At 49.1% G+C, this 124157-nt stretch overlaps 5 protein-coding genes and 2 long non-coding RNA genes across 13 annotated transcripts; 4 read left to right on the top strand and 3 right to left on the bottom strand.

Annotated features, from left to right (window-relative positions):
* The first annotated feature begins 7961 nt into the window (after nt 1-7961).
* On the top strand, nt 7962-9281 carry LOC122369454. The gene is made up of 3 exons (XR_006254404.1): nt 7962-8049; nt 8343-8475; nt 8731-9281. It is a non-coding gene; the product is annotated as an uncharacterized LOC122369454 (long non-coding RNA).
* A 13239-nt stretch (nt 9282-22520) lies between these two features.
* Nucleotides 22521-37084, bottom strand: LOC122369453. The gene is made up of 4 exons (XM_043344217.1): nt 34908-37084; nt 24103-24822; nt 23268-23568; nt 22521-23093 (listed from the first exon to the last, which is right to left on the bottom strand). Exons 1-3 carry the CDS (start codon nt 37054-37056, stop codon nt 23273-23275), a joined length of 3165 nt encoding a protein of 1054 aa, XP_043200152.1. The 5' UTR covers nt 37057-37084; the 3' UTR covers nt 22521-23093; nt 23268-23272.
* Nucleotides 37085-56846: 19762 nt separating this feature from the next.
* LOC122369445 lies at nt 56847-59416 on the top strand. The gene is made up of 2 exons (XR_006254399.1): nt 56847-57242; nt 58966-59416. It is a non-coding gene; the product is annotated as an uncharacterized LOC122369445 (long non-coding RNA).
* Nucleotides 59417-72196: 12780 nt separating this feature from the next.
* Nucleotides 72197-77572, top strand: LOC122369444 (syntaxin-8-like). Of its 4 annotated transcripts, none has more exons than XM_043344207.1 (5): nt 72197-72214; nt 74259-74479; nt 74936-75028; nt 75575-75679; nt 76249-77572. In XM_043344207.1, the coding sequence occupies exons 2-5, from the start codon at nt 74341-74343 to the stop codon at nt 76305-76307; spliced, it is 396 nt and encodes a 131-aa protein (XP_043200142.1). In that variant the 5' UTR covers nt 72197-72214; nt 74259-74340; the 3' UTR covers nt 76308-77572. The 4 variants fall into 4 exon arrangements, 3 of the variants coding, with proteins under 3 accessions (XP_043200142.1, XP_043200141.1, XP_043200143.1); XM_043344206.1 differs by lacking the exon at nt 72197-72214 and adding an exon at nt 73408-73451; XM_043344208.1 differs by lacking the exon at nt 72197-72214 and adding an exon at nt 74103-74123 and having other exon boundaries at nt 75575-75642; nt 76249-77065.
* Nucleotides 77573-77974: 402 nt separating this feature from the next.
* On the bottom strand, nt 77975-79704 carry LOC122369449 (tRNA-specific adenosine deaminase 2-like). 4 transcript variants are annotated; one of them, XR_006254402.1, is made up of 3 exons: nt 79675-79704; nt 79283-79458; nt 77975-79107 (listed from the first exon to the last, which is right to left on the bottom strand). XR_006254402.1 is itself a non-coding variant. In XM_043344212.1 (2 exons), the coding sequence occupies exon 2, from the start codon at nt 78924-78926 to the stop codon at nt 78258-78260; it is 669 nt and encodes a 222-aa protein (XP_043200147.1). In that variant the 5' UTR covers nt 78927-79107; nt 79283-79542; the 3' UTR covers nt 77975-78257. The 4 variants fall into 4 exon arrangements, 1 of the variants encoding a protein (XP_043200147.1); XR_006254401.1 differs by having other exon boundaries at nt 79634-79687; XR_006254403.1 differs by lacking the exon at nt 79675-79704 and adding an exon at nt 79615-79646.
* A 256-nt stretch (nt 79705-79960) lies between these two features.
* LOC122369448 (probable ATP-dependent RNA helicase DDX23) lies at nt 79961-91177 on the top strand. The gene is made up of 16 exons (XM_043344211.1): nt 79961-80114; nt 80896-81215; nt 81469-81640; nt 81917-82087; nt 82374-82553; nt 82949-83079; nt 83717-83846; nt 84250-84400; nt 86513-86616; nt 87103-87211; nt 87617-87792; nt 88231-88394; nt 88818-88947; nt 89363-89512; nt 89903-90035; nt 90446-91177. The coding sequence occupies exons 2-16, from the start codon at nt 80923-80925 to the stop codon at nt 90640-90642; spliced, it is 2391 nt and encodes a 796-aa protein (XP_043200146.1). The 5' UTR covers nt 79961-80114; nt 80896-80922; the 3' UTR covers nt 90643-91177.
* A 161-nt stretch (nt 91178-91338) lies between these two features.
* Nucleotides 91339-120027, bottom strand: LOC122369452 (DNA cross-link repair 1A protein-like). The gene is made up of 13 exons (XM_043344216.1): nt 119934-120027; nt 105989-106222; nt 104263-104419; nt 102388-102605; nt 100845-101955; nt 100279-100452; nt 99720-99860; nt 99213-99324; nt 98489-98632; nt 97941-98065; nt 97226-97401; nt 95661-95802; nt 91339-95195 (listed from the first exon to the last, which is right to left on the bottom strand). Exons 2-13 carry the CDS (start codon nt 106214-106216, stop codon nt 94927-94929), a joined length of 2997 nt encoding a protein of 998 aa, XP_043200151.1. The 5' UTR covers nt 106217-106222; nt 119934-120027; the 3' UTR covers nt 91339-94926.
* Nucleotides 120028-124157: the final 4130 nt, after the last annotated feature.

The raw sequence follows: 124157 nt of genomic DNA, 5'->3' as shown, positions 1-124157 counted from the left end.
GTCAACAAATAGCTCTTTCGACGCGTCTCGACGAGAGGAACACGATGCTGCCAAATGTAATGTCGTGGTACTCTTGTGTCAAAAGTTATTGCCGAAAAACAGTTTTCGTGAAAACTGCTATTTTAGGTTTTTGCCCTCTGGAGGCTAAACCGTTGACCTGAGGTCAAATCTGAGAACAATACCCGAAAAGGTCTGAAAAAGGGCTATCGAATGCGCTTTTCTGCGGCGCTGCAACTCTATTGGTTTCCGAGTTAGCCGTTGGCAGTTTCCAAAATTGTTGAAATGGACTACTTTTGAGTTTTTGACACCTTTGATGGCCTCTGGAGTGGCGACCTGACCTTTGGCCTGACCCAAAAAAATAACTGAAGTGTTTCCATCATTATTTTTGATGCTCTTTCGAATGTCGCTTACTGCGTGTCGCTACGTGGCCCAGGAGCCGAGTTAGACGGGCGGGGGTGTTCAGACACCCCTCCCCCGGCCCGGCGCGGAAGTCGCGGAGCACCGGCCCGGCAGCCAAGTGTTTTACACGAATCGGCCGACCAATAGCGTGCCTCTTGAGTGACGTCAACGTGGCGTCATAAGTTCGGTCCTCGCCCTTGGTGGCGTCTATTAAAGCTAGGTTTTACTTAAGGATATTTAAGCTGCTTTACATCTGTTGTTGCCGTGGCGAAGTGATTAGAGTATCCAACTAGTGACAAGGATTCGAATCCACTCGGCGACTTCAACTTTCGTGTCATTATGCATTTTTTGGATACATTTGCAACGACGTGCACCTGAGAAATCAGAGATAAGTATAAAAGTATTCTTCTAATGAACATGTTCCATAAGAGAAATATTTGCCGTCCAACCGATCGGTTCGGTTTCGGTATTTTCCAATGGTTTTGATTTGTATTTGGTTTGGTATCGGTGCTCTGACTTTCTATGATTGACATCACTAATGCATAGTGCATACTATGCGAACGTAGCCAATGGAAAGACAAATATGTGTGAAAAGTGATAATGTGAACACATATATGGGTATTGCATGTCATATTATCACTTTTCACAAACGTCAAACTGTCATACCACGAAAGACAAATAGTGCTGGGCGATGGCCATTGATCAATATTTCTCACTGCCAATGGGTGATAGCACGCAGCTCCTGCTGGATAGGATGACAGGGGCGGCGCTGACCTTTTGAAAGTAGGTGGGCACTTGGCATGGTAAGTAAGGTACCTAAAAGTAGCGAAAACTAAGATGAAAAGTAAAAAATCGCACGCTGGTTAGCAGGCTACTGTAGATAGTTTTTTCGTGTAAGAATCAGCACGCACAAAAAACAAACATTTCGGCATAGCTGTTGGCGTATCACGGGACGAAATTCTCAATTTCCAGCCGTCACGGAGCGTCATCAATAGGGGCAATGCCCTAACTATAGCTGTTATATATACCTGCCGCCAGGGGGATAAATCCCCGTAGTTGGAATCTAGTTAAAGTCAAAAATATTTATATTAGACGTATATGAAGATAACTCGGGACTGATTGTTAAGTTGCATGCTCACGGCGGCAGGGCCTCGGCTAAGGAATTTTGACTGGTGGGCCACTTGGGCAGCGACGTGGACTGACCTTCGTAACCATAGCCCCCCCCCCCCCCAATTTTCGATTTCTCCCCAGATTTCGGCCACTTTATTCTGCAAAAAAAAAAACGTCAGGATGGCATTAAAGGGACCATCCCACCTTAACATTAGTTTTGAGTTGAGATAGCCAAGTTTGCGGCCAGGCTCAGAAACCACCATTTATCCTGGTCGCAACCCCCGCAGGTTTATGGTGTTCAAGAAATTTCTTCCCTTTACTTGCAGGGTGGGACTGGGACCAGCTTAGTCCCTATCTCTTAACCATTAGCGGTTTTTCGATGACGTCAGCAGTCATTTCAACGCCCGCCATTCCTTGAACCCGAGTTTTGCTGACCTTGAGCTCCCTTTTTTATCAACGTGAAATCCGTCGTCGGCGTTGACATGAGAAAGCCTATTGCTTTTCATTTTAATTTGAATATTAGAAGATACCCACCACTGGAACTTGGACTGATATTATACCAAGGCCGAATATGATCAAGCTGCCTGCTATATCTGGAGCTTGGTGTTCAACTTCAACATGGAATAAAAAACAAAATATCAAAGCAAACTGGATATGGTACTGCAAGTGAAAGTCCAAAGAAATTTGAAGAGCTGACAATTGACATTAATTCTTTTCCTGTAAGGTTTCCATATGGAAATCACACCATGAAGAAATATGTTTGATGTTAACAGTTGAAAGGGGATTGATCTTCCAGTTTTGACGAAAGACGCTGCTGACTGTCTTTGGAAAAGGATGTCGGCATGAGGTGCAATTGTGCTTGTGAAGTGGTTATAACTGGTCTTTTCACAGTATTAAATTAAATGTGCCATTGCAGCCAAGTGTGTTATCATATAAGGTAAAATCAAAACTACAATGTTGGTTTTACGAGCATTGAGAAGGCTGGTAGGTAACACCTGCCTGTGCTCGTAAATCACATGCTGCCAAAGTATTCTAAATTAATTTTATCATACACTTTTGTTGTCCAGAATGGTTGCACTATTGTTTGGTATCATATTATTCCATGTAAATATGGTAGTGTAAAGTCCGACCAACATGTTACCAGATTTGAAGCTGTTACGTTACCTAAGTACCTGTTTTTTACTGGCGTGGTGAATGTCACCTGGATTTTGTTTTGAGGTGCAGACCTTGTAACTCTGACTACATGGGTTTGAAACTATTATCTATTCTGTTTTTACTGGCCTGGTGAATGGCGACTGATGTTCGTGGATGGCACTGAAACAAATTTTGAGTGTCATGTACAGTGTTTTAATACAATGCTGAGGGCTGAAAGTTGTCTTGTTTAGAGTGGTGAACGTTCAGGATATGCCAGCCACCATGGTGGGTCAGAGTTAATGTGTTGCAACTTGCAGTCAGTTCGGCTTCGGCAAGCACATGGATGGGCATACGCATCAAGACCTGCTCTGCCATACTTTCAGCCAATTTTACCTAGGTAAGTCTTTTCTTTTTTTCTGCCAAAAGCTATGACATTGTGAATTTCAGTGCTGTGGCCTGTGTGTAGCTTTCAGGAAAGCAATTCTTAATAAAGCTCTGATAAAGTGCAAAATCAGCAATGCAGCCCTCTATTACATTTTCTACAACATCTTACTTGTTCCTTGCATGGAGAGAAAAATGCAATGTTATGAATTCGTTTATTCACATAATTTGACAAGCATGCAGTTACCTGCTACTATCACTGCACAAAACAGAGCAGAAAACATAAGTTGATCAAACACAAGACACAACAGAAGTTTACAACATAGGGCTGCCGAACCTGCTTCCTCCCACCACAGTTGATGCCATTTCCTAGCCTGGCTTGATGTGAGCACTGAATAGCTGCTCTGTCTAATTACAGCTCACTACCATTCAACTTAAACTACTATCTTTAAAGTAAGAGTGAGAGCGTTCAGTGTTCATAGCAGCTCGACAGACGACAGACAACAAACATCTTGACAAACCAACCAGTATTTGATTTGGCTAATGATTTATGTGCTTGTTGTATCATGGCCAAACTACTTTAACAGCAATAATCCCTGTTTCATCTTGATCTTGCTTTTATTTCCATTTGAACTCAGATCTTGAAACAATCATCTGAAGTGATATCATCTACTGGCTTCTGTTTCTCTTGAAAGAAAGTTTAAACAACAATGATAAACTAAGGCAGGAGATGTGAGTTGTGGCAGTAGATTTTTGATTCAACATATGTCAACCTTATATTGCTTGAGACCTCTGTGACAGACAAACAAATATTTATAGTTTTTTGATAGTTTGGATTCTTGGCTTGATTTAGCAGATCAGCTGTGAACCTTGACTTTGAAATCACATAAATGTCATGGTACCCGAACGAATCCTCGCATGACATTTCTTCGTAGCACAATTTTTCGTCCGCATTTCTTCGTCTACAAATCTTCGTCGGTGCATTTATTTGTCCCTCAATGCTTACTTTTGCATATAGGTATTTGCGTTGAAGAAGAAATGCGAGCCGATTTTCATATACCCTGATGCGAGACAAAGTAATGGGATACGAATAAATGCCCTGACGAAGATTTGCAGACGAAGAATTGCGATACGAAGAAATGCCATAAGAAGATTGTCCTGGAATCCTTTATTGGCCATCATATATTGACCTTGATAAGATAAACGCATCATTCGCGCAATATTTGTCGCACTTTGATACCAAACTATTGCTTCCAAATGCCGACGTAAAGAAAACCTTTACGTGACGTCATAGAAACAGCGGAGTTCCCAAAAAGTAAACAAAAATAAAAGTCTTATATCTCGAAAACGGGTGAACATTTTCCGGTAAAATTTGGTAGATGTTCATTTTCGCTCTTTGTGATTCACGCTACATCACTTTTATGCCAGTTCATTAACTTTTTTGAAGGTGGGAGGGTCCCTTTAAAAAATGTAAAAAACGGGCCTCCACCCCTCCCCCCGACTCTTCAGAGAGAGGAGAGAGTAGAGAGTAGGGACCCACAACCCTCTCAGTGGTGATACTCCGGCGGTGCACATAAAATCGCACAAGTAGGGGAAGCGGGGGTAACACCGCCACTGTGGGAAACACCGCCACCCCATCTGGCGGCGAAAGTATGAAATGTGAAGCGTAAAAATCCGTTATTTCCTATTGACCGCACGAAGGTAAGCGTCTTCTGATTTGTGTTCCGGTGTTTCAGTGTAATCGAAGCTCAATGTGGGCATTTAAAGAAAAATGCACATTCTCTTATAAAAATTCGATGAGTTGGGAGCACTTTTGAATGTCTTTAAGTAGAGACTCATTTTGATTTACTTGATTACATCGAAAAATAACTGATCGGCTTTGTCCAGTAAGATAAGTTTGCTTGAACCGTGTAGTACATTCTTACCGCTGGCGATTTTTGCTTGTGATCACTTATTGGGGAACACCGCCACCCCGTGGCGGTGTTACCCCAATTGAGGTTGCGGTGTTTCCTGTTTGTAGCGTGATAAGTGATGAAACTCCAAAGACACGCTTTATTTATGATCGTAGATGTTCCTAAGTCGGGAATAAGCAGCTTATTTGATTTTTTACTTTATATTTTTCATGCATCCCGACCAAGCACTTGCCAGCTGTATAAAACTGGCAAACAGCTGATGAACCTATACCTATTTAGGTGTCCATTACCGATTATTTGCGAAAATTACCACTTACCGACAGGAAACTTGTGGTGCATGTAACCCTAGCTGACCCGTCGAGGGCGCGGCCCGATTGGCCGCGACCGGTCACGTGACCGGCCGGTCACGTGACCGCCCGTGCCAGACGCTGGGGTGGGCTCGGCTGGACGGGGGGTCGGGCTGTGACTGTGACACTGTCGCCATCGCCGCTGAATACAGAAGTACGCTGCATGGAGACTCCACACTGGCGACGAGGATTTTTCAGCACGAAGTCACGAAGCAAGGAAACGGGAGAGGACTGAACTCAGCAACATGGTCATCGGTTCGATAAGTACATTCGATCCATCGATCGACCGGTTTGACACTTACCGGGAACTGTTTGACCATTTTTGTGTCAGCAATGAGATATTGGGAGATAAAAAGAAGTCTGTGTTTTTAACATGCATTGGTACTGTAGCGTACAGTAAACTGAAGGATTTGATCATCCCAAGAACCGTAGAAGATTGTACATATGATTAGCTCGTAGATCTTTTGAGTGCACATTACAAACCGTCAAACATCGAGATCGCTGAACGTTACAAGTTTTTCAAACGTACTCAGGCACCAGGGGAGAGTGTCATGGATTTTGTTGCTGAGCTCAAGAAGATCGCGGTCAATTGTGATTTCGGCCCGTACTTGCAGACTGCTTTACGTGATCAAGTCGTGTGTGGGATGAGCGACAGCAAGTGCCAGAATGAGCTGTTGTGCAAGGATAACCTGACGTTGGATATCGCTTTGCAGCATGCCAGGGCGTCTGAGACGGTCAGACGTGAGTCGCAGCTGATCCACACGGACGGAGCTGCTGCTTTCAGGGTCACCCGCGGACCGCCCGAGGGCCCGCCGCCGTTCGGGTCGGGCCGTGCCGGCGCGAGCTCTGGCGGACGGGCACCGCCCGATGGCGGGCGAGGCATAGACTCTTCATGGACGACCAACTGATTGTATGCCTGCGCTAGGTCGAGTTTGGAAAATATATTTTTCCCACTCAAGGAAGACAGCATGTCCTCCGTCTTGGGCAGAGGGTAACGGTCCATGCGCACAGCAGTGTTAGCGGTTAGCTTGAAATTTGCGCAGACTCTGATCTTGCCATCAGGCCGAATCACAGGTACAATAGGGGCTGCCCAGCGACTGTCTTTCACTGGTACTAAAACCCCACTAGCGATATCAGCATCTAACTGCTCCTCTACCTTTGCCTTGTATGCATACGGAATCGAACGGGCCTTGCAAAACTTGGGCCTCACAGATTGGTCAATATCAAGGTGAACACGCACCCCTTTAAGCTCACCCAACCGTGGAAGGAACAGATCGGGGTACTTGCGTTTGATCATGTCCGTGGCCGGCTGTGACGTTGGAGAGCGTAGAGCGTGTACTTCAGACCAGTTGATCCTCATCAGGTGCAGCCAGTTGCGGCCCATGAGGCTCGGACCAGAGCCCTTGACCACGATCACGGGAAGATCCCTGTGCACAGAACCGTTGTACGATACATCAGTGGTGAACTGACCCAACACAGGAATGACATCACCTGAGTACGCCTTCAAGGCAGTAGAGCACGGTGTCAACTTGGGCCGACTGTTCAACCTGAGGTAAGTATGCTCGTCAATGATGGTGACCCCCGCGCCCGTATCCAACTCCATATCCACCCGCTGACCATGCATCTCGACGGGACACCAGATGGGCGGCACACTCACCCCAGTGCGTCTTACCATGTAGACGGGGTCAGAGCTGGAGAGATTATCCAGCTGCAGCGTTTCCGGTGACGCAGCAGGATCATCTTCAGCCAGTCGGTTGGTGCGCTCGTCTCTGCCTCGCGTACAGCAGCGCGACAGATGACCGATGGCACCGCAGGAATGGCACCGGTAGTCCTTGAAGCGGCACGTACCGCCGTGTCTGGAACCGCACCGCCAGCACGGCCGGCCGCTGCCCCGCGGCGCTGCGGCGCGCTGCATCTCGATGCAGCGATCTGCATCTTTCGCATCTCGACGGCTGTCACTATCTGAGTCTAGATACGCCCAGATAGAGCGCGAAGGACTGGCCATAATCTTTGGAGTCACAAAGTTCCACAATTATTTGTGTGGCGTACCTCGACCGTTCGCTCTGGTTACTGACCACAAGCCCTTAGTGAAGTTGTTCGGTGAACATGAAGGACTGCCAGAGATGACTGCCGCGCGGATTCGCAGGTGGGCGCTTAAACTGTCGTGTTACAACTACACCATACGGTTCCGCCCTACAGGCCAGATGGGTAACGCAGATGCACTGAGTCGCTTACCTGTTCCCACAGAAGTCGGCGCACAGATGGAAGAGCTGGTGCTGCTGGTTGATGATGTGCCTCATGATGCTGAAGAGCTGGTTCTCCTCGCAGGTGCAGACTGGCTGGATTCCAAGGCGATCGCGCTGCAGACCAGTCGAGATCCGGTGCTGTCCAAAGTCCTGAGGTGGGTGCAGTTCGCAGACTGGCCGTCCGAGGCACCAGATGACTTCAAACCGTTTATCAGAAGGAGGGACGAGCTTACTCAGACAGCGGGAGTGCTTCTGTGGGGTCACAGGGTGGTGGTACCCCAGTCAAGTAGGGAGACTGTTCTGCGTGAACTCCACGTGAGTCACCCCGGGATGCGGCGTATGAAGTCGCTAGCCAGATCGATTGTATGGTGGCCTGGTATCGACGCGCAGATCGAGCGGGTTGTGCAAAACTGTTCACCTTGCCAGCAGAGTCGACCCAAGCCGCCGCACGCCGAGCTGCATCCATGGGCCTGGCCATCTAGACCGTGGTCCCGGATCCACTGCGACTTCGCCGAACCGGTACGCGGCAAGTATGTGTTCTGCATGGTCGACGCCCATTCCAAGTGGGTGGAGGCGGAGATTCTGCCGTCCACCGCCTCTGCTCCCGTTATCGCTTGTCTCCGCCGTGTGTTTGCAAGGTGGGGACTGCCAGATATGTTAGTCTCCGACAATGCTACCACCTTTACGTCTGTGATGAGTTTCAGCGCTTCTTGGCCGGCAACCGGGTCTCCCACCGCACGATCGAGCCCCGACATAGCCAGGGCAATGGGTTGGCCGAGCGCGTGGTTAAGGAAGTGAAACTCGTGTTGCAGAGAGACGCAGGAGACGGCTGGGAGCTGGCGTTGTCCAAGTGGCTCCTGCGGCAGAGAACGACGCCTCACTCCACAACGACTGTAACGCCTGCCGAGCTGATGCTGGGACGCAAGCTGAAGACACGACTCGATCGTATGTATCCGGATTTGAACAGGTCAGTGGCCGAGGCTCAGTTCGCTCAGAAGAGCCATCATGATCGTTCGGCGAGGCATAGACTCTTCTCTGTAACCGACCGCGTGCTCGCACGGAACTATGGCTCTGGAAGCGTTTGGCTACCTGGTACAATCGTTGGTGCTGACGGACCAGTGTCCCTCGTTGTTCGCCTTGATGACGGCAGGACGTGGCGCAGACATGCGGACCAGCTTCTGAGCTCTGTTCCTTCGGCAGGTCAACCGGCTGGTGCGGCATGCACTACCACACCGGCTGTAACGACGCTGCCCACTGATGTCGAGATCTCCCGTGGCGGCGTCCCTCGACCGACTGCTGGGACCGTCTCTCAAGGCGCCGCGCTGGCCGCCGCCGAGAACGACATGGCCACGCGTCGTTCGACTGCTGGGCCGCCGGTTGAGGAGCTGCAGCCGCCGCCAGTCCCGAGTGCTGCCACGGGTTCGCAGTCGCAGTCGTCGAATCCAAAAACTGTGGTGCGTTCCCCTGAGCGGGCGGCGTCCGCCGGTGCGCGCCGGGGGCCGTCGGAGACCAGTGGCGGACCGGACGTTCCGGGTGCGCAAACATCGGCGCCGTCACCTCGGAGATCCGGTCGTGTGCGGAATTCTCCTGACTTTTTCCAGAGTGTCTGGTTTTGTCGCGTTCCGTGAGGTGTACAGTGAGGTTATAAGCGTGTTTTTTTTTTTTGGAAGGGAGGTGATGTGGTGCATGTAACCCTAGCTGACCCGTCGAGGGCGCGGCCCGATTGGCCGCGACCGGTCACGTGACCGGCCGGTCACGTGACCGCCCGTGCCAGACGCTGGGGTGGGCTCGGCTGGACGGGGGGTCGGGCTGTGACTGTGACACTGTCGCCATCGCCGCTGAATACAGAAGTACGCTGCATGGAGACTCGACAAAACTCATCGCACGCGATCTCTGAACAATTAAAAGCCTTCGTAAGAATGGGTTGGGTTAACATCAACACCGGTGGCGGGGTTACCCACACAATTTGTAAGCAGCAAATATGCAAGGTATTTTTAAAAGTCGTGATACATGAAAACCTTTTAGGAGCATGCAAAATAAGTACCTAAAACACGTGAGAAAATGTTTAGGGTAAGGTGCCTAATTAGCGACCCCCTTAATTTGAACCGTCATTGCTCACGCTCTGTGGGTGCCACTGTGTTACTGGCTTGATTTTCGGAGAGATCGTTCATTTTTCTATTAAAATATAGTCATTTTCTGCCCCAATATTCACTAATTTATTTGTAGTGAGCATTTTGGCGAACCATTGCAAAAAAACGCTAATAGGGAACTCTTCCCGATTAGCGACCGGGGAGGGTCGCTAATAAGTCTATGGGTTTCCCCATATTAAAAATGGCAAAAAATGCGACGCCTGAAAAGATGAAATATGATCTCAAAAAGGTAACCTATACGCAAAGCACTCAATCACTCGAAAAGGAACGTTTATCCAACACATTTACGTAAGTAAAAACTGATCACGTGGTGCACCGAAGGCGAAAAGAAGGTGGAAACCCAAATTTTGCGGGCTATCTTGTATGGTATTCGAGGTCCGCGCTGAATTCGGCACCCCTGCAGTCGGTGATGACATTTGGCATCCCCTGCCACACATTGCAAGCTTCAGCAACACCTCATTTTCATTTCTCTCTTTTCCCCTTTCTTTCCCTTCTTGGGCTATTTGCGACCATGTCAGGCGCAAATAGGAAATATGAGTTGCGACACATTTTTAACCGCCATGCTGTGCACAGTTGAGCGATTCACTATGGGAAAACGGCAATCAATTGAAAAAGGAATGTCAATTCAGAATAAAAAAGGTACATCATCCTAATGTGCATCGCTTTTCATCACAGAGGGCCCAAACACACACGTTTTGGATAAGAAACTCGTCATTTTTATTTAAACTCACCTGAAACGTCCCACCAGAAACATCGACGACCGGGAAATAATTTAATTTGATAACCAAAGTATGGCTGACCTTTTGACGATGCTTTTACCCCGTTTTCTCCTGCCAGTTTTTCTGTAGGGAGGTAGGTCGCAAATCGGAAAGGGTCGCTAATTAGGCACCTTACCCTAAATATTGTAACCAAAACAATAACTACCAAGAGACTTCACACATACCCTCTCATTTTGGCGAAAAGCTTAGGGGGGCGGTGTTACCCCCGCTTCCCCTATGCACAAAATATTGACGCAGATAAAACTTTGGACGATAACTTACGGCCGGTCGGATATTAAAAATCAGCGAGCCCCCCCCCCCCCCCCCCCCCGCTCGCTGGATCGCTCGCCGACATAGTCGGAGATTCGGAAGCGGTCGGACGGGATCGGGCGTTGTCGGGTGGATCGGGAGGAATTGTGAACAGCACGAGTGCAACTTTAGTGAAGTGGGTTGTAGCAGGAATCCCAAAAGGGGGTTGTAGCAGCAGCCCCAACATCTCTGAAAATGATCATTAACCCTCGCCCGCACATGCCATTTTCCCATCCTAGAACGCACATGGGGGGGGGGGTTGCCACCCCCCCCGCGCCATTTCGTTCCTGTTGGAGATAGAGCCTAGCGGTAAAGACCAAAAAGATTCTTTGGGAAGAGACGAATCCAATGATACCCAGTTTTACCTTCTCAGGTCAGTCATTGATCTTCCAGGTCAGGTCAAACTAAAAAATGTTGCTGTTTTGGGTCACCGCTGGATATCAAGTGCGCTGCTTATCAAATACCGATGACGATGCTGTTTTCTGGTGCCAAGCCAGCTAGAACCTCTTTGTCACACTACCCGACCAGAATTTTGCTGCTGAGGTCATTTCAGGTCAAGTTAGGTCAAGGTCAATTATATGTGTTTGTATGTCTGTGTGTGTCTGTGTGTATACTGATGTGTGCACCGATTGTTTTTGGGTCCATATTACATGAAATCATGATCTGAGAAGCTTTTACCAAAAATGCAATCAAAAAACTTCACAAAAAGTAAATTCAGCTTGCCTAAAACGCAATTATCTTAGATGACCTAGGTTGACCTTGACCCTGACCTTGACCCCTGTACATCGTCGAACAACATGTTCCATGATAGGTGGGAGGTAAGACTGGCAAAAAAGGCCGAAATCAGGGTGTCAAAAGCTCACAAGGCCCATGGCAAACGCAAGATGTTGAGAATTGGCCATTTGGGTCATGACATGACCTGAAAAACAAGGTCATATCTCCGAAACCAAAAATCACAGAAACTTGAAATTTTCAGCGAACATCAAGAAAGGATAGACGAGCAGCTATACGAAAAATCAGCTTTCTAGCTTAAAAAATGTTGAGTGCAGAGCAGAAAGACTACCTGGGGGGGTGGCAACCACCCCCCCCCCCCCCCCATGTGCGGGCGAGGGTTAAGCATATTGGTGTCGCATGGAAAAGAATTGACTCAAAAGCCCAAGCGCACTGTGCAACCCTAATATTTGTCTAAAAAAACTAAGTTATGTACGCTTTTGGTGAACACTAGTGAACAGTGTCCCAAACTTCAGAATTCTCTTTGGTGTCTGAGTGGACAATTCTAGCCACCCAAAATGTGAGAGTGGAAAATTATCCATTCTTATTCTTGAGTGTCATCTTCAGCCCAAATGGGAAATTTTTGGAACGCTGACTGTGACAGGGCGTATTTTAACATGTTAACTGGGTCGGCAATTGCCGACCCAGTCACGGAGAATGCCGACCCAGTGACAGCCGTTTGCCGACCCAGTTGCCGCCCCCTCTAGGATGCAGCACGCACATGCAGGCTAGGTGCCGTCATTCATAGTGAGGCTGCTGCCCTCCAAAATGATAATGCCGCCTCTTAAAGTGAACCAGCCGTCTATAGAAAGTGATCATCCCGCAACTCAATGTGACAGTGCCGCCCCTAACTCTGTTAGTAGCCCCACTCAATGTAATGGTGCCGCCCTTCTAAGCATCTGTGGAGCCCCTCAATGTGATGATACCGCCCCTCAAGAAGATGATGCCGCCCCTTTCAGTATCGGTGGCGCCCCTCAATGTGATGGTGCCGCCCTCAAAGTGCCGGTGGCGCCCCTGAATGTGATGGTGCTGCCCGCCAACGAGTCGGTGGCGCCCCTCAAAATGATGCTGCCGCCCCTAATAGTGTCAGTGACGCCCTTCGAAGTGTCGGAGGGACCCACCAATATGATAGTGCCGCCCCTCTAGATATCCACATAGCCCCTCATTGTGATGGAGCCGCCCCTCAAGCAGATGATGCCGCCCCTGAATGTGATGGTGCTGCCCGCTAACGAGTCGATGGCGCCTCTCAAAATGATGCTGCCGCCCCTTATAGTGTCAGTGACGCTCTTCGAAGTGTCAGAGGAACCCACCAATGTAATGGTGCCGCCCCTCTAGGTATCCACATAGCCCCTCATTGTGATGGAGCTGCCCCTCAAGCAGATGATGCCGCCCCTCAAGAAGATGATGCCGCCCCTTTCAGTATCGGTGGCGCCCCTCAATGTGATGGTGCCTCCCTCAAAGTGCCAGTGGCGCCCCTGAATGTGATGGTGTCTCCTGTCAACGAGTCGGTGGCGCCCCTCAAAATGATGCTGCCGCCCCTAAAAGTGCTGGTGCCGCCCCTTAAAGTGTCAGTGGCGCCCTTCAAAGTTTTGGAGGAACTCATCAGTCATCAATACAATGTTGCCGCCCTCTAACTTTCTGTAGCGCCCCTCCATATACATAATGGTGCCGCTTCTCAAACCATCCGTGGCGCCCCTCAAAGTGATGGCACCGCCCCTTACAGTGTCGGTGGTTTCTCCTCAAAAGTCAAGGTGCCGCCTCTCAAAGAAATGCTGGTGTCCCTCGAAGTGTCGGAGGCGCTCCTCAATGATGTTGCCGCCCCTCAAACCTTCCGTAACGCCCCTCCACGTCATGGTGCCGCCCCCAATGTGCTCATGGCGCCCTTAAATGTGATAGTAACGCCGGTCAAAGTGCTCCTGGCAGTGTCGGTGGCGCCCCTTATAGTGTCGGTGGCGCCCCGAACAGTATCGGTGGTGCCCCTCAAAGTGATGATGTCACTCTTAAACAAACGGTGGCGCCCTTCGAAGTATCGGAGTCCCTAAATATCATACCTATTGCCACCCATTAACCCATTAATGCCGGAATTTTTATTTTTTGATTCTTTAGTTGTCCTTAACAAATGTTAGCCACACGGGTCCCAGTAAGAAAACTGTGCAAGCTTAAAAAAATTGTTCCATCGGTTCTCAAGTTATAAGTACGGGTCATAAATGACCCAACCGGCATTGGCATAGTCACAAATAAGGAGTTATCACGAAAACCGATTTAGCTAGATACCTTATTGTGTATACTGTATAGCGGTCTCAGCCAAACAATATTAAGAGGCACCGCATTGCAATGCTTTGCAACGTCTCATTGACGAGGCCGTTGGTGCCGCTGGCAGGCCTGTGGTGCCCCTGTTAGGCCTCTGGTGCTCCAGAAGGGACACCATAGGCCTGACGGGTCTGTGGTGTCCCTGGAAGGACTATGGTGCCCCTGGGCCCTGACAAGCCTGAGGTGCCCCTGACAGGCTTGTGGAGCCCCTGACAGGTCTGTGGTGCCATTGCTAGGTTTGTGGTGCCCCTGGCAGGCCTGTGGTGCCCCTGGCGGGTCTGTGGTGCTCCTGCTAGGCCGCTGGTGCCCCTGGGTCCTGGCAGGACTGTGGTGCCCCTGACAAGCCTGAAGTGCTCCCGACAGGCCCATGGAGCCCTTTACAATCCCAAGGTGCACGTGCGAGGCTGGTGGTGCCCCTGTGAGGTCGATGGTGCCCCTGGCAGGCCTCTGGCTGGTGCCCCTGGCAGGTCTGTGGTGCCCCCTGACAGACCTGTGGTGCTCTTGCTAGGCCGATGGTGCTCCTGCATGCCTGTGGTGCCCCTAACAAGCCTGTGGTACCCCTGACAGGCCCGTGGTGCCCCTCGGCCGGCCGAGTCGCCGGCCCGCCCCGCGTCACGGCCCCGGACAACCGGTCCGCTCATGATATCCCAGCATCGCAACACTAGGCCTGTGGTGCCCCTAATAGGTCGGTGGTGCCCCTGGGTCCCAGGGGAGGTCATGAGTGACCCATATGACCCCCCTCCTTTGGATCCGCCACTGTGATCTGATCACAACCCCCAGATATAAATAATCGTATAATAATTAATTGCTTCCCTTGTATTCAACATACGAGAAAATTGACAACACTATTGCCGGCTGGGTCATTTATGACCCAAGGATATTCATCGAGGAAAAAAGTTTTCCGATGGCGAAAAGAAGGGCAAAAAGATACATCATGTCTTTTTTCAGACAAGTTTAGATGCCAGGTGGACGATCATTCAATAGATGGTAAAGTGCAAACATAACATAATATTACTTTTTGGGACGGCGCGCCATTGCCAGTGACCGGCGGCTGTGCAGTCCCGTCGTCTTTGGCTCCAGAAACTTCAGTGGACGAGCTCACACGAGTTTTATGCGGCTCCGACGCTCGTCGCTGAACCCACAAATCCAACAAAACACACGCACAGGTTCATCAAAGTGGCACTTGCCTCCATTTAGAAAAAAATGTTAAGATGTTGCTTTTGGGTCATATATGACCCAAGCGGCATTAATGGGTTAACCATCTGTAGCGCCCCTCCATATGATGAAGCCGCCCCTTAAAGTATCCGCGGCGTTCCTTAAAGTTACAGTACCACCCCTTACAATGTGGGTGGCGTCCTCAAAATAAAAGTGATGTTGCCCCCCCCCCCCCCCCCGAGTAATGTTGGCGTCTCTTCTTTAACCCTCGCCGGTAAACGGCGATCTGCCACCTTCGCCCATGCAGGGGGGGGGGGGTTGGTGCGACCCCCCCCCCCTTGGCGTTTGAAAACGGAGCGTCGTAGAGCTTAGCGGAAAAGACCAACGGATTGCTCTCGCCGAGATCTCGCGATTGGTGGTATATTTTTTGGTCCTAGGTCAACATTTGACCTACTTTTGACCGGTCAAAGGTCAAATTTTCGGAAAAATAGACTTTTTTCAACTTTCGGCGGCGATTGCGGCAAAACGGTGGGAGATATCGACTTGAAACCTTCACTATCGTGTTCCTTGATCAATTCTCTATCGTTTGGTATGTATTTCGGTTCCCTAGCTCTAAAAATGGCGCGTTGGGAGCGCCGGAAGTCGGCAAGGTCACAGTCGGCGGCAGAAATTCGCAAATCAAAATTTAAATTTTTGAAATCTGATTGTATTTTTGGATTTGGGAGGACCATTTGCTCCCTATAGAAGCTAATATTGCTGCATATTCCCATTGAGGTGACAAGAATTAGCAAAATAGTGGTTCGGGCGCTTTTCAAAAATAGTACCGGACGCTGTTCCTCTTGTGACGTCATAGCTCCGTGACCTGACCTGACCCGGTCAAGTTTCTTATACCATATGATAGCCAATACTTGCCCCAACATGCATGGGAAGTTTCATCACGATCCATCAACCGATCTCCGTACCACCGGCAGGAAACCTCGGGCGTTGGCACTCAGTTTGTGAAAATCCGGCCGGAGGCTGTTCCCTTTGTGACGTCATAACTCCGTGACCTGACATGACATGGTCAAATTTTTTTTATCAAAAGATGCGCAAGGTTTGCCCCATAAGGTACCCAAAATTTGGCGGCGCTGCGCGCCGCCGTTTTTGCACTATTTCCGAAAAACCTCAGGGGGGGGGTTGCACCAACCCCCCCCCCCCTACATGGGCGAGGGTTAAGTATCGGAGGCGCTCCTCATTGTCAACTGCTCACATGGCGCCCTTCAATGTAATGATGCCACCCCTCAACGCTCAAAGAGATAATTGCGCTCCTCACAGTGTCGGTGGTGTCCCTCAAAGTGGTTTAAGTGCCCTAAAAAAAAATTGGTGGCGCGCCTCAAAATGATGCTGCCGTCCCTTAGCATATCTGCAGCGCCCCCAAAATGATAGTGCCTTCCCTTAACCGGCGCCGGGCTGAGGTTGTTTGAACCCCCTCCCGACCCCTATAACTTGGCTACTTGGGCCACGTAGCGACACGCGGTAAGCGGCATTCGAAGGAGTGTCAAAACTACTTGGGTTAGTTGGTTAACCGTACTTTGGTTAGGTCAAGTCAAATGTCAAATATCAGGTGACCAGAGGTCATCAAAGGTGAAATGTGGGTGAAATGTTGTCTGTTTCAACATTTATTGACAAACTGGCGCATAACTCGGGGAAGAATAGAACTACAGCACCGCGAAAAAACGCATTTGATAGCTCTTCAACGTTCCTATAAAGTCCTCAGACTTGACCTAACATCAACGACTTAACCTCCAGAGCACAACTTGTTTAACCCGTGTCGGGCCGGGGAGGGTTAAAGGGGACAGTGGACACCCTCCGCCCCTCTACTGAGCTGTTTTAATGAAGAACCTTTTTACTTTAATAATTATTGACTCACGAAAGTTATGACATCGTTTTTTTCAGTACTGCGCTCCTCTCGTCGAGATGCGTCGAATGAACTATAATTTGACATTCAAATGTCATTTGGGAAATTTGAGCTCAGGTCCAGGTCATGACCTGACTGGTAAAGGTCATGTTGCATATCAGTCGATTTGTATCGTCAAACTGAAATCATCTAAGGTGTTTTCATCGCTCAGGCATATCGCATGTCTCTATCAGAAGTTATTGAAAAAAACCTGCTGGAGGCCTACCAATCCATGACCTGACATGACCTCAAGGACATAACGAGGGGTCGTGGGTGGCATTTTTCCGATTAAGTGTGTCATTTTTAATTGTTTTCTGATGTTTAAATTCGTTAACTTTGACATTTGTCTACCTATAAAAAGAGGCACATGCCCCGACTTTCTCCCATTTCCTTATACCTAATGGAAAGGTCGCAAAATTGTCCTTACCTTTGGTCAAAGACATCGCAATTTCGAGACTTACATTTTATGTACTTACAGTGACACACTGTTTGTCTTATCAATCGCTGAAGTTATAAAGGGATCGTTCAGTCGGTATATCTATGGTGAGCATTTGCCTGTTCCGTAGCTCAGTTGGTAGAGCACCGGACTCCCCGCATTGTCTCCGCTTGCGTTTTGTCCGCCGGCCGAGCCGGAGAGAAAGTTACCGAGTGAAGGTCATTCAAATTTCAAAAACTCAATGACAATGTCACTGGGGTCACCAAAATGTTTGAGTAGGTAGGTATAACATTCATTAACTGGGGGGGGGGAGGGATGAACTTATCTGTGCAATACGCTGTCCATTACGCGAGTAACTAATAAATAAAAAATGTATGAGTTCATCCTTACTCCACCCGCTCTCCCTCTCCATAAAAAGAGTTTAAATGTGTTGAGTTTTATTTATAGCTATGCAGAAAAATAGAGACGTCTAAGGATATGGCCGAATATCAGCGACCCTTGCTGTGTAAGCAATGAGGTATGACAAGTGGGGGTAATGGCCCCGTCCAGCGCCCATAAAGTGGGCACCACTCGTGCGACCTGCCGACCACTGTTCTAGATAGAGCCATAAAACGCGTGAATGTTTTAAGCTTGACGATACGGATCGACTGGTATGCAACATGTTCTATTTCTGGTGAGGTCATGAACTTGACCTCAGGTAAAATTTTAAAATTATTTTTTTGTAAAATCAAATTATATTTCATTTATCGCATTATGATGAGAGAAAAACTATATCCCGGAAATACCGCTGAGCTTAGGTTGAATCTGAAATCATTACTTGGAAAGAGTTATAAAAGAACCGTCGAACGTGTCTTTTTTGGTCATTAAATATCAGTAGGTATGCCGCCCCCTCAGATGCCAAGTGCCGCCCCTATGAGTGCAAAATGCCGCCCCTAATTGTGATTGCCGACCCAGTGAAAATCCCTTAAAATACGCCCTGGACTGTGAACGGTTCGAAATTCGTCCGATTGGTCAGATGTGTCACTGCAAGCATCATACCGGTCGTGAAGACGCATAATATCGCTTGCAGACTTCAATCGGCTGGAAGTCGCCGACACTACCTCTAGTTTGACTCTGGCTTATATCGTGTATATCGACGAGCCGTCTGAGATCGCTCGCAGGCTTATACCCGACCGTTCTTTATTCGTAGTTTTTCTTGTAACCGACTGGTCTGCGGCAGATGCTTATGTGACTGCAACCACTCGATCGATCGGAAAGCTTGCAAGAACTTTCGCAGACCTCGATCGGCTGCAAGCCGCCGACACTATCTGTAATTGACAGAGGCAGACGTCTTTCACGATTATTGCATAAAATTTAAAGCCTCGGTCACACTTCACCGGATTGGACCAACGGACGAGAAACGGACGAGAACTGTCAGCGTCCGGTGATGTCCGTTTGTTTCCGTTGGACGTCCGTTTGTCATCCGTTAATATCCGTTCCATATCCGGTGGTGTCCGGTTGAGCACACCGGACACCACTGGCCATGGAAGTACTGTGACGTCACATGGAAATCGAAGTACAAATCATACAGCAAAGACGTAGGTGGTGGATTTTTTTTTTAAAGTTGTGGGTACTATAGTCCATCCAAGAGGATATTGCAAACAATAGGTTGAAGTTTTTTCACAAGAATATGTTTCACCGATGGGTACTTTACAGCCTGAAAATGTACGATAAGATCTGCTATTTCAATTTGAAAAGTGAAAAATGTGAACACTTCGATTTTTCGGAAAACTACTGGTGGGCCAAATCTTTGAGGCTGGTGGGCCATTTCGGGTCACTGGTGGGCCATTTGGCCCACCAGTTAACATGTTAGCCGAGGTCCTGCACGGCGGGCTGTCTGTCATCGATTTATCTCTATAATGTCTGATCAGGATCGATGAAATAATACAGGAATCCGTTGTCGTTCGAGTGTGTTTCATAATAGCTCTTCCGACTTTGACGAATATCGACAGTGCCGTAACCAAATTGGTAGTTCGGGTACAGACTGCAATCAAACTGCAGCCAGTGCTTTTGCAACTTATTCCTTAATCAGATGAATACTTGTCATATACATATTAATTAGGCGTAAGATATTGGCGTGCGAACGTGGGGGCCAAAAATGCGTGTCTACGACCGACTTCTTTTTAAAACCCTCGCCCCGCTGGGGGGCCAATTTGGCCCCCCTGTGGTTTTTCCTAAATAGGAAGAAAACGTTCCTTTCCGGGAATCAATTTGACACCTTCACACCAAATTTCAAGTTTTAGGTCATTTTAGGTCAGGAGTTATTGAGGTCAAACTGAGGTCATGTTCGAGCAAAAATGAGCAAAAAACATGAAATCGTGAAACGCTCACAAAAGCTACAGTTACCACGCAATTTCAAAGTTCTTTATATGGTCATGTAGACAAAAGATAACGCTACAAAAATGAAATCTCGGATTTTCAAAATTTTTGGATTATGACCCCAAAAATCCAAAAATTTGATTTTTTTGCATAACAAAAAAATCCAAAAAATTTCCGATTGTCGAAAAAACGGAATACATGTGATAGTCCCTGCGCTCTTCTATAAACATACCAAAGTTAAGATCAATATTTTCTTTTTTGGCCAAGTTATAGCGAAAAAACTTCAAAATTGATGACGTCATATTTTTAAGCTCAATTTTTAGCAATTCTAGACCACGTAGCGCAAAACAAAAACCACCATTGAACTCCCCTTGACAAGCTGCATCGAATCATTACCCATTTTATGCACAAATATCAACTTTAAATTTGACCTAATTTGACCTGACCTTGACCTGACCTTGAACTGACAATTGACATTCACCGAAACATAATCTAAACTGACCCTAAAGACTGTCTGACCCACATAATCGTATTTGGCATATAAAATGGACCATAAAACATGCATCACATGTATTTTCATAATGTGACCCTCAGTGACCTGACCTCTGTGACCTGACCTGGTGACCTCAAATAGCAAAATATGTGTTTGACGAACATTTTCCCATCGATGATTTTCAATGAAATGCATTTTACTCGATTTTACAACGCATTTCTTGAAATGCCTGTAAACGGTGAAAAATCGACATTTGACCTGACCTGTGACGTCATCGGTTTGACCTAGGTCAACGAATTACGAGCGAGCGAGCGCAGCGAGCGAAGTGAGTCTTTTCAATATAACGGAAAAATCTCAGTATGAGCGGCCCGGCCCGGCCCGGCCCGGCCTGTAACGCTTTTGAGAGGCTTATATCTCAGCAACCGCTGGACCGATTGGCCTGCGGTCTTTTTTGTTGGGTAGCCCCATCCCTTCTAGTACCCCGTAATTGACTACTTTTGATACATCTCAGTGACCGTCGTGGCACGTGCCACGTGAAAAGTTAAGGGTGTTCAAGCTGTTTTGCAAAAGTAGTGATTTTGAAAGGCTCATATCTCAGCAGCCGCTTGGGCGATTGGCTTGCGGTAATTTTTGTAGGGTAGCAGCATCCCTTCTACCAAAAATAGGATACTCCCGATGCATGTGGGTCACCCCCAGTGCACGTGCAAAATACAACAATAAGAGGTGTCAAATTTGTTCCCATTTTAATAACTCGGTAATTACTGGGGCGATTTCGCTGAAACTTGGCAAACAGGTAGGCACCAACCAGACAATGCATGCCCATGTGTTGCGGTTACTGCTGCTACTGCACGTGCGCACGTGCAGGGGGCGCTTCCAGATCTCGAGAACGGCTGGGCCGATTGCGCTCAAATTTGGTACACGGTTGGGGACCAGTTAGTAGGGTGCCGTGCAAAATTCAGTCTGACCCCGTTTGCACGTGCGCACGTGCAGGATGCCGCTTCCAGATCTCAGGAACGGCTGGGCCGATTGCGTTCAAATTTGGTACACCGCTAGCGACCGTTTAGAAGGGTGCTTTGCGCAAGCCCGTTGGAAGTACCCTCTCGCCCTTCCGCACGTGTAGGGGTCACTATCGCTCTCGCTCGTTCTTCGCCCAAAAGGCGTTTTACTGGTTTTATCTTCCTAAGAACGTCTGCTTTTTGTTATGTCCCACCCTCCTCCGTAGGTCACAGAGGTGGCCGTTGTTCTGCATTGAAAACTAAACTTGCGGCCGGTTGTGTCTATGTGTACAGACTGTAAATTTTTTAGCGATAGCTGTGACCCGGCGGACAATAGCTGGACATCTGACATAGTATGGAGCCGCATTCCTCGCCACTCTTCAGACTAGTGTATAGGACGGTGAGACCGTGCAGTCCTGTTAACTCTGCTTGTGATAGAGGTGGGGAGCGGTTGATGGCACGGGACGGGGACTCAGCAAACAACGTCTGACTCAAACGGAAATGTACGTACATGCATGACATTACTGTGCTACCAGTAAGTGGTATGGGGAGTCATTTACAAATGTCTCGTGATGTGCATAGAGACCCAATTATCTGCAATGGGCGGTAATATATCGACATTGGCTGTTTGGTGACGGGGCTGACCGATCTCACAAAACTGAACTAGAGTTAGTATCTGTTGGTACACTCTGTTCTGTTCTCTATCAATCCTCTGGTGCCTGGTGGTCTGAGGTGATGGTCAGAGAGGAGAGGACCGCTGCAGCCACGATCAGCTGGCCCACGGGGGATGACGTCACTGGTGGTCCTCAGGTCACTGAAGGTCATCAGAGGTCCAATTTTGAGATGTTATGTCCATTATTTCGTACGCTCTGTACAGTTTCTCGTCACTGGTCGCGTCGTTTCCCAATTATGTAAACACGCAAAGAATGTTGCCAAGAAATCCTCTGTAACGAACAGGAAAAGTGTTACATTTGCTTGAACCGGACCTGTTTTAAGTTCCCGAATCCTCATGACCTGACCTGGACCCATAGATGATTATTTTCATTTGACCCGACCCGGGCAATTGCGTCAGCTCCATCTTGCACAGTACTTTCCAGATTGCTGTCCCGTCCCCAGACCCCCTTCCCTGACCGACGCCACGCCAACCGCACCATCCTGCCTGCGGCTAGTGGAGACGGCGGTGCCAGTCCGCCTATCTGACGTCCTTCCTGGCCTGCCAGCTGCAGTGGCCGTCACCCTTCCTGTGCCGGACGTGGCGGTGCAGACCAGCGCTATCAGTGGAGCCCGGCCGGCCCGATCTTCCTTCGCAGTTAGCTGAGTCGTGGCTTGCTAACATTATATTAACACTACATCCAGTGGCCACCACATCCAACGGATGCCATGTAATGATTCGGTACAGATTCGTATGTATGTACCGATCGGTACACCTCCTAATGTCTACATAGTTTTTACAAGAATGCACATTACACAAGACATGTATCATAAAAAGTGAGTGTTCACTGTTCACTGACATCAGTGAGTATTATCAACAACAGTGAGTGTTCACTGAGCCCATTCCAATAAATGACATCATTGAACAACAACTTGTACGTGTATCACAACATACGTCACCCTGTAACACATCCAATGTGCAATTATTTACACGTCATGAGCATCGTAAACATCGCCATTTTGTACACAATGATACCAACACTCACCTATGTATATATTTGTAATTTCCTATCTTCAATGCAACGGTTATGATTATAATCATTGATAATTATCTTTGTATTTTCTACATATTTCCAATATCTACACAGTCGACACATTTTGAACTTCTCTGGCACCCCAAATCACTGACCCTCGACTTGTTCTCCATAGTGGCGCCTCCTCGGGGTGGTCCGCGACTTCGCCTGAAACACAAACAGAGCAGGCTTGGATATGGCAAATATTTGCCTCAGGAGGCCTGAGGAACATGCATAACGTACCCCTAGTGTTTTTCATCTCTTCCAAGACCCCGTTCAACGTGAATTTTATTCTTATTATGTGAGGTAAATATGGAATAATTTTCACCCAAATTAACTCACGTCGGTCACTTTCCGTGGCGCCGCTCCTGGCTGTTCCGCCGACAGCCGAGGCGCCGCTCCAGATCCCTCCTCTCCTGCCGGTGACGTCTCCTCTGCTCCTCCAGCTCCTGGTTTTGCCGCTCCTGGAGCTGGATACGCTGCTGGCGGTGTCTTCGGGTGACCTCTATTAGGTTCCTGAGATGTTCAACGTTCCGGCTCGGCTGCCGCCCCTGACGTTGTTCTTCTTCTTGATGTTGTTGCTGCTGCTTTTGTTGTTGGCCATGTTGTTGCTGTTTCTGTTGCCGCTCATGGTTCTTGGGGGCTGGAATCAGAAGGGCATGATTTACTGTTTACATCGACCCTGAATGTATAAGATTGGTGTGTAAATGTGTATTGTACTTTAGAAGCATTAATATTTAAAGCTGCTGTTAATTTTTCATCTATGTTAGGATCCTTACCGCTTCGGCTACACATCTACATACATATCAAAATCATCAAAAGAGTTTGATGAGTTGTGCAAAAAGAATCATGTTATTTAGAAAAGAGGTGATCCCTGGAACCTATGTGATTATCGTTATATTAAATGATAATTACATGATGCAAACGCGATGGGAAGATTGACATCGCAACAATCGAGAAAAAGGTTTTGTACATTTCAAATGTCAAGATTTATAACGTGAAACGCTATGGGGTGAAACGGTTCTTGGACGAGTGAGCTTCCCAAACTTTTCTTAATGACTGACTATCGTTGTGGTAGTTTTTTATTAATAGTTTTGTGGCTGGTCTGCTCGTGTGTGTTATGAACAAAAATCAAAATACAGCACAATTTACATATCCCCTTGATATTAAATCTTACCTCGCACCACAAATGGCTGCTCGTCCTTCTCCAGCTCCAGTTCTTTCTCCACCTCCTCCTCCTGCACCTTCCCGAGCTCCTTCTCCAGCTCCAACTCCAGTTCCTTCTCCAGTTCCTTCCCCAACTCCTCCCCCAGGTGCTGACGCCTCCTGCTGCACTCCTCCATCAGCCGATCCAACTCCTCCCCTGTCCGGATGTTCGGGTACCTCTCTTTCAGCTCTTGTGACTCGCTTTGGTGTCTCTGCTTCAGCTTGTTCCACTGCCTTTGGACCTTCTGCTCCAGGTCTCCCCACTCTATCTGGTGCTGTCGTTCAAGCACTGCCCTATCCCTTCGGTTTTTCCGATCCAGAAGCTCCAAATGTCTCCTACGTCTCTCTTGATTCGAGTGCTCCTGATTCTGTAGCTCCACGCACATGGTAACACTCTCGTGCCGCTGTTGGAGCCTGTTCAGCTCGTCATGGTGCCGTATTTCCATGATCCGCCACTTTTTGTCATGACGTCGCTCCATACTCCGGCACTCTTCATCATGCTGCTGGTTCAGACTCTTCTTCTTCTCGTAGCCCCGCCGGTCCAGCTCCTGCCACAGCTGCTGGTGCTGTCGCTCCAGCTGCTGCCATTTCTCTCGCTGAGGGCGAGGCAGACCCTCCATTGTCTGCTTCTCGTCTGCGCCGCGCCGCTCCTCACCACCGACCTCTCCGCTGTCGTCATCCCGTTCCGAGTCTGGAACACAGTAAGTCAGATGGAATTAAAGAGCTGGTTGGTCCAATGTGATTTATCAGTAAACAGCAGCATATAGGAAGGTCAGGAGGATAATTATCGTGTAAGTGGTCACGGTCTGCGGAGTCAGGTGTGGGTGGGGACGGGGTCAGTCTGTGGGGTCAGGTGGGAGGTCAGTCAGTGGGGTCAGGTGGGAGGTCAGTCAGTGGGATCAGGTGGGAGGTCAGTCGGTGGGGTCAGGTGAGAGGTCAGTCAGTGGGGTCAGGTGGGAGGTCAGGTGGGAGGTCAGTCAATGGGGTCAGGTGGGAGGTCAGTTAGTGGGGTCAGGTGGGAGGTCAGTCAGTGGGGTCAGGTGGGAGGTCAGTCAGTGAGGTCAGGTGGGAGGTCGGTCAGTGGGGTCAGATGGGAGGTCAGTCAGTGGAGTCAGATGGGAGGTCAGGTGGGAGATCAGTCAGTGGGACGTAGGGTCAGGTGGGAGGTCAGTCAATGGGGTCAGGTGGGAGGTCAGTCAGTGGGGTCAGGTGGGAGGTCAGTCATTGGGGTCAGGTGGGAGGTCAGTCAGTGGGGTCAGGTGGGAGGCCAGTCAGTGGGAGGTCAGTCAGTGGGGTCAGGTGGGAGGTCAGTCAGTGGGGCCAGGTGGGAGGTCAGTCAGTGGGGCCACCGGCCAGGTGGGAGGTCAGCCCAGTGGGGTCAGGTGGAAGGCCATTCGATCAGGAGGATCGCGGTGAAACAGAAGCAGAACGCAAACATTTGATTTTGTGAATAGATGTTTTGTCACTGGGCGCAAAATGACCTCGCCGTCGGCGCGCCCCTAACCCCCAACAAACAAACAAGATGTTTTGTCATAATGCTCTCTCACAGGGTCAAACCCTTCTTGAACTAGAAGACAATATATAGTCTGCGTAGGCTTTATAATTAAGTTAATAGAAAGCATGAGTGTTAAAACATAACGTCTAATGTCATGCAATGCTAATGCGAATCAGTTAACATGTAGCATATATGAAAACGTTTTTAGTGGTCATATTCCGCCTCATAACTAATGTATCGTGGTGGCTGCTGTGGTCACACCCCGCTCTATAGCCTGGAGCCGCCGCTGAGCCGGCGCCGGTATCGTATGCAGTCTGGGCTGTGGCCGCCCGGGCCACCGCCGCCCCGCTCGCTGAATACAGTTCTCGGCTGGTACTGGTGGCGTCTGCACCCTGGGGTTCATCAAGCCATAAGCAAGCACACAAACATGGCGCAGCCTGCCTTCTGAACCTCCCGTGCCACTAATCAAGCAAGCATAAGCAAGCGTTAGTGACTTTTTGTGAAGCGTGCATCTAATTATTGTGATTTTTATCAGCCGTTGTTGAAGACCTTCGTGTAGCTGCTGTGCTGCATCGTCACTCAAGATGCCTGGTTTCCATCCACCAGAGGACTTTGACTTCACCTCTCCTGAGAAGTGGCCGGCGTGGCGTGATCGCTTCATCCGCTACCGACTGGCATCGGGACTTCACAAGGAGGACGGTGATGTACAAGTAGCTGCGTTGATCTATAGCATGGGCCCGCAGGCCGAGCATATCGTGTCAACTTTTAAGCTAACTGCTGAGCAAAGCAAAGATTTTGATTTTGTGCAGAGCAAGCTAGACGAGTATTTCATTCCGAGACGGAACTTCGTTGCAGAACGTCACAACTTCGAGCTCCGCTGCCAAGGGTCACACGAGACCAACGAATCGTATATCAGGGCATTGTTCTCTCTCGCCGAGCATTGTGGCTTTGCAGACGCTGACGAGCGGATCCGGGATCGTCTCATATCCGGGATGTCCGACAGGGAGCTGTCCCGCAAGATCCAGCTCAAATCGCTCGAGGAAGAGGTGTCGATGAATACCGTCATTACTATGATGCGTAACGTCGAAATCGTAAGCAGCCGTGACAGCTCCGGTCCATTTGATGTCAACAGAGTTCAAGCACCGACGCAGTACGGACAGCCGCGCCAGCAGCCGCAGCACGCCCGTCAGCGCCAGCGTGGCCATCAGCAGCAGCACCAACGGCGCCAGCAGCACGGGCGACAGCAGCAGTCAACTGTCACGCAACCACGACAGCAAGCGCGTCACATCGACTCTGCAACAACATGCAGGTATTGCGGGAGAGAGCGGCATGCTTCACCGAGGGACTGTCCCGCTAAGGGAAAAGTTTGTTCCAACTGTCAGAAAATGGATCACTTCGCAGCCGTCTGCCGATCACCTAGCGTCAGGCAGATAGAGCGTACAGAATCAAGCGAGCCGTTAGCGCCACATGATGCTTTCGTTGGCGAAATCGACAAAGCGTGCGCGCCGTGGAGAATCACAGTCAGTCTCTGCGGTCAGGAGGTCACGTTCAAAGTTGATTCTGGTGCCGACGTTAGCATTCTGTCTTTGAAAACCTACCAGCGACTGAACCTGCCCTCCCTTGAGCATGCCTCAAGCACGCTCACTAGCGTCGGTGGCGTGCTAACCGTAAAAGGAAAGCTGCATGGGACAATCATGTTCAAAAGCAAAGCTGAGTCGGAGGTGTTCTATGTAGTGGACTCAGCAGATAACCTCCTCTCCCGGTCGGCGTGCTCGCGTCTGGGTGTTCTCCAGTTCACAGGAGAGGTGCATGAAGATGTCTTCGGAGAAGCAGGTCTCATGAAGACTGCACCGATCAGCATCCGGTTACGCGAGGATGCCGTCCCGGTTGCTCTCTCCACAGCAAGACACGTCCCCCTGCCGCTGATGAAGCCAGTGGAGGAGGAGCTGAAGAGAATGGAAGAGCAGGGCATCATCGTACCAGAGACTGAACCCACAGACTGGGTATCCGCGCTCGTCCCTGTCCCGAAGAACAGTGGTGTCCGGATCACAGTTGACTACAAAAAGCTGAACCAAGCCGTAAAGCGTGAGATCTTCCCGATCCCGACCCTGGAGCACCTGACGTCCAAGCTGGGCGGTGCGACACTGTTCTCCAAGCTGGACGCTTCTTCTGGCTTCTACCAGATCCCGTTGGACGAAGCAAGCTCCAAAATGACTACGTTCATCACACCGTTCGGCAGGAAGAGGTTCCTGCGCCTGCCGATGGGAATTTCACTGGCTCCGGAGTGCTTCCAGCGAAAGATGCAGGAGATGCTGGATGGACTGCCTGGAGTCATCGTCTACATGGACGACACGCTGGTTTTTGGAGATGCAAGCAACCATGACGCACGTCTCGAAGCCGTCATCAGAAGAATCCAGGAATCTGGCCTCAAGCTGAACAAGACGAAATGCGAGCTCCGAAGGGACGAGGTCAAGTTTCTTGGCATGAAGATAAGCAAGAATGGCATCGGCGTGGACGACGAGAAGCTCGAAGCGATAAGGCCCCTCAACGATCTGCTGAAAAAGGACGCTGCGTGGAACTGGACGCCTCAGCAGCAGCAAGCACTGGATGATGTGAAAGCAGCCGTCACGTCCGCTCCAGTCCTGGCGTTCTACGACCCAGCGCGTGAGACAGTGGTCAGCGCAGACGCAAGCAGCTACGGAATCGGAGGATGCATCCTTCAGAAGCATGGTTCCAGCTTCAAGCCCGTCGCATTCTGCAGCAGAAGTCTGACGGACACAGAGACGAGGTGGGCCCAGATAGAAAAGGAACTACTCGCTGCAACTTGGACATGCGAGAAGATGCACATGTTCCTGTCTGGACTGCCGTCGTTCGACCTACAACTGGACCACAAGCCACTGATCCCGCTCATCAACACGAAAAATCTCGTAGATGCGCCAATCAGGTGTCAGCGCATGCTCATGCGACTGATGCGTTACAACGCAACAGCGGTGTACATTCCAGGGAAGCAGCACCTGGTACCTGACTTCCTCTCGCGTCATCCACTCCAGAAGCACGATGCGATCGGCGCTGTGCTACAGGAAGACGTCCACAACTTCTGCAAGAGGGTCTTCGATGACCTGCCCGCCACACCACAGCGTCTAGTGGAGATCAGCAGGGCACAACAGGCAGATGAACTCCTCCAGCGCGTGGTTCAGCAGACTCTCTCTGGCTGGAAGGAGGGAGCAAAGCACCCCGACATGCTGGACTACTTCGCCGCGCGTGGAGAAATCAGCGTTCTCTACCTGACAAGCGGCACACTGCTGATGTACGGCCGCCGCATCATCATACCGCCTAGTCTGCGTGAAGAGATGCTCAACCGTCTACATGACGACGGTCACTTCGGGCTCAACAAGTGCCGCCAGCGAGCAGCAGAATCCGTCTGGTGGCCCAAGATCAGCATCGACTTGAAGCGCCACGTCGAGCACTGCGCGTTCTGCCAAGTGCACGCGCCCTCCCAGCACGCTGAGCCACTGGTAACGACTCCAACGCCGTCAAGACCGTGGAATCACATCGCAGCAGATATCTTCCACTTCAACAACAGCAACTGGCTCGTGACTGTGGACCTCTTCAGCAGGTATCTGGAAATTCAACGCCTGCCCAGCCTCACAAGCACCGCAGTCATCGAGCGGCTGAAGCGCCTGTTCTCCAGACTGGGGATACCGGATCTGATGACAACAGACGGAGGAACGCAGTTCACTTCCAGCTCATTCGCCGACTTCGCAGCGTCGTACGGCTTCACACACCGCGTCACTGACCCGCACACGCCATCATCCAACGGAGCAGCTGAACGGGCCGTGAGGACCGCAAAGTGGATACTTCGCCAAAAAGATCCTCACCTCGCTCTCCTGAACTACCGAACAACGGCTGTGGAAGCCACTGGATACTCCCCGGCCCGCCTTCTGATGGGACGTGAGCTTCAGTCCCGTCTCCCCGTCGCTCAGCAGCCCGCCAAGAAGGCATGGCGGCACGCCAAACTCCGCGATGGGCGGAGAAAGAAGAAACAGGAGTCAACCGTCAATCAGAGGCGAGGCGCCCGCAACCTGCCTCCGCTGCATCCCGGCGCCAGAGTCCGGATCAAGACAGAAAAGGGCAGCTGGTCGGAGCCCGCCATCGTCACGCAAAGGCTCTCCAGACGCAGCTATCTGGTGGAGCTCGGCGGCTGCCAATATCGCCGCAACCGACGGCACCTGCTGCTGATCCCTCCTGTTCCGTTACAGGTCCCGGCACAGCACGGAACCGTGCAACGGGCAGCACCAGTGCCACCTCCGGTGGTGCCGCCGACATCCGTGGCAGTACCACGCCCGGTGGTGACGCCACCACCACCACAGCAGCTTCCGCCAGCTGCGCCGTCGCCTGAGCCGGCGACGTCTCCGCTGGCACCCGCTCCACTATCAGTGCAGCCCGCTGACGACCCCGTACACGTTAGCCCTCGTAAAACTCGCAGCGGTCGGATTTTCGGGGTTTAAGAAAACCAGCTTTGTGCTTGGAGTACAGCTTAGCATTCTCTAGTAGATCTTATTAGCATACGTGTAAGAGGGGGAGATGTATCGTGGTGGCTGCTGTGGTCACACCCCGCTCTATAGCCTGGAGCCGCCGCTGAGCCGGCGCCGGTATCGTATGCAGTCTGGGCTGTGGCCGCCCGGGCCACCGCCGCCCCGCTCGCTGAATACAGTTCTCGGCTGGTACTGGTGGCGTCTGCACCCTGGGGTTCATCAAGCCATAAGCAAGCACACAAACATGGCGCAGCCTGCCTTCTGAACCTCCCGTGCCACTAATCAAGCAAGCATAAGCAAGCGTTAGTGACTTTTTGTGAAGCGTGCATCTAATTATTGTGATTTTTATCAGCCGTTGTTGAAGACCTTCGTGTAGCTGCTGTGCTGCATCGTCACTCAAGATGCCTGGTTTCCATCCACCAGAGGACTTTGACTTCACCTCTCCTGAGAAGTGGCCGGCGTGGCGTGATCGCTTCATCCGCTACCGACTGGCATCGGGACTTCACAAGGAGGACGGTGATGTACAAGTAGCTGCGTTGATCTATAGCATGGGCCCGCAGGCCGAGCATATCGTGTCAACTTTTAAGCTAACTGCTGAGCAAAGCAAAGATTTTGATTTTGTGCAGAGCAAGCTAGACGAGTATTTCATTCCGAGACGGAACTTCGTTGCAGAACGTCACAACTTCGAGCTCCGCTGCCAAGGGTCACACGAGACCAACGAATCGTATATCAGGGCATTGTTCTCTCTCGCCGAGCATTGTGGCTTTGCAGACGCTGACGAGCGGATCCGGGATCGTCTCATATCCGGGATGTCCGACAGGGAGCTGTCCCGCAAGATCCAGCTCAAATCGCTCGAGGAAGAGGTGTCGATGAATACCGTCATTACTATGATGCGTAACGTCGAAATCGTAAGCAGCCGTGACAGCTCCGGTCCATTTGATGTCAACAGAGTTCAAGCACCGACGCAGTACGGACAGCCGCGCCAGCAGCCGCAGCACGCCCGTCAGCGCCAGCGTGGCCATCAGCAGCAGCACCAACGGCGCCAGCAGCACGGGCGACAGCAGCAGTCAACTGTCACGCAACCACGACAGCAAGCGCGTCACATCGACTCTGCAACAACATGCAGGTATTGCGGGAGAGAGCGGCATGCTTCACCGAGGGACTGTCCCGCTAAGGGAAAAGTTTGTTCCAACTGTCAGAAAATGGATCACTTCGCAGCCGTCTGCCGATCACCTAGCGTCAGGCAGATAGAGCGTACAGAATCAAGCGAGCCGTTAGCGCCACATGATGCTTTCGTTGGCGAAATCGACAAAGCGTGCGCGCCGTGGAGAATCACAGTCAGTCTCTGCGGTCAGGAGGTCACGTTCAAAGTTGATTCTGGTGCCGACGTTAGCATTCTGTCTTTGAAAACCTACCAGCGACTGAACCTGCCCTCCCTTGAGCATGCCTCAAGCACGCTCACTAGCGTCGGTGGCGTGCTAACCGTAAAAGGAAAGCTGCATGGGACAATCATGTTCAAAAGCAAAGCTGAGTCGGAGGTGTTCTATGTAGTGGACTCAGCAGATAACCTCCTCTCCCGGTCGGCGTGCTCGCGTCTGGGTGTTCTCCAGTTCACAGGAGAGGTGCATGAAGATGTCTTCGGAGAAGCAGGTCTCATGAAGACTGCACCGATCAGCATCCGGTTACGCGAGGATGCCGTCCCGGTTGCTCTCTCCACAGCAAGACACGTCCCCCTGCCGCTGATGAAGCCAGTGGAGGAGGAGCTGAAGAGAATGGAAGAGCAGGGCATCATCGTACCAGAGACTGAACCCACAGACTGGGTATCCGCGCTCGTCCCTGTCCCGAAGAACAGTGGTGTCCGGATCACAGTTGACTACAAAAAGCTGAACCAAGCCGTAAAGCGTGAGATCTTCCCGATCCCGACCCTGGAGCACCTGACGTCCAAGCTGGGCGGTGCGACACTGTTCTCCAAGCTGGACGCTTCTTCTGGCTTCTACCAGATCCCGTTGGACGAAGCAAGCTCCAAAATGACTACGTTCATCACACCGTTCGGCAGGAAGAGGTTCCTGCGCCTGCCGATGGGAATTTCACTGGCTCCGGAGTGCTTCCAGCGAAAGATGCAGGAGATGCTGGATGGACTGCCTGGAGTCATCGTCTACATGGACGACACGCTGGTTTTTGGAGATGCAAGCAACCATGACGCACGTCTCGAAGCCGTCATCAGAAGAATCCAGGAATCTGGCCTCAAGCTGAACAAGACGAAATGCGAGCTCCGAAGGGACGAGGTCAAGTTTCTTGGCATGAAGATAAGCAAGAATGGCATCGGCGTGGACGACGAGAAGCTCGAAGCGATAAGGCCCCTCAACGATCTGCTGAAAAAGGACGCTGCGTGGAACTGGACGCCTCAGCAGCAGCAAGCACTGGATGATGTGAAAGCAGCCGTCACGTCCGCTCCAGTCCTGGCGTTCTACGACCCAGCGCGTGAGACAGTGGTCAGCGCAGACGCAAGCAGCTACGGAATCGGAGGATGCATCCTTCAGAAGCATGGTTCCAGCTTCAAGCCCGTCGCATTCTGCAGCAGAAGTCTGACGGACACAGAGACGAGGTGGGCCCAGATAGAAAAGGAACTACTCGCTGCAACTTGGACATGCGAGAAGATGCACATGTTCCTGTCTGGACTGCCGTCGTTCGACCTACAACTGGACCACAAGCCACTGATCCCGCTCATCAACACGAAAAATCTCGTAGATGCGCCAATCAGGTGTCAGCGCATGCTCATGCGACTGATGCGTTACAACGCAACAGCGGTGTACATTCCAGGGAAGCAGCACCTGGTACCTGACTTCCTCTCGCGTCATCCACTCCAGAAGCACGATGCGATCGGCGCTGTGCTACAGGAAGACGTCCACAACTTCTGCAAGAGGGTCTTCGATGACCTGCCCGCCACACCACAGCGTCTAGTGGAGATCAGCAGGGCACAACAGGCAGATGAACTCCTCCAGCGCGTGGTTCAGCAGACTCTCTCTGGCTGGAAGGAGGGAGCAAAGCACCCCGACATGCTGGACTACTTCGCCGCGCGTGGAGAAATCAGCGTTCTCTACCTGACAAGCGGCACACTGCTGATGTACGGCCGCCGCATCATCATACCGCCTAGTCTGCGTGAAGAGATGCTCAACCGTCTACATGACGACGGTCACTTCGGGCTCAACAAGTGCCGCCAGCGAGCAGCAGAATCCGTCTGGTGGCCCAAGATCAGCATCGACTTGAAGCGCCACGTCGAGCACTGCGCGTTCTGCCAAGTGCACGCGCCCTCCCAGCACGCTGAGCCACTGGTAACGACTCCAACGCCGTCAAGACCGTGGAATCACATCGCAGCAGATATCTTCCACTTCAACAACAGCAACTGGCTCGTGACTGTGGACCTCTTCAGCAGGTATCTGGAAATTCAACGCCTGCCCAGCCTCACAAGCACCGCAGTCATCGAGCGGCTGAAGCGCCTGTTCTCCAGACTGGGGATACCGGATCTGATGACAACAGACGGAGGAACGCAGTTCACTTCCAGCTCATTCGCCGACTTCGCAGCGTCGTACGGCTTCACACACCGCGTCACTGACCCGCACACGCCATCATCCAACGGAGCAGCTGAACGGGCCGTGAGGACCGCAAAGTGGATACTTCGCCAAAAAGATCCTCACCTCGCTCTCCTGAACTACCGAACAACGGCTGTGGAAGCCACTGGATACTCCCCGGCCCGCCTTCTGATGGGACGTGAGCTTCAGTCCCGTCTCCCCGTCGCTCAGCAGCCCGCCAAGAAGGCATGGCGGCACGCCAAACTCCGCGATGGGCGGAGAAAGAAGAAACAGGAGTCAACCGTCAATCAGAGGCGAGGCGCCCGCAACCTGCCTCCGCTGCATCCCGGCGCCAGAGTCCGGATCAAGACAGAAAAGGGCAGCTGGTCGGAGCCCGCCATCGTCACGCAAAGGCTCTCCAGACGCAGCTATCTGGTGGAGCTCGGCGGCTGCCAATATCGCCGCAACCGACGGCACCTGCTGCTGATCCCTCCTGTTCCGTTACAGGTCCCGGCACAGCACGGAACCGTGCAACGGGCAGCACCAGTGCCACCTCCGGTGGTGCCGCCGACATCCGTGGCAGTACCACGCCCGGTGGTGACGCCACCACCACCACAGCAGCTTCCGCCAGCTGCGCCGTCGCCTGAGCCGGCGACGTCTCCGCTGGCACCCGCTCCACTATCAGTGCAGCCCGCTGACGACCCCGTACACGTTAGCCCTCGTAAAACTCGCAGCGGTCGGATTTTCGGGGTTTAAGAAAACCAGCTTTGTGCTTGGAGTACAGCTTAGCATTCTCTAGTAGATCTTATTAGCATACGTGTAAGAGGGGGAGATGTATCGTGGTGGCTGCTGTGGTCACACCCCGCTCTATAGCCTGGAGCCGCCGCTGAGCCGGCGCCGGTATCGTATGCAGTCTGGGCTGTGGCCGCCCGGGCCACCGCCGCCCCGCTCGCTGAATACAGTTCTCGGCTGGTACTGGTGGCGTCTGCACCCTGGGGTTCATCAAGCCATAAGCAAGCACACAAACAACTAATATCTCAATTTCCTGCAAATCATTGAGCTTTATTTGGTCATTCTAGTGTTTTACCGCCACGTCTCAAAATTTACTGGTAATTTGAAATACATATAAATGGAGCTATTTGAGTAACTAACAGTGGTCGGTGCTACTTTGTCTTACCTTGTGAGTCGGTCTCGTCCACTGCCAGGCAGTACGGCGTCATCTCCCATCGGTCCGGCCACCAGCCGGTGGCGGCGTCATAAGCCGTACGAAGCCGGTCACCGGACAGCAGCTGCTGCAGCCGGCGGCGCTTGAGGCCGGCCGTGGTGGCCACCGACACGGCGTCCATCTCTGGCAGTAGGTCATGGAGCTGCCAATGAAGCTTGGTGTTGAAGAACTGCTCGAGCAGCTCCCGGGTCTCCTGGTAGGTGCGCATTGGTAGGTGCGCATTCCCCATCCACCAGTTCTTCATTCTCCGGTCCTCATCTCGCCACATGTCCATCTTACCCGGCGCGTTCACGCGGACAGCCTGCAGTAGCAGCTCGGGCTGTAGCAGCATCTCCGCACGGCCCCGCGGCGTGTCCAGCTCGGCGGTCAGTCCGGCCGGCCGCTCCTCCAGTGGCCGCCGCAGCTGCTGACTACACCAGGTGGCCACCTTGTCCGGGTCACCCAGCAGGAACTCCAGGTCAGACCTGGTGAGGAGTTGTATCAGGGGCGTCACGTCCAGCGTGACGATGTCGCTGACTGATGACGTCATCAGCGTCCCGCCTACCAGGTCCGCCGGGTCGACCACGACCCACGCCATGAACAGATAACACTGCTGGTTGTATGTTCCTGAGTTGCTGTAGTGCCACCACTGTAGTAGAAGTGGTGCCGTGCGGACCAGCGGAGGGATGCTCGCCTTCCACCAGTACTCCCACCACGGAGCCGTGGGGCGGTAACCGACACCGTCCACTACAGCCTGTTGGACGAGCGTCCGTAACAGACGGAGCCGCAGCTCACGTTCTGAGAGCGGCTCCGTCCCGCCCTCCAGCAGCAGATCCACGTTCCTCCACTGATCCTCACAAACTGCCAGCAGAAGGAGCGTGGCATGCTCCCTCATCAGACGTATGGTGTCGATGATATCCCGTCGCTCTTTTGTGCTGAGTTCAGCCGTCACATCGATGTTGTGATCGAAAAAGCAGGGTAGTCTTCCGATGGCAAAATTTTCCTCCAGCCAATCAAGTATTTTGTGGACACCGTCAGTGATGCCTTTCAACATCCCAACAGGCGTAGTTTGGGCCACCCAGAGACCCGCCGTCTTTATAAAATAAGACTTAAATTTCACCTCATCGGTCATCACCTCGCTCTTTTTCAGAATTCCTTTCATGCCTTTTACAGCCTTGATAGCCGCTCGTATAACTGGAGCGAGGTGGCGGATGGCGACCAACTCTGCCCGTGAGTAGGAAATCCGAAACTCGATGAACTCGGTGTCACTGCCAGGCCGGCCGGTCGGCACAAGATGCACACCGAACCTACGGATGCTATCCCATGCCGCCGCTGGTGGAAAATCGGCCTCCAGCTGACAGCCGTCGAGCTGGCCTTCTGCCGGCCACCACCCGCGCACCAGGATACAGGGCACGTGGTCAGTACCGCCGTCTGTAATATCATATGGTGACTTGACATTGACCGCCGGTCCGGCGGTGCTGATTTCTCCTTCGCAAAGAACCCGAGAAAAATTCAGCATGATATTGCGCATGGTATGTGACGGCAGTGCCTCCAGTGCCTTTTCGTGGCTGCACTTTGTCGTCTTGGCCCAGTGCAGCGTCACAAAGCCTGGGTTTTTGGTCGGTCGGGCCCACAGCTGTGGTGCAGACTGTCGACTAATAACACCCGGCTCCTCTCTCTTTCCGAGCGCCGCCCAGCGGAAGGGACCGTCGAACTCGAACATCAGATCGAAGTCTGACGTCCCCCCTTGGCCGACTACCCCGTCCGACAGACCCTCGGCATTGCTGCCCGATCCATTGATGGAGGTTAACCTGAGGGGCTGGTCGGGCTGGCAGTGTCGACACCGGGCGGCGGCGGCGTCATTGACATCCAACAGGGCTGCCATGAGCGGTTCTCCTATCAGTCTGTCGACAGAGTGGCTTACCTCAAACTTGGCACAGTGGGCCTGATGCCACGCACAGTTGCTGTTGCAAATGTCGTCTGTGAACAGCAGAGTGTCGGGGATCAAATGTGCGCACGATTCGTACTTCCTCACTAGCGTTCTCACTTGCCAGTTTATGCCTCTGTACAAATTCTTAATCCGCTCGGCTCTTCGCACACAATATGTCTGTGGTCGTGACATGGCTGTTGGCTGCTCCGGCTCCCCCGGACTGACTGAGGTCGGCCGACGCCGCTGTAGATATATACCGACCCTGACAGGAACACAGATAAGACGGAGCGCTCTGTGGCCGTGTCCGTCCAGTGGCAGCGACTGGCGCGCTGCAGGGCTGCGAAATCAGGAGTAGCACTATGGTAGATACATGTAGTTCGATATATAAATTAGCATGCCGTTGTGTTGACCCTGCACTGAGAAGTTCGACTGAATCAGGATTTAATAACGGTACATTTATAGGAATTAGAGCAATTTTCAACCGCAGCCTAGACTTCAAAATTAATTTTGGAATGCATTTAGACCCTACAGTATACTGCGGTAAACATTTTGGAAATATGCATGAACAAATTGGCCACAATCTGTGAAAATGATTTCCGATTCACAAAGGGGTCCTTGAAGTTTGGTGACAATATCTGCATTGCATATAGGGAGATAGCGGGGCGGTTTCGGCCCCCCTTACGGGACGCGGCAGTAATGACGCGATTTGACTCTTCAAACAATTGTTACACTGATTGACCTCCAATGAGATGTATTTTGAGCTGGCCCGTCAAACATTCAACGGCAGTTGTAGGGGGGCCTCTCTCCTCAGTCTCCCTGGGTCGGGTGGTGTGCCCTGGAGCGGATCGGCTCTGAGCGAACTCCGATCTCGGTCAGTCGCCCTCGGCGAGGAGTGCATTTAGCGAGGCCATTTAGAGGCAAGTCAGTCTTTGGCGAACACACAGGCACTGCATCATTGGGTTTCACCGCCACAAAAAAACAGGGGGCAGTTAAGCGTTTGTTCTGGGTCCCTCGGGTATGGTCCATCCCTGAGGATAATAGAAGGGTGCTAGGTGGTCGAACTGATTAACCTAAGCGCAACTGCTCCCGCAGACACTCATCCAGTCTCACACACTTTCACTCATCTTACTCAAACTTGTCCATGTCCGTATTACCAAACTGCGACGTCCCGCTTCCCTCCCCCTTTTCCTATCCCTGCAGTCGATCCCACGTCCTAAATTACCTCGGCTCTGGAGTACCCTTGGAACCCTTGAACTTCCACTCTGCCTATCGGAGTTAATCGAAACACATCAATTAATTCTACCCGTTCCACCTAATGGGCCCTTTCTACTCATCGATGGTCTACACTTGGATTACAAAGCACGTCTTACGTGGTGCACTCCAGAAGTTTTGGACTTTTCCAGTAGAGACAGTTGTCTGTTTCAGAGAAGCATGAAACTTCTGTGACTCTCGAAATGGAACCTCCCGAGTCCAATGTACAGTCTGTCTTAAAAGTACCGCGCAAAGTGACGGTGGATCCATCAAGCCTGACCGAGGAAGGGCCTGCTATAATTTGAAAGTCACCGAACCAATGAAGCTGGGGAATGGACGAGGATGTCCATTGCTTCGGTGACTCAAATTTGGCAGTCCTTCATCGGTCAGGCTTGATGGATCCACCGTCACTTTGCGCGGTACTTTTAAGACAGACTGTACCTGCTTTAGCGCTCCTGTCACTTCCTGAAGGCCTGCTGATAGGCCTTCAACGTGAAGGTGCCCAGGGCCTCTGTCACAGCCTCACTCATCTCCTCCACATCCTCCGAAAGACGGCCCCTGAGCTTCCCTGTCAGTCTGGGGAACATCCAGACACCAGGGGGCCAGATCAGGACTGTGGGAAGGGTTACGGACGGTTTTGACGCACATCTGTGTCAGATAGTTCGTCTCCATGCTGGACTTGTGGGTGTGTGCGCTGTCCTGGTGCAGGAGCCCCTGGCCACAGTTGAAGATTTCCGACCTCTTGCGGCGAAATCTCTTTTTTAACTCCCTCAGAACCTTCACGTATCTTGCACGTATCATTCCTTGTTGACCATCGTCCATCTGGCCGTGTAGGGGACCCAGGTTATGAAGTTTTTGCCTTTTTGTTCTAAGTAAGGGATTAATTTGAGCTTCCCAGTGGACCTGTGCTGTCTGTCTTTATTGGGTCTAAAGGAGTCAGTGTGTTTTCATTGGACCTTCTGTCTCTTGGTCTCAAGATGGTAAAAATACATCCAGCTTTCGTCTCAAGTCTTTTGAGAGTCAATTTGCTATGTTTCTCGGGCATTTTTGCCAAGCTAATCCCAAAATTTTATTGCACAACGACCCTCCAAGTTGTCTTCACATGAACGACCTGACTGTGATCTACTTTGGTCACTGTGACAAGCCGCGTGCGACTTGTCATGTTCAGGGTGACACCTTTGCCGTCTTTTGCAACGTAGAAAAACAAAATTACGCAAGTACCCTTATAACAACTGTGGTAAGGACTTGTGAGAACAACAAGTATCTAGCACTGTTCATATGGATTTTATGAGGCCAGTCTCAAAACTTCTGGAGTGGACGACGTACTACGTATTATCTCGCGTCTTACTGCATCTCCCGACGACTTACGGCGTATAACTCGCGCCTTACAGCGTCTTGCCCTATAACGACTAAGTGACGACTTACAGCGAATAATTCGCGTCTTACGGTATCGTCCCCCGATAACCGGCGTATTATCGCGACTTACTGTATTAGCGGCAAAATTTTGGATTGGTTCGTCTCGTACCTGTCGGAGAGAGAGCAGAGAGTGATCGTGAATGGAAGAACTTCTGAGTGGGCTAACGTAAAATCCGGAGTTCCGGAAGGGGCCCTTCTGGCCCCTTTGCTTTTTTCTCTCTTCATCAATGATTTGCCGACGGTTGTGTCGTCGTCCAAATGCGTCATGTATGCGGACGACGTCAAAATCTACCGGCAAATTTCAACTCCTGCTGATTGTGGCCTCCTTCAAACCGACCTCATCAACATTTGCAAATGGTCCACCGATTGGTGTCTTTCTCTCAACGCTCAGAAGTGCCTTTCGTTCACGGTCACTCTCAAAAGAGCACCCATCTTACACACCTACCTTGTCAACAGTTTCCCCCTTCAGCGTGTCGCAGAAGTTCGCGATCTTGGAATTGTGCTGGACTCTAAGCTAACGTTTTCGGCTCATATTACCAGTTCAATAGCAAAAGCAAACAGAGCCCTCGGACAGCTATTCAGATCTTTCCAGACCGGCTTGCCCAGACAAAAACTTGATCAGAGGGCTCTGATAGCTACATATTACGCAAACGTCCGATCTATTCTTGAATACGGTAGTGTTGTGTGGTCTGGCGCAGCCAAAGTTCATTTAAAACGGTTAGAACGAGTCCAGCACAAATTCCTAATGCGGTTAGCAGCTCGGGCCGGTGGCACGGACAGATCAATTTGCCTGGAATACTGTCATCTTTTACACTTCTTCCATGTTTCGTCACTCGAGGCGCGGCGCACTCAGTTCGATCTTTTATTCCTGAAAAGCATTTACTCTGGACGCATCGACTCGTCTTTTTTATTAGCCTCGTACGCACTACATGTACCAAGTCGTCCAACACGGAACGTCCAGTTGTTTAATGTGCCGTTTGCTCGAGTCTCGACGGTAAAGACAGGAACTTTTACAAGGCTGGCGGCCCAGGCAAATGATTTTATCGCCAGGAATCCTCAGGTGGATTTCACGTCGGGTACCTTTATCTCTTTTAAATCATTCGTCGTGGTCCACTGCAGGAACATGCCTTTGAGAACCGTGTCTTAGAGATTTTAAAGTTTATTTGTACTTTTCCTATTCTTATTGTTTTTTTCTTTTAATTTAATTTTATTTTTACTGTGTACTTTTATATTATATCCTATTATTTAATGGATCTCTTTCATGGATCTCTGTATTTTTAAGTGTCATCTAATTGCGAATGAGTGCGTGTCTTCGGGTTAGTGTTTACCTTGTGTGTGTATTTTATGTTGTGGTATGACTTCGCCTGTTAATGGGCCATGAGCCTGTTGGCGATTTATTTGAATAAATAAAATAAATAAATAAAAGACTTACGGTGTCTCTATCCGATCACCGGCGTATAATTCGCGCCTTACCGCGTCCTTGTCCTATGATGACGACGTGACGACTTACAGCGTATATTTCGCGCCTTATTACGGCTGGCACCGCTTTATTGCGTATTCGCGACTTACGGCGCGTACCGTCCTGGAACCGGGACTAGCGTCTTACGGCGTAACTTTCCGAGGCACCTCGTATTAAACTGCCGTCGCAGCCTACCTAAATAAACAAATGCACAACGTCCCCCAAATTACCCGACTCACCGCGATGTGGATCCGTTCATCGACTAACTGCGGTCGCTGGGTTACCATTGTATCGCATATAACATTCTCTGCCGCCCTGCCGATGGCATCCACCCTGCCAGTGATGGATACGTCCGAGCTTGACGCAGGCCCTTCCTATGTATAATTAAATTTTACCCGAACTCTACTGGAGTTATTCCCGAACCTATCGAGGTGTAAGTACCAGTGAGGGACCTATGTTCGCGTCTTACGGCGTCTCCCCGATCGCCAGCGTATATCGCGTCTTACGGTGTCTCCCCGACCACCAGCGTATCGCGTCTTACGGCGTCTCCCCGATCGCCAGCGTATATCGCGTCTTACGGTGTCTCCCCGACTACCAGCGTATCGCGTCTTACGGCGTCTCCCCGACCACCAGCGTATCGCGTCTTACGGCGTCTCCCCGATCGCCAGCGTATATCGCGTCTTACAGTGCCACCCTCCGGTCACAAGCGTATGTTCGCGCTTTAATGCGTGCTCTTAGATGTCTTAGTGTCCCGTTTCCGTCTACTCCCATGTAACTAGGCTTGGATGTTTTTCAGGCCCCTTTTCCCCAATGATGCGTCCTTACCGGCAGAGATTTACGCGCAGGGGCGTGGTCGCATGCTCCTTCCTCTCTTCGCTCCCTTATTACCGGGGCTTCAACACGTCTTAACCCTCGCCGGCACAGGAGGGGGGGTTGATGCAACCCCCCTCCCCTAAGGTTTTTCGCGAATAACTCGCGTATAAAGCGGCCGATCACGACGAAACTTTCAGTACCCTCGCATTGATCAATTTTACACGTTCCCTGAAAATTTCATGACCCTGACCCCAATGACCTTTGACCTGTGACCTCTTTTCCGTGATCATGTTTGGCCGAAATCGCGATTCGGCGTATGTCGGCTCGCATTAGCCGCGCGTTTGCAAGCTTTTCGTGGTTTCAAACGTTCAAACATGTGATTTGATGTTGCTCCCATACATTAGGGTGGGTGTCAAGGTCACCTGAAGGTCAGGTCAGGTCATTGACCTTTGTTGACCTCGGTTGACCTCGGTTCACTTTTTCGAGTTTTACATGTTTCTAGGCTAGTTTTTGGAGCTGAATTCGAATTCAGCAACCATTTGAACATTTACGAAGTACTTTTGGTGCCTTCGTAACATGTTACAAAGTTGTCAGAGGCGGTTGACACGTACTACGAATACCCGGCAGGACCACTACTGGTTGACCTGACCCGACCTGGCCTAAATGCATGACGACATCTTCTGGGAGCAACACTAACACGATATTCGTGATCAGCAGTCAGCACCCCGGAAAAGCTCAGCCACACTTACGACGCTCTAACAGGTCCCAATTTTCCCGACTTTTGGGTCATTGACCTGACCTGGAACTTGGAAGGTCAACCATGAACCAATGACCTAGGACCTTAAATTGGGTATCATCGTCTTCCTCTCGTCACGGGCAGCACGCTCGTTTTTCTTTCGCGAAGCTCTAGCTCGATCAGCGGCCAAACGGCAATAGGGGCAACGCCCCCCCCCTATACGTTCGCGGCTGACAAAACGCCAATACGGGCGAGGTTTAAATCCCTACCTACATTCAGGCATGAGACAAGAAAGCTCCTGTTTAATAGTGTTAATGAACTATGAAGAAGCTTCAGCTATTAAGAAGCTTCTGAAATCTCTCAAGCTGAAGTTGATTATACTCAGTGTTGTTATGATCATTCCTCAGTTTTCTGACCAGGATCACACATTTGGCAATGGCAAACGTTGAAAATACCTTTTTCTTTAAAAAAGTGCCTAATGGCCGTTTTCACGACGGAATAGCAGGCATCTATTTGATACCCATTTGATCCTTTGGTTCCTCAGGAATTTTAGTAGTTCTTTTTAGTAGGTTCCCCAGCTTTCGAATGAATGGTGCGTTAGTTTGCTATTTTTCTATTTAATATCACATCGATTTACTTTATCTAAGGATTTATCACTAATATCAACATAAAGCGTAAGCACAAGTATAATATTATGAAATTATTAAATGCTAGTACAATAGTTAAAAAAAGATACTGAGTTGCCAGGCTACAAAGAATATATTCATTTATGGCGCACGACAGACATTTAGAAAGCAGCGCCCTGTTTCATTGCACGCTGCTAGCCGCTTCCATTGGGTTTTGCAGGCCGACGTCATTGGTCGTTACACGTATGATGATGTCACGCGACTTGTGGCCTGTCACGGCTCTTTAATGATCTCCACTAAATGAATGCAACAATGGCCTTTTAAGTTGATCTCTGTGGCCATCTGTCTATGGAGCGACCAATATGGCAGTTAGGTGAATTTACCGGGGTTACATGACTATGAGCAAGCAAATGTGTATCAGGAATGGATTTAGGTGGAGAATTGCGCTGGACCATGAGTGCTCGAACGCTCCCAATTCCACGCCGGTTTGGCTTTGGAGCCGAGACAGACGATGCGGGTCAAGGTCACCGCTGGGGTAACGGTGGATTGGCTGCGCCCGAGCACCCGTAACGCGGCACAATTCTCCATCTATGGATTTTCCTATTCGCTCAGCACTGTGATAGGCGTTCGTAATAGCATTTACTCTGCTCATGCACCTATCCCCGGTTATTTAAAAGAAGTTTTTGTGGGGGAATATCACGGCTTTAGGTACTCGGTGGCCCTATTCACGACTTTCAAAGAATGCTCCGATAACTAAACACCGCACAGACCTACTGCATTAGTGAATCTGACAGAAGGTCTGTGGAATTACATCCCCCCTCACCACACCTCTAAAAACTGATCCAGTGTCCAAAACCACTTTTATCGACTCGCCAAAAAAAAAAAAAAACACACACACACACACACAAAGCATGGAGCATGTCAGCTCTCAGTTCATTTATCATTGTCTTTACCATGGTTCAATTGCATTGCGCGATTTAAAGCACGTGGGTGCCTATATAGTATATATGTAGAAAATAATATCTACAGCAAAACATCCAAAATTACAAAGGCTACAATGCTTAAAAAGTAGGTTCATCAATGAAGCCCATTTTTACTTGCGTTGTGTTGCCAACCATGCGGGCTATTCCAACGCGGGCTATTCGCAACGTCTGTTAAGGCACGTTAACAACTGACAAGCCGCCACCGCTGCCACTTATTCATAGATGGTTGATATCGCAGCTTGGGCGTCAGCAGCGCGGCCCACAACGCGTCGGCGCCAGCGCACGCAGCTGTTGGCACTCGGCAGCCGGTGTTGCGACTTAACGGCCGGCCGGCCCCATGAAGGAGAAGCTCTTGGTGAAGCTTTGTGATCGCCTCATAGCCGCCTTGGATGTCATCTTTCTTGGCAGATCCATCCGTTCAGATGGTACGGTGCAGTCTGGATAAAGGACGAAGTCCAACGCCGCTAACCCCGCGACCGCCACCCCACAACGTGGCCGCAGACCGAACGGGCGTGAGGGCCGTAAGGGCCACCCCGCCATCCGGTAGGTGGCTGAGCAGCCGGGCGCAGCGGCGCCTGGGCGGCGGCCGCGCTGAGATGAAGTCCCAAATCGCCATGTCGCCATCACCGCCATCACCATTGCTGCAGCTGTTCCCAACCGCCTCAATCGCCGCCGTTTTGCCAGCAGTCGCGCCGCGGAATGGCAGAAGCTCCAGAGTAGCCTCCAGCGCCCCTCTCCCCACGTGTGCAGGTGCACTGCGGCCGCCGGGTCCGACGTCCAGGCAGAACATGATATTTCCATGCTGCTCCGACGGTGGGCTGGTCTTGTTTGGGCGTTCCTCCACTGTGACGTCGGTCACGCCTGCCCCGGCCAGGGCGCAGAGGCCGACGTGTCACCATCCGGTTGCGGTCCTCAGTCGGGTCGCAACGTGTACCTCTTCCGCAGCGTGGAGCGCGCTCCCGCTGGGCAGCGATACAGCCAAAAGTAGCATGCGGGCGGCCAGCGCTGCGCCGGACAGCGGACCCATGCCGGGGGTATGCCGGTCTCGGCCATTAGCGGGGTCGTCGGGGCCGAGGCTGTACATACAGCTGGTGACCGCGTGAGCCGCCAATCGAAGCTCACGGCTTATAAGCTCGACGCGGGCATCACACGCCGTCCCGATGGGAGCTCCACGACGCCGCCGCGAACTACAGCGCGGCTCGCAGCGCGAAGACCGGTACGGACGGCCGGGGCAAACGGCGTGCGGGAGTCGCAGGCGACGTTCTGCGGACAGAAAGGGTTGGGCATAAGCTGGTCGGCAGGACACTCTTGAGCCGAGCCTTTGATGTAATTACAGATGATCCAGAAGCATGCACCAAAATTCATGACACACTATTCTCATTTATGTATTTGCTACATATGATATGATATACCAGCTCATGATCAGTGACGCATTCTGGGCAATATGTTCTAAAGTGAAGTAACTGAAGTTACAGCTTAAAAGCTTAAAAAAACAGCTTAAAAAACACACACACATTCGATAGCTTATGAGAATAACATGCCTTGTGTGCTTAATGCAGGAAAATATTTTTTTTCACTTTTTTAGAAACAGCAAAAGAGTTGTCAACAAGCCATGTCAACTATCTAAACAATTTTTATGGAAACTGCTCTAGCTAGCTTAAAGTTCCACAACGTTTCCGGAGCACCGTACCCAAACTCAGCTCATGTTACAAGAAAAAAAACAGTAATAATGCCTCCTAATTTTGAATGAAATATAGGTATAAGTAATTTGATTTGGAAAGTAACAAATTTCCGCACATCATTTTAGCAAAATTACTATTTTCTTCAGCCATCAGGTTACACAAAACTATAGTAAACTTTATGATCTAGTTTACACAAAACCAAAGCCCCGATTTTAACAAATGTAGATTAAATTTAAACAATTTTAAAAAATGTATCGTGGAGAAAATGAGAAGTGTAGATTTGTAAAGCCGGGATATTTCACGGATTAGGCACTTAAAGAAATATCTTCACCTTTCTTTGAGCCACCAGCCTTCACCCAAGTTTTACACGAATGTAGTGAAGCAGACAATGTGGCAACTCAAAATTGTGATGGTTTGAGATAATTATGACGGTAAAAGAAAAAGCAACACAAGGTTCCTTACCCTCGTTTTTTTCACATGGGTTCAGATGAGGCTTCAACTGTTGCCGACCTGAGGAGCTTTAGGGACTTGAGCTTTCCAAAACTCAATTTCTAAGGGCACTGAGCAGTGTTTGGCTTTCACACGAATGCGATAGTAAGTTATATTAAGTTGACAAAGCAAGCAAAGCAAAGCATGATGCCCCGCGCGTCCGCCCGCGACCACGTCCCACGTCCGACTCCCGACCGCCGCGTGACCCGAGGCGCCCGGCGGTCACGTGACCTACCGGCCGGGACTGCAAACGGCCTTCACCACCATTCTTGTATGACGTCATATCCTACTGAGGTGCTGATTGGTCGGAATTAGATACCTGAAGGTAATTATCTGCCGTAGTTATTTTTGTTTCATTGTTTTGCGTGTTTTTCTTATGTGAAATGTAATTAAAAAATTTGCCATATTTTAATCACCATTAAAACATAACTGAATAGATATAAAAGAGAACTCGATATATACTTTCCTTGTTTTTAAGAATTCCGGAATTAGATATCCGAGGGAGCAAAAACCCGGTTTACATAGGGTTTGTTGCAAGCTTATATCTCCGTCCGTGATGTTGCAAAAGATGCCAATGGTGCTTAGCAATTTACAAAATGATCCCCTCTAAATATTTGTAGACCACTGCATCGAAATTATCGCCAAATTAACGAGCTAGAGACTCGTCAAATGTGCTATGTAAACCGGGTTAAAGAGGGAGCAAGTTGCCACGCTGATTTGATCCCTCATAGTCGAAAGGTGGGCTACTAGAACCGAAAATTGCTGTGTTTGTAAATAAATAAGTGATTTGAGGGCGAAGAATGCCCGGATTTAAACTTCTAAAATTATTTTGAACATAAAATATTTCAGTTTGAGGGATGTTAAGGCCTCAAAGAGTAGGTACTTTTCAGGTATCAAATAGGTTCCTCTGCGAAAGTTCCGTCGTGAAAACGGCTAATGACAATCTTATTTTCCAACAAATTTGCAATTAAAACCAACCAAGGCCTCTTGCACCAAACTACCTACCTAGGTAAATTTTAAATTTTAATTAAATAGTTTTACCTACCTAGGTAAAACTACCTACCTAGGTAAGTACACAATACAGAACACGTGCCTATGAATGCGAAAAACAATGTGATATCATGTCAATTTCTCCTACATGTTAACCTTCGCCGGCACAGGCCATTTTGACTCTGGTTGGCAGAGTTTTTCACGTTTGCCCCAAGGTCACTCAATCATCAAAGCAATATTTCAGTTTTTCAGCATAGGAACTTTGAGAATGTTTATTTTTTAGTTTTCTTGACTTATGTCTGGGGGGGGGCCAAAAGATAGTATGGCCCCCCCTTTGACCGTCTTGGGGGGGGCCATGGCCCCGTTGGCCCCCCCCCCCCCTTGGATCCGCCCTTGTCACTGGCGGATCCAGCTCAGAGTTTTGGGAGGGGTAAACCATAACAATTTAGTGGTTCTTTCTATGCACCGTACATAGGCGCAAGGCGCAATGTTAGAATTATGCCGTTAGGGAGGGGCAATTGCCAGGCTATTTGCCCTCCCCTGGATCCGCCACTGCACATATGTATGGTACGTATTCACAGGCCAACGAAGGACGGCGAGCAATGAGAGTTTGGAAGTTATTTACTTTGAAGACGTAGGAACGGGTCGCTCTTTTAAGGATCCGTGTCCCGTGACCTGCATCTACAACTCGAGGGTACCAAAAAAAAATGTGACGAATAGTTGAACCATACAATACTACGAGTATCTATAGGCATGATGGTTTTGAATCGTCTATATTTGCGAGTTTGTATATGCATGCCTACCTACATACACATCACGTCTCCACGTCTGCGGTCCATTTTTCGGCAGATTAGCTCCACTTTTTACTACCGCGCAATGGGGTAACTACATATGGTAGTTTTAATCCTAGTTCCTAACGTTTTTTTTTTGTCCTTTCGCCCGTTTCCACAGCAGCCACTTGTCCCTGGACCCTGATACCTACCTTGCATTATTTAATGGCAACACAGCTTTGCTAATTGATAGTTCCTACTTGTCACGCTACACGTGGGCCTATATTTTCTCCTCATTTCAACGCTATACAAGATGACTCTGGGCTCAATGCATTTAATTGCAATAGGCAGTTGGTATCTGCCTACGCTCAATTACAAACGACGATCATCAGAAACTTAACCTATTTAGGTACCTACCTAAGAGGAAATCCCACAAGGAGTACCTATCCCTTAGGTACAGTCCACAGCAGAAGTAATGTGTGGTTTCAGTTATGGGTATGTTCTGCTTCTGAAGCTTAGGAACGATTAGCCAGACTACAGTGAAACTTTGAATGTAGCTTATATGTATCGTCACCCTTGCAGCTGCAACTTTAGCTATTGACATCTTCTTTTCGATCACTCCGCATCAGACTTGTGACAGCTCAAGAAAAAAGTGAGCTCGCTCAGCTCAACTCCGTCTTATCCGCTCAGCTCCCGCTCAGTTTAACGCGGCTCAGCTCAGCTCACGTTCCGCTCAAACCGGCTGAGCTCCGCTCACGCTCAGCTCAGCTCAGCTCAGTTTCCGCTCAGCTCAGCTCAGCTCAGTTTCCGCTCAGCTCAGCTCAGCTCAGTTTCCGCTCAGCTCAGCTCAGCTCAGTTTCCGCTCAGCTCAGTTTCCGCTCAGCTCAGCTCGGTTTCCGCTCAGCTCAGTTTCCGCTCAGCTCAGCTCAGTTTCCGCTCAGCTCAGCTCAGTTTCCGTTCAGCTCAGTTCAGCTCAGCTCAGTTTCCGCTCAGCTAAGCTCAGCTCAACTCAGTTCCCGTTCAGCTCAGCTCAGTTTCCGCTCAATTCAGCTCAGCTCAGTTTCCGCTCAGTTAAGTTCAATGCCACCCATTGCCGAATGCCGAATGCCACCCATATCTCCGTAACGTTTCGGGGTCCGGCCAATGACGTCACGGCAATGCGTGTGTTGATTGGTCATGGACATCGAATCATCGGGACACAGGTCGGGACATCACGCCGCAGTGGATAAGGATACCAACCGAACGGCTTACAACGGTGCGAACGGGGTGCAATAGAGGAATGTAGCGATTTCCCGACCGATCGCTTCAGTTTGCGGTGTCGAACTACATGGCCTTTCACCTAGTGACGTCTTTGGTTTGTATATAATATTCTTTCCAGTTTATCATGTTTCTAGTGTTTATAGTGTATCAATAGGTATTCAATGCACATTGCATTCGGTTTTATATTTTTATCCGTTCTCATCATCTTCCAGTGTACCTACTAGAACTGGATCAGCTCAGCTCATCTAAATCAGCTCAGCTCAATCAGCTCAGCTCAGCTCAGCTCAGCTCAATCAGCTCTGCTCAGCTCAATCAGCTCAGCTCAGCTCAATCAGCTCAGCTCAGCTCAGCTCAGCTCAGCTCAATCAGCTCAGCTCAGCTCAGCTCAATCAGCTCAGCTCAGCTCAGCTCAGCTCAGCTCAGCTCAAGCTCATTCAGCTCAGCTCAGCTCAAGCTCATTCAGCTCAGCTCAGACAGCAGCTCAGCTCAATGCATTACTGAGCCGGCTCAGCTCACAGCTCAACAATTTGGCAAAATGTTGAGCCGGCTCATGAGCTGAGCTGATTTTTGAGCCGGCTCAACTGAGCTGATCACAAGTCTGCTCCGCATTAAACAATCGCCAGTCAAAGCCAACCGTTGAGATTGGTAAAGCCCTACATTACTTTAGCGGTGGGCTGTACAATGTACATGTATCCTACTGGGTATAACACAAACAGTACAACTTGCATGTTTGGTTGCAACGCTCTTTCACATGAATGAAAAACGTCCATGAAGAAGAGTAACTCGTATAAAAATCACACATCATCGTAGCCCATGGAGCAGACAAGCTTGGTTGGGTAGACTCCAACAATGTAAGTGTTCACATGCTAAGCATAACATCCGATAGTTGGAACGGCCCAGAAAACAGTCCGTTGTAATCCATTTTCATTTCCCCGTAACATCCACGTGTTGTACCTATGCGCGATAGTCGTAACTATCCACTGTCCATCCACTATCCACTATTCTATCCACTAACAGCAGCCTGATTCCGGCGCTTTCACCTTGAGCTCCACCAGCAGCTCCACGTAGATACCTACGTGATACCACGTAGATCCACGTAGATACCTATGCTCTATCACGTCGTTCCTCGTTGGCGGTCAGACTCCGGTTGGTAGGGTGGCGACTGACACTAACCACAGGTTATCTCTAGGAGAGGACATCTCCTCTTCAGCTTGTTCACGACATCGGGGGATGCTTCGGAGGTGTTTGTGAGGTTGAGAGCACGCAGCTCTTTCAGTCGCGGCAGGCAGCTCACCAGAGCATCGCTCAGAGCGGATTGGTAGCCTGATATGTCGAGCGTGCGCAGCCTGGGGAACAGCTGCGGGAGGCGGCGCAGAGTGTTGTCCGTCAGTCCGGTAGCGCTTGCATTCAGGTAAGTGAGTTTCGACAGACCGGTCGGTGGCACGAGCTGCTCTATGGGATGGCGTATTCCGGCCACGGACAACCTCTCCAGTAGCGGACAGCCACTGAGACCGGCGGCCACGTCTGCGGGGTCCACGCACTTAAATTGGAGATAGGGCACACCTTCCTTGAGGCAGAAATATCTCTCATCTATATCGACAGGGAGCTTCAGCATTGCTCCAGAAAGGCTCAGATCACGCAGCTCAGAGCATTTTCCCAGTTGGCGCAGGAAAAACGATGAAGGCGCCTCGAAGTAATACCGATCCAGCGCCAGTCGTTGCAGTTTTGGGCAGCCTGAAAGGAAAGTCCTTAGCGCGTAGGGCTCAATACTTGGGCTGAAGCTATTAGTTGCTGAAGCGTCTAACTCAATAAGATCTTTGCACTGTCCTAGTTGGGCCAGAATCTGTGACATATAAGCGTAGTCGGCAGGCATCAGCAGACGTTCCAGTCGAAGGGAACACTTCAGAATCTCGATGATGTTTTTGGCTCCTACATGTACAGAGGTGAGGTCTAATTCTCGTAGGCTACTCCAAGGCAAAGTTGAAACACTGCAGTGCAGAGCTGTTTCAACTTCTTCAAAATCCAGGCTTTGGCATTTTGCCATTGATAGCTTCTTGATGGGTCGTTCAAAACTTTCCAAGAAACTGCCGGTGATCTGGGTCTGTTCTAAATCAAGTGAGGTCAAGCGTGGCAGCTTGCTTAGCACTTCTACATGCCCATCGCCACAATCCGTCGGCAGTTTGACCACTTCCAGGTCAGGACAAGCAGCGCAAAGGTGCTTGAGTGACCAAACATCGAGGCAGAACATGCTCAAGTCGATTTCCCTCAAGTTTCGACAGTGCTGACTGACTATGTCGATGTTCAGCTTCTTGCCATCATCCCGCCAGTCTGCCTTCAGAGACCTCAAAGCCGGCATGGACTGCAGCATTTCTTCCAGCTTCTCATCATCCAGATCCCCTGGAGGATCGTGGCTGCGGATGTGCAACTCTGTGCGCTGCGCCAAGGGAACACTTGCCTCTCCAGCACTCACAGATTTTTCCGACTTGGCGCCGGCTTTGGTGGACGTTTCGGTTCCATCGCCATCTTTAGATGAACTGGTAGTTGTGTCTTGGTGCTCTTCATCTGTTAAAGGACAAGCTCCCGCAGCTTTCCCACTGCTGACACAGGCCTGAGCGATGCCAGGGCTCGGCCGAGGTGCTCTGGTCCCCTCCCCGGATAGAGAGGAGTCTTCTTCTGCTCTTCGCTCTCCGACTCCAGTTCGATCAGAGGCCAAACCTGATCCTTTTCTGAGTGTCCGTTTCCCCTTTCTTTTTTGCGTCGCCTTTTGTCCATTGTCTTTCACTGTGACCTTCGCATGTCCCGTGCCGTATTCCACGTGAACCACCACGGTGTCAGGACTTGTCTTGTTCTTCGCCGTTACACGGATCGCCAGTTTACGGCCACCGAGCGTCACACACTTTTCCAGGAGCACGCAAGGCCCGCGTTCTGCATCCTCGCTGGTCGCTGCCCGGCTGTCCATCGCCGCCACGCGCTGACGGTAGGCGGACATAGGACTCCTGGTGAGCGGAGCGTCAACGTCCCACACCTTCTGTAGACAAAGGTCCCCTGACGAGAGGGGCACCAACGTTCAACACCTTCTGTAGAGACAGGACCACTGGTGAACAGGGACCTCAACACCTCCCGACAGACGCACGACACCTGGCGAACAGGGCACCAACACCCACGTTGGACACAGAATGGCCCCACCCAAGCTCGGTCGTCCTTATCCGTCGGCGTATCGGCTCGGGCTATCGGTGCTGTGGGCAGTGCAAACTGCAAATATACAGATAAGCGATAGCGCCTCTTACGGATAGAGCAGATCCATTACAAACACAATTTGCAAAGTCATGTGTGGTCATGTGGTGGTTGCACGAGTATCTTGTGGGGTGGGTTCAGCGATCAAAGATGAGTTAATTGCTATACAATAGATAACATAAACTACAGGCAGTTTATGCTATATATGGTTATACCTAAGCATTCATTTTCAGCAGCTGGTGTTAGGCGATTGTGACTATTGACCTTTATACCATTTCGAATGAATAAATGGGTGCATGTATACCCGAGTGCCACTATGGCAGGTGTTTCCTACATTATGATATTCGAACAATCATGGTATGGCGTTTGTAACAGACGAGCCTTATCTGTTAGGGGCGCTGACGGATCGTTTATCAGTACGAACGCTGTTCATATCACGGGTGACCATGGGCACGAGCCGATATGCCGCCAGTTGTGACTTGTGAGGGTGGTGACGCACAGTCAGCACCACAGCAACAGTGACAGTGTAGCCGTTATACTTTGTCCACCGTAGGTGTTGGTGCGCTGCCGACCATGGGTCCTGTGATCGTCGTGTTGACGTAGCACTTCTCTAGGGCTCTTTGTTCGACGTCACGGGACGTCTCCGAGAGATTTGCGCTCGCCAGCCGACATTTGGGGACGATGAGCGCCCGGGCAGGGTTCAGCAAGATTGCGGCAGGCGGCGGAAGCGCACCCACGAAACCAAGTAAGACAGCCAAAGTTCGTGAACTGGCGATCCACGTGGACACAAAGACCGACGCCACTCCTGATACGGTAGTCGTGCATGTGCAGTGCGACAAGGGACAGGTAGAGGTCACTGTTAAAAATCCTGAACAGAAGACGAAGCAGAAAAAAAGGAGGAAACGAAAATCCAAGAAAGGAGCTGGTGCAGCCACCGGCCAGACTAGAGACGAGAAAACAGGAGAGTGCTCCCCACTAGACGGTCGGGAGAAGGGAAACCCCAGCACTAGGGAGACAAAGGGCCGTAACATAAAAAAGCCAGCGGGTGCGGGAGCTAAAAAGTCAACAGGTGAAGGACAGGAAGGCAAGAAAACACCCGATTCAGACGGTCGGGACAACGAAAAACCCAGCGCTGGGAAGGCACGGGGTCGCACCAAGAAGCCAGCGGGAGCTCAAAAGTCAGCAGGCGAAGGACAGGAAGGCAAGAAAACTTCCGATTCATCCAAAAGTGGCGATGGCACCGAAACGTCGACCGAAGCCGGCGCCAAGCCAGATGAAACTGTGAGTGCTGGAGAGGCAAGTGTTCCCTTGGCGCAGCGCACAGAATTGTGCATTCGCAGCCACGATCCTCCGGATGATCTGGACGATGAGAAGCTGGAGGAAATGCTGCAGTCTATGCCGTCTTTAAGCAAGCTGAGCATAGATTGGCGCCATGACAAGAGGAAGCTGAACATCGACATAGTCAGTCAGCACTGCCGAAACTTGAAGGAGATCGACTTGAGCAAGTTCCGTCTCGATATCTGGTCTCTCGAGCAGCTTTGTGCTGCCTGCCCTGACCTGGAAGTGGTCAAACTGCCTAGGAAATGCGGTGACGAGCACGTGAAAGTGCTGAGTAAGCTTTCGCGTTTGCGGTCACTCGACTTGGCCCATACCCAAGTCACCAGCAGATTCTTAGAAACATTCGAGCAACCACTGGAGAAGTTATCGATGGCCGCCTGCCTGCGTTTGACGATACAAGATGTTGTGACAGCTGTCCACCCTACTGCTTCCAATGTGCTGTGGAATAATCTCCGGGAGTTGGATCTAAGCTGCTTGGCTGTAGGAACCGGGAACCTCGACGTTGTCCTCAAGCGTTGCCTTCGCCTGGAACGTCTGCTGGTGTCTGCCGCTGGGAACGTATCAGAGTGGCTGACGCAGCTAGGACATTGCACAGAGCTTCGCGAGCTAGAGTTTCTACCGCCTCTGATACCATTCGGGAGGAAGCGCACTCAAATCCTAGTCAAGTCTTCTGCGTTGGTGACTCTTCTTTCTGGCTGCCCAAAACTGAAACGGCTGTCGCTGGACAACTGCAAAATTGTAGGAGATTCGACCTGCTTGGAGTACTTGGGAAAGTGCACTGAGCTGCGTGAACTTAGTCTGGGGGGATTGGTCGTTGCAAATGGCTTCAATGCTCACCAATTGAATCCCGCAGATCTGGCCGCCGGGCTCAGTGGCTGCCCTTTGCTGGATCGTCTGGCAATAGTCAAAATACCCCATCCCATAGAGCAGCTCGTGGCTCCGACCGGTCTGCCGAAACTTACCTACCTGAACGCACATGGCACCGGGCTGACAAACAACTCTCTGCGCCGCCTCCCGCAGCTGTTCCCCCGCCTGAGCGCGCTCGACATGTCAGGCTGCACCTCTGTGAGCGAAGATGCTGTGGTGAGCTACCTGCCGCGACTGAAAGAGCTGCGTGCTCTCGACCTCACACGGACGCTCAAAGTGCCCCCAAGTGTCGTGGACAAGTTGAAGAGGAAATGTCCTCTCCTAAGGATAAGCTATGGCTAGACATTATCGTCAGCATACCAACCGGAGCCCAGCACTCGGCAGGCAGAAGCGGAAAGATTGAGCACGTACGAAGGCCTCTGGCCTATACATGGCAAGAGATTGCTGAAGCTGAAGCTGCTGAAGCGGTTGTGGTTGGTGGATGGGAAGAGGGGGAAGAGCCGGTACTGTGACGTTAGCTTGTCAGTCGCCAAGTCAGTCGCTATGTCAGTCTTATGTATATTGGGCCACCTATACATATATCCTCGGCCGGCTTTCCGCCAGCCGGCCGTTGCTAGGCAACCTAGGATAGATGGCGCCAGGCAGTGTGGCTAAATTCATTTTACGATAGGGGGAGGATGTAGAAAAAAGGCCAGAAAGGATGTCGTTATTTTCATAAAACTTGACTTCGACCCTTTTCAAGCACTTTTTATGTAACATGAAAATGATTTAAAATATTAAATGCTGATAAAACTCTGAAGGCATCCGAATGCTTTCTGATATTGGGGATGTTATAAATGAGTTTTTTAAGTCAGGTCACATATTTGAACATTTTGGTTATTCGAATGGTTGTCTTGGCGTGTTGTGAGAGGTTTGTGTTTCTCTTGGTCCTAGACGTTTGGGGTTCGCGTTTGTTATTATAAGTCGTGGCTGCCGTGTGGATGTTTTTATCTATATTTTTAGGATGTCGTTATACTTTTCATTATGGGTGGATTTCCCCGCAACATTACAATTTTGGACACACTGGCGCCAGGTGACGGGCTCAGGACATACGGCCCTAGACAACCCAAAGATAGAGGTCGCCAGGGCCAGGTGGGCGGACCCGAGGTACGGCCTAGTCTATGCAAGGTAACCCTCTCGCGCATAGAAGCACCGGAATGTCACTTGGAAATGGTCGCCACAGAGGGATGCTTTCCGAGACGTTCATAGGTATAGTCTTTTATTCGGCGCTTAGGTACAGTCCACAGCAGAAGTAATGTGGGGTTTCAGTCATGGGTATGTTCTGCTTCTGAAGCTTAGGAACGATTAGCCAGACTACAATGAAACTTTGAATGTAGCTTATATGTATCGTCACCCTTGCAGCTGCAACTTTAGCTATTGACATCTTCTTTTCGATCACTCCGCATTAAACAATCGCCAGTCAAAGCCAACCGTTGAGATTGGTAAAACCCTACATTACTTTAGCGGTGGGCTGTACCTACTAAACTTCATTGGAGGCAGTTCAAGGGTGAGGCTCCCAAAGGATGTTCCATGATCGTTGAGCTGTGCCTTTTAATACACTATACAGTGATTTATCGAGAGCTTCTCTGGTGCAGGAGACTGGATAGCATTTCAAAAGCGTTACACAACTTGAAATGCGACTAATGATTGTTGTAATGTGTGACCAAAGACCTTCGTTTTTTCACTTATGTATTATTATTGGTAACGAATGATCTGAGCGCTATTGCATAAACATAAGATTTACGCCACCGGAGTAGATCTTAACTTTTTTACGAAACGGCCATACTCTACGAAACACCGTAAAACCTGTTGCATAAAGGCCGTGACCTACTTCGTAAATATTTGGAAAATCTAGGTATGACGTCATACATGAATGAAAATAGTGCCGGATCTCAGCACGAAATGCAGAAGAATGGTGACAATAATGAAAGCGATTAAAGTTCCAGTGTACTGAAATGTGTGAATCACGTTGTCTGGATAAGTGGTTCAAATCACCTTGAATTGATAGCGGCTTTAGAAAACCTTTCGTACTTTTCAATATTCATGCGCCCTCCCACATCAAGCGGCGGTCGGCTTGGTAAACAACATCGATCGTGGCATCTTGGGAGTGTGGGATATTCTAAGATCATAGATAATTTGCCCTCACTATGGGTTTCAGTCGATATTCTACATAAATTTGCATAGAACTGAGTGCACTGTATCCGTCTAGAACAGTGCTGTAGCTGCTACTGCCACCTTTCGCCAATTAAGTAAGCTGAGATTTGTACACTCGCCGTCCGGTGGTTGCTAGGTAGGACACGAAAGTAAACAACATTCCAAAGAAGAATTTCAAGACAAGTGTCCAGCTTGGCTTGCAAGATCGAACAAGATCATCATTTGGTGGCTGAAAATGAAGAATTAAGATAACCAGGGCCCAGACTAACAAGTAAGTTTTCTATTATAGCGAATGGTTAGTGAACAATTGTCGGTTCATTGGCAGCACACTGCTCACTGCTCAGCCCTTTCAGACCAATCGTGAGCTTTTTCAATAGTTAATGGTTAAAGCTAATGCCGCTACAATTCCTGATCTATATTTTCTTTTGGTGTATTTTGAATTTGGCATCGTGTTTATTAGCCTCAGCCCTCAATTACTCGCAACATTCCAATGTTCTGTCGCTTTTTTCTTCACCATTATCTACAATTAGGTATGTTGAAATGCCATATCATATTGATATGGTGTCAGGTGTCTTCTCATTAAAATCATTTAAATATCCACAAAATTACGTTTAATTATATATTTGCAAGCAACATGCTTTCGCCAGTGGCGGTTCTTCCATTGAGGCACTTGAGGCAGTGCCTCACCAGCTTTTGGGTAAAAAAGCTTTTATTGGGTGTTGCTTCCTTAATTTCATTCATGGCTTAGGCCATATAGCTTCCATGAATCGGCACAGCAATGCTGCTACCTTGGATGCTTACCATGCTACATAATAGTTGCCAATTTGGTGGCCTAATGCTTTTGTATGGGAGAATCAAGTGAGGCACAGCCTTGCCGAAAATAGCCAAGATCGATTTATTGTGATTTTAAATATGAAACTGTAGATTATGTTCAGTATTTTTGGTAAGGTCTTACCGTGCTAGAAATGAAAAAATAATTTTATATTAAATAGTTAAGGGATTTGTCTTATTATGCCTTACTTTTTTTTTCTTAAAAAATGTTGAAAGTGCCAAAGGGAGCAGCGACCTCCGTTGGAAAAACTTGGGCTGTGAAACAGTGCCTCACAGCCTAAAGACTAAAAACCTAGGCGTTTTTGATATGGCACATCGGCAGCTCACTTAGATCGAGTACGTTTTTGGCGCGGTTACGACAATCAGTAATTCCATCGGTAAGCAATGCACAATGCCCCAATCATTGCAAGACATATCGTCACGTAAAGTGGGCCAAGGTGTCATGTATATTTTATTGCTATACAAAAGTAGTAGGAATATATTCCGCGGGTATTGTTGTACCTACTAAAGTTATAAGTCCATATACGAGTGCCTCACCTGAATTCTAACCCAAGCGCCGCCACTGGCTTTCGCGCGTTGAATTAGTAGGCACAAAACAGAATGCATTTAAGCTAGGTATTGCAAGATGAATGCCTACCTATTCGTCTGTGGGCTTGCGTGATATTTTTCAGTTTCAAACGTAGGTAAGCATTAAGGGCATATCAGCATAGCATCTAGATACCTACTGGACTATTCTGAATCTGCCAGTGAATTGCTGATTACTTTCAATTCACAGGCTTTAATTAAATGACATGGCTAATTAAATTTAATTAAATGGCACTGGCTAAAATTGGCTAATTAAATTTAATTAAATGCACTGGCTAAAACTGGCTTTAAAAAGTCAACTTTACCAGTATAGCAGGGCACAGTCACAGACCTTTATGCTTGCATTCAAAGAAGGCTGAGAGCGAGGAGATACATGGTGTCATAAAAAGTTCATTATTCGCTCGATTTACTTTTTCCGCCCCTGTTCTGTCTATATGTATCGCCTCTTTCCTGATTCCCTCAGTCCTCTCTCCTATTTCATGCTCTCTGTCAGCCACTTTGCCTTCGAAAATGATCTCCTCTCAATCCATTCGTTCTAGTCTTTCTGATACTTACCAACATCTTTATTTCTGTTTCAGGAATTTCTATCCGACTTCGTGGAGGAGTCTTCTGACCACGGCATTCGGCTGTTCTACATGAAGGTTGAAGAATCCCGCTGGGTTCAGCCGACAGAGGGCTCTGATAAATCGCCGATAGATGGCGGCTGCTACGCCAAGAGTCACTACCTTCGTTGAAATCGTCCTATCAGCAGCTTCTTATCCCGGTGTTGGCGCACTCGGGAAAAGTGAGGCTGTGCAAGCTCAGCATCATTTGTTCCCTTTTTTTAAAAAGCGCTCTTCGTGTTACGATTACAGTGACATGTCAAGTTTACGTGGGTCTCTAGCTCAACTTGAATCGCGGCCGTATTGGTGCACAGACGTTCTCTGAATACGTATGGTACATACGTGCTAGAATCTGAGGCGAGTGTGTTTGGATGTTCACTAAAATCGTCAACGGAATGTGGGAACCAGAAATAAACATCGACACGGCTGATATGTTTGATGACTAATGCGTCTGCAGTTCCTCAAACGAGCTACGAGCGTGGTCTAACGTCAGTCACCACCGTTGTAGTACAATTGTCGGGTACGACTATGCTTATATCATGCTATCGCATTGGTTGAGAAATGATGAGAGGTGCGGTTGCAGTCTTTCTATAAATTGTTCGAGGATAAGAAAGCATCAGTGTGTTAAGGAGTTACCTTCATATGCATTCATAACTGTATAAGGACTCAAAAAGTTGGAATTCGGCGTCAAACAGCTGCAATAGCCGACTTTCGGCTAAAATCTAAGAAGCCCACCCCCTCCGTAGAATATTTTACGATTTTTACACATTTGGCGCATCTGCGACATTTTCTGCGCGTTTCGGTGAACTACTTTTTCTTAAATCTTAACTTATATGCAACAGAAACCCCCAAAAGTTACGTCACGTGCTGGAGTAAATTCCTTGCTCTCCGTACTATTTTCAAGACCTTTGTGAAACAGATTGGCGTAGAATAAGTACGATTCTAAGACAATTCGTAAAATATCCGGTGTCGTAAGTTTTATGCAATAGCGCTCAGGCCTCAGTGTAGAAAAGAAAGGGTGTCAGGACAGTATCAGAGCACAAGGATGGCAGAACACAAGAGTTACACATGTGTATCCCCCTACACCCCTCCCCCGCCCCCTCCCAGCTTTCAACTTTAAAACTCAACACTGACGGCAGTGGAACAATTGTGCAAATACACATACGCACGTGGCATACGTGAACCAGCATTCACACAGCGTGCGAAGGTGGGCGCGGAATTGGAACAATGTCGATCCGTCGTGCACTAACAGGTCGGCAGGTCACCTAAGTATCAGGGCGGCAGGTCGCACCCGTATTCAGCGAGGTTGCTCGGCGGCCCGTACACACGCTTCGGGCACTTAGGAACGTTATAGGAGACGAAGCTCTGCCTGAGGCGGTCGGTCCTCGGGGATTCTACACTCTACAGGCTCGCCAGCGTACCAACGGAAGACTGGGCAGGACGTTTGGTGAATATTCGTCTGCGGAGGTCGACGACTGGCGGTCTCAGGGACGAGGGGCCCTGGCGGACCGGTCGGCGCGGCCCAAGTGCATCGCACAGCGTCTCAGCCCCTGATCCTCGTGCGGTGCCGCCAGTTCCGGAGATGTGCCTGGGGCGTGCATGAAAAGGGTTGCCGGTGGGCGGTGCCTCATGAGGTGCGGCGGTCAGAGATGGGGGCTCAGCTTAGAAGCAGGGAGAGGCGTGGCACTGCAGGTGGAGGGCGATGCAGGGCTTGTATGTGCCGCAAGTTCTGCCGGTTGCGCAAGATGATGCGGCCGGACACGTGCACCGTGACGAGATATTGGTCACGCGGCATCGTTTCCACCACCACGCCGGTGCGGCCCCATCGTTTGCCGTGTGGGCCAGACTGGTTCTGGAGAAGCACCGTGGCGCCGGGGACCACTGACCAGTGGTGGCAGTTGGCGAGTATGTGGAGTCAGTACGTCCACGTGCTTGGCGAAACGGAGTCGTAGGGCCTCCTCCTGAATTCCTGATGTGCCCATGCCTTGCGGCTTGCGTCAATCTACCACTGCCTCTAAATCGTTATCCATGCTCACCTTCCGACCTGAGAATATGGTGACATGTTAATTGCTTGCGGTTAGTTTAGCTGTAAAGTAGTTGATGCCTGTTGAGTCATTTATGAAACATGAAATAAGTGGCAAATATACCGTATACCTTTTGTATAAGAGGCCCCTTATGTGCTCAAACAAATGTTAAAAACAGTTATCCTAATTTCGTAGCATTGTTCCGTTAATTCGGGGACAGGACTATTCCACTGCAAGCCCTTCGCTATCCCCTACTTCAACAGCATATTTACGTCTGGACAACGAGTTGCGTTGGAGAGGCCGGAAATAGTGGCGATTTCAGGACCGCAAGAATGGACCGTCATTGAAATGATTCTTTTTTAAACCGTGCACTGTTTTCGGCCGGAATTTAATAGTTACTACAAAATATTTTGTAATTACGTTTCCACCAAGAATGAATGCCATCAGGGCTAAATTTTTAATACTATTGCATATTGTCAAGAAGCATATAGTGCTGTTATATTGCAGTTTAAGCGCGTTTGTTACAAAATATGAAGCGAATAAGCGTCAGTGTAATTCATCAACAGTGCCAGAAGTTAACTTGAGGGAAAGCTATTATGCTAATTGCTCTTGTCCGTCCACTAAAATTTATTAAATATTTTGCTTTGTGTATTCCAAAAGGAGAGGGAACTATTTCATTTGTGCCTTCATGTCAGAATTGAAGGTGGATCATTAAATTTTCAACGCAGTTTACAAACAAGCATTTGGTCTTTCTCGTTTATAAGCAGTGGCTAAGAAAAGGTTGATCAATCCTGAAGTTCAGTCATCGCAAGGCAGTCATCGTACCTCAACTTGGCAGCAAGATCCCCCAAGGACAGAGGATATATTGTATACATGTCCTGTAAATCAAAACAAACAAGCATTTGGTCTTTCTCGTATATAAGTAGTAGCTAAGAAAAGGTTGATCAATCCTGAAGTTCAGTCACCATACCTCAACTTGGCAGCAAGATCCCCCAAGGACAGAGGATATATTGTAAACCTGTCCTGTTAATCAAAACATTTTTGTGCCTTCAAAGGCTTAAGTTATCTGTGGTGTGTTCGGAGTTAGGCTATATGGCCGTTTTTGTTGTATGTTTATGTGGAGATTGAATATAACTGTGACCATGTGCTCAGGGCCTCCTCTAACATACCCACTGGGTGGGCAAATGCCCACCCAGTCACCACAATTGCCCACCCAGTGGCGTCGATTTGCCCACCCAGAAGTGAGAAGCAAATGCAAAAATTCTGGTCCGGCCGGACGTCCGGTACTACCTTTCTGGTCTTAAGCAAACTGGAGGCTGTTTGAAGGTCAAAAAAAAAAGTTTTCTGGTTGCCCGATATTCAGGGGCGTAGTCAGAATTTCCTCAAGGAGGGGGCCAAACGCACAGGGGCCCAAAATAACCCCCTAAAAATCCAAAAAGCCATCTGGTTGGATCCAATATTTTTTTTGGAGGGGGCCCAAATAAATAGAAAAATATTTATTAACAAAAAATATTAGAACTGAGGGGGTAAGCAGTCCATGGGCCCTGTTAGATAGGCCCACGAATAGCTTCATAGAGTCGCCAGTCGGTTTTGAGGGCGGTCTGAGGGCCCGTAGGTCGGATAAGGGTTCTTCAGACCGTCACAGGCCCCTACAGCGCATGAGAGCCTCGTAAGCCGTCTGAGGGTCATATAAGCCGCCTAAGGGCCACTAAGACCGACAAAAGCCCTCCTTGCACTTGCAGATGCCCAGTCATGCCGACGGAGGGCTCTCTCAGACAAACTAAGGACCCGTTCAGGTCATTTGAGTGCCTCCTCAAACCGATAGGGGCCCCTCAGATCGACAATGGATCCGATCCGAGCTCCCTCAAACCGATATAGGGTCAGACCAACAGTCGGAACGCATTGATTCTGTTTACACACCGTTGGACCCAAGTTGGACCCATCCCATCCAACTGGCCCCCTGGTTTCAATAGGGCCCCAAGGCTCTAAAATTGGGGCTCTCTTGGCCAAAGTATAACTACTCAGCTGTGTCAAAGGATCTGCTGCAGGGGCCTTTGCGTCACCAAGGGCCCACTGTGTCAGCCAGGGCCCCTATAGAATAAGGACCCCTGGCTTCCAGGGGGGGGCATGGTCCCTTTGGCCCCCTCCTTGGCTATGCCACTGCAGGTGACAAGCGTTCTTCCAGGCGACCAGGGGGCAGGGGCCAGGCGACCAGGCCCCCAGGCGACTAGCCCCCAAGCGACCGGGGCCCTCTAGGCGACCAGGGGCCCCAGGAAACCGGGGGTCATCGGATGAGTGCAGGGGCCCATTGGGTCATCAGAGGGCCACAGAAATGAAACTTCGATATCAATTTTCTTCCGAGTAAAAGACGTTTTATCCAGTGTTTGAAAAAAAATATCCCGGGGCCTGAGGGGCTCCCCCATGGCGCGTTTTGCGCTCAAGGGAGGGGGCCATTGCCCCCGTGGCCCCTCCCCCTTGGCTACGCCCCTGCCGATATTGTTATTCATGGACAAAGCCAGCTAAATCCCTAAATACGGCTGAGCTAAACAAATAAGCAAGAATTATTACCGGTTCGGGTAGCCTTTACTACAATGTATTATGTTAGTTAGCCCTCGCCCGGTGAGGGGGGTTGATGCACCCCCCTAAGGTTTTTCACAAATAACGTAAAAACGGCGGCGCTCAAATTTAGCATACCCTCTGGGCCTCTGGGGCAACCTTTTGGCACTTGTCCTAAAAATTTCAGGTCTCTAGTCTTTTCAGGTCAGGTCACCAGGTCCCAAACCCCGTACAAGGTCAGGGGAAAATTGGACTATGTAGTTTAGCGGCAACCGAATGCCAGAGTTTTTCGTTGATAGCGTGAGTTCTATAGCACGTAGCGCTACCAAATTTAACCCTCGCATGTGTAGGGGGGTCGGATGGACCCCCCATGGTTTTTCGCGAATAACTCGCGTAAAAAGCGGCCGATCGCAATGAAACTTTCAGTACCCTCGCATTGATCAATTTTACACCTACCCTGAAAATTTCATGACCCTGACCCAAATGACCTTTGACCTGTGACCTCTTTTCCGAGACCATGTTTGGCCGGAATCGCGATTCCGCGTATGTCGGCTCGCATTAGCCGCGCGTTTGCAAGCTTTTCGTGGTTTCAAACGTTCAAACATATGATTTGATGTTGCTCCCATGCATTAGGGTGGGTGTCAAGGTCACCTGAAGGTCAGGTCAGGTCATTGACCTTTGGTGACCTCGGGTGACCTCGGTTCACTTTTTCGAGTTTTACATGTTTCTAGGCTAGTTTGTGGAGCTGAATTCCAATTTAGCAACCATTTGAACATTTACGAAGTAGTTTTGGTGCCTTCGTAACATGTTACGAAGCTGTCAGAGGCGGTTGACAGGTACTACGAACACCCGTCACAACCCCTACTGGTTGACCTGACCTGACCTGACCCGACCTGGTCTAAATGCTTAAAGACATCATCTGTGATCAAAACTAACACGATATTCGTGATCAGCACCCCGAAAAACCCCTTAGCAGCCACACTTTACGACTTTCTAATAGGTCCCGATTTTCCCGACTTTGGGTCATTGACCTGACCTGGAAGGTCAACCAATGACTTAGGACCTTAAAATTAGGTATCATCGGCTTCCTCTCGTCACGGGCAACACGCTCGTTTTTTTCCGCGAAGCTCTAGCTTGATCAGGGGCCAAACGGCAAGGGGGGGGGGGTCCAACCGACCCCCCCCCCTACACATTAGAAGCTGGCAAACGCCGCACACATGCGAGGGTTAAGACACGACTTGGAGCATCTGTTTGTCACTTGGCCTTGGAGTTTTAGGTTCTAGTGACCCGAGGCCAGGTCACAAGGTCACAAAAACTGGTACATTGTCAAAATAGCAAGAATACCGAATAAGAATACCTACCTACCACGCAGTTTGCGGAGGGCTGTACATGTAACTCTGGAACGAATCGCTCGAGCATCGCTAACCATAAAACATACGACAAAAGTTAACTTTGCAAACTATCATCTTATTTCCAATAACGGCACTGCTTATTTCGCCTCACCCCCGCCCCCCCCCCCCCGCGGTAACAGGTTTTGAAATTGGTTGAACCTCAAAATAGTGGCTGGATTCGCCCTTGGGCAGGGGAGTAGCGAAAATTCTGCCCACCCAGTGAAAAATCCTTAGAGGAGGCCCTGCATGTGCTTGTTTGTATACTTACGGTCAGACAGGGAACAGCACATTCACATAACATACTCACCTAGCACCTAACTCATAGCTGTACCCTGCAGGATCTGTACTTGTTCATGTCTCGAGCATTAACAAAGCACTAAAGTAGCTTAGTAATCATTTCCCACATTTTCTGAGCATCTAACATGACATACAGCAGTGCAGAGCAGCTTCAGAGAAGAAACACTTTAAATGCACAGACTCACACCAGCCACCCAATGAGCCAGTTCCTCAGTTGACTGTTTCCCTGGACACAGCTTGGCAATGTGAGCTAACTTTTGGCAAGTTGAAGGTTAGCAGGTAAGATTGAGTTAGGGTGAGTACCTACCCATAACTGGGTGCTACTGCCATGCAGGTCTTGGGTAGGCTGCAAATATGTGTGATGATTGAGGTTAAGTCATCTGTCAGGTTAGTCAGGTTCAGGTATGTTCATTGCTCAGGTCACATTTTTATGGACATTTGGCAAATTAAAAAACTAACAATCTGATCTAAGCTAACCCGACTAAACATACACAACTACTGACTATAGGAACTGAGCACCTACCTACTTGTGCCTACATCTCATACCATGCCAAAGTAGAGTTCCTTGGTGGAAGATTACCCTCAGTACTTTTTATCCCAGCCCTGTGAAGAAAACTAATACTTCTAAGCTCTGAGTCACTGCTGGCCATCCACAGGAAGAAACGCTGAGACTGGGAGTTTTGCCATTGTATATTGGACCAATAATGACTATCACAAATGACTATGAACACATAATATGATCACATCATTGCATGGATTGTCACATTGACAATTTTACTACAATCCTTTTTTCAAGAAATACAGTGATGGTGATTAACATCAAAATCAACATAAAGTGGATTTAGTGATCCAAGCTTTCTCCTCCAATAGCAATGGAATGATCACATGTTTCATTCGCCAGACACTGAGTACCTGATGCACATTACAATCTGCATAGCTTCTAAGCATAGTAAAACTGCCCAAGTCCATTCATTCTAGATTTTAACTTGATAGTTCGCACTAATTTATCTTGCTGTTGTAAGTTATCATTCAATATTCATACCAATACATCAATATGCGCTCATCAGTAAACATTTTCAGGCATGATCCTGCTCAGAGTGCTCTTCAGTATTGCTCCAAGGTCTGCAATATTATAGCTTGTTTTTGGACAATAAGCTCTTTTAATTTTACTTTTTCTTGCTGATATATGAGCCCGATCAACTTGCGTTTATCAACCAAAATTTCATAACTTGTTCAACTTGATATTGATATTGCTCAGTAGTCAGGACCTCTGTCAGCCTCCTGGATACTTCAGATTGTTTTCAGTCAACATGCTTCTTAAATATGATATGAGGATTCAAAACATCCAACAAAACGACGTACAAGAGCAAGAAAACCACCAGATAAACTAAAAAATGGCCTTGGAACAGAGCCAAGTGGTGCTCCATTTGTTTGTTTACAATGATTGTAGTGCTGATGTATTTTTAGGACTCTGAACGTCGGCTTATAAAAAATGAAACGTTTTTACAGAAGTTGTAAGGCAAGTAATATTTATCTGAAAGAACTAAAATATTCAAAAGCCAAACACTATGAAATACATGAATCGGAACGAAAAAGTAACCCAAAAATCCAGCCTAATCACCGGCTCCTAAAACTGCAACACAATCAGCACTTTTCCCCGCAACTCGTTGTCCAGACGTAAATATGCACTTCAACAAACACTAGCGTAATTTAAGCTGAATGTTAAAATTCCGTTGACCTGTCAAGTCTTTGGAGGTCGCATCAGCATGATCATTGATCATTAGTTATATTCCGAAAGACTGATAGGGGTCGAATACAGCTTGTCAAATGGCAGTGGCGACTTGAGCGACTTTTCGATTAAAGGAAATAGTTCACTTTTTAACATGGGTTTTGAACTGGAATAGCAGTTCCGTAGCTTGGGCTGAGACGAGCATAAATCAGGAGCTTTTACAGCCCAACGATCACCCTAGGCAAAGATATTCTATTTCTCGTCCCGAAAAAGGTGTCTTGCGTTGAGGATGTGTGCCTTGCATATATTTCCATCCAGTATGAAAAGAGCATGGGTCCCGAAAATTCTTCAGAAACTAGAGAAATTATCTACGAGAACTCGAGAGAAATTCTCGTACTGATCAATTAGGACATTCAGGGGAACATTATCAGCATATTATCAGATCGAGCAGATCGCCCAAATGCCGGTGGCTGCGATAATTTCTCTGTTTCTGAAGAATTTTCGGGACCCATGCTCTTTTCATACTGGATCGCGTGTGCCTTACAGAAACTGAAAAGTTCTCCCTATATCAAAATATAGAAAATAATATTTTGTTATAAAAAGGTTTTATTTTCTTTACTGATTATTTTGAACATAAAAAGTCATAAATCCGTTGCAAAAAAATAATTTCGTGAAAGTGAACTATTTCCTTTAAGCAGCTTTTTAACCGAGCCAGATATGTTTTGTGACGGACGCGCCATAGTTGGCGCGTTAAAGGGACCCTCCCACCTTAACATTAGATTTGAGTTGAGATAGCCAAAATGGGGTCCCTGGCTCACAATTACCGGTTTCGGCACTCACAACATCGAGAAATGCCTTAAATCGGAAATATTGAATTTCAAAATTGCAGCATTTTGATTCAGAGGGGCTAATGCATAGGAATACCGCATATTTACGTCTGGACAACGAGTTGCGGGGAAAAGTGCTGATTGTGTTGCAGTTTTAGGAGCCGGTGATTAGGCTGGATTTTTGGGTTACTTTTTCGTTCCGATTCATGTATTTCATAGTGTTTGGCTTTTGAATATTTTAGTTCTTTCACACCAGTATAGCGCCTTTTGGGGCGACTAACGGAGCGAGCGAGGGGGTGAGTCTTGCACGTGCGAAATTTCGAGGGGGTACCTCCAACTGACTTGTGCAGGGCACCCTACTGACTGGTCTCTAGCGATGTGCCAAATTTGGGCACAATCGGCCCAGCCGTTCTCGAGATCTGGAAGCGGCACCCTGCACGTGCGCACGTGCAAAATGGGTCCCAACTGACTTGTGCACGGCACCCTAGTAACCGGTCCCTAACTGTGTACCAAATTTGAGCGCAATCGGTCGAGCCGTTCTCGAGATCTGGAAACGACCCCTGCACGTGCGCACGTGCAGCGGCACCCCAACTCTGGCACATGGATATGCAGTGCCTAGTGGGTGCCTACCTACATGCCAACTTTCAGCGCAATCGGCCAAGTAGTTACCGAAATATTGCAACAATTACAAAAGTGACACCTCTTCGTTTTGCACGTGGCACGTGCATAAGGGGTCACCCACATGCATCGGGAATAGTCCAATACTTGGTAGAAGGAATGAAGCTACCCTACAAAAATTACCGCATGTAAATCGGTCAAGTGGTTGCTGAGATATAAGCCTCGCAAAAGCGTCCGCACGGCCGGCCGGCCGGCCGGCCGGCCGCTCATACTCAGAAATTTCCGTTATTCTACGTAAGACTCCGCTCGCTTCGCTCGCTCCGTAATAAATATTACTTGCCTTACAACTTTTGTAAAAACGTTTCATTTTTTATAAGCCGACTTTCAGAGTCCTAAAAATTCATCAGCACTACAATCATTGTAAACAAACAAACGGAGCACCACTTGGCTCTGTTCCAAGGCCATTTTTTAGTTTATCTGGTGGTTTTCTTGCTCTTGTACGTCGTTTTGTTGGATGTTTTGAATCCCTTAAGATTGACTTATATCATATTTAAGAAGCATGTTGACTGAAAACAATCTGAAGTATCCAGGAGGCTGACAGAGGTCTTGACTGCTGAGCAATATCAATATCAAGTTGAACAAGTTATGAAATTTTGGTTGATAAACGCAAGTTGATCGGGCTCATATATCAGCAAGAAAAAGTAAAATTAAAAGAGCTTATTGTCCAAAAACAAGCTATAGTATTGCAGACCTTGGAGCAATACTGAGAGCACGCTGAGCAGGATCATGCCAGAACAGTGGTCGGCAGGTCATTCGGGGTCGTGCCCAGTGCTGCCAGATTTGGAGGATTTCCGCAAATCTGGAGGATTTTGAACTCTATTTGCGGACAAATTTCGCTTTTGGAGGATTTTTGATTCTGGAGGAAAATCTGGAGGATTTGTCGCCCGATTATTATATTCAATTTCATGGAAAAATATAACACATTCAAGACTAAAAAGGCATTTTCCTGCTCAGCGTCACCCTACCCGTTAGGATAGTCACGTCCTTTATCACCGTGAGACTGCAGAATGTCTCAGTCTGTAGCTATATCTACGAGGGTACCATACTACTGGCGGATCTAAGGGGGACATTTGGGGCAAATGCCCCGGTACCCTTGCAGCGCCCGAACTCGACGAAAATTTTCGTTTTTTTTTTAAGATAAAACGAAAACTAAACAACTTTTTTGAGAAAAAGTATCTTTTAAACTGCACAGCAGTGCGAAAGGATTCAAAATCCGATGAGTTTTTAGAATTTGGTGAAACTTTTTTTGGGGGTATAGCCCCCCGCAGCGTCCAAGACCGCCTTTCTATATCTATCAATAGGATTTGGAGGAATCTGGAGGATTTCTGTAACTGATCTGGAGGATTACAGCCTTCCCCATCTGGCAGCACTGGTGCCCCCTTTTTGGGCGCCAGGCAGGGCCATTACCCCCACCTACCAGACCCCATTGCTGACACAACCAAGTTTACTGAAATTATATACCGTCCTGGAACTCTTTGGGTATTTGTGCATTTCCAATGCATCAAGTTTAAAACATGACACTTCCTCCACAAAACATTTAATGCCTATATCCCAGTAGCGGCGGAACACCTTCAATTAAGGGGGAGGGGGGGGGCACTGCTGACTTTTGGTCCCATTCTTTCCATGCAACGCCCATAGGGCTAATGTTAAAATGCAAAAATCAAAGGGTGCACGGTGCCCCGGTGCCCTCCCCGTTCCGCCGCCTATGCTATATCCCATTTAACCCTTGTACGTATAGGGGCGGCGGGTGGTTTTTCGTTAAAAGCTCACGTAAAAGGCATTGGATCACGACCAAATTGTACCCTCGAGCCCATCATATTTTTTTTACCAGCCCGGAAAATATCATGACCTGAGACCAGTTTTACTAACAGAAAAATAACCGCCTGCCGTAATTTTTGCCTCAAGACCGCTTCACATACGGAGCGTAAACGCGATGGGCTCGTAGGCGGATAGGGCTGTTTACGCTCCATATGTTTACGCTCCATACCGTTTACGCTCCATATGTGAAACGATTTTTAGGCAAAAATTCCGGCAGGCGGCTATTTTTCTGTTGATAAAACTGGCCTCTGGACCCATAATGACCGTTGGCTTATGAGCTTTTTCTGGAGATCATCTTGAGACATAAACGCTCACTTTAAGGAGTTATAGCGGGTCCCGATTTTCTCGACACTTGTCATTGCCCTCTTGAATGAGACGGAATGACCAAGGACCTTAAAAATGAGCAGCAGCGGCTTCCTATTGTCATGGGTAGCACGCTCGTCTTTTTTATGCACAGCTCCATATCAGAGTTCGAGAGGCCGCGGGGGTCCGATCGACTCCTCCCCCTTACGTTAGCGGCTGTTGAAACGCCAACAGACGGGCGACGGTCAAAAGTTGCAGCTGCTTTTGTACGACTGTACGGAGGGGTGAGATGGTGAGGCGAGCAGGTACGTGAAAATTGGTATCTAATCAATGTGTGCTGACTGCTGTGCCTTTGGCCTGGGCTAATCTTTGAACCCTGGGATGCAACAGTCACGATGGCTCCATCATTGGAGCTACAAACTCTAAAAAGATAGGCTTTCTCAGAATCCCTCATTACCCCCACCGAAAGGGCTCCATTACCCCCAAAGGGGGCATGCCCCACCATTTGCCGACCCCTGTGCCAGAAAATGTTGACTGATGAGCGCATATTGATGTATTGGTATGAATATTGAATGATAACTTACAACAGCAAGATAAATTAGTGCTAACTATCAAGTTAAAATCTAGAATGAATGGACTTGCAGGCAGTTTTACTATGCTAAGATGCTATGCAGATTGTAATGTGCATCAGGTACTCGGTGTCTGGCAAATGAAACATGCGATCATTCCATTGCTACTGGAGGAGAAAGCTTGGATCACTAAATCCACTTTATGTTGATTTTGATGTTAATCATCATCACTGTATTTCTTGAAAAAAGGATTGTAGTAAAATTGTCAATGTGACAATCCATGCAACAATGTGATTATATTATGTGTTCATAGTCATTCGTGATAGTCATTATTGGTCCAATATACATACAATGGCAAAGCTCTCAGTCTCAGCGTTTTTCCTGTGGATGGCCAGCAGTGACTCAGAGCTTAGAAGTATTAGTTTTCTTCACAGGGCTGGGATAAAAAGTACTGAGGGTAATCTTCCACCAAGGAACTCTACTTTGACATGGTATGAGATGTAGGCACAAGTAGGTAGGTGCTCAGTTCCAATAGTCAGTAGTTGTGTATGTTTAGTCGGGTTAGCTTAGATCAGATTGTATTTGCCAAATGTCCATAAAAATGTGACCTGAGCAATGAGCATACCATACCTGAACCTGACTAACCTGACAGCTGACCTAACCTCAATGTCAATCATCACACATATTTGCAGCCTACCCAAGACCTGCATGGCAGTAGCACCCAGTTATAGGTAGGTACTCACCCTAACTCAATCTTACCTGCTAACCTTCAACTTGCCAAAAGTTAGCTCACATTGCCAAGCTGTGTCCAGGGAAACAGTCAACTGAGGAACTGGCTCATTGGGTGGCTGGTGTTGAGTCTGCGCATTTAAAGTGTTTCTTCTCTGAAGCAGCCCTGCACTGCTGTATGTCATGTTAGATGCTCAGAAAATGTGGGAAATGATTACCTACTAAGCTACTTTAGTGCTTTGTTAATGCTCGAGACATGAACAAGCACAGATCCTGCAGGGTACAGCTATGAGTTAGGTGCTAGGTGAGTATGTTATGTGAATGTGCTGTTCCCTGTTTGACCATAAGCATACAAACAAGCACAGGGTCACAGTTATATTCAATCTCCACATAAACATACAACAAAAACGGCCATATAGGTAGCCTAACTCCGAACACACCACAGATAACTTAAGCCTTTGAAGGCACAAAAATGTTTTGATTAACAGGACAGGTTTACAATATATCCTCTGTCCTTGGGGGATCTTGCTGCCAAGTTGAGGTATGATGACTGAACTTCAGGATTGATCAACCTTTTCTTAGCCACTGCTTATATACGAGAAAGACCAAATGCTTGTTTGTTTTGATTTACAGGACATGTATACAATATATCCTCTGTCCTTGGGGGATCTTGCTGCCAAGTTGAGGTACGATGACTGAACTTCAGGATTGACCAACCTTTTCTTAGCCACTGCTTATAAACGAGAAAGACCAAATGCTTGTTTGTAACCTGCGTTGAAAATTTAATGATCCACCTTCAATTCTGACATGAAGGCACAAATGAAATAGTTCCCTCTCCTTTTGGAATACACGAAGCAAAATCAAAATATTTAATAAATTTTAGTGGATGGACAAGAGCAATTGGCATAGCTTTCCCTCAAGTTAACTTCTGGCACTGTTGATGAATTACACTGACGCTTATTCGCTTTATATTTTGTAACAAACGCGCTAAAACTGCAATATAACAGCACTATATGCTTCTTGACAAAATGCAATAGTATTAAAAATTTAGCCCTGATGGCATTAATTCTTGGTGGAAACGTAATTACAAAATATTTTGTAGTAACCAATAAATTCCGGCCGAAAACAGTGCACGGTTTAAAAAAGAATCATTCCAATGACGGTCCATTCTTGCGGTCCTGAAATCGCCACTATTTCCGGCCTCTCCAACGCAACTCGTTGTCCAGACGTAAATATGCAGGAATACCCCTCTGAATGTGTGACGTCAGCGCAGATATCTAACGATTTTTAAATGTTTGACTAAAACATTTTGTAGCACGCGGTGGTATATGCTGCTTTGCGCGCAACATCTGCCGCAAACGCCGCACTTCTAAAATAAAGTCGCTAGAAACAGCGGAGATCCCAAGAAAGTAAACAAAAGTACAAGTCTAATATCTTGAAAACCGGTGAATATTTTTCGGTAAAATTTGGTAGATATTCGTTTTAGCTCTTTCTGAACCGAGCGCCATCACTTTCATGCCAATTCATAAACTTTTTTGAAGGTGGGAGGGTCCCTTTAAAAGTCTTTTACTGCTTTTCATATTATAGAGTTCAGTGCTGCTTTTAAAAACATTTAATTCTTTGCAATTTAATTTTTAGGTTTTACCTATTTTGCATTTTGCAATTGTCAACTTTTTTACACTAACTCAGCTATTAACATATTTTATTTGAAGTTGAAGTCACTTCAACTTGACTTGTCCTGGGAATAATCCATGATCACATTTTATTTGATTTTGTTTCATGAATTTTATTTTGGAGTTTGGTTTGCTCTTTTTCAATTTCAATGCAGGAATTAATTGCATCGTATATTTAATAATTCCATTTTTACCCTCCCCCAATAAGGCTATAAGCCACTGTTGCGTAACTGTGTGGGTTCCTTCCCAATTCACAGGCTGCGTCTGTCTGCGTTGTGAAGGCATACGTCCCTGCTTCGCTCAGTGGGCCAGTGCTCTTGGTGTCAAATCCATATGCCGTACATATGTCAGGCCAGGTCTTCAGCGCAGGGGCTAGCTGACACCAGGGATCTAATCCGGCCCCGGGTGCTCTTGAACCATAAAACTAAAAATGGCCCCACCAACTGTCCCTGCTTCCACCACAGCTGCATTGTATATTTGTTTAGCATTTAGCAATTTGCTATTATTTGATCAAGACTTTCCACCTATTGATTTTGTTCAGTAGGTACATTAACATATTAATGTTCATCACTAATATGAGATCACAATTCCCACATAAATGGTAGAAAATTATATTTGGCATAACTTATGCAAACATGATGGTAATAATAATTCATATATCTGTTCTTTTTCCAGGATGTGATGAAGCTGCCATTGTCCTACTGTAATCACTGACCTAACGTCCATACCAACATAATATTGGGAGCTGCAACCCAGAATGGCAGTGCCAGGTGGCCGTGTCGGGGTACCTGGGGGTCTCCAGGACCTAGGCACCATTGACTGGGGAGGAAACGATGTCCCGGAGCAGCCTACATCAACAGAGGGTCTGAGGCAGCAGCAACGGCAACTCATCAGAGGTGAGAATGTGTGAAAAATATGTATGCTTACTGTGTAGTGAATACAATATTGTGTCACTTTCTATCATATTATGCTCCCCTTTGAGCCTCCAGCATGTATGCAAGCATCCTAAATCCTTGGCAAATCCAGGAAGGTTAGGGATGCTGCTATCAGACTTGCATCCTATAAAAGTACCATTTTAACGTTTGCATGAATTAGGCTTTGTCATGCATTGCTGTATAGCTATAACCATTAACCAAAGTCATTTATTCAAGTTGTTTAACATTCTTTCTAAGCAAGGAAGCAATGGTGGAAATCGCCTAAACGTTCCAACTACCTAACTACACAGCATAGCATAACCAATCTATTAATTTTGGGCTATACAGGAGGGCTTGATTACCCCCTATCTGTACCTACTACCTATCCATTAGGTAAGTGTGTAAGGTTGTGTGACACGTGTCGCTGTCTGTCCACAGAGCAGGACGAGGGTTTGGACGTGCTGGCCTCGGTAATATCCCGACAAAGGCAGATGGCCGGCGCCATCGGAGCGGAGATCGAGGAACAAAGCGGTGAGTGATCAATGATTGTTTTTGGTGAGTTCATTAGTAACACCATGAATGAGTGTTACTAATAACACCATGAATGAGTGTTAATTTGTTTCCATTGATCAGTGATCGAGTGTGGATCTGTGAAGGATCCAGAGGGTGAGTGTTGGGTGGTACAATTAATGCGTTTTTAACTTAATGATCAAACATGTCTGCCTATCGTCGAGTAATCGAGGAGAGATGGGTGGTCGTCAGGATCGTAAGGTAATGATGGATCGATGGTAGATCGATTGACATCACAATATTATAATCGAACGATTGCGTCTACGAGTGTGTAGTGACCAGATGGAGCAATGAATGATCGAAAATCAGGTGATAGTGAACTGAGCAGAGATTAGTGACCGATTGGCAGGAAGTCAAGTCAGCTTTCGTGTGCCAGCGTGTCAGGTCTCAGAATATGAGGTGTCAGCCGTCCAGCAGTCGAGTGTCAAAATTTCACGCGTACTCCCCACGTTTCCCACACGCGTAACTCCCCACGTTTTTAACTCGCCCGCCGGCCCGTCCCCACAGCACTGATTGACGACATCTCCGATCTGGCGGAGCGAGGAGCCGCACGGATCGAACACCAGACTCGCCAGGTGCGCCGCGTCGACCGGAAAGAGTCCGGCACATGCTGTGAGTGCAGCTGCCATATAAAGGCAAAACCCATTATGTTAGGATGACCTCTGACTTGAGAAAATGGCCTCTGACCCGACATAATGGTTTTTGCCTTTGCACGGCAGAGTGGGGGGGGGGGGGGGCAAAGGAGATTACTTTGGGACGAATCTCGGAAACCTGTTATGAGTCATTCTATCAATCATGATGCTGGTAGCTGACATGTACAATTTTTCATGAGATGACCAGGCCCTGTTTCACGGCAAGACGCTACAGCGCGCTATGCTTATCGGTGTATTAGGTTTTCATGGAAATATCAACAAACTCTAATGCTGGAGCGTTAGCGTCCGAGATTGTTTGTGTTTCCATCGAAACCCAATACACCGATACGCGTAGCTCGCTGTAGCAACGTGCCGTGAAACGGGGCCGCGGAATGTGAGTTTAGACCGGTTGCTCACAGCTCAACGGTAATAAATTCCGCCATCTCAATCTTCGTAGGTTCCAGCGTTCTTTACTCGATGAGATGACGCTTTTGTATCGCTGCTGTCTGAATCTGCTCAGGTTTCTGATATTTTTCTCTCCACCCGCAGGGTACTGGGTGGTCATAATCGCTCTCATGATAGCCATCGTGGTCATCTTCCTGTGGTGACCTCCCGCCAACGGTCACGTGACTTCTGAGTGGCCAGGTGGACTGTGGCTGATGAGGTCACGTGACTTAGTTGGTCGAGTGGGCAGTGGCTGGACGGGACGTGACATTTCACGATTGGTCGCGTTTAAGTGGTACTGTTGGCTCCAGTGAATGGATGCAAACGACATATCGACACCTTTTTTTTAAACCCCACATCTGCTGCTCTCCCGTGAATTTCCGGGAGGCACGAAAGATCTCCTTTTAAAAGTGTCTAATCGTCCGATCCTGATCAAATATGTGTGTTCGTAGGCCTGTTCTGGTATTGCTTTATCTGCCAAGACAGACAAACTTGAGAAAAATCGTGTGATTGTACCTTTTTTGAAGGTCTCTAACCAGTAACCAACTTGTCTGAAATTCACCGGAGAACAAATGTGGGGTTTAAAAAAAGGTGTCGATATGTGCTGCTAAAGGATGCACCTCGTCTCAAACTAGTTGGCCCTACAACCTGTGAAAACTCAGTAGCGAACAACTTGTTCGAAGGTTGATCACTTTGGCGCTGCGTTTCATATCACCTGATCTCTCCTCGTCCCACACCCACGTTGTAACTGATGGCTAATGGATGGTCGGGCTGAAGTGTGCTGTATGCGCCAAAAGGAAATGTCCTTTCATGACGTCATTGTGATAATCTTGTGACGTCATTGAGATAACGTATTCTTATCGTTTGTAACGGGTGGTAATATTGATGTGTTCCCTGGGCATGTATGTGAATGAGAGCTGTAGAACGCAAATGAGCACGAAGTCTACACGCTTCTGACTGGTATAGACCAAAAGGAATGTGCTTGAATGTCGATCGTAATCGTATGCGTGTAATGGTATCGTGTAGTGATGTCAGTTACGGAAAATCGAAATACCGATACCAAACCAAATACCAATCAAAACCGTGGAGAAATACCGAAACCAAACCAACTTGGAAACATGAGGAAAATACCAACTTTTTACCGATTTCTTAGCCTCTTAAGCATTAGCGAGGGTCCATGATACCAACAAAATACCAAACACATTAGGACTGAAATACCAAATACCGAGTTGGTATCGGTTTGGTATCGGTATACCAACAAGTTGGTATCCGATTGACATCTCTAGTATCGTGTGTCGATGGGTACTTTGTGAATATTTTTGTACTTGTATCGATATGGTTATTGTGACATATAAACAAGGGGGCCTTCCCGGTATTGTGTCGTGTAACATCATGCTGCTGTGTATCGCAATATATTTTAGAACTTGTCTTTGAGGCTCTTATGTGAGCGTTCGGCCCGATTCTTCCATGTGATAGTAATACGAATGGGCCTGTTCTTAAAAACAACGAATACCGACTACTTGCTCACGTAAAAATGACCGCGCCGTTACACAGAAGACGATGATCGGCAAAGATATAAAGGTCGTCAATCGAGCAGCAGATTGATATTCGCGAATCTGCTGCAGGCAGTCAGACATTCGGCCGGGTCAAATATGCTGCTCTAGCAGCGGATTCGTGGATTGTCTATCGGCAACAGTTGCTAGAATGACGGACCGATAAGATGCAACCACAGATCACTTCACACCTGCATTGATCTAGAACCAGTCAGTGATCTGTCGACTGTCACACCGGTGTATGCGTTGTAATATGCGAGATAAAAAAAACGCCGTCAAAACAAGACTGGGATGAATGTATTGAGACGAATCGCTGATGACATGAACCACGCCGTTTGACACCATCTAAAACCAAACTCCAATCTCGCGAGCGACGAATGACGCGTATCGGTGCCGATCAGACACATACTTCTGTGAGAACTCTTCCACATTTCAAACAACACGCTTCACTCTTCCCACCATCCCCTCCCTTTCTTTCATCCTCATCTTCTCACTTTCCTCGTCCCTTCCCCACGCCTCCCAACCACTCTTCCTTCCCGTATCCCCTCCTCCCAAGTCCGTTCAGCCCTGTGGTCGCGGCGCGTTCGGGTTCTCGCCCTTGTAGAACTCCTTCAACAGACCAACCGCCTCATCCACTCGTCCAGGATCCTGCACGAACGTCACAGACGACGGCATCATCTGTGGCACGTTCACCACTGAACCACATCCACCAAATCGCTGGTTGGCCGCTCCGTAAGTCACCGAGCGCACGCCAAGCTCGATTAGCGCAGCAGCGCACATCACGCATGGTTCGACTGTTACGAACACGTCAATCTGCGCCCAGAGGGAGTCCGGGGAGAGACCGGCTTCCTCGCAACGGGCGTAGACGAGGTCTGCGCAGTTCAGCTCCGCGTGACGAGTGGCGTTCTTGGTCTCGTTCACAGTGTTGCGACCGGTAGCGAGGAGGCGTCCTCCGCGGACGAAAACGCACCCGACGGGTACTTCTTGGTGGGTCAGGGCATCACGCGCGGCGGCGAACGCCATATCCATGAAATGGTTGCCATTTGTAGGACGCGAGTTGCCGGGAGCGGTCAGCGACGCCGGGTCGAAGTTGAACGCGTCAACAGCGGACGGGGCTGACGTGCATGAAGTGTTGCCACCATTCTCACCAGCTTTGGGTTTAGTGTTGCTGGTGGTTGATTGGTGATGATTGTCCTCTCTCACTGCTGTGTCCCCTGCATCACTCATCATGGCAGGCTTATGACTTATCCTCACTGTCTCAATGTCTCACTGATCCAAGCTACCCTCTCACAATGGACATAAGAGGCTCAGCATGGACATTCTGGAAGTCCACCCGTGAGTCAAGGTCCTCATCGATTTCTCCAATGACCACCACATTGTCGCCACGGATCAGGTACAAGCCAAGCACCACCTGAAACAAATGGGTAGGTATATCTACTATGAATAATGAGGCTGAAATGAGCAGTAGTAGGTATTATGGAACCATTACACAGCACACATGCTTCAGTGAATCATGCACATCTGGCATTACATTTGTGAATTGGCAAAAAAAAAACATAAAATCACACTGCAGATCTGCTACTGACTTGTTCAACTCCAGCATTCTGGCTGTAGACCCTCTCATGACTCTCATCCAGGATGATGTTTATAGTTTGGTCGTAGCCCTTCAGTGTGCCAACAATGTTTCGTCCATCGGCTGTGATGACTGACACTGTATGGCCGACATATGATTCAATGCTAGATGCCATTTTCTAGCACAAAGCTGAAAATAACAGGTTGTGAGCTTCAAGAACACTTTAAACTGAAACCACAGTAAAAGCAATACTAAATCATCATTTAAAATAAAAAGCTCTTACAAACACAAACGTATTGACTGAATACATCCTGAAAATAGTTGACAAAAATACAAGATAATGACTAGGCTCCGCAATTCATACACAATTCCACCGATATTTCACGCATCTCTCCCGACAGAGACCTCATGCACACGCAATAACCGGTATGTTGTGGGTATATTTATGCGCACCAATTTTGAATAGCTACGTCATCATTATTGCCTGATGTTCAAAGAACTCCATTAGAAATAAACAGATATGGAAGCATAGTATGACGTCCAAATAAATCTGATGATGCTGCCAAATGTAAATTACACAAGCTGAAACGTTTTCTTTGTTTACAATTTCTACGCTGCTGCTACATTTAGCGAAAACAGTTTTCTTAACAATTGTGTTCTTAAACAGTTTCAGCAAGCACGGAAAAGCAGTTTGCGCGGCAACCAGCTGGTAAAAGTGAAGGTTGCTAGGCAAAACAGGATCACTTTCGCAACGATGTAGAGTAATGAACATCCTATTTTTTGAGTTAGCTTGGAGCTTGGAGCAAGCGGAGCAAGGCTTTGTGGAAGAATTTGCATTTCGCATGGTATGGATGCTTTTACCCTTTTCATAATTATCACCCGTTTGTAATGGTTGTTTTGCTCGTGCAAGGGGTGCAATATGAATAGGCTCACCAATATGCACAGCCATTGCCAATGCCAATTGCACCCATGCACGGGCTATGTATGCATGACAAGATTTTTGGGTTGTTGAAAATGGGGTTAGTTTTATGAGGATGTTTGTGAGTTCTGAGGGTTGTTCACGGGCCCTGTGTGCAGTCAGACCGTACACAGGCTATAAGATCTGCCCACTGTGTCCATACGTCAGCATTCCGTTACTGCACACAGCGAGTGCTGTGGCGGGTCAGGACTGGCCACGGGACCGTCTACCACACGCAGCCGTGACGTTAGAATCACCTACCCATCCCCTGAACCCTACCCCCACGCCTGCTGCACACACCACACACCGCAATGATCGCACTCAGCAGTTTGTGGAATGTGGTGCCCGTGATTCGTGAACACCCCTACGGAATCAATAGGAGCCAACAGCTCTAGATTGGAGTGGTAGTCGTAAAGCAGGTGTTGCGCTTATTGTTGCAAACCTAGGAGAGGTGCCATTCCCAGACATGCTTTCAAATAAAACCAGACCAAACCTGACCTAACTATACATGTATGCCTTAGAACAGAGATTGAGAACGCTAACTGCCCTTTTCAAGGCTTGATGAAAAATCCAGCAACTTTTTTCTTGGATGTTGAGTTTATAAAAATACAAACCTAAATACAGCTGAACAAAACTGCCCAAACTAGCTACTCTTCTCAATATTTCAGATTGTTGTGCAATAATCACCAAGAATCATGCCTTCTGATGTACGGGAAGGCAGGGAGCGCGAGAGAGGTCGCGAGCGCGACCGAGATCGCGAACGAGATCGCGATCGTGAAAGAGATCGTGATCGTGAAAGAGATCGTGATCGTGACCGCGAGCGTGAGCGTGAGTCACGGAAGCGCCCGAGAAGCAGAAGTCGCTCCCCAGGCGGAAGAGACCGCCGTGAAAAGGACCGAGACCGAGACCGGGACCGGACCCGAGATCGGGACAGGGACCGGGACCGTGAGAGGCGGAGGTCGCGCTCTCCTCGCGATGAGAAACATGCGTGAGTATCGGATGCTATTTCTTGCACTTATTTGTGTGGGCCGTGTCACATTGTTTGTATTGCAATTGTTTCCGGTCGCTATGTGAAACTCAACTACAGAAGGCAGCGCTAATCGCCAATAATTTTGTAATAAATGCTAGTAGATGTTTGCTTATAAACCTGCTATATTGCATTCATGGAAATTATGTAATAACAGTCAGCATTTTCAAGCTTATCAATCTGTAATGCTGAGTTCCATCCTCCCCCATTTTAGAGCTAAAAATGAAGAGGAGGAAGAAAAAGAACAGCCTGAAGTGAAGAAGGAGCCACTGTCACTGGAGGAACTTCTGGCAAAGAAGAAGGCGGAGGAGGAGGCCAAGAGCAAGCCCAAGTTTCTCACAAAGGAGGAAAGAGTAGCAGAGGCACTGAGGAAGCGACAAGAAGCGGTGAGCAGCAGCTCATGGGTGTTCTTTTTATCATCATTGGCACTTGTCCTGTCTTTTCTATAGAGATGATGCTCTTAAACCTTTCCTAAGACTTCCTCCTGTTGTTAATTCCTTTCAAGGACATATATGTGTTACTAATTCCATGGAATGGAGAAATTGTTGCTTAATTTGTATTTCTTATCCGCACCATGTTCACTGTTTTCAAATGTGGACCACGATCCTCCATCTTTATCTGCTGTGCTGCCCTCTATATCTAGTTCCCTCCTCGGCCGATAGGTGGCGGAGCAGCGCCGCCAGCAGGAGGAGGAGCGTCAGAAGCGTCAGGAGTTTGCTGCCGAGGGTCAGCGGAGTATGGATCAGCAGCGACGTCAAGAGCGACAAGATGTGTACCGCCGGCCGCCGAGACCCGATCGTGGAGACAGAGACCGGCGTGCGGGACAGAGCGGGGTGAGAGAGAGAGAGTGAGAGAGAGAGAGAGAGAGAGAGGGAGAGAGGAGAGTTAGAGGAAGAGATGGGGATAAATGTAGCAGACAGAGTTAGAGTTGTGTGAGACAGGAGGAGGAGGGAGATAGAAGAGTTGAACATTACGATATTTTTAAGTTGAATGTCAACTTCATGCTTACCTCTTACTTGTCATTTTTGCCCGGACTGCCTCGTATTCCTGCATTCCCTCAAGGTTGGCTCGATAAAGCAGCCATGACCTATGACCTGGCCTTCCCCTACCCATCCCCAGGGCGGTGAGGTCAGCAAAGACAAACAACGTGAGGAGGAAGCCATTCGAGAGCGTTATCTTGGTATCGTCAAACGCAAGCGGCGTGTGCGGCGCCTCAACGACAGAAAGTTTGTGTTTGACTGGGATGCTGGAGAGGATACGTCGACGGATTACAACGCGCTCTACAAGGAGAAACATCAGGTTAGTGAAAGTGGTTCAATGGAAGGTGGGATAGACGGGCAAGCCACTACAACTGCGACATACATACATTCTCTATTCCGATTATGTTTCGAAATATTGAGGAAAAACATGATATATGATCTTTTCCTTTCTGCTGATAAACATGGTAACTCGTTCGTATATTTTTCCTCAACTGCGTTTCGAGCGTAAAATTCATGGGAGGTAACATTCAAAATTCTTAGAAGAGTTGAAATTATTGCGTGTTTCCTTCACCGATATGCGCTTTGCTAGTCTTCATGTTTCTAAAATGTTCTCAGATCATGTTATTTCACAAAAGGGTCCGAGCCAACCAGGCACCAATACCTTGTTTGTCTTTGAGGCCGAATTAATAATCGATCTTTCTCGCCTGTCACCAGATCCAGCTGTTCGGTCGTGGCCACATTGCCGGTATCGACATCAAAACACAGAAGAAGGAAAACAGCCAGTTCTATGGGGAGCTGATGGAGACGCGACGAACCATGGCAGAGAAGGACCAGGAGGAGGAGAGGTGGGAGAAGGGGGACGGGACGGGACGGGTGACGGGACGGGACGGGACGGGTCACTGGATGGGACGGGACAGGACGCGTGCGTGCGTGCGTGCGTGCGTGCGTGCGTCAGTGAGTGAGTGAGTGAGTGAGTGAGTGAGTGAGTGAGTGAGTGAGTGAGAGTGAGTGAGTGAGTGAGTGAGTGAGTGAGTGAGTGAGTGAGTGAGTGAGTGAGTGAGTGAGTGAGTGAGTGAGTGAGTGAGTGAGTGAGTGAGTGAGTGAGTGAGTGAGTGAGTGAGTTGAGTTGAGTGAGCGAGTGGTAGAGGTGGGAGAGGGAGAGCTGAGTGAGAGGGATGAGGTCAGAGAGGGAGACTGGAGGGAGTGAAAAAGGGCCATAGGGAGAAGTGATACAGTGAAGCTGTAAGTGTTCAGAAACTAGAGAGACACTAGACTGAAGGACTATAGAAAAAGATGAAATGGACGGGACAAAGGAAGGAAAAAGGATGGAAATGACCAGAAATGACGGATACTTAAGGATATGTGTGAAATAGGTTGTGGAAAACGGAGCAAGAGGTGAGCTGTTGCCTGATGTTCTTGCTGCCTGATGTATAAGAGTGTCAAATGCTATTTCCACTGACCTCCGCCCGTGTTCCTCCCCAGATTGAAGAAGCTGAAGCGGCGTGAGGAGAAGCAGCGCTGGGACGACCGTCACTGGTCGGACAAAGAGCTGGAGAAAATGACCGAGAGGGACTGGCGCATCTTCAGAGAGGACTACAACATCAGCATCAAGGTGAGACATATATTGGAGGATGATAGGTATTATGATATCGCCTGGAATTATCACTCCCAGTCTAGGGCGATTCTATTTTGACGGTGTTTTCGAGTTTTCTTTTCGTTCACTCCCGTTAAAATTGTAGCATAGTGGCTACTGGCTATGTTCAACTCTTCGCTTGACTTTTTTTATCTCTTCTTTCAATTTCATACAGAGGTCCATGATTTCATAAAAATCAACATCTGTCATAGGTATTTAAGTGGTTTTATAAATTGCAGCCTCATCAAATAAGCAGCCTCGCTAGCGCCTGTGTCATGTGACAGTGGCCGCCTGCGTTGTCTGATTGTCTCAATCGCATGCCGATTGTCTCTATAAGTTGTCTCTTTACCCTGAAATTTCCCCTCATTCCTCCCTCCCACAGGGCGGTAAAGTGCCGAACCCGATCAGAAAGTGGAAGGAGAGTGGCATCAGCCGCGACATTCTGGAGATTATCGACAAGGTCGGGTACCGGGAGCCGACTCCCATCCAGCGTCAGGCCATCCCCATCGGACTCCAGAACAGGGATATCATCGGTGAGATGGCTGAACGATTGATGATATTGTTGACAGCTGCAGACGTGGCGAGTCGGGCACATATATGATTAGTTACGGAGCGAGCGAAGCGAGCGTAGTCTTTCCTTAGATTAACGGAAATTTCTGAGTATGAGCGGCCGGCCGGCCGGCCGGCCGGCCGTGGTCACGCTTTTGCGAGGCTTACCTATATCTCAGCAACCACTTGACCGATTTACACGCGGCAATTTTTGTAGGGTAGCTTCATTCCTTCTACCAAGTATTGGACTATTCCCGATGCAAGTGGGTGACCCCTTATGCACGTGCCACGCGCAAAACGAAGAGGTGTCCGTTTTGTAATTGTTGCAATATCTCGGTAACTACTTGGCCGATTGCGCTGAAAGTTGGCATGTAGGTAGGCACCCACTAGGCACTGCATATCCATGTGCCAGAGTTGGGGCGCTGCTGCACGTGCGCACGTGCAGGGGTCGTTTCCAGATCTCGAGAACGGCTCCACCGATTGCGCTCAAATTTGGTACACAGTTAGGGACAGGTTAGTAGGGTGCCGTGCGCAAGTCAGTTGGGACCCATTTTGCACGTGCGCACGTGCAGGGTGCCGCTTCCAGATCTCGAGAACGGCTGGGCCAATTGTGCCCAAATTTGGCACATTGCTAGAGACCGGTTAGTAGGGTGCCGTGCACAAGTCAGTTGGAGGTACCCCCTCGCAATTTTGCACGTGCAAGGCCCATCCCCTCGCTCGCTCCGTTAGTCGCCCCAAAAGGCGTTATACTGGTTTGATAAGCTAGTTTTCCATTTAATATCTGGGTCGCATTGAATCACTTGAATAAAGGTGCTCATCCATGCATTTTTTTTGCATTCAGTTGACAGCTGTAGGGTAAGGGTGGGTAAGAGTACGCGGGCGATAAGAGTACGCATCAGCTGTTTCGGTTGCTTAGCAACGCGGGTTTGTCGAGTTCATGAAGTGACATGAAGCCGCCAGTGCGTGCTTGTCACCAACGGAACGTGGGCGTTGAGCGGCGACGCTGTTGAGTTTAAGGCGATGAATATTATTTTCGAACATTATGATATTATTATGGTATGGTACAATAATTTTGATACTTGGCAGTTGAGATAAGGTACATTTCCGTGATTGTTGTGGGAAACTTGTGAGGTTATCTGGGGAAATACTGTGCAGTTCAATATTCTGTTTGCGAAGTTTTGCACAACGTTTCGGAGTTGTTTATGCGCGAATTGCATGTACGGTAAGAGGACGCACTGTTCAGGAGGGTAAGAGTACGCAGAATTATACATTAAATCGAATATACAAAAATATAAAGTTATTAATCTATCGCTCAATGGCGTTTGTTTTGTAGGTATATCATCAATGGAGCACTGTGATGCAGATGCGTACCCGAAATTCTTCCAAATACGAGTTATTCTCCCTTTTGATTGTGCATTTTTTTTTAAAAGAAACACACGACATGATTATTTCCTGATTTATAGACTTGAAATATTTATTTTATGTTTTTCTTTTTGGATACTAGAATTAACTTAAATGCCTTCTGAGTTTGAAGTTAAGCATTTGGACAGTACAAGCTGCATAGGTGTGTGTTCATATGCTTGCGTACTCCACCCGCCTGGCGTGCGTACTCTTACACACCCCATATGGTAAGAGTACGCAACTGCAGCGGTTCAGAAAATGTCATTTTTAGACCACTTCCATTTACGCTGAAGGATCGTTGCCCCATGGGTTGATGGCTAATTCAATGAACTTTAATATTCTCTATTTGCGATTTCTTTCTTTCAAATATTAAACAAATGAGAGCAAGAAATCCACTAAGTGCGTACTCTTATACGACTTCACCCTAATGCATTTCATCGGCCTTTATATCGTGATATGATTTTTTTTTATTGTCTGCGATGTCATTTTTAGGTGCCTACATCATTTCTTCATCGATTTCTTTGGGAGCAAAACGATTCTGCTATTCGTGAGAACAAATGCAATATATCTGCATTTGCTCTGCATCGTCACTGTTCGCATCAGCAAGTGCCCATTATCAGCCTAGTGCCCGTCGAGTGTCTAACCCTGCGCTGTGTGTAACCCTCGTCTAACCCTGCGCCGTATGTACTTCACAGGTGTGGCTGAGACCGGCTCCGGTAAAACTCTGGCCTTCCTCATCCCACTACTGGTCTGGATCAGGAGCCTGCCCAAGATGACCCTCATCGAGGATCAGGATCAGGTGAGGGATAGAAATCAAGAATCGAGGAGCGTTTAACTCGAGGTTCAACTCGAGGCGTACGACTCGAAGACTAAGTTATTATGTAATCGAACAGCCTTGTCGCCTGTCGGTAGGTAGGAGGTGGGCTTCATATAGGGTTTGATGGCTTGTGGTCCAGTGAAGTTTTTTAGTCCACTCATGTAAATGTGCTCTTAGTGAGAAACGAACTCACAACCTTGATATTTTTTATGTGCCTAAATGCGTTCATTTCACTTTCGCAAATGCTCTGCATTTGCTTCCTTTGTTTTCTTCACTCTTCCACGGTTATTCCTTTCGCCAAAAACGGCTTAGCTTCCAGCATCCGGCTGATACTAAGCTGACATCACCAGACCCCAATTCAGTATACCCTGATCAGACCCTCCGTCTGTCCTCTCGTATGTTCGTCTCCAAAGCTCATTTTCACCCATCAGCATCAAGCCATTGATAACGCGTGTCTCTGCGCCTCAGGGTCCGTACGCCATAATCATGGCGCCGACCCGCGAGCTGGCACAACAGATCGAGGAGGAGTCCAACAAGTTCGGATCACCGCTCGGAATACGGACGGTGGCCGTCATAGGTGAGTGAAGAAGGGGAAAAGAGCGGGAATGGCGGGACGATTGGGAAAGTGACGGGTTGTTATGCGCTACGAGTAGAGTGAAGGAAGATGAGAAAGCGGTGTTTGGCTTATCTTATATTTTGAATATTGCTGAATTTGAGGACTAGCTATAGCCATAAGGCCCTCAGCTGCCTTTCATCAGCTTCTTTGGTCATTCATGAATATGTGGATTGTTGAGTTCAGTAAGTACGTTTGGCTATTACCGCCTAATCCGCAGGCTCTGCCTGGGTCCTTAAATTATGTGTCTGAAGTGTCTCCTGATTGGCACAGCCAAGCCATAATAGAGCAGTGACACTCCTCGCCGTCGATTGATATATGTTTCCCTATCTAACTCTCCCCTCCCCCTCCCTCTTTCCCGCTTCGCAGGCGGTCTGAGCAGGGAAGACCAGGGCTTCAAGCTGCGTCTGGGCTGTGAGATCGTCATCGCCACGCCCGGTCGACTGATCGACGTGCTCGAGAACCGCTACCTGGTGCTGTCGCGATGTGTCTACATCGTGCTGGACGAGGCTGACAGGATGATTGACATGGGCTTCGAGCCGGAGGTTTGTACGGGTTTTGGGGTACGGGTAGAGGTGACGGTTTGTTGTGGTACAGGTTCGGAAGGTAGGATTCGGTTCGGAAGGATTGCGAGATATTTGAGAAAGTTGGACTGGGAGGCGGGATTTTTAGATAGAGTGGGGAGTATGTTTCGGGGTGACGATCAAGTGTAGCTCAGAATGCGCTAGTTTTTTAGTATTCAGTTTTACACTTTAATTTACTGTGGGGAAGAAATACTTTTGACAGCCTCTTCATCATTAGCTGTTCAAATAAGATTTTGACGTGTCCTCTAGGTTATAATGTGCCTTTTAAATATTTACCAACATTTGAAACGAGTGAGCTGTGTTTAAAGTGGATGCTTTTTAGAGCAATGTCCCACAAGACACTATATCCAGATTAATGTTCGAGTACATTAATTAAACATGTAATTTTCGTTCCCCCAGGTCCAGAAGATCCTCGAGCACATGCCCGTATCGAACGCCAAGCCTGACACGGATCAGGCAGAGGATGAGGACCATCTGCTGGAGAACTTCAAGTCGAAGCACCGCTACCGGCAGACAGTGATGTTCACCGCTACCATGCCGCCGTCGGTGGAGCGACTGGCCAGGTGAGTCGGTGGTGAGGATGGGCCAGAGAAGGTTGAAGAGTAGGTGAGAGTGTTTGTTGGAAGAGCAGGATAGAGTAAGCTATGGTAGAGTATGTTGGAAAACAGCGGTAGGAGTGAGTGAGATGATATTTCTTAGGATACTACTGAATCAAAATGAAAGGGGTAGATTTTGGAGGAGAATGTTGAAGAACAGATGATATTGATGAATAAGGAGAATAGCTGGACAAATATGACGAATTTATGCGTGTCTACTCAACAATACTTTGTGCGTGCATTTGAGGGTGCCGATGACCAATTCGGTCTAACCGTTATCAAAAACCCAAAGATGATCACAGTCGTCATGGTTATAGAATTATGCGCGCAACCACATCACCGGTTAGCCTTCGCCCTCCACCAACTATCTATACCCTCTGCCACCCCCAGGAACTACCTGCGCCGGCCGGCGGTGGTTTATATCGGCGGCGGCAGCAAACCGGCCGAGCGGGTCGAACAAATCGTCTACCTGGTCACCGAGGCGCAGAAGAGGACCAAGCTGATGGCCCTGCTGCAGAAGGTCAGGACAGAGGACGGGGACGGTGGGGGGTCAGGACTGGGTCTATGATGTAGTGTTGTGCTTAAGTTGAGGATTTCGAAAAGGAGCTTTGGAATAAAGGATTATTTTTTGTCCTTCAGAAAGTTGGAAGTAGTATTTTCAGTTGCGGGTATATTTTGTTTTATGGCATCGGGGCGTGGGAGCCTGATGGTAAGCGGGCAAGTGGACGCCCATAGGCCACCAATCACTTGTCAGTTGAATGGACAACTCAAATTTATTCACTTTTTTCTCCTAGCTTTTGCTAAGTGGCACAAAGTTTTTTTCTCGTGCGACCACGTTTTTCGTAACGCTTCACACAGAAATATATATTGTAACGCGACTCGCCTACCCTTCTGTAGTCTGTACCACAATCTCACCCCCACCCCTTCTCTTTCAGGGCGTGGAGCCGCCAGTCATCATCTTCGTCAACCAAAAGAAGGGAGCCGACGTGCTGGCACGCGGCCTGGAGAAGCTGGGCTACAACGCCGCCACGCTCCACGGAGGAAAGGGCCAGGAGCAGCGAGAGTTTGCGCTGGGAAGTCTCAAGGTAAGGGCGGCGCGGCGGGTCAGGGCGCGATAAGGTAGAAGCTGTGATGGTGGGTTTTGCGGGTTTTCTTGATGATACAACATTGGATGGTGCTCTCATATACTAGTTGGAAAACTCGTTTTAGCGTTTTTGTTGCGGGATCGAGGTCATGCTTTGCCCCGTTATTTGCAACTTTTAAGCTTTTGCGATATAATTGTATCGTTTTTTTTTTTTACTGGATTCAACGGCCAACGCCACTGCTCACCTGTTTGACAGTAATTTGCAAATAGGTCATTTGTAACAATTTAATGGGGTTGGCTTAATTTTTACACCTGCATGCCCAACTACCTCATTTTCTACCTTTTCCCGCACCGGCCCGCTGTCAAACACGGTTCTCGTTTTCGTTTACAGGCGGGTAGCAAGGACATCCTGGTGGCGACTGACGTTGCCGGCCGCGGTATCGACATCAAGGACGTCAGCATGGTCATCAACTACGACATGACCAAGACCATCGAGGCCTACACACACAGGATCGGTCGCACAGGTCGGTACGGGGGTGCAGGAACGGTGGGGGAGGAGAGGAGGATCCGCGAGGATGCAGAAGCGGGCCTCGGTAAGGGCAGTGTTGACTGCTGTTATCTGTTTGATGTTGCTTTACTGTTCTCAGCATGGCGTTAGTCGGATCTATGTACAGATAAAAAGAAATGGCAAAACATGAAACCATTGCTAGAAAGCTTGAAATATCTTGCCAAAAGTGAAAGACGATTACAGTTGAAACTAAACCCGGCGGAACATCATACCTACTGAAAACACGACGGATAAACGACGTGTGATCGACCGATAAACGTTTATTGTGATGATAGGTCTAAGGTCAATCTCATTCCAAATTACCGAGCCATGCCTATTGGTTCTGAAATCTGAATCTGACTTCCCTCCCTTCTCCTTTTCATACAGGTCGAGCCGGTAAGAACGGCGTGGCTGTAACATTCATCACACAGGAAGATTCAGCCGTGTTCTACGACCTCAAACAGCTGCTCGTGTCATCACCCATCAGCCAATGCCCGGCCGACTTGGCCAACCACCCCGACGCACAGCACAAACCCGGAACGGTGATGAACAAGAAGAGGAAGGAGGAGAAGATTTATGTGTAGGCGAGGACGAAAGAAGGGGGTTGGGAGCGAGCAAGAGTTTTTGAAGCGGAATGGCGAGGGGGTGAGAGAATGTTGAGCTCCGGGAGGCAACTCAACAAGTTGAAGTTAGGAAGGAAAATGGTGGGAAGTTTGTCTAGTGAAGAACGATGAGGACTTTTTGCACGAGGCGACAAATAAAATGTTTTTGTTTGATTGTAACATCCATGAGTGTAAACCATCTCGTTCTTGTCATGAAGACTGGTGTTCTCGAATCGCCTATCCAACACTAATGGTGGTGAGGTGGCTGCAGCTCTCACACTATCGATGGAGGAAGCACGGCTTTTTTTGGCGCGCATATTCTCAGACGGTGGCCGTTGTCAACCAATAATGGAGACAGAAGCTCCAGAGCTAGATCCTAGCCACGACCGATAGTGGGTCATCAGGAAGGTGCTTTGTGTTGGAAGGGAGGAAGGTGCTGCGCATTGTAGTGGAGACCGACAATGTAAATAACATGATGTGTTGACTGTATGAAATACGACATTTTGTACAAACGATATTTTCTTATTTTGAAGCAGTTGTGTTGGGTTTCACGTAATTATATAGTGTCGAAACTTTTAATGTGATTCCTTTAGTTAGACCGTAAAGTCATTAACTCTCACTTTTGCCTTCATCCCACTGCAAACTAAACGTCAAATTCTTTCTCATCACACCACACAATCCAATAGACATCGTTTTATTTGGAAAGCAGCCACAGTTTGCGTCATTTCGGTGCGCCGCGCCCGTCGTTTGAGCATTTCTCTGGGACCGTTGTGGGCCCACCCCGCAGGAGCGGCGGTCCTCGTCCCACGGCCGCAGTGGCGGCACATCGCTCACTCTCCGCGCGCCGCCTCTATCACCCGCTCTCACACGAGACGTGGCACCGGCACGTGCCACGTGGACACCCGGCAGGATTAACAATAACACGTGGCGCCGACCGGCGACAACCGCGCCCGCTACAGTATGGAGCGCGACGACCATCACAGATGTGCGCGCGGGCACACGAGACTAATACTAGCAGGCTAGCCTAAAAACGTACGAAAGCACATACACTGAACTGTCTGCGTCCGCTGACGACGGATGGGCCTGGCGGACGACCGCCCACATTGACATCTCACATCAGATACATCACATCACATGATAGTAACATCGCGCGGCAGACACCCAACGCACGACACAACGCGGCGGAGAAGGGGTGAAGGAACCCATTCAGGTCAGCAGAGCTCACCAGGGTATGTGGGGTAAGTTTACATGAGACAGATATAGGGCTCGAAGTGACCACATTGCACGTTCGCCAATTGCACCACATTTCATGCATACAGTAGGGTTTGAATATGCCGCCTTTTGAAGGGAATTAAAAGCTCCTAAAATAAGGTTAACCGTTGGTGAAGTTTGCACAAACAATGGTAACCTTACGAGAAAAACAGACAGCCGTGATTGGATGCTCGAAAACCATGTTGTTCGGCAATGGGCGCATTTAACTTCCGAACAAAAAATATCACGTCCAAATAGTGTGTCCACGAATACGATTGACGCCCACATACAAAACCCAGTTTCTGAACACGAGTTCGTCAAAATGGTGCAACGAATTCCAAAACAGAACGATAAAAATCACCGGTTCTAGCCTGCACGACGAACCTCACATAAAATTCACCGCAACTTCGCCAGCTCAAAAAACGATAACGAAAATGATGCAAAAAATATTCGGCGCGGCACAATGTAGCTCTCGCGATGCCAGCGCTGAGCGTTTACACCCTACTCCTGCACACACGCATACAAACGCACGAGACACACCTGGCGCACGTGTGAAACTCATGGCGCTACACTGTCAGGCGGTGTATTCCGGATCCTGCCGGATACACATTCGCAGACAGACACACAAACAGTGCCGACAGACTGCCGGACCGTCTCGGCTGCTGCCTGTTGGGGGCGACCCGTCCCACCCCGCGCTCTGCCTTCGTACTCCCCTGCTCTGCCCTGTCCCCACGCGCTGACTAGACTGGCGACATCCCCCCTCCCTCTTTCCTCATATTTCCCAGACTCCTCAACTCTGTCCAGAACACAACACAACGAAACAACACACTCTGGGAGTCAACACACAACCTGGCTCCATCTCTTGACTCCGACTGAAGCAACGATCTCACCGAGAATCAACGACTCTCACTGAGTGAGAATCACGACTCTCACCCACCCACATCACGGCCTGTTATGGCGTCACGGTTTACATCACGACACAATCACGAACCACGTTACGGAGCATGTTACGGAGACAGTTACGGACACAAACACGACATAATTCACAACAGACGAGTTCACGGAGTTATACGATATCTCACGCTCCCGACATGTCTCACTTGGGTTAAGAAGCCTCAGTCAGCATGCAACATCCAGTCATGTTACACAGATGCATTCCAGACAGTTACAATTTAGACAGTGTAATAATGAATTGCAGGCCGGCGAAAAACCCGTCTGAGGTCCAGATAGATGTTCGGATAACTTGTTACGGGGAGAGGGGGCGAGCTACCCGGCGTATATCTAGTATCTACGGTTCCTTAAATGCAATAGGTTTCAAACTAGCGTCGATAACGCCAGACTTTGTATCTGATACTTGTGTATCTGCATCCGTGTAGTTTCTTTAGCGTTACGAGTGGGCGAAAGTATTCTCAACTGGCGTTCTTTGACAACTACAACCTAAAACCACCCACCCCAGAAATGCAGCAAATGCAATGTGTAGTTGGCAGGAGAAACATCCCACGTAGACCCGACACGGTTCGAAATATGGGATGATACCGCGACCACTAGCTGCTGACGCAGGTCTGAAGGATAAATCTGATTCACTTAGTGCGATACCCGAGGAAGGGTTGATTCTTCCGGTATAATATATAATTTGATTTCACTCAATTTGATTCTGAAGACCCGAATTCGTTGGTGAATGCTCATATGAGCAAGTTGAAGAGTATTTCAGGTGTTCTAAGAAGGAGCTAAGCGCATAGCTACATACGGTCTATGAATAGGTAAGCAAAGATTGTGGCAAACTGGAAATGTGGTAACAAACAAGCTGAGCTAATTAGCTGTAATCTCCACTCTCCAAGACAGACACACAACAAACTAAAACAACACAAATTCCATCACAAGCATCACAGACACGTCAGTTGGACTCGCACAGGCAGACGAAACACATAGGCGGATAACACTGCAGCAGCATGAGACTGGCACACATTCTCGACACATCAGAGCACGCTACCTTTTACACCACAAAAGACAGTTGAAACGGCCAGATCAGTCAGATCGTGTCTCCAACAGCTATGAATCCATCAGAATGGGACATACACGGTTCACCAGTCGCACACACAAACACACCTATCAGTCAGGTAACAGGGAGGACACCCACACACTCATTAACACACAAACATACAAAAAGACCCGGGTGGCGGTCGTTACAAGAGAGGACTGCCGCGGATCTGTCGTTCATTACACATCACTCAGCTGACTGACTTAGTGGAACTTATCACTGAACACATGACAGACGCAACCTCCCTCCCCCCCAGGCTGGCTAGAGTCGAAACCCCTCCACATCCCACTCCACATATATCCCTCCTTCCCTTAGGAATAAGACCTGTATATCTGTATATTTAGCGGGTCCAGCCCTTTCCGTATAAAACAGAAACACATCGAAAAGCAAAGCCACAATTTAAAAACGACTTTCACTCTCGCTTTTTACCGGATAGAAACCCTTTTGTTACAGGACAGGACAGATCTTATCAAAAACATTATTTCCTAGCCTTAAGTCTCCCCTGGCTTTCACCCGCCCCTCCCCAACATTGTGCCCCCCCCCCCCCCTCCCCTACCTCTGACCACCCCTTCTCTTCTACCCCTCCCCTGGACGCCTCGCCCCTGCCCCAATCCTCGCCACTCCCAGCAGCCCAATCCGACAACCGCCGCAGCCGCCAGCGCCTCACACAACACCAACAAATCTCGCGCAGCGCCTGCAACCGTAATAAATAGGCGAGTCTTAACGTTAAATTCAGTAACAACGAATCACTCACGTACGTATATGCGCACGTACGTATATGCGCACGCACGTACGCGCGCTAATCGCGCACCACGCGCGTACATTACACGCACTGCGCGTGCGTTCGCGTGCGAGCTGGCACGTCCATCCGATTACGTATCACGATCTGTCAGCTGTGGATTCTCAGCCTCAGGCTGGAATCCTCGGCATATTGCCGTCCTCACCCTGTATTCATCACTGCGAGCTCCGTCGCTCTATCATCCGCTGCTGCCTGCCGCAGTGGTCACTGCTGGGGCCTGCGCCGTGGCCTTCGCTGCTGCCGAGGCTGCTGGGGCTGGTGCAGCAGGGGCAGGGAGGGAGCGAGGCTTGGGTCGTCCCTCGGACAGCCAGCCTCTGAAGATGGAGTCCATCTGAGCGCGCGCTGCTGCGCTGCCCACGTTGACCGTGGGGATGATCTCACGCGGCTGGACGAACTGTACGAATCGCTTCAGCTCGGAGTAGCTCGAGTGCTCGCTGTACGGCACACCTGAAATGACGGCCAAGAGGGGTTAGAGAAATAGTGACCAGCATACGTGATACGAGTATGCCTCGACGAGACGCAGGCTTTCCATTGTAGCCTTTCAAGCCCACGAGGAGGTCTTCTCTGGGCTAGCTGGTAAGATTTTAGACTACATACGGCCTGTGAGGCGGTCCAAGCTTACGCTCGACCAGCCCCTGCTTGGCGCGTCCGCGGGCACGCCCACATGACGTGCAAAAGAAGAAGAACAAGAAGGTTAGAGACGGGTCACGGAAGGGATCGAGCCACTTTCGCGCAAGTCTGAAATTCGTTCTCAGCTTGACCTCCATGGTTGTTACATCAGTCTCATTTTAGTTTCAGTTATGTCCTCCATTCGTTCATACACACGGTCTTCCTTAAACACGATGATAATTCCAGACTTTCAACACCATTCCCAAACTTTCCATCGTCCACACATTATGTCCCGTTTCTCACCATATATGGCGATATTTCCGGAGACTTTCGGCTTGAAGTCTCCGTGCGGCTCGTGGTCCTTGCCGTGCTCCCAGCCGGTCGGTTTGATGGCCACGATATGGGTGTACTGCGACTGGAAAATCTTCAGGTAGTTCTGAAGAGTCTGCCGGCGAAAAACAAAGTCAGGTCAGTAAAAGAAGTCGAAGATAACAGAAGAAAACTGATGACGCATAGAGCATGAGTACCACCAGTTTACGCAGTGGTGATGTAATGCAAATAGCGCGTCAAACATAACATGTCCAATAGGTAATTATGCTGGTTTCGCATCAACGAGCACAGCAACACCCATCCTATCAGCTGAGGTGTAACTATGTCTTGAATCGTGCAATTTGCAGACGATACTCAACTTCTTGTGAGCGGTAAAAAGCGTGACTTGGCACAGGTCATCCAACGCATGGAGCAGGCGCTAGAGTGTCTCTTCCAGTGGTTCTGCGCAAACACTATGAAGCTAAACACCGCTAAGACGCAGGTCCTTGTACTAGGAACCCCCGCTATGCTGCGAGGACTGCCGCCTGTCACACTGACTGCCATGGGTGCTGTTATTCCGGACTCTAGAGTTGTCAAAAATCTCGGAGTGGTCATGGACAATCATCTCAGCTTCAGGTCGCACATCGATTATGTGACAGCTAAGTGTACTGGTGTCCTAATCGGTCTGATGCACGCCAGGCACGTTATACCGAAGGCCTCTCTGCCTGTGGTAGTAGAAGCGCTCGTGAACTCCGTTATCAGATATTGCTTCTCGCTATACGGTACGTGCACCGCTACTCAGATTCATCGTGTGCAGAAACTGCTGAACTTCGGTGCTCGAGTTATTAGCGGCCGTCGTAAATACGACCACATCAGTGACGTTCTGTGCGACTTGGAGTGGTTGAATGCCCCTAACCTTGCTAAGTACCATCGCATCAGTTTGGTGCACAGGGTCACTACGACTGGAAAGCCGGAAGCGATCGCACAAACCATCGGTGACACCCTGCGTCACTCGTACGAGACGCGCAGAGCTGCCGACCACGCGCTGCCGAGAATCCGCACGGAAGCCGGTCGCCGGCGGCTCTGTTATAGCGCAGTGCGTGAGTACGACTCTCTGCCGTTTGACGTCACCGTGCGAAACTTTCGGCGCCAGCTCAAAAAGCATCTATTGAAAGAACAGTGTGAGGCGCATGGTTAGCTCAGGTCGAGTGGTTGAGTGCTGCTTTTTATGCCCGGTCTTTTACTTGTGTTGTAAATGTTTGACGTGTGCCAATGAAAAACCATGCACCATGGATTTGTCATGAATATATTATCTGTATCTGTTGACAGCCAGGTTATATATTTTCTACACGAGCTACTCCGTCCATATTGTAAATCACCAACCCACTCAACAAATGACCACCCAAGAGCCAATCCAGTCATAACCCTATCGATAAAAAACGCATTAACATCTGTCAAAGCATATTTTAATTATACCCATTTCATTTCACTAGAACCCCCACCCATGTCACCCTCCCCCACCATGCCTCCCCACTTCCCCATCCCCCCAGTCCACCCACCTTCATGGTCAGGTGTCCCAGCGGCAGGACATGGATCCTGGCCCTCTGCTGTTCGGTGGTCAGTCGTCTCTTGATGGCCCGCTCCTCCAGACACTGCAGGGTGCGCCGTTTGTCCGCGGACGCCCAGAACAGGCAGTCGAGAGCCTCGGCAATCGCCAGGAACACGCGCTCCTTGCCTGCGGGAAGAAGGGGGGGGGGGGTAGGTAGGAGGGAGAAAGGGGCGTCTTTTCGACCTGCTGTTTGTGGAAGGAAAACATATTGTCTCTAGCGCATCAAAGTGTAAGTCCAGCTGCTGTCCTCGCTAGCTGATGATAATGATCACACCCGTCCGTCGTTTCCATCCTCAGGACATTCAAATCCTTCTCCTCCGTGCCGCAACCCCCACTCTAGGGTGTCTGCCCAGACCATTGTCTCCCCCTAATTGCTATCATCCTTCCGACTCTGAAATGGTCTTGTCAGACCGAAAGGGCCTAATCCAACAAAACAAAACAAAGCAAAATCAAACCAAACCAAACCAAATAAAACAAACGAAAATAATGATGACGACGATGAGCTAGGGTGCTCGAAAGCCAACACTGCGGAGATAATAACTCTCAGCGCTAAATGTGATTCACTTTTTCCAGCCCAATTCGCCCTCCCTCACAAATACTCTTATGTAGACCCTTATTCCCCACGCCCACGCTCTCCCTCCCCTTCCCACAGCTATGAGTCTTACCGATGGTGTAGCTGCCACAGACGACTAGCGTCTTGGCGTGTTTCTGTATGGCCTCGGTGACAATCCGCACACACTGGTGTAAAATGTCCGACTGGCTAGGGAAGTCGTACACCGGGTCACAGTACCTGAAATTACAACACGGGTCAGGTCAGGGGAGAGAAAGGAATTAACATGGGACATAGGTCAGAACAAGAGTTCAACATAGGACATGGATCAAACAAAGGGGTTTAACACGGACGATTCATGCGTGATTAAAACGGAAAAGCTGACTTCTTAGGTGTTAGGTGTTGAAAAGCTGACTTGCTGAGGAAGGGTCTAATCGAATCAGATCAGGAGTAAGAAAATGCTAGGGAATCGAGGCCGATTATAATGCTACGGACCGAAATAAATCGCCACGTTAGGCCACTGTCACTGGGTCAGCATGGGTATCAGACACCATACGCCTTGTAGACAATTACTAGCGCCGTCAAGGTTGTCGTCCAAGATAAGGCGATGCATTTGGGCTATTTGTCACATTGCGCACGCGGATATCCCGGTTGTTGACTCACGTGGTATCCAGGTAGACCCTGTCTATGGACGTGTTCCACAGCTCCGGGTAGCTCTCCATGGCCGGGTCCGCGCGGAAATCGCCCACGTGGAGAATGGCGCGACCGTCCTTGAATTTGAACAGGAACATGACGGCACCCGGGCAGCTGGGGGCGGGGGGGGGGGGAGAAATGGTCAGTTGATGACGGAGAAAGAACAGGAAAAATTACGCGAGCAGCCCCTAAAAGGCTGCTAGATTTTGTCCAAAAACATACACCTTGTTATATTTGTTCACATACCAGACAGTACCTCTGCTTCTCTCACTTCAAGTACCCACGAACAAAGCTAGCTACATCGTACATAGCTCTTAAATCTGCCGTGCTGGGTCAGAGGTTGGGTGACCCAACTAAGTAGCTTTTGCCTTTGCACGGCAGATAGCTCCTCCATTCCCTTTGATCACGTCAGCCACAACTCTGCCGATTCCAGTTCCAGGTACCTCGAGTCGGTCAGCTTATGGCATTTCTATCCTCTTCTATCTCGGATCTCCCTCCCTAAATGATAAATCATTCCGTCCCATTCCTCCAGTCTTAACGGTTGGTGTCCAGTAGCGTGACCTCGACCTCACTACTTTCCTTCCACTACAGATATGATTAAATTCATCCTTAGTCCAGCCGCCTCAGCACATTACTCGTCTAGTATCTCCGGGCATCCTGTTACAGCCTTCCAGCCCCTCTCCATCAGACTCACTGGTTGGCGTCCAGCAGTGTGACCTCGACCCCGAACACTAGACGGGGTTCGTTCATGGGTAGCATCTTGATCCGGTCGATGGGTACCTTCAGGCGCGTCAGCACCAGGTTACCTGTAACGGTGGCAATCACAGACGATAGGTCAATATCAGAACGTCTGGGGTGTAAATACAAACACAGAGGATGATTGACGAGGGACGGGCTCGCATGTGCAAAAACAGAGGGTGGAGTAAATAACGCATATATCAAGCTGGGACCTAATATTAGTACCAAAAAGCTAAATCAGATAACCGTGACAGAATGCTTACTCAACAGACCATTCCTTTCACTGCACTATTCCAATCAACAGAGCTTGACATGTTATCTCATATTCGACATTCGATTGGAATAACGACAAAAAAAAAAAACGCTGACACAAATTACTTCATAAAGATGTAACTATCTACAATATCTTATTCTGACGGACGATAAACGTCTGGACGGGCACAAGAGGAGCACACGTCCCCACCTGTGACCTTTCCGCAGTAGACTGTTTTGGGGAACGCCTTGGACAGTCCACGGTAGTGATCGTAGTGGAAGTGACTGAGGAAATACGCCTCCACCCCCGGCACCGTGCCGTAGTTGAACGCGTCCACCGCAAACGGAGCGCCTAGGGGTAGAGAGGGCAGGGGGTCAGAGGTGTGTAGCTGGGATGGGGCGGGGTCTGGGAGAGACGCCGCTAGATAAAATAAGACGCAATGAGATTTATTTGTTAATCAACAGTCCCTAGTATTTTTTAATAGAGCCATATCTGTAACATGGCATAACATAGTGAAGAGCATGAAGGATAGCTGAGATGCAGAAAAAAAATAAAGCTGATAAATATCTCAGAAGGGAATGAGTCAAAATAAGGGAACAGCATTTCACACAAAAAATATAGTACAAGAACGAAACTGATACAATTTTACATGCCACATGCAAAAAAAAATAATAATAATAATAAAACAGCGAAAATAAAAAGTCCCATCTTTACTCGAACCATCCGTCACCACCATCATCCAGTCTCTCCTTTTCCACCACCGACTCACCGGGTATCAGTTTGTAGAAGGGACACTTGCGCTCGCCGGTGGACGGCCGCTCCCCGTTGACCTGGGCACGCTGCTGCTGCGCGGGAGTGACTGCCGACGGCCGCATCTTGGACATGATGTGGGCCCACTGACGTTTGGTCTCCTCTTCCTTGGCACTCAGAGCACTCGGCGCCGCTGAAGGGAATGAGGTCGGAGGGTTAGGTTGGAGCATGTTCGCTCGGAAAAGCTACGTACAGGCAGTTGATCGGTGGTTTCTTGAAAACATTACATACGACTCAGCCACTCATTTTTCTAATGAATACCATTGATCCACAGCTATTCGGCGATAACTACTTGCCCATTCAGTTACAAGGCAAGGCATTTCAGACACATTTCTTTAACGCCATAGCGGCGGATGTTTAAACATTTTCAACCAGTAAATAGCCTGCTAATCCTTTATATCCCGTGTTCTACAATCGCTATCACTTACAACCCGAATCCTGTGACTAACGGGAAGGTATGTGCCTTACAAGCCAAACACCCTCTCCCGTCCAACTTGGCCAACTCCGGATCCCTGCATAACTCACGTTTGGCTGCCGAAGTCTGCTGCTCCTGTCCCGAGTCCGTCTGCGCCGTATCAGCAGCGGTTGCTGATCCCTCTCCAGTCCTCCCTGCACCACTGGTCGCAGCGGTGGGTGCCGAGGTTGAGGTCTCAGCCGCTCCAGAGGCTGACACAGGGGTAGCAGAGGACGCGGTAGTCTTCTCATTACCCTCAGTCGTAGCCGCAGCGGTAGAAGCCTGCGCGGAAGCAGAGTCCTCTTTCTCGGCAGTTGTTGGAGCCGGCACCGGAGGATGGCAGGCAGAGATAGCAGCCTGTCGACAGGCCGCAGCTGTCGCCTGGTCTAGCGTCAACCTCCTCTTCTTCGGCGGCTGTGAGATACCTCCAGCTGAGCTGATGGAGACTGTAACCTTGCTTCCAGCTGAGCCACTGTCTGAAGGCTTCGCCGCCTCGCTCGCTGCCCCACGATTCCCCTCGCTGATGCCCGAATCCTGGGCGGTACCGCTTAACTTCGAGTCATCATCCAGAAAACGCTCGACAGCGTCCGACACACACTCACTGATGGTGTCTTGGGGGTCCTCCTGAAGATCGTCAAACGGCGCCGGCCGCCTGCGCACGCTCAAATCCAGCGCTCCGCCGGTCTCCGCTGCCGCCGCCGCCGGTTCCATGATTTCCGCGATGCTAAAACCGGCGCGCCTCGGCGGCACGGAAAGCGACGCTGAGGAGCCCGGCCGCTGGGGCAGCGTGAAGCTACAGCTTCTCGGTCTACTCCCATAGCGCCCTCCTCTTCCACCTCTCGGCGGAGACATGGTATTCGCTCGGGAGCGAATCGGAAAATGCTCGCTGCTCGGACTGCTACGACCGAGCGCGGATGGTACAGGAGCCGGCGCGGCGCTCGGCGGCAGAGGGGACGGAGCCTGGGGACTGGTGCTGGCTGGGGAGGGGTGAGGACTCCCCAGACTGACACTCAGCGGGCTGTGGAGGCTGCCGTGCGGGCTGTGGGTCACCCTCAGAGGGGCGGCAGCCGAGCCGGCGCCTCCCGGCAGCTGACGCGCCAGACTCAGGAGCTGTAGGTTTGAGGCCGAGACGGCTGACGAGGGAGCCGAGACGGCGGTGGAGCGTATCGGGTACCCGCCCGGCTGAAAACGGGAGACGAGAGAGTCGGACGGCGGCACCCAAAAGTCAGACACAATGAGGTGTCCATTCAATTATTTTACGCAACGTCATTAGATAAGTCGACATAGCAGCGTAAAACCTCAGCTCAACTCAGTACAGACGGCATGGCTGGCTGGACAGTCATGCAATTACGAATGATGCAACAGGACGTTTAGTCAATAAATAAATGAACGACTAAACATTTGTTTCATAAACTTCAGCAAACAGTTTAAATTAAGAGAACAGCCACTTAAATAAACTACTCTTGATTCCTCTTAATATATAACCCTGATATTCATGCATCCAAAACAACCATTCTAACCAAACATTACCCTCCCTCCGAAATTCATCCCATTCCCTCCCATCCCTCCCTCTCTCCCACGCCCTCTCTCTCTCCCTCTCCCCGCTCTACCCACCGGTTGTCGCAGCTGGAGCACATCCCTATGCACGTGCGGCGAGAGTACCGCCGGCAGCGGCGGCGGCGCCTGGTGGTGCGGCGAGTGAGCCCGAGAGGTGAGCAGCGCGTGCGCCTGGTACTGATACTGGTAGGCGCGCAGTCGGGCCAGAGCCAGGTGCGCGTACCGGCTGTAGTGAGCCGGCACGCCGCTCTGACAGTGAACCGAGTCGGGACACTCTGTAGGGGGGTGGGGGAGGGGAGGTCAAAGGTTAAAAGTCAGGTCAGGTCGAAGGTTAAATTTGAGACACTGCCGGGAGTCAGATCAGGTCAGATCAGGTCGAGGGTCAGTCAGCTTAGCTCAAGTCAGTGTCAGAATGCCGCCGATGGAGGTGTTCAAGTCCGACCACAAAGTCAGGAGTAGGATCCTTTGCCGGGGGGGGGGGGGGGGGTTAGGTAACGGCGGGTGACCTTCCCAATGTTGTGTGTTCGATGTATAGTGTATACCGCACACCTGTGGATTATGTTGAATCGGTAGCGGCAAAAATAATGCAATTAGAAAACCAGTCGCATAGCTGTCATCAACAACAAAGATACATATAAACATCAAGCATACTTAGCAGGAAGAAGATGAGGTTCAAAGAATGTCAGTAAATAAACAACAGAAAAAAAAATAACTAGAAACAATCAACGAACAACCAACAACAAGTGCGCAACAAAAACGAAAGTGACGTAAAGCGGAAGGAAGTTACATAATCGCAGCGAAGTTCAGCATCCATCGCTGAAAAACATGATTCAAAAAACAACTTTCACTAAAAGTACGATCGAGTCTGAAACTTTTCCCTGCCTCGCGACCGGCAGCTGTATACAAAACAATGGTTGCTGAGCCAGGGATGAGCGGTGCAACAGTTCACTTCTTACATAATAGGAGGAAGAGCAGTGGTTACTAGGTTGCGAGAAGCGGCGCAACAGCTTTTGCATAATGAGAGAAAGACGCATAGTTTCATAATCGTGATACACGTTTAAACATGATAGATAGCAATGATAATATATTATATAACTTGACATCGAATCCTAAGGGGAAAACTGTCTGAAAGTCATGCTATCACCGGGGTGAGAATGTGTCAGAACTCAGGCCATACGCACGTCGTGCAGGTTTCAGCTAGGGATGGCAGGGTCTATGTGAAGCTGCAGAGGTCAACAGTGCACAGTGTTATTCTCGCGGCCAACCAATGGCTGAATTATGACAACCTAGGGTGCATCTGTGATTCGACATAGATGAGGACCTGAGTTTAAGATCATTTTGGCATCTAAAACATGTAGCACTTTTAATCCTGAATGAAACGGGGTTTCAGCCGGTCAAATAGGCTTTACTAACCACTCATTTTTCGGCATTTGTTCTTTTCGGGAGTTACATTCAAATAAAGCCTGAACACTAAGCAAGATTCGGCGTATGCCCATTAAACGTACTTTGCAGGTGAGCTTCCATTCATCGTTTTGTTTTGTTTTGGTAGGTTAGGCCCTTTCGGTCTGACAAGACCATTTCAGAGCCGGAAGGATGATAGGAAGTAGAGGGAGTCATTGGTCTGGGCGGGCACCCTGGTGAGTCACCGGGGCTGAGCCCGTCCAGAGGACAGGCCACCCAGCCCCAAGGTACTCACTGCAGTAGCGCTCCCTCGGGAGCAGCGGTGCCGCTCCAAGGGAGCAGCCCGCATGAGATAAAGTTGCCTGTCCAGCCCGGAGGGGGTTGCGGCGTGGAGGAGAAGGATTTCTGTATCCTGAGGATAGAAGCACGGAACGGTGTGTGTTCCATTCTTCGACCAGCCCTTGAACCCTACGCTCGCAACACACATTTCCCCATTCCCTGGTTGAAACATTCACCCCCCTATAACCGTACCTGGCAGCTGCTGGGACCGCCCCATCTGGGCGCACTCATCCAGATGGTGCATCGGCGTGGCGCTGACCAGAATGGCGAACGGCATCTGGCACGACGGGCAGTAGGGCAGCTTCACTGGAGCCGAGTCGGGCGGCGCGTAGCACAGCGCCGGCGACATCTGACGAGAGGAGAGAGAACTGTTAGTTTGGGAAGGTGGTGGTGTAGATGTCGCAGCGGTAAGGCGGTGGCTGGTTTCGATGTGGTAGGAGCTTGGGGGAGAGGGGGTGGGGTGGTCGGCCTGTTTCGTCATCCAGGTTGAAAACATCGCACGTCGAGGGTGTGGCCACCATTCGGGCGGTCTATTGCCACGTCCACGTCCACTTGTTGCTGGTTTTATCATCATATGAAATGATAAACACACTTGATGGCTGTGATAAGCCATCGCGGAATGTGTAAGATACAGGTCATCAGTGTTAGACTAATAAACTATTACAGTTGATATTCTTGAGATGCAGGGATTCCCAAAGAGCACGTCTAGCTCACCTCACCAGACCTGCCAAATCGCCACACACGTACTCTGTTCCCTCCCCCGGCAAAAAAGAGACATTCTGGGGTGGGAATCATTGAAGGGAGGGGCACTAAGGAAGGCGTCTGCACTGCTGATACATGGCTGATATAAGGAATTATTCAACGAAATGTGTCACAAGTGACGCGTGCGTGTCTCCGGGGAGGGGAATCTGGAATGTTTGAGGAATGTGGAATGTACATAGAATGGCCGCGTGTGGAATTTCGTTATTTCAGCGTACGCACGGCTTGGTCTCACTCATGACGTTTTTAGCCGATGTACTAGTAGCGCTGTACCTTGTAAAAAGTTAAATAATTAATGTAAAGTGTGTGATTGTGGAATGCATTATGCTATGTGGTTTTCGGTGGCGTATATTCTTTTTATACCTACGAGCACTTTAATACGAGTACACTGGCTATGCTCAACTCAGCCCAAAAATGGTGGTGTGAATCCACGTTTGCCTTATGGCACCTCATTCAGCGAGTGTTTTCGGTGACTCAGCGGTACCAATTTCTCGGTAGTGGTACGCCTCGGTTTGCACAGTGCAGCGCACTTCAATGGGGCCAGCTTTATCGCCCCACGGCCGCCCGCTGCCGTCGCCACCCGACGTTATTTGATAAGAGTGTCATGCGAGCGGATATGACTTGGGAATCCCCGGTTTAAGGTGAGGGGCTGGTGCTAGGGCGGGGTGGGGCTGGGTTGGCACGGTCCAGCCTTTCAATATAACCTGGGTCATTGGTAGAAGTTATGCTGTTCGCTCGGCTGCTTGAGAAAAGGGCTAGCGTAGGCAGGAAGCCTATAATATGGTGTGTCTGATGTTGCCGAGTGGGGAGATTGATTGCGATGCCGATCAAGGCGTGGTTAGCGCTATAGACGAATTTCAGCGGTAACAGTTTTTCAGTACTTTTAGGTATTGCTACGCGTTTCTACACGTAACAATTCACGTAACCCTTAACTCACCCATTAAAGTGAATTTACGTAACCCAACCATGAGGCCACAGATAAACTCACTGTTTCTGTATCAGAATCACCTAAACCACCAACCCAAATTCACTGGTTCCTACCCAAAATTCACTTATCCTAAACATCATTCACTAATCACAAACGTTTGACGCTCGTTCCCCAGCCTACCAACCATGCACAACATGAATCCCTCCCCCCCCCCATCCCCAATCGCCTCACCTGTGCCGGATGGGCGGCGCTGCCGGACGGAGCGGCGGGGGCGGGGGCGGGGGCGGCGGCGGCAGCGGCCGACAGGGCCGCCTCGTGGGCGGCGCGGAACACGGCCGTCTTCTTGAGCGGCAGCCTGGCACGGTCTGCGGCATCGCCTCCGGCAGGGTCACCGCGATGGTGGAGCTGTTTGTAGCGGAACTTCTTCGGCGGGAGGAACACGTCACGGTCGTCGTCCATTCCGGCCTGCAGGAGAGAAGAGAGAGGGGGGTGGTTAGAGAAAGAGGTTAGATAAGTTTATTTGTTTGTTTATCGGGGTTTTTGGGCGAAGAGTTTAAAAAAGAAAATGTTTAGAAAAGGAAGTATTTAGAAAAGAAAAAGGGTAGAATGACGAGTCGAAGATACATATAAGCAAGAGGTAGGGATGAAAGTTTGGAGAGGAAGGAAGCCAACTTCAGTCGCGGACTGGAGATGCCTGCCACAAGGGCAGTTGTGACAAGAGGAGCAGTTATGGAAGGGAGAGACAGGCGGGTAGTCACAGCCAAGGGCCACTGACTCTCGGATAGAGAGGGAGAGAGGGTAAGGGTACGAAGCGGAACAGGAGAGACCGTGAGAGGTGGGTGACCGCTGTCCATATCAGTCGAATGCCGGTCTACTAAACAGAGGGTGGAGCAGTTAGAATTTAGAAAGGGGTTTCACCATATCGGGACACCAGTTGTGCAGAAGGCGAGAGCGTAACAAGACAACTGCGCAGCAGAGCTAGTATCGAGGTGCGGATTTGTTCATTGCTACGAGCAATCGATCTTTCTCGGAACGGGGGAAGGGCGAAACAACCAAGACTTAGTCTGAAGCAGCCTTAGTCTGAAAATGATGAACGGAATAGCTAGATGTGTCATTCTCTGAAGTTAATAATTGAGTGTCATTTTAAAGTCAATACTAGGAACAATGTCATATGGCTTACCCCAAGATATCAATTATCTAGTCAGCTAGTAACAAACAAGGCTGGAGCCCTGTCTGCCACGCCACCGTTCTATATTCAGAACTCAGTGCAAAGTGCGACAGCGATAGAGAGCCACCAGCTATGCCACCACACCTTCACACGTGCGCGGTTTTATCAAAAGGAAAACACGACAACCGTAATCCTATTCAAACCACGTCATTTAATGTCATCGACAATCTTAGATCTCAGACTTTGCCCCCGTAAAGACCCACTGGGAGTTTGTTCAAACAATCCACTCAATTTCGCCCACCACACCCTGACAAAAGCGTTACGAAAAGTCATTTCCGATCGTCGAGTCTCAAGGGTCTGCCCTTCCAGCTAGTGGGCGTCCACAAAACGGGATCAGAATCGACCTATTCACGCGTTTTTCCGAACTTTTATCTTCTCAGTTATCCAGCATAGAGCTAGTTCGAGGCTGAATCAAACAAACCTCGCATGAATTTTTAGTCTATTGAAGCGCTATCAGGTTGCATCTGATCTGACACACTAACGGCACATCACGCCTGACCTGACACACTGTTACCAAGTAGCAGTCAAAGGACCTGACACACCGCCACGATCAGTCAAATTTGACCTGTCACACTGCCACAAGCTGTCAAAGTTGACCTGCCATACTGTCACCAGCTATCAAACTTGACCAGACCCAAAGTCACCAACAGTCACCAACCGTCAAACCTGACCTGACACTCCGTCACCAGCTGTCAATTCTGAGCCACTATCACTAACCACCAATCCACACACTACAGCCACCGCGAGAGGTGCTACTTGGGAACAGCTTCACAACCAACACCTGTGGCGATCGAGGCTTAGAGGAAACCTCTTTTTTTCAGAGGCCAGCAACTAGCAGATGTTCTGCCATATGTGCCGCACAATATCGCCGCATATTAGCGGAACTACAACATGAAATGGGCCGAAATCACAAAAATTGGCGGAGTGATGCGTCCCTTAATATCGGATACTGGCGCCAATTAATTAAAGAACGCGGTTGTAATAGTTACAACACACGCAACTTGAGTGAGGGGTATTTAACGGCATACTGCCAAATAATTCACTTTTGATGCAGATTATGGTTTCAATTATAGATCCGTTCCATTTGAATGAAACAGTGACGCCTGAATAAATTCTCGAACATAGCATGCGCACTGCGCAATGCACACTGAACAACAGCGTCATACGATGATGAAAACTGAAACGCATTGATTCAACACGACATCCTCCTCTCCATTGACAATCGACACAAATACATCACAGACAGCCCGCCCACAGTCACCAATGGCCGTCTAAATTCCACCCAAATCTCCGCCCGCCCGCCCGCCCGGTAACCCCCCCCCCCCCCTCCCCCATCTCGAGCGCCGCCGCCCGCCGCCGCCAGACGCCTCACATTCCTCAGTGGAGCCGGCGCCGCCCCCGCTCCCAAAACATCCGGGTCACGTTCGCTGACGTCATCAGTCGTGACGTCAGCGCGACGGAAGCGCCGCCCCTCCCCGTGACGTCACCGGCCGGCGCCGCGAATAGATCGGCGAGACGGATAGAGAGGCCGAAATCGGGACCGGGGCGGCGTGGAGCTGCGGGATTGGGGAACGGGGCGGGGTGCGGAGAGCCATGATTTATATGCGGAATTCGAAGCAGTGATTCAAGCAGTGTGAGTGATGCATGAGCAGTTTGGAACTATGCACACAACGAAGCCAGCGCTGGGGCTAGGGCTAGGTAGACATCTGCAAACTTGCCGAAAGAATTGAGAAACTACATTAATCATCAGTTGGCACATGAACTGCACATGAGCCAGCCGCCAGCCAACTCTCGAAGAATCAGACCAACTGCGCCATTTACCCCGCCTAGCAACGCCGCAGCCTGTTTTTCTCAACCCATCGTCGCGTCGACTTTTTGCAAACACTCCACCAAAAACGTCCTAGAAACCCCCGACAAAACACGACCAGCTGAAAGCTACAAAGGTGCCCGCCGAGCGTGGGTATTTGTCGGTCGATATGCTTCTGAATCTAACTGCGCTGCTGTCGCGCTACGCAACAGCGTAACTGCGCGCCTGGCAACTGTGGCGCATCGGTTCACGACAGGCGCAGTTCGGCTGCGCAGGAGCGCAGGGCAACGTCAGTGTTGACGCATACGGCACGGCGGTGGGCAAAGCGTGGAGAAAATCCAGCGACAGCGAGAATCAGCTCTCTTGTTGCGCCATCAAAGTTCAAACCCAAGCATGGATAACATAGTATCAGACGCATAAGGCGACCAAGAAAGATGTGGAATGATTTCAGCTGAAGCGCGAATAAGCTCTCTTGTTGGTGTGTCAACAAAATCCATCCATCGCTCGACTACTGTAGTTTCAGTATTCAATAGCATCATTATTCATTGGAGCACTAAATAAGTGGAGCATCAGTATTTACTAGCATTAGTTACAGTGCAAGAACATGAGAGACCTTAGCATCACTAGATAACTAGAGTTGCACTTGAGCACAACCGCGCAACAAAGTGTGAGCACACCCAGCCGTTTGTAACATCGCTCCGCCGTACCGGACAGAACGGGATACCACCGGTCGTGTGATGACGATCGTTATCACGAGTTTCCTCGTCAGATACTGAACAGGAGCCGTGAGTTTTCCTGCTACTGTTCACGGGCTAGACTGGTTTGCTCGAGTCCCATGACTCACTGTGTTGGCTAGCAGATGATTCGAGGCTTTCGGCGCGGCGCTTTGCGAGACTCACTTGAGTGCGTTCGAGTTAGAAAGGCATGCCGCATGCGATTTGCTAGACGCATGTTAAAAAAAAAATAAGATACGATTTCAATAGATCTCGTAACCATGCAGAAATATTCAAATCCATGAGCATCACCCGAAGTTATTCTTAGTTATATGGACATTGGCACGAACTTAGAGCAAAGTAGCCTGACGAACTACAAAGTTCTGTGCTGTGCCAAAGCCAACTCATCCTCACAATTAAAATACCATCACTACTTCCCTACAAAAGCTCCCCTAATCGCCCTGACAACAGCCCAACGTCATCACCATTTCCTGGTAGGTATATTCCTGACGTCAAGTGCGACCCTCACATCAGCTCGTCGTCACATCATCAATAGGCGGATTTACCAATGATTGGGAATCCCCGATGGGGAGCTTGACATTGCTCTTTCGTCGTCCCAGTCACAGCCAATCGAGCAGACTAAGTAACGACTAACGGTGGACGAAGTCACCAGAGTTGACGACAGAGTTCATGAAATCCAAGGACCGCAAGGCGTGCTCTAGCTCTTTTTCTGCAAGATCGTTGCGTGACATCATTCAAACATCCGAATTTTTGAACGTGCGTTTTCCGCGACCCAGGAAATCCTGAAAGTTTAATTACCTATAATCTCCTCAATCGCGAAGTTGAGCAAATCCATCACCAAAACTCAATCCGTCAAAACTGACAGGCACCCACGCAAGTCCCAATCGGAAAATCACATGGACCACCAAAGCGGCAACCGCCTGGCGACAAATCCATCTCGAGACAATCCAGACCCGAACACAGATCTCAGCGCAGCGCTCTGGTGGCATTCAGCCTGACATGATCCCGCGTGTCGCTACCCGGCAAATATTGACATCGGGAGGCCCCGCACGCGTTGCTATAGCAACCAGAAGCGACTCGGCGGGGAGGGGGGGGGGGGACATTCGAGGAAATACCGACTGGAAGCAAGGCCGTATCACGTATGAGCTGAGAGGGCAGTAGTGGCATGACAACAGCTCGTGTTGTGTAGGAGACGAAGCCGGTCACGGGGGCGGGGATATAGGATGGTACTTGGGATGGTAACGGGATGTCGATAGGGGGAGGGAAGAATGGAAGGAGAGAAGGTGGGATCGGGCAGGAGAGGAGGCATGGAGGAAGGGAGGGAGGGGGAGTCGGGAGAGATAGATGGATAGAAAGATAGATCGATGGGTAGATAAACGAAGTGAGACGGAGAGGGAGTTGGGAGGAGCAGAGATTGGATACATGAGGTAGAGAAGAGAGAAAAACGATAACCACTAGCCTGTGAATCGCCCGAAAAGGCGGAAGAGCAAACAATGTCTGTCTGCAGCAAACAAGAAGGCAAACGGCAATGAGCAAAGGTAATGCAGATGGGGGGTGCCTAATGGCAGTGGGAGAAGGGGTGCCAGGCACAGCACGGACGAACGCAGAACCAGCGTTCAAAGCACGAACGTCAAAGCCCAAAGACACCAACAGAAAAAAAAACATAGAAAAGTTATGCGAGGAAACGAAGCATTTATTGTGACAATGGAAGCGCGATACCATTGTGTACCACCGCCCCCGCACCAAACCAGCGGTTATGCTTGCCTAGTGGTTATATGTTTATCTCTGTATGTATAGGCACGCATGGCTGTTTCATGTTCTTCAGCACCCAAAAATAGGCATAAAGCGCTGGTAAAGATGGGATAGAGGTCAGCTGACTGATAAAAGGTCATCCCTGACGCGTGTTCGCCGCCAGGGCGCCAGTTCGAAACTGCGCGCTACAGCGAGGCCAGGACATCAACCCCGTCACTTGGTTGGGGTGATAAAAGCAAGCACGACGGTAAGATATCGCTCAAGTCCCACTTCAACACGCCGATAGAAGTCGAATACCATAAAGGTATCACTAGCGAAACCGCCCATGATCAAACTAGGCTAGGTACTGAACTAGAGATGCCACAAATTTGCAATTTCATTACCCGCCCCGCCCCGCAGCTACCTCTTGCCCAACCACAACTACCCGCAAGCTGATTTTGGCTGAGCCGAACCCGCAAAAAACCCGCAATTTTAAAAACCTGCTTTTGCAAGAAAAAAATGCAGCTGGGTCAATGCTAGAGCTATATAAACCTTACTTGCTTCATTGCAGCAGAAAAGAGCCAAACAAATAGTAAGGACTTGAAATTGCTGTTTTGCATAAAAAAATAAAAAAATAAAATTTATAGGTTATAAAGTCTGACCGCCAAATACCCGCCACACGACAAGTTTTGCTTCTCGAACCCGCCAAAAACCCTGCGGGTTTTGAAAACCCGCAGAAAGCGGGTTCGCGGGTCCAAAAGTGGCATCTCTATACTGAACCGTTCACTGAACATCTTTTCGAAAGTCGTGGAAAGATGCTGCATAAATGATAATCATAACATGGGCGTTGGCCTCCTTGGGGTTTTGAGCCTACGGACGGCGGGAACCAAAGATACCGCACATTTAAACTCAATCTCCAGTCTCCACCCACGTGGTCATGCTAGCAGCCGTTACAGCCCTATCGACGAACTGAGTAGCCGTTAGAAACCGACATACCCTGACCGTCATTTCCCCGCCCCGGTCCAGCGGCGCCGCCGACACTGGCATTTCCGGTCCGAACCAAGGGTGGCCCGTTTTGGTCACTGGCCCGTCTGACCAACCAACCAACCGTCCAGCCGACGGGGCCCAAGTTGGGGCGGAGCGGGACGTCCCAGCAGCGGGGCTCCGTAGGGGGGCGGTTAGGGGGTGTGGCGGCGCCGCCGGCGGCGGCTGGCGGGCGGCCAGTCTGCCGCCCCCGCCCCCGCCCTCAGACGGCCGTGGCGGCAGCGGGTACGAGGCGGGATTAGGAGGGTGGTATAGGGTACAGGTAACGGTAGTGGGTCCGGTAGAGGCGAGGAGGGACGAGAACTGAGTTGTGCAGAAAGCTGGAGGGGAGCGGAGGTTAAAGGAAATAGTTCACTTTCCTGAAATTAGTTTTTGGCTATGGATTTATGTTTTTTATGCTCAAAAAGATCAGAAAATAAAACAAAATGTTTTTGTAAGAAGAATTATTTTCTATATTTTAGTATAAGAAGAACTATATTCTTTAAAAAATAATGTTTGACGCGGAATCTTATTGCGCGTTGACCAATCATATTGCGTAGGACAAACCCATCGGCTGTAAGCAGCATGCTGATTGGCTGAAGATGACGTGACTGCATTCCTCAGCAAGGCACGCATTCCTCTGCAAGGCACCCTTTTCGGAACGAAAAATGGAATATCTTCGTCTAGGGTGATCGTTGGGCCGTAAAAGCTTCTGATTTGTGCTAGTCTCGGGGCAAGCAACAAAACTGCTATTCCAGTTCCAAACCCCATGTTAAAAGTGAACCATTTCCTTTAAGCAGACGCACCAGGACAGTGAAGATAGAAAAACGAAGCGTGCGAATGAGAACTAAAAGAAAATACTGCTCAGAGCTACTACTATAAATACCGTAAATGCTGCAAAAAAACAATCTGTAACAACGATTGACTGCCATCAACAGAATCGATCAAACAAAAGGAAACCAACAGACTAGCCAAAAATAAATGGTGATGAAATATTTATGGAAACAACCATTGCATAAACCAATTGACGAGCACCTTCAGTATCCACTCAGCAACAACACCACATCACGATTCACAGCACCGCCTATCGACAGCGTCGTACTCGGTTGCGATAGAGATCGTGTATCGTCATAAACTCGCCATGATTCAGCTTCAGCTGAGCGTTACCTAGGTCTCTACTCCGCCCGCGGCGTCTCTAAGGTCGAACACGATCTGCCGCACTCAGCACTGCTTCCTGCACTGAATAACCAACATTGGAAGGCATTAAAAGGCCATACGTGCTAACGACGTCCGGTTCAATCAAACGACGCCACACGGTGATGACTTTACGGCGGCTTCCTAATAACCGAACCCGGACACGCCCTCTTTGATACTCCCGGCCTCTCTCTTTCTCTCCCTCTCTCCACCCCGGACCCCATGACCTCTCCCCTCCCCCCCCCCTCCACCGCCCGCCAGCCGAGGTAAATGTCACGTTCCGTAGCTTGGTCGCCGGCCTCCCCCCTCCCCCTCCCCGCTCCGCCCATGTCGCTGGTAGTGCGCAGTAGGGGAGACGCCAGGGGGAGGGGGAGGGGGCGTCGCTCTGTCTGGAGCTCCGCCCCCTCCCGGCCCCGCCCCGTCGGCGGCGGCCGTCCCCATCCAAACAGACCCGCCCCCTCACCCAGCCCCGCCGCGCTGAGCCGGGCTGAGCTTCCCCGCAGCTGCGCAGCGGCCCGACAAGTAAAGCAACTGCGCGTCCTTCCCCGGGGCACCAACCGTCTGCGGCGCAGTGCTTGTTGGGGACTATGGCCGCCTCTACCACTGCCAGAAAGGCCGACCGACCCGAGTCTGGCTTACGTAACAAAACAAAATAACAATCGTAATATTCGGCGCCGACCGATCGGTGCAGTTAGGCCTGACAACAGCGCGGGTCCGTCTAGGGAACGCGCCGTGCCGCGCCGCTAGCGACGGCGACGGCGGCGGCGGCGGGGAAGCCAACGGTGCCTATCTAGCCAAGGCCGGTCAGGCCGCGCCGGCCAGGCGACGCGAGGTATGTGGATGACACACACACAGCCAGACAGACACACAGACAGACACACAGACAGACAGACAGACGGGTCGGAATATCGCCATGGAGACGGATTTGGCCCGCCTCTGCTCGGCTATGACGCAGTTAGCATCGGAGTTGGAAGAGTGAGCGAGCGAGCGAGCGAGCGAGGGAGCGGGCTGGGGCTGGGCCGTGGCTGGTGATAACCCACCGCCATATTTCATTGTTATAGACAGACTGGTGGAAATTCATAACTTATGCGCTCAGCAATCAGCATTCAGCAACTTTATCCAATGCGCATTGAACTAACTATAGAATGGTCCATTGAATGATGTTGCTGCGGAAAGGTTGTGTTGCATCTAAAGCAACAAGCATTATTATTCCTTTTCGAAAGTTCACATATAAACATAAATATAACTTATAAGTACCTACGCTTCGCCAGTCATTGAAAACCGGACTTACGTTTTAGTTGCCATGACTATTTGCTGTGCTCGTAAGATCATGAGACGAAAGGTCAGAGCTATTCCTGTTTTGTCTTCATTGTCACTGCATTCAGGGCGGCGGTCGGGACAGACAGCATGCATTGCACTCATGCACAATGCACATATGAATGACGACAGTCATGATGGTGATTCAAAATCATGTGTGACCGCGTCGGGCACCTGACAACAACCAAAAGCTTGGTTGAGAAACCAGACTGTTCAGAAATCCACGAGAACGAATTCCATGAAACCATATTGCTTGCAGTTTGGATGAATCTGCGACCACCTGAATCAACATTTGCCATTGATAAATGATCCATCACAGGCCACTACTAACCCGTGATTCATGATTCTTTCAAATGGATATTCAGCTCTAAAACCACAACTTGAAACCACGACAGAAAAGAAATCTGCGCACGACTGCTCAAAGCAAGCTCGAATTATTCGCTCCCCTTCATCGTTTCGACCAGGACCAATCATGCCCATATTTTGACTCGTCGCCAGCCGCTTCCGTCATCCTACGCTCCAACGACAGTTCAATGAAATATACAGCAACGTCAGCAATCGTGACATCGACGACACGACGACGACAGAACGTCGGAAACGACGCAACGATGACGACGGCGGCGGCGGCGGCGGCGACGACGGCGACAGAGGCAATGCACCTCGGCGACGAGCTGGCAACGGGGCGTGTCGACCATAAACACAGCATACCGAGCCGGCGGCGGCGGCGGCGGCGGGGTGCGCATTGGACCCAGCGACTCCCAGCTCCCAGGACGGAGCCGCCACGCGCCGTGGACGGCGATATACGCCAGGACGTAACGGGTCACTCCGGTCACTCGCCCAGACGGGCGAACCATCAAACGGATAGCCGACGAACTAGCAGACAGTGGATAGGACACGGGCTGGGTGGAGCCGCTAGGGATGAGTAAACTGCAGAGAAAAGATAAAACCAATACAGAGAGAAATCGCAGTAAGTCAGCTTATCAGCAACAAGACACCAAGAATCATGATATTCAGTTGCGTGGTATGGAAAAATTGATCGATTTTAGCGGCCTTGAGACGTGCCCAGCTAAATTGGAATTCTGATAAGAAAGTTTTGAACGGATGAGGGTCAGAAAAGAATGAAAAACTGGAGGGAGAGCAGAAATAGAGAGCGACAGAAAGACAAAGCATAGGCCACTCGCAAACAGACGGACATATACACATTTAGCCAATAAGTTTACCATACACAAACCGACATTCAGAGACACACACAGACAGACAGACAGACAGACAGACAGACAGTCATATCGGTACGATGATCGACAAAATCGTACACACAGACACACAGACACACAGACGAGGCACACCAATCACCTCCCAGGTCATCGGACGGCCTTGGCTGCTGCAAAAACTCAGCGGCGGAGGTGGAGGGGGTGGGCCGTGGGGAGGGGAGGGGATGAGTGCAGACTCGGCCGCGGCGGGTCAGCGACCTACCCGACCTGGTAGGCTAACCCAAACCGACTGAGAGAGGATGGTTTGGTCCAGACGGCAGACCCAGCGGTGGTTCAAATCCCGTCGACCGGTCGCGACTGGAGTGATGTGATGTTTGGATGGCGTCTGTCTAGTCTAGCCGGCTGGATGGTCCGACTTTTACCAGGTCTGTTTGATCAAAGTCACTGGCCATCGTTGAATTTATCTGGTGCACAGATTGCTACAACCGCATCTCTAGGGTCATCCACATGCAGCTTCATAGTTCCACGAGGTGGCAATCAAGCGTAGGTATGTCTGTATCTGCGACCTCTGAGACCGTCCAACGGCATCCCTCCGTTTGTGTGTCCGTCTGTCAAGCAGTGCAGCGAGGTCGTCGCTGCATGCCTCGAATTCCTGCGAGGCAACGGGCCACGGTAGAGCTGCCGGTTTTATTGCCGCTGAGACCGCAGCGCACCCGGGCCCCGCCTAGGCTGGCCATAACCGGGCCGCAAGGCCATTTGTTACGGCGAGGCGAACGGACTTTGATGAATCACTAGTTACAGAGTTAAAGACTCCACCTCGAACCCTCAATCTGTCCCAAACAGCAACGGAAATACACGAGAGAACCATATCAATCAATCGAAAGAGAGAAATCAATAGCGATGCTATTGCTATGCAACTGGCCACAACTGGAGGTCGTACAACCTGGAGCCATAAAAAATTTGATTCTTATCACCAAGTAAAGCTAGAAATAAGACAGCCGTGAGGGAAACCAGGAATGTCACTCAGCTTCATGCACTCATTCATTCCGGCGCCTTTCGAAGCATTTCAAAAGTCCTGATTGGGCGCTTTCGATGTCATTTAACTAATTTTCCACTATGTTTGTACATGAGTCAAAATGAATGGGCAAATCAACAAGAATGTCAGCTATTAACCGAAAATGGAGAGCTCGAATATTAAAACATCGAATATCCCATAACCGGAATGATCCGCTATTCCAGCCAATACCATAACATGAGCTGACGTTCGGGTAGTTACCAATTACTCAGCGTAGCCCCGTGTCCATACTTTCCCAGACACTTGTGAATACCATGCATACAAGATGACCACATAAACGCTCATACATGCTGGGAACTTCTTTTACGGGCCACACTGCCGCCAATTAGTTGTAACGTACACCGGAACAGCGCGATTGTTGGACCGCACTTCACCCGCCGTAATAGACACCCAACACACTGGTTCATCCATTGGCTGATAATGGTAATCATTAGCGGGTGGGCTATCTATTAGGATAACTTTCACACGCCAAATAACTCAACTAACGGCTTAGCACATAATACCAGTTGCAATTTGTAAATTGACACCGGTGCGTTTTCAGGCACGGGTTACCAAAAATAGATGCTGGTTTGGTATGCGATACTCAAATCGTGTTGTAATGAAACAATAACCATCTGAAATTGCGCCCCAGTAAACGACGAAAGACCTTGGCGTGAATCACATTCGTACGCAAAGACACGTGCTACCCTCCGAAACCCGGCAACTGTTTCTGATCTCAGACCGAGAGCCAGAAGTGAATGTAGCATGACAAAACTGCCGAGTGAATTTATGGCAGATCATGACCTAAAAAGGTCGTCACCATATGCCAATTAAATAAACAAACGAATGCGAAACGGGCACCATTCACGACACCACCGCCTTTGCGTTAAACAAGAGCATGTTTCATTTACAGTCACGCCCTCGAACTATTTTACGTAACGGCCTACCTCCCCGCACTAGAGGATTGATCCACTTATTCCTCTACGCTGGAGGATTACCATTGAACGAGTCCAGGCTGGGGGGGGGGGGGGGAGGGGGCAGGCAGAGGGAGTGGAGTGGGGGAGGGGGGGTCATAACGATCGATGGGCCCCATCAGACCGGCCTGAACACGACTGGACCGTACAATGTAAACACTGACGCTCAGTGACAGCGGCATGGCAACACACACTGACACACACGCGCTAACTTAGTACACAGCTAGAGGTACACACTTTGTGGCGCACGTGTACTTACAACACACAACTGACACACACACTAACTTAGTAGGTAGAGGTACATATGTAGCTAGAGGTAAACGCATGGAGATAAATACAATAAATGTCTCTAGGAATAGGGATATACGCACATACTGTGACGCATGTATAATTACAACACACACTGACACACACGCACTAACTTAGTGCACAGCTAGAGGTAAACGCATCGATATCTTATATACATCTACATGGGTATATGCACGAACTGTGACACAATACTTAGGTACAGTACACACTGACACACATGCACTAGCTTAGTACATCATTCTAGAAGTACACATATATACTGTGATGCATTTGTTCTTGCAACACACACTAACAAATATTACACTAACGCATACACCACGCACTCTCACACACACATTGACACTCAATGGCGAGCGTGAACATTTATATATTTGCCACAATAGCACGCAAACGAAAAAAAAAACTGTCCCATTTACACCAGACGACAGTAAAATGAACTCCAGAGAAAAGTTGACCAGAAGAAGAAGTTGGGTTTTGTCCAATTGGAGTAATCATAACAGTAGATGCGATCCAAATGTAAGCCCCAAAGCACCACCCGTCAATGAGAAGCCAACCGAACATATGATGCAAGCATACTCTAAATCCTATAGATGCCCTATATAAAATTCCCTCTCTACATACTCAGTACTCAGGACACTAGAGGAAAGAGTGCCTGATCAAAGCAAGTATCAGGTGGCATAGTCAGATATACTCAAACTTAAAACTAAGAGGATGAAAAAATAGAGAAGAATGTAGGTCTCTATAAAAGACTTCCATGGCCTTGTTAAACAATATGGCTATTATGGTGATAACTGATAACTGTGATACCTATTACCTGGTTGTTTATTCCATGAAGTTAGGCAGTAGTAAAGCAGGCATCACACTTATTTTTTGCAACCAAGGAGAGGTGCTGTAGGTTAGGTTGCAGGTTGTAGGCTTTAGGTTTTAGGTGGTAGGGTTTAAGTTGTAGGTTTTGTTTTTGGTTGTAGGTTGCAGGTAAAGTTAGGTCAGGTTGTTTGGTTAGGTTTGATTTGGTTTGATTAGAAAGCATCTCTGGGTATAGCACCTAACCTTGGTTGCAAAAATCAAGCGAGGCGCCTGTTTTACGACTACCAAAAGTTACATAGTTTTGCAGGTGTCTTTAAAAATATGACACTCCTTCAGAGGTGAGCTTTTCTTCACAATAAGTTCCTAAATATTCACATATTAATGTACACTGACATTCATTTAAATATCCCAAGCAGTCAAGCACTAAACATAAGGCATGTGCTGCGGCACTTGCACAAATTTCAGGCATCAGCATGGTAGAAAACAGGTGGCTGAGATAATTTCAACAAATCTCAACAGAATACAACAAAACAGCACATAATAGTGGACTGTTCGTCTTAAAATTTATTTTTGAATGCAAAAAAGCATTAAACTGACGAATATATTAGCTTTTAAGCAAATTTCATCGCCAACGCACGCCTGTTGTTACATATATGGCGCGTACCGGCAAACCCGACGTCAATTATTGCCGACTTATCCGATTTCCAAGGCATACATTTAGCATATTCGCGACTGCTTTAGCAAAAGAATGGGTTACTAAGTCATGCAGAATACTCTTCTTTCTTACCTTTTGGAGATTTCCTGAAATATCCACAACTACGTATCACACCACCCACAGACAATCGACCGACCTTGAGCAGGCGAGGCAACTGCAGATTTCATGGATGGAAAAGTAAAGGACGAGCAAAAATTTATTACAACTTGAAGCGACTGTCACCTGGATTGCTTTCTTTTCTGAGTTTAAAAATCGTGTATCTTTTAACTGGATGTTTTTTTTAGTCACGCGATATTGTTGTCTTATATGAAAACTGTTTTTCTGTGACGACAGCGTGAGGTACTTTTTTGGAGTGTTGGAGGAATATAACTGCCAACTTACCCGCCAGCTACCAAATTACGAGCTCGAAATGCAAAAAAAGCAGAGCCTACGCGGAAAGGGCGGTGCTGCGCGCACCGAGGAACAAATAACACGTTTAAAAATCATGAGCCTATAAATAAGACTCTACGGACACACCTTTCAACTCCGTCCCAATTGTGGCCCGATTGGAACAGACAGTTTGGTTCTGAATCGTTAGGCGATCTGTGGTTAGGCTCAGCGCCAGCCTCACTCAGGCTTTGATAACACATATTTCATTTACAATGCTGTATTTTGCGTACGTGTATAAGTGTGGCGTACAAACATGCATACGATATGGCAGAAAATGAAGACGCTATCCGCAGAAACATAGAAATAACGTAGAAAGAAATGGAAATCTGTAGTCGTAAAAATTGTCCGGTAAAAATATATGTGCGGTGGAGCGAATCATGCGCTAACGGCTCAAATATGGCGCTCTCAAAACCGCGTAGTGACGCGTGCGTAGGGTGCGTAGCAAGGCCCTATATACCGTGCGTAGTGCGCGCGTGTCCCCGCTTCGCATTTCTGTGTTATTTTCTATTAATTTATTTTTATTCAAGGGCCTGTTCAGGGCTATATAACCAGCCTGTTACAGTGCCTCCAAAATCAATATTTAGGTGATTTCTTCTCTGACAGTGAGGTAGGTATGTGAAAAATAGCATTAGCATCAGCATAGAAACATAGCTCTTTTTACAGTCCCTCGGACTTAATGTATACTTTTACCAAAATACACTATGCCGAATATATTTGGAATAGTGAAGGGATTGCACCAAAAATTTCATTGCCTTCCGGCCTGACTTCGCATGCGCACAATTCAGCTTGTAATGGCCTCTGAATTTTTCGGCTGGGGTTGTCCACATAATTCTTCAGCGAATGGCGCAGGCGGTCACCAAATTTTCTGCCACGCTGTCCAATCTAGGAGCAGAATCGCCCTGCGGGCGACTGTCAATAGGGATCAGGACGAGACGCCCCCACCCCGGTCGTCGCGTACCCCGACTCGATCCGCCCTGAGGCTATTCTGCGGAAATGGAGAAGGGTCCGCCCGTGTGAGGCCTCCACCCTGGGCGCAGAGATAGACCTTGTTGGGCGTCGCCGAGCATCGTGGATTAATCCTGCAGTGGGTTCCCGGCTCCTGCCCACTGCGGGTTTGAGGGGAATGGGAGCGCGGACAACCTGGCGAAACAAGCGGCCGCCCTTCCCTCCGCCACCCACTCGCTGACCTGGGTGGTGTATCCTGGGTGGAGTTCTATAGCCTTGTGTGTATCGTGCGGCCTCGTGTCAATGGCGTTACAACTGGTCCGAGTCACTATTCAAGCCACTCCTCGGGAGCACGCTGCAGCAGCAGCTCCCTACCCCTGGAGAGGACCGAGAGGACGCCGTTTCAGTGCATCAGATGAGGGTGGGCCACTGGGGCCGCTCGCTCCAGTACCTGCACCGATTCGGCAGTCTTACCTCCGCGGCGTGCCAGCAGTGTCCCGCGGCGCTCTGCGCCGTGTGCCGAGCCGAGAAGAGGCTGATGTGCCGGAGCACGTGCTGTTCTGCTGCCCGGCCGTCGCTGGCGCCCGCCAGTCTCGAACACACCGCTCCGCCGGTTTTTCTGGCTCCGAACTTCCGCCCCGGGCCTTGTTTCACGGCATAACGCTACCGTGCGCTATGCGTATCGTGGAATTGGGTTTCGAAGGAACTAGAAAGCATCAACTAATTCGGACGCTCAATCCCGGAACGCTCTGTCTGATTGATATAGCCTAGATCGGTAGATGTGCGCAGGTGCTTTATGTTTAATTTTGGCGCAAATAGACATCCAACTTACAGCGCAAATCATGCAGAAATTTCAGCGCAAAATCGCTTACGCCGAATTTCGGCGCGCGAGGGTCTCGCGTGCCGAAACCGTGCCGAAGTGTGTGGATGTTTTATAGTTTGGACCCTTGTCTCAATTTCAGACTCTACCATCAGTGTCATTAAAGCTGTCTGCTCTTGATAAACTGTAAAACTCTTCCAACTCACAGATTGAAGTGTTAAATATGGAGTTGTGCTAGTAACCACATCACAGCAGATCAATAGGTAAAACTTGAATCCTTGGTAATGTTCTAAAATCCCAATACTGATATCAAAATCAACATTTTTTCTCAGGTGCTGCTGGCAGTGAAAGGCAAAGTGTGTTGAAAGTCATGTGTGACAATGCTGTCACTGTCTTTCTGCTGCTGTTTCTGGTAGCATCATGTGCAGCCCAGGCAGACAGTCGGAAGTCAATGAACCGTGCCAGAAAGTCGGCCAGTAGCCAGCGAAAAGTCAAAGTGGAAGCAGCCACTTTTTCACTGGTGAGTCATGAGTGTGGAAATGGGGCTCTTACAAGTGATTTAAGTAAGATGAGATGGATCTATAACAGATAACTTGTCCAGTCCTCAATGTTTTGTGTTTGTGTGGTTGATGCTGACATACTCAACCTTTGCAGCTCACTTGATTGGATTTGGCTCCTGCTCTCATCTGATTGGACCCTGACTTTTTCCTTGAGTGTTCGTAGCACACAACAAAATGAGGGAGTTATAGCAGCACTTAGTTGTCCTCTTTGCACTTCCTATTGCTGTATGTTATTTAGCTACTCATACTTGTCAGTTGTCATCTCTTAGGGTACACTATGAATAAGCTTCCATAAGATTTTTCAAAAAGCCTCCTCAGAGGCCTAGCAGTGATGAGTGATGTGACCCATTGATGACCATGACACTGATTGGTCAGGTCAAGGTGTACCTAGGTGGAGGATGAGGGCATAAAAATTGTAGATCAGTGGTGTCCCAGAGTGATAAAGTAGCTGAGTTTAACTACCACTACTGGTACAGCCAGGCGGTTTGCATGATTGCTGGGGTTAGGGCTTGTGGTCAGCACAAGCTGTTGAAGCTCTTATCATGATTAGATTAATTGTCGCAATATGTTTGCTGACTGTCCCACAATGGAGGTGGGGAGATCCCTGAAAACAAAACATCACAGGAGAAAAAGCCAACGACGGGGAAGCGAAAATGGAGAAGCCATTTGGCAAGAAAACAGCACAAGGAGACAAACTGCCATGCGGTCACCCAATCTCCAAGGTAACTGATCAAATTACGAAGGAAACAGAGAAGAGCTAGATGATGGTGTTCAGCATAGTGAGCCGTGAGGTGCAACTGGACACCCAATAGGTAGGTAGACCCAATGACCTGTTTTGGTTGGATGAGTCCCCATTCAAGCTCATCCATTATCCCCACCAGGGTCGCTTCTGATGAACAATCGCTAGTGTGCTCATTATGCCTTAGACGTCTCTTCTACAGACTGCCAAGCGGCTATCGCCGACTTCTGCTTGCAAGAGAATAGAGATCCTCGTCAAGAAGGTGGCGTTGACAATAACAAGGAGAAGCAAGGCCTACCAGAGAAGTCAAATTTTGCTGGACACTTCCAGGATCATTTTTGAATCAGTGCCGCTGTGGCAACAGTCGACCTTTCAAAACGTTCGATGATTTTTTCACCCGACCTGGAAAACTGTCGACCGATCATCCAGAAAAAATCATCGAAACTGGTTGACCGACACTGAGATCGACAAGAACGATTAGCGCCAGCAACCGGGGTCGGCTCGAAGACGCCGGACAGCGTAATAACCGACGTGCCGAAATCCGGATTTATATGCTGGTCTTATTATTGATTAAAGGGAAATACATGTATTGTTTAACAGGACTGTCAATCCTTCTGTATTGTGATGTGATATGAACGTTGTAAGCTGTAACAGCGGAAACCGTGACATTGATTTTGAGACACCCTTCTGGCTCTATTAAGCCTTAACGCTTGATGTTTCACTCTGCAAGCCTTGACCCTTGATATTTCACTCGGCTGTCTGTATGTATCATCTGCATGTGAGACGTTTGAAATACTGACAAT

This window comes from Amphibalanus amphitrite, unplaced genomic scaffold (assembly GCF_019059575.1).
Source record: "Amphibalanus amphitrite isolate SeventyFive unplaced genomic scaffold, NRLGWU_Aamphi_draft 001036F_arrow, whole genome shotgun sequence".
Lineage (NCBI taxonomy): Eukaryota > Metazoa > Arthropoda > Thecostraca > Balanomorpha > Balanidae > Amphibalanus > Amphibalanus amphitrite.
The sequence above is the reverse complement of the archived record's forward strand: the minus strand, read 5'-3'. Positions and strand labels throughout refer to the sequence as shown.

What these genes read in the sequence shown, in the direction of transcription:
- LOC122369453 (XM_043344217.1), bottom strand. Translation starts at nt 37,056, where the DNA reads ATGTCACGACCACAGACATATTGTGTGCGAAGAGCCGAGCGGATTAAG. An exon ending in GGACGAGACCGACTCACAAG is followed by an intron (nt 24,823 to 34,907) that starts GTAAGACAAAGT and finishes ACTGTGTTCCAG; the next exon opens with ACTCGGAACGGGATGACGAC. An exon ending in GCAGCCATTTGTGGTGCGAG is followed by an intron (nt 23,569 to 24,102) that starts GTAAGATTTAAT and finishes TTCTGATTCCAG; the next exon opens with CCCCCAAGAACCATGAGCGG.
- LOC122369444 (XM_043344207.1), top strand. Translation starts at nt 74,341, where the DNA reads ATGGCAGTGCCAGGTGGCCGTGTCGGGGTACCTGGGGGTCTCCAGGAC. An exon ending in GCAACGGCAACTCATCAGAG is followed by an intron (nt 74,480 to 74,935) that starts GTGAGAATGTGT and finishes GTCTGTCCACAG; the next exon opens with AGCAGGACGAGGGTTTGGAC. An exon ending in GGAGATCGAGGAACAAAGCG is followed by an intron (nt 75,029 to 75,574) that starts GTGAGTGATCAA and finishes CCGTCCCCACAG; the next exon opens with CACTGATTGACGACATCTCC.
- LOC122369452 (XM_043344216.1), bottom strand. Translation starts at nt 106,216, where the DNA reads ATGGACGACGACCGTGACGTGTTCCTCCCGCCGAAGAAGTTCCGCTAC. An exon ending in GCGGTCCCAGCAGCTGCCAG is followed by an intron (nt 102,606 to 104,262) that starts GTACGGTTATAG and finishes ACCCCCCTACAG; the next exon opens with AGTGTCCCGACTCGGTTCAC. An exon ending in CGGAAATATCGCCATATATG is followed by an intron (nt 95,196 to 95,660) that starts GTGAGAAACGGG and finishes CCGTCATTTCAG; the next exon opens with GTGTGCCGTACAGCGAGCAC.
- LOC122369448 (XM_043344211.1), top strand. Translation starts at nt 80,923, where the DNA reads ATGCCTTCTGATGTACGGGAAGGCAGGGAGCGCGAGAGAGGTCGCGAG. An exon ending in ACTACAACATCAGCATCAAG is followed by an intron (nt 83,847 to 84,249) that starts GTGAGACATATA and finishes TCCCTCCCACAG; the next exon opens with GGCGGTAAAGTGCCGAACCC. An exon ending in ACACAGGATCGGTCGCACAG is followed by an intron (nt 90,036 to 90,445) that starts GTCGGTACGGGG and finishes CTTTTCATACAG; the next exon opens with GTCGAGCCGGTAAGAACGGC.
- LOC122369449 (XM_043344212.1), bottom strand. Translation starts at nt 78,926, where the DNA reads ATGATGAGTGATGCAGGGGACACAGCAGTGAGAGAGGACAATCATCAC.